General features: G+C 48.3%; 2 protein-coding genes and 7 non-coding genes across 18 annotated transcripts; 4 read left to right on the top strand and 5 right to left on the bottom strand.

The window, feature by feature from the left end:
• Positions 1-234: 234 nt before the first annotated feature.
• Positions 235-308, bottom strand: TRNAT-AGU (transfer RNA threonine (anticodon AGU)). The gene has a single exon. It is a non-coding gene; the product is annotated as a tRNA-Thr (tRNA).
• An 8115-nt stretch (positions 309-8423) lies between these two features.
• On the bottom strand, positions 8424-31865 carry LOC140904246 (uncharacterized). 2 transcript variants are annotated; one of them, XM_073326724.2, is made up of 5 exons: positions 31686-31865; positions 29325-29413; positions 24430-24556; positions 11113-11226; positions 8424-10743 (listed from the first exon to the last, which is right to left on the bottom strand). In XM_073326724.2, the coding sequence occupies exons 2-5, from the start codon at positions 29403-29405 to the stop codon at positions 9956-9958; spliced, it is 1110 nt and encodes a 369-aa protein (XP_073182825.1). In that variant the 5' UTR covers positions 29406-29413; positions 31686-31865; the 3' UTR covers positions 8424-9955. The 2 variants fall into 2 exon arrangements, with proteins under 2 accessions (XP_073182825.1, XP_078707082.1); XM_078850956.1 differs by lacking the exon at positions 29325-29413.
• A 628-nt stretch (positions 31866-32493) lies between these two features.
• Positions 32494-32565, top strand: TRNAE-UUC (transfer RNA glutamic acid (anticodon UUC)). Its single transcript has one exon. It is a non-coding gene; the product is annotated as a tRNA-Glu (tRNA).
• A 4941-nt stretch (positions 32566-37506) lies between these two features.
• On the bottom strand, positions 37507-37588 carry TRNAS-AGA (transfer RNA serine (anticodon AGA)). The gene has a single exon. It is a non-coding gene; the product is annotated as a tRNA-Ser (tRNA).
• An 8382-nt stretch (positions 37589-45970) lies between these two features.
• On the top strand, positions 45971-46044 carry TRNAT-UGU (transfer RNA threonine (anticodon UGU)). Its single transcript has one exon. It is a non-coding gene; the product is annotated as a tRNA-Thr (tRNA).
• Positions 46045-56174: 10130 nt separating this feature from the next.
• On the top strand, positions 56175-56246 carry TRNAA-UGC (transfer RNA alanine (anticodon UGC)). Its single transcript has one exon. It is a non-coding gene; the product is annotated as a tRNA-Ala (tRNA).
• Positions 56247-59615: 3369 nt separating this feature from the next.
• TRNAM-CAU (transfer RNA methionine (anticodon CAU)) lies at positions 59616-59688 on the top strand. The gene has a single exon. It is a non-coding gene; the product is annotated as a tRNA-Met (tRNA).
• Positions 59689-85931: 26243 nt separating this feature from the next.
• On the bottom strand, positions 85932-86003 carry TRNAA-GGC (transfer RNA alanine (anticodon GGC)). Its single transcript has one exon. It is a non-coding gene; the product is annotated as a tRNA-Ala (tRNA).
• A 3689-nt stretch (positions 86004-89692) lies between these two features.
• LOC140904234 (uncharacterized) lies at positions 89693-128025 on the bottom strand. 9 transcript variants are annotated; one of them, XM_073326680.2, is made up of 6 exons: positions 127893-128025; positions 112502-112584; positions 109297-109423; positions 97101-97217; positions 91093-96733; positions 89693-90390 (listed from the first exon to the last, which is right to left on the bottom strand). In XM_073326680.2, exons 2-5 carry the CDS (start codon positions 112523-112525, stop codon positions 95442-95444), a joined length of 1560 nt encoding a protein of 519 aa, XP_073182781.1. In that variant the 5' UTR covers positions 112526-112584; positions 127893-128025; the 3' UTR covers positions 89693-90390; positions 91093-95441. The 9 variants fall into 9 exon arrangements, with proteins under 9 accessions (XP_073182781.1, XP_073182783.1, XP_073182782.1 ...); XM_073326682.2 differs by having other exon boundaries at positions 91093-96694; XM_073326681.2 differs by having other exon boundaries at positions 97101-97214.
• Between the last annotated feature and the right edge of the window lie 14107 nt (positions 128026-142132).

Genomic DNA, 142132 nt, shown 5'->3' with positions numbered 1-142132 from the left:
TGCGGCACAGACTCTTGTGTTGCAGCAATTGCAGTTGAAGCAACCCCCTTGCCAATGCCCATCACGGCAGCCTTTTTATCAACTCCGGGGTTGTGATTTGATTCTTTCCAACGCTTTTCTCTAAAGAAGCCTTTTCCTTGGCAAGCTATTACTTGGATTGCCAAGGGAGGTCTCTTCTGTTTCCCAGGAAGGCATAGGAAAACATGAGCAGAGGAGACCAAAAGCCACACAACAAGGCACCACTGGGAGTTGAACCCAGGATCTCCCGTTTACTAAACAGGTGCTTTAGCCAGCTAAGCCATGGTGCCTACCTCAAGAAGGTGCTTTCAACTGTTCCACTTCATAGAATCATAGAATATCAGGGTTGGAAGGGATCTCAGGAGGTCATCTCGTCCAACCCCCTGCTCAAAACAGGAACAATCCCCAACTAAATCATCCCAGCCAGGGCTTTGTCAAGCCTGACCTTAAAAATTTCTAAGGAAGGAGATTCCACTACCTCCCTTGGAAACCCATTCCAGTGCTTCACCACCTTCCTAGTGAAAAAGCTTTTCCTAATATCCAACCTAGACCTCTCCCACTGCAACTTGAGACCATTACTCCTTGTTCTGTCATCTACTACCACTGAGAACAGTCTAGATCCATCCTCTTTGGAACCCCCTTTCAGGTAGTTGAAAGCAGCTATCAAATCCCCCCTCATTCTTCTCTTCTGCAGGCTAAACAATCCCAGCTCCCTCAGCCTCTCCTCATAACTCATGTGTTCCAGTCCCCTAATCATTTTTGTTGCCCTCTGCTGGACTCTTCCCAATTTTTCCACATCCTTCTTCTAGTGTGGGACCCAAAACTGGACACAGTACTCCAGATGTGGCCTCACCAGTGTCAAATAGAGGGGAACGATCACATCCCTTGATCTGCTGGCAATGCTCCTACTTATACATACCAAAATGCCATTAGCGTTCTTGGCAACAAGGGCACACTGTTGACTCATATCCAGCTTCATGTCCACTGTAATCCCTAGGTCTTTTTCTGCAGAAATGCTGCTGAGCCATTCGGTCTCTAGTCTGTAGCGGTGCCTGGGATTCTTCCATCCTAAGTGCAGGACTCTGCACTTGTCCTTGTTGAACCTCCTCAGATTTCTTTTGGCCCAATCCTCTAATTTGTCTAGGGCCCTCTGTATCCTATCCCTACCCTCCAGCGTATCTACCTCTCCTCCCAGTTTAGTGTCATCTGCAAACTTACTGAGGGTGCAATCCACACCATCCTCCAGATCATTAATGAAGATATTGAACAAAACCGGCCCCAGGACCGACCCTTGGGGCACTCCGCTAGATACCGGCTGCCAACTAGACATGGGGCCATTGATCACTACCCGTTGAGCCCGACAATCTAGCCAGTTTTCTACCCACCTTGTAGTGCATTCATCCAGCCCATACTTCTTTAACTTGCTTGCAAGAATACGGTGGGAGACCGTCACAGGAACCTTGGCTCAATTCTGAGTCCTGGTAACCTTTCCATCAGCTCCAGACTTCTCATTTGCCACTTTTCAAGTGTGGTGGGGCGGCTGCCCCACACAGGCAGGAGAAAGGTTAAGGCAGCCTTGGAAAGCCTGTGCAGAATCCAGCCAATCAGGAAGGGACTTATTGGGAGAGCCAATCAGGAGAAAACTTGCTGGAGTAGTCCATATAATTCCCAGGATCGCCAGCAGGAGGTGTCTCAGTGGAGAGACATGCCCCATTACACCAAGACTTAGCTGCAAGGAAGGATTGCGCTGACAGGTCTTTTCTTTTTATGAAAAGAGATACAAAATAGGAGCCAACAGACACACTAGGTTCAGCAAAGAAGAACTGGGGAGGATATGGGGGGAGGGAGAGCTCAGTGGTTTGAGCATTGGCCTGCTAAACCCAGGGTTGTGAGTTCAATCCTTGAGGGGGCCATTTAGGGATCTGGGGCAAAAATTGGGGATCGGTCCTGCTTTGAGCAGGGGGTTGGACTAGATGACCTCCTGAGGTCCCTTCCAACCCTGATATTCTATGATTCTATGAACTGGCAGGTCTAGCCAGGATCTCCTGGTTTCGTAGGAAGGCTCTTCAGCCAGCTGTTCCCAAAGATCACTATCTAGGGGCCTTTTAACAGCCACTGCAGATGTTCACCACAAAAGAGACAAAGAGATGCCAAAATAGAGTTCTCCATTGCCTGCAGGCATCAAGCTACCGGGAGTTCTGTGCAAAGAGAGGCCTGTGCTGGTGGAAAATGCTTTGGTAGAGACTCTTCTGACACCAGCCATGGTCATACAGTGTTTAGAACTCTGTGTTGTGGCTTCAACATCCACAAATGCAAGTTCAGTTATGGGGACATTTTTCTTGTCTCCACATTTGTCTGATGCCTCCTTTCAACACTTGTCACCAAAAAGACCTGTTTCTTTTGCAAGCAACGTACAGCTAGACAAAGGCAGTCTTCTCCATTTCCTCAAATGATCTCCAAGCTGTGGGGAGAGGAGACCACATTCAGCCAGGCACCACTGGGTGCTGGATCCTGAATCTTCTCTTTACTCAGCTGGTGTCTGTTAGAGGTTTCCCTTCACCCCCTGCCCTGGTTCTTGTCACACAGGCAGAAATCAGGAGACCAACAGTCAGAAGTGAAGGCAATGCAATGTTTATTGGGGTTAGTTTCAAGCAAGAATATGCATAGTCCACATGCCAGGAGAGTCTGTTTCCCAGTGTTCTGTTCCCAGGTCTGACATCAGAGAGCCTTTATCCATGTCCCTGTTTCCCCTTCCTCTTTCTTAGGAGGCCCAAATATACCTGCAGTGCATGCCCCTGGTCCTACCCCTTACAATTTATGGTCATGTTCTGTTTTGGGAGCTTGGTACCATCTCTTTTCTATCCCATGGGAGGGTAAGAAGTGAGGTTGTATACTGATCAAGGCCAGGCTGTTCTTTGGCTTTTAGTGTGTCTTATGTCTCCCCCCATCTCCCTCCTTGGCCCTCCCAACTGGTTGCTTTACCTTGGCTTGAGAGAGGAGCCAGGCAGCCTTCCAGCGTGTGCTCACATGTTACACTCTCACCATACCTTTAACTCTATCCCTTCACTTTTCCATTATACTAACAAACCCATCTGGCTGGGCAGAAGCAACATACAGTTTCTTTGTTCTTTGTTCACACATATTAGCAAGGATATAAGAGTATCAAAAATCAAACCCAAAATTCTATCGCAGGCTAACAAACAGGCCTATATACTAACAGGGCCTTGGCCAGATTAGCCACATTGCCGCTCTCTGGGACTTTTCTTCTAACTGCTCCATTTTTCATCTATGACAATTAAAGGGAAGGTGAAAGGAGAGGAACTCTCCATTTCCTGCAAGACCTACAGAGATTGCACTATCAGGGTCTCTGTGCACAGACACACCCAGCGAATCCCAAGGACGTGCGGCGCAGGCTTTTGTGTTGCAGCAATTGCAGCCCAAGCAACCGCCTTGCCAATGCCCGTCACAGCAGCCTTTTCATCAACTCCAGGCTCCTGGTTTGACTTTTTTCCAATGCTCCTCTGCAGAGAAGCCTTTCCCTTAACAATGTGTTAATTAGATTACCGATGGAGGTCTTGTGCGTTCTCTAGAAAGACAGAGTAAAATGTGAGCAGAGGTGGTCATAGAAAGATAGAATCATAGGGTTAGAAGGGACCACAAAAGTCATCTAGTCGAACCTCCTCTTCTTGGTCTGATGTTGTTTAACATCTTCATTAATTACCTGGATGTAGGAACAGAGCATACTGATCACATTTGCAGATGACTTTGCCTACTATTTCTCTGAGTTGGTTGAAATCCAACTGTCTGAAGACCAGTGCTCTTGCTTTGCTGTTCTCATGTCGTCCTTTCCACAGGATCCTGAATTCTATCAGATCATGATCACTTCTCTCCCAAGTTCCCCATCACCCTCACATTCCCTACTAATTTATCCCTGTTAGTCAAAACCAGATCCAAAATGGATAATCCCCTGGTTGTTTCCTCAGCTTTATGAATCAGAACGTTGTCCTCTATGCATACTAAAAATTTTCAGGCCATATTACATTTTGTTGTAATAATCTTCCAACAGATATGTATCCTAGTATATTCTGATATTCTTGTCCCACATACTCAAAAACTTTGCAGTCTTTTCAAACAGTGAATATATGAAAATATCCAAAATTGTTAATTAGAATGCTCTCAGTGTCTACCAGGATAGTATCCCCTGTAATTCAGTATACTAGTGCATGATGTGAACAGGACATCCAAGGCCTATCACTTCCCTTTTTAAGCTCATCTTTACTTTGGTGTGCAAATGTTCTCTTCCATGTCTGTATCGACCACCAAAGTTTGTGTTTGTATTATCTGCTTCCATACTTATTCAGAACCTTTATTATCTCAGCTGCAATAAATTCTGATGTTTCCTCTTTAAGTTTGACAAAATACACAGGTTTAATTTGAAGACACAAACTGCCTTCATAAGCCTTGAAATGCGAACAAAGAGAGGAAGGAATTTCACATATCTGTGATTCAGTGCTCCGACAGTGACATGTATTTAACATTTTTCAGGTTGTCAATTAGTTCATTATTGCCCATGGATCAAAAACATTTGCAACTATTCTTTCACACTTTGTCTGGGCACATCAGTATGAGCACTAAGGACACTTACTATTCATTTCTGCTTTGTGGTCCCTCTGTCTATAGCTTGGTACCAAAAGCTTGATCTGAAGTCTTGATATGAGCGCTCTTCTCATGAGAGACTAAGGGTATGTCTTCACTACCCTCCGGATTGGCGGGCAGCGATCGATCCAGCGGGGATTGATTTATCGCATCTCATCTAGACGCAATAAATCGACCCCCGAGCGCTCTCCCGTCAACTCCCGTACTCCAGCGCCACGAGAGGTGCAGACAGAATCGGCGGGGGAGTGGCAGCAGGCAATTCACCGTGGTGATGACACCACGGTAAGTCAATCTAAGTACATCGACTTCAGCTATGTTATTCACGTAGCTGAAGTTGCGTAACTTAGATCGCTCCCCCCTCCCCCCCCAGTGTAGACAAGGGCTAAGAGACTTAAGCAGTTTGCATCCTAGGTTCCAAGACCAGAAGAGACAGTTATAATAATGTAGTCTGACCTCCTGTATAACACTGGCCATTGAACATCCCCAGAATAACTCTTTGAGCAGATCTTTTAGCAAAACATGCAATCTCAATTTAAGAATGGTCAGTGATAGAGAATTGACCATGACCCTTGGTAAGTTGTCCCAACGATGAGTTACTCTCATGGTTTAAAATATACACCTTATTTCCAGTTTGAATTGGTCTCGCTTCAACTTCCAGCCATTGGATTAAATTAAACCTTTCTCTGCTACATTGAGTAGCCCAGTATTGAATAATTGTTCCCCACTTAGATATTTATAAATTGGGATCAAGTCACCCCTTAACCTTCTCTGGCTTAAGCTAAATAGATTGAGCTCCTTTAGTCTATCCCTACAAGTTGTGTTTTCTAATCCTTTTATCATTCAGCTAGATCATATCACGACAACTGCCCCTGCTCTAGGTGGGTTTCAGAGTAGCAGCCGTGTTAGTCTGTATCCACAAAAAGAAAAGGAGGACTTGTGGCACCTTAGAGACTAACCAATTTATTTGAGCATAAGCTTTCGTGAGCTACAGCTCACTTCATCGGATGCAATCATCCAAGTTCAAAAAAGAAACAAGGACAAAAAATAGAAAAAGGAACAAAACGTTTCTAAGGTTATAAGGGGTTGGATCTCTGCACCTCTCGGCCTTTGGATTCCCCTGGAGCAGGAACTGTACCTGCAGTTGAGGAACCAGGTGCTGGCGTAGATGGTCCAGCACGTTGGGCTAGCAGGGTTTACAGGTACAGGGAGACGAGTGAAGGCTGCATAGCCTGTCGACGTTGTGCTTCATTCCCCAGAGGGGATCAGTCCTGGGATCCTGGCAGCCTGTCTCTCTGAGGCTCTGTCTACACTGGCAGAGTTACAGCACCAGGAGTTACAGTGCTGCTCAGAGAGCGCTGAAGGGAAACCGCTGTTGTGTGTTCACACTGTCAGCTGCCTGCACAATAGTGTGTTCACACTTGCGGCACTTGCTGCGGTATTCGGAGCGGTGCACTCTGGGCAGCTGTCCCACTGAGCATCTCTTCCTCTTCTGCCGCTAAGAGTTGTGGGAAGGTGGAGGGGGTCACGGGGCATCCCGGGACTTGTCCCAATGCCCTGTGATGCCTTGCTTCACATCCCAGGAATCCCTGTGCTTCCGTCCACATCTGGCGCCATCTTTCAATGGTTGGTGTACTGCGCGCTCTGCCTCTTCGGGCAGCAGGAATGGATCCCACGCCGTTGACCAATATGCTGCTCCCTCCTACTGACACATCACGAGTGACAGTGGAGTTACTCCTTCAACTACAAAGGCAAGAGGAGTTCGACATTGATCTCACCCCACGTACTAGCTGTGACACGAGACTGCTTGTGGCATTCACAGAGGTGCTGACCACAGTGGAACGCCGCTTTTGGGCTCAGGAAACAAGCACTGTCTGGTGGGATCACATCATCATGCAAATCTGGGATGACGAGCAGTGGCTGCTTTTGGATGGGGAAAGCCACATTCATGGGACTCTGTGAGGAGCTCGCCCCAACCCTGCAGCACAAGGACACGCGAATGAGAGCTGCCCTGTTATTGGAGAAGTGCGTGGCAATTGCTCTCCGACTGCTACCAATCGGTTGCTGATCAGTTTGAGGTGGGAAAGTCGACCGCTGGACATGTGTTGACAAAAGTGTGCAGGGCTATTAATTGCATCCTGCTCCAAAAGACTGTGACTCTGGGCAACGTGCGCGACATTGTGGATGGCTTCGCACAAATGGGCTTCCCTAACTGCGGAGGGGGATAGATGACACACCTATTCCAATTCTGGCACCGGACCACCTAGTCACGGAGTACATTTACCAGAAGGGGTACTTCTCTATGGTTCTCCAGGCATTTGTGGATCACCGTGGGCATTTCACAGCCATTAATGCAGGCTGACCCGGTAAGGTGCATGACGCATTCATCTTTCGGAACACTGGCCTGTTCAGGAAGCTGGAAGCAGAGACTTTCTTCCTGGAGCAGAAGATCACCGTAGGGAAATCAAAATGTCCACTGTGATTCTAAGAGACCCTGTCTACCCCTTAATGCCGTGGCTTATGAAGCCATACATGGGGCACCTTGACAGCAGCAAGGAGCGGTTCTACAACAGGCTGAGCAAGTGCAGAATGACTGTTGAGTGTGCTTTTGGCCATTTATTTGTGAAGGGAAGGGTGAAAGCTTCACTCAGGGCTGGACCACTGAGGCTCAGCACCTGGAGGGTGAATTTGAAGAGCCAGAGACCAGGGCTATTAGAGGGGCGGAGCGCGGGGCCATAAGGATCAGGGATGCCTTGAAGCAGCAATTTGAAGCTGAAAGCCACGAATATTTTTTGCTATGCACAGGAGTGCAGTGCTTGTAATGGTAGGGGGGATTGTGATTGGTGGAGACGATGCACTGTGACGGTTTAAGAAAATCGCCCATTGCTTTGCAGGGTTCTGTTTGCTTTCAGTTAATGGAACGAAGATGGCTTTCAAACCAAAACCATTCTTTTATTAAAAAATCAACCACCGGAGGAGAGACAAACAAACAAACAAACAAACAAAAACACATCAGCACTGTAGGGGATGGGTAAAAGGTTACACATCTCGTTTCAAGTAATTTTCCTCTTAACAGCAGATTTATTTTAAAATTTATCAAAATGAATTCCATTTGAAATAGAAATAATCACAGTCCAGACTGGGTCTCTATTCTCGTACATGCTATTTCTCTCACATATTCCCCCACTCTGATTCCTTTGGAGTGAGGTTTTAATTTCAGGATTAGCCACCATTTCCGATACAGTAGGAGGGGGCAGGGAGAGAACGAGAAGAAAACGTGAATCATATTGTAACACTGAAAAGTTATCACAGAATCAGCCTCTTACACTAATTAATGTCATGTTTAATTTCACTGTCGCTGGTAACAATTTATTCAAAGATTACAAAATATAAACCTTTTGGGCAGTTTTCTCTTAATTCCCATTTCCACCCAGTGAGCTTTGTGTGAAGTCACATTCTACAATAACCTAGGAGCCTTCCATTTCTGTGAGTTCATGTCTCCCAGGGTTGTCTCCCAGAAGTGTGGGTGGAAGGGGTCTCTCACTACGTGGGAAGGCTGCATCATGAGAAAAACCACCTGTGCTCTATTTTCACATTTTCTCATCTTTCAAAGTAGCAGGAGGTGGAGAAGTGATACAAATGTGTTAGATTCAAGAGCAAAACTAAGAGACCAAACCACAGACTGGACTCAGCATTCATGTATCCTGCAGTCTGAACTTGGAATCTGATACATTCCCTCATTGGCTACCATCATTTTCTCAGCACGGAAGTGCTTCTTGTCCAACAAGGAAGCCAAATTGGGACCCATAGGCATGGAACGGCCCTGAAGGAATCAGGTGAAAAAGACAGTTGTTCCCAGTTTAATCACGGCATCCTTTAGGAGTGTGATCAATGCCACTTAACTAGGGAGCAGCGTTCTAAAAATAGTTTACCTGGGCCACAGGTCACCATAGCGTCCATCACTGGGGTGAAAATCAACCACTCATACCTGCAATTTCTACCTGAGTTCTTGTCAAATCTTTGACCTTCCTTGGAGTAATTTTACACTTCTCTGCCATAGAATTCTTCACCAACCGCACAACATACCAGTTGCGATAGTGAGATATAATTCCCCCAAAATGCCCCTTTATTTCTTTAATCTGGTGGCATAGATTTAAATTAGGGACTAAATTCAGGTGCGGTTTACAATCCCTGTAAGACACCAAATGTCAGGTATCTATTAACAATAGGTGTCTTTCTGCACTCGATCACATTCAACACGGATTTCATTTTCTACACATTTGTATCTCCTCCCAGGGGTGAGCGGAACAGAAACGTCACTTCCATTTTTCCCATCCCCACCTAGCTAGGGATTGCATTTCCCAAATAATAGGCAACATGTATCTGATTAGGAAGGAGCTATCTTCAGGAGCTATCTCCTGCAGGGCCTGGGTCACAACTGCTTTGGGAGCCAGATGCATGGGTATTTTGCTTAGTTCCAAGTCATTTACCAGGGAATCCTCTTCCCAGCCCTTTTGAAAAAATATTGACCTAACCAATTGAACAACATGGGGGTTGGGATAGTGATGGGGAATAAGGGAATCCCTCTGACTTACCCTATCTTCTTCTGTTGTTACAGAGGGTGAAATGACATTTTTCCTATCCCTGCCCTGTTCCTGATCTTTGTTATAGTTCAATATATTTTAAGTAAGGAAAATGGTAGTAAAAATATCTGCTCTCCAGCCCAACCTGCAGCAACGTCAGAGCAACTGAGAATGAAACAATTTGTTCCTGAAGGGGGAACCTGATGACTAACAATTGCTTTGAAATGGGGGAACAGTATAACTGAGATGCTCAGGGTTTGTTTAGACGAGGAAAAGTGATGGAGTTTAGGTCAGGTCAAGGGGAAAGCTAATGCCAACCACTGCACCTGTATCTGCTCTACAACTATAATTGTCTTTTTACACCAAGATCACTAACTTGAGCAGCCAACGCCATGTACAGTCCTAGTGGATGTAAGGCACAGGTAGTTTTTGCCCCAGTGTAGCTTGTTGGGCTCAAACCTCTCTCCCCCACCTGGAGCTGATGAACATTCCTGGCTGGAGGGGGACACACTCCTACGACTCAAAAGGAAAGGGGTTGATAGAAAAGATCCCAGGACTGACCCCAAAGAAGGGTGAGCAGCAAAAGACAGAAGCAGGCAACTCCTCTGGGGGAGCTGAGAGACCACGGTGAAGATGGTGCAAAGATCACTATGTGGGAATTAGCAAATGTGATTTTAAAAAAAAAAAATCTTTGGTCAGCCCTAGTCAAGGCATTTATTACAGTTCTCTCTCATGTGGATTTTCTGATGTCTAGTAAGGATTGAGCTCTGATTGAAGCTTTTCCTGCACTCAGAGCATGTGTAGGGCCTCTCTCCTGTGTGGATTCTACGATGTGTGATCAGGTCAGAGCTCTGATTGAAGCTTTTCCCACACTCAGAGCATATGTAGGGCCTCTCTCTTGTGTGGATTTTCTGATGTGAGATGAGGGCTGAAGTATGAATAAAGCATTTACCACACTCAGAACATCCATAAGGTTTCTCACCTGTGTGGATTCTCCGATGTCTGAGAAGGCTTGAGTTCTGACTGAAACTTTTCCCACACTCAGGGCACGTGTAGGGTTTCTCTCCAGTGTGGGTTATCCAATGTCTGATAAGGGTAAAGCTCTGATTGAAGCTTTTCCCACACTCAAAACACATGTAGGATTTCTCTCCTGTGTGGATTCTCTGATGTTTGATAAGGGCAGAGCTCCCATCAAAGCTTTTCCCACACTCATGGCATGTGTAGCGTGTCTCTTCCAAGTTGATTCTCTCATGTGTAACAAGATCTGAGTGGCTACTGAAGTTTTCCTCTGGCCTCTGCTGACTCTCGCAGGCTTTTGCTTCTTCTGCGAGTGCACAACTCCCGGAAACATTCCCTTTGGATCTTCCTGATAACGTCCCATATGGTTCTAGTGGCTCAGCATCTTCCTGCTGGGGTTTTTCCTCCTCATTCTCACTCACCATCCCATCACCTGATGGGAGACAGAGAGAATCCAGACATAGGTCACTCCCTGCACCACAGAGAAAGGAAATCTCAGAGACAGGAATGGAAAAAGGGACGAACAAACTAAAATACGTGCAGGAGAGATCAAACCTATCAGGAGCTGATTTTCCCCAAACCCTTCCCCAGAGGAGAGAGGAAGGGATCAGTTCTGGGTCCACATCTCACCAGAACACTGAGGGGAAAGCGAGATCGGGGAGGGACCTGCTGCCGGATGTCAGTCAGGATAGGTGGGAAGCCATGAGTGACATCTGCCTAACGATTCCACATCTGCAGGGAACAATCCTGAACTTGGAGAGCTCACAAGGTCTTTGAAGGGCATCCCAAATGTTTCCTGTATTCATGGACAGTTTCTGAGTTGCCTTAACCAATTCCCTACCTGTGCAGGCAGCTCTCGGGAGCACTTCTTTCTCAGAGCCCTGGAGGTCTGGGACCCACGGTTCTTCCCCTCGTTCCAGCTGCGAGATCCCATCAGGTTTGGAAACTGGGAACTCTATTCCAGGCAAAGAAAACAAGGGAGGTCAGTGGAATTTGTGGGATACTTGTCACAAGGAATATTCCATGGTTTTAACCTCAGCTCATTTTTAAGCAGTAACATCCCAAGACCAGCTTCCTTGGCTCAAAGTGGCAGGAGAGTTATTATTATAAATCATATTCATTATCTTAGTGCCCAAGGACCAACAAACACTGGGTCCCCATTGTGCTAGGCAAAGTACATACACAGAATAGTAGATGGCTCATGCCTTGAAGAATTTACAATCTAAATAGACAAGACAGACACAGAATGGGGGAAGGGGTAGAACCCACCGTTAGAATGTAGATATACTGAGGCCTGCCTGTAAAGCCTATAGTTTAAGAACTTAGGTGTATATTTATCACTTAGCTAGTTACAGGGGTATAAAAACAAAGAATCAAAATCACAGTCCACCTATGTATGGGCCTTCTCTCACTCGGATAGTCCGAGGGCTTGTTGTTAGGGTAAGGCCTTTGGCTAAGCAGCAGGGGCAGCCATAAGCTGGGAAGTGTCTGGTCACATCCCAAACCAGTCACACTGAATAAGGCGGTATTGGGCTGTTAGGAAGCTGATCCTGCCCAGATAGTGCCCATCACCACCACATAAAGAAACAGATCTTAAGATGGTTAAAGAAAACTTAGTTTGATAGCACCCTGTCTGGCAAGAAATCGCTTATCAATGGTTGTGGTTGTGAAACCCTCATTTCTCTATTGTTTTATCTTTATGGCCACCACTTTTCTATTGTTAATCTGTCTGGTTCTCTAATTGTTTCTGTCTGCTGTATAATAAATTTTGCTAGGTGTAAGTTAATTAGGGTAGTGGAATATAATTGGATAGAGAATTATGTTAAAATATGTTAGGATTGGTTAGTTAAATTTCAATAAAATGATTGGTTAAGGTATGGCCGAGAATATTCCTGTATAAACGGAGTCAAACAGGAAGGGGAAGGGGAAGGGAAATTGCAATCATGTTTGTTAAGGGGGGTAACAGGAACAGGGAATGGGGAACAGGGACACAGGCAAGGCATCAGAGCTGGGAAGAGAACACTGGGGAATGGACTCTGTCAGCACATAGAGATAAGCCCGACTGGTGTGAAGGGCTTCAGAATATGCTTGCTTGGAAACTAACCCCAATAAACATTGCATTATCTGCACTTTGGACTTCTGGTCTTTTGCTGCCTGTGTGACAAGAACCAGGGAAGTGGGAGGCCCTCTTAAAAAACTGACCTGACCCAATAACTAAGAGTATGTCTACGCTACAAAATTAGGTCGATTTTATAGAAGTCAATTTTTAGATATCAATTTTATACAGTCGATTGTGTATGTCCCCACTAAGCGCATTATGTTGGAGGAGCATGTCCTCAATACCTTGGATAGCATTGACTTACAGAGCAGTGCACTGTGGGTAGCTGTCCCACACTTCTCGCAGTCTCCGCTGCCCATTGGAATTCTGGGTTAACCTCCCAATGCCTGATGGGGCAAAAACATTGTCGTGGGTGGCTTTGGGTACATGTCGTCAGTCGCCCTTCCTCCCTCCGTGAAAGCAATGGCAGACAATCATTTTGTGCCTATTTTCCTGGGTTACTCGTGCAGACACCACACCACAGCAAGCATGGAGCCTGCTCACCTCACCGCTGCTGTTTGAGCATTGTAAACACCTCACGCATGATCCTGGAGTTTGGGCAGAACCTGGCTGAAAGACTCCAGCACGAGGACGATTGTGAGGAGGACATGGACACAGATGTGAACCTGCTGCTCACAAACTGGGAAGAATTAGTAGGGGAAGCAAAAATGGACGGGAACCTGGGAGGCAGTGACCATGAGATGGTCGAGTTCAGGATCCTAACACAAGGAAGAAAGGAGATCAGAAGAATACAGACACTGGACTTCAGAAAAGCAGACTTTGACAACCTCAGGGAACTGATGGGCAGGATCCCCTGGGAGAATAACATGAGGGGGAAAGGAGTCCAGGAGAGCTGGCCGTATTTTAAAGAATCCTTATTCAGGTTGCAGGAACAAACCATCTTGATGTGTAGAAAGAATAGTAAATATGGCAGGCGACCAGCTTAGCTTAACAGTGAAATCCTTGCTGATCTTAAACACAAAAAAGAAGCTTACAAGAAGTGGAAGATTGGACAAATGACCAGGGAAGAGTATAAAAATATTGCTCGGGCATGCACGAGTGTTGTTAGCAACAAGAAGAAAGTCAAGGAAAGTGTGGGCCCCTTACTGAATGAGGGAGGCAACCTAGTGAAAGAGGATGTGGAAAAAGCTAATGTACTCAATGCTTTTTTTGCCTCTGTCTTCACGAACAAGGTCAGCTCCCAGACTACTGCACTGGGCAGCACAGCATGGGGAGGACGTGACCAGCCCTCTGTGGAGAAAGAAGTGGTTCGGGACTATTTAGAAAAGCTGCACGAGCACAAGTCCATGGGGCCGGACTCGTTGCATCCAAGAGTGCTAAAGGAATTGGCGGATGTGATTGCAGAGTCATTGGCCATTATCTTTGAAAACTCATGGCAATCAGGGGAAGTCCCGGACGACTGGAAAAAGGCTAATGTAGTGCCCATCTTTAAAAAAGAGAAGAAGGAGGATCCTGGGAACTACAGGCCAGTCAGCCTCACCTCAGTCCCTGGAAAAATCGTGGAGCAGGTCCTCAAGGAATCCATTCTGAAGCACTTAGACGAGAGAAAAGTGATCAGGAACAGTCAGCATGGATTCACCAAGGGCAAGTCATGCCTGACTAATCTAATTGCCTTCTATGACGAGATAACTGGCTCTGTGGATGAGGGGAAAGCGGTGGACGTGTTGTTCCTTGACTTTAGCAAAGCTTTTGACACAGTCTCCCACAGTATTCTTGCCAGCAAGTTAACGAAGTATGGGCTGGATGAATGGACTATAAGGAGGATAGAAAGCTGGCTTGATTGTCGGGCTCAACGGGTAGTGATCAATGGCTCCATGTCTAGTTGGCAGCCAGTATCAAGTGGAGTGCCCCAAGGGTGGTTCCTGAGGCCGGTTTTGTTCAGTATCTTCATTAATGATCTGGAGGATGGTGTGGATTGCACTCTCAGCAAGTTTGCAGATGACACTAAACTGGGAGGAGAGGTAGATACGCTGGAGGGTAGGGATAGAATACAGAGGGCCCTAGACAAATTAGAGGATTGGGCCAAAAGAAATCTGAGGAGGTTCAACAAGGACAAGTGCAGAGTCCTGCACTTAGGACGGAAGAATCCAATGCACCGCTACAGACTAGGGACCGAATGGTTCGGCAGCAGTTCTGCAGAAAAGGACCTAGGGGTTACAGTGGACCAGAAGCTGCATATGAGTCAACAGTGTGCCCTTGTTGGCAAGAAGGCCAATGGCATTTTCGGCTGTATAAGTAGGGGCATTGCCAGCAGATCGAGGGACGTGATTGTTCCCCTCTGTCATAAATATAAAGGGAAGGGTAAACCCCTTTAAAATCCCTCCTGGTCAGAGGAAAAATCCTCTTACCTGTAAAGGGTTAAGAAGCTAAAGGTAACCTCGCTGGCACCTGACCAAAATGACCAATGAGGACACAAGATACTTTCAAAATCTGGGAGGAGCGAGAAAAAAAAACAAAGGGTCTGTGTCTGACTGTATGATGCTTTGGCCGGGGACAGAACAGGAATGGAGTCTTAGAACTTAGTAAGTAATGTAGCTAGGTATGTGTTAGATTATGATTTCTTTAAATGGCTGAGAAAATAGCTCTGCTGAATAGAATGAATATTCCTGTCTGGGTGTCTTTTTTGTAACTTAAGGTTTTGCCTAGAGGGATTCTCTATGTTTTGAATCTAATTACCCTGTAAGGTATTCACCATCCTGATTTTACAGAGGTGATTCCTTTACTTCTATTAAAAGTCTTCTTGTAAGAAAACTGAAAGCTTTTTCATTGTTCTAAGATCCAAGGGTTTGGGTCTGTGGTCACCTCTGCAAATTGGTGAGGATTTTTACCAAACCTTCCCCAGAAAGTGGGATGGATGGGTTGGGAGGATTTTTGGGGGAAAGACGTGTCCAAACCACATTTCCCAGTAAACCCAGATAAAGTTTGGTGGTGGCAGTGGAAATCCAAGGGTAAAATAATTTTGTACCTTGGGGAAGTTTTAACCTAAGCTGGTAAAAGTAAGCTTAGGAGGTTTTCATGCAGGTCCCCACATCTGTACCCTAGAGTTCAGAGTGGGGAAGGAACCTTGACACCCTCTATTCGACATTGGTGAGGCCTCATCTGGAGTACTGTGTCCAGTTTTGGGCCCCACACTACAAGAAGGATGTGGAAAAATTGGGGAGAGTCCAGCAGAGGGCAACAAAAATGATTAGGGGGCTGGAACACATGAGTTATGAGGACAGGCTGAGGGAACTGGGATTGTTTAGTCTGCAGAAGAGAAGAATGAGAGGGGATTTGATAGCTGCTTTCAACTACCTCAAAGGGGGTTCCAAAGAGGATGGATCTAGACTGTTCTCAGTGGTAGCAGATGACAGAACAAGGAGTAATGGTCTCAAGTTGCAGTGGGGGAGGTTTAGGTTGTATATTAGGAAAAACTTTTTCCCTAGGAGGGTGGTGAAACACTGGAATGTGTTACCTATGGAGGTGGTGGAATCTCCTTCCTTGGAAGTTTTTAAGGTCAGGCTTGACAAAGTCCTGGCTGGGATGATTTAGTTGGGGATTGGTCCTGCTTTGAGCAGGGGGTTGGACTAGATGACCTCCTGAGGTCCCTTCCAACCCTGATATTCTATGATTCTATGTTCCTGAAAGCACGGGCTGTGGCAATTGGGACATCATGGCGGCAGTAGGGCTGGTTGATACAGTGGAATGCTGATTCTGGGCCAGGCAAACAAGCACAGACTGATGGGACCGCATAGTGTTGTGGGTTTGGGATAATTCACAGTGGCTGCAAAACTTTCGCATGCGTAAGGCCACTTTCCTTGAACTTTGTGAGTTGCTTTCCCCCACCCTGAAGTGCAGGAATACCAAGATGACAGCTTCTCTGACAGTTGAGAAGAGAGTGGCAATAGCCCTGTGAAAGCTTGCAACACCTGACTGCTACCAGTCAGTCGGGAATCAATTTGGAGTGGGCAAGTCTACTGTGGGGACTGCTGTGATCCAAGTAGCCAATGCAATCACTGATGTTCTGCTATCAAGGGTAGTGACTCTGGGAAATGTGCAGCTCATACTGGATGGCTTTGCTGCAATGGGGTTCCCTAACTGTGGTGGGGCGATAGATGGAACCCATATCCTTATCTTTGCACCAGACCACCTTGCCAACCAGTACGTAAACAGCAAGGGATACTTCTCAATGGGGCTGCAAGCACTGGTGGATCACAAAGGACGTTTCACTGAGATCAACGTGGGGTGGCCGGGAAAGGTGCATGATGCTCGCATCTTTAGGAACTCCAGGCTGTTTGAGCAGTTGCAAGAAGGGACTTAGTTCCCAGACCAGAAAATTACCATGGGGGGGTGTTGAAATGCCAATAGTTATCCTTGGGGACCCAGCCTACCCCTTGCTCCTATGGCTCATGAAGCCGTACACAGGCAGCCTGGACAGTAGAAAGGAGTAGTTCAGCTTTAGGCTGAGCAAGTGCAGAATGGTGATAGAATGTGCCTTTGGACTTTTAAAAGCCCACTGGCACTGTTTGCTGACTAGGTTAGACCTCAGCGCAACCAACATTCCCATCGTTATTGCTGCTTGCTGTGTGCTCAATAATATCTGTGAGAATAAGGGGGAGATGTTTACGGCAGGGTGGGAGGTTGAGGCAAATTGCCTGGTGGCTGATTTTGAGCAGCCAGACACCAGGGTGATTAGAAGAGCATAGCTAGGCGTGCTATGTGTCAGAGAGCTTTTGGAAACCAATTTCATGACTGGCCAGGGTACAGTGTGACAGTTGTGTGTGTTTCTTCTTGCTGCAAACCTGCCCCCTTTGTTGACTTTAATTCCCTGTAAGCCAACCACCCTCCCCCATTCGATCGCAGCTGGCAAAGGGTATAAAGTAACTATTGTTTTGAAACCATGCATTCTTTCTTTATTAATTTTTTAAAAAGTGAGATAATTGACAAGGTAGCCTGGGTGGGGTGCGATACGGGAGGAGGGAAGGACAAGGCCACATTGCTTATTGTGGCCACACTACAAATCAAAACTGTTTGAATGCCAGTCTTCTGTTGCTTGAGCCATCCTGTGGAGTAGAATGGCTGGGTACCCGGAGCCTCCCCGCCACGTTCTTGGGCGTCTGGATGAGGAGGATATGGAACTTGGGGAAGAGGGTAGGTGGTTATGCAATGGATGCAGCAGGGGTGTGTGCTCGTGTTGGTGTTCCTGCAGCTCCAACAGTCGCTTCATCATGGCCGTTTGCTCCCCCATTAGCCTCAGCATCGCCTCCTGCCTCTGCTCTTCGCACTCACTTAATGCTTTCCTGTCCTCTGCCATGGAATGCTTCCGTGCATTAGGCTGTGCCCTATCAGTGGGAGAGGACTGCATGAGCTCGGAAAACATGGCATTGCGAGTGCGTTTTTTTCACCTTCCAATCTGTGATAACCACAGGGATAGAGACAATGGGGGGACCATAGAAACATTTGCACCCGGGGGCAGATAAAAAGGAGAGTAAAATTTAAGATAAAAAGGGAGAGTAAAATTTAAGATGATACATTTCTGAGAACAAAAGGGAGACTCTTTCACAATGAATCAAGCAATTCACAGCAGACAGCACATGTGCTTTAGGTACAAGGTCACATTTTGCCTTTTATATTGAGTGCCTGCCGGCATGGTGACACATCACACACAGCTGGGCAGCAGAATTCAGATGCCAGGCAGCCATGGTAAGGCTCAGGGTACGCGGGGTTGGCTTCTCATGCAGAACATGTGGGAATGGTTTCACATTGCAGTGGCCTCCTTTCCCATAGCATGCAGTGCCGGCTGGGTTTCACATTTAAAAGGAGGGGCTGCAGTTTTCGGGTGGATATGCAGCACACACCTACCCCCACCCCACCATGTGGCTATTCTTTGGGATGGTCCCTTCACCCCTCCCCCCACCACGTGGCTATTCTCTGGGATGATCCCTTTTAGCCAAGCGCAAACAACCCAGCATGAATGGGGTCCTTTTACTGTTCCCTTAGACAAATTCCTCTATTTCAACCAGGTGACCATGAATGATATCATTCTCCTGAGGCTAACACAGAAAGATAAAGACTGAATGTTGCTTGAATGTGACCAAAACCCAGAACCATTCGCTGCCATGCTTTGTGCTGCAATGATTCCAGACCACTTACTACTGGCTTGGCATGGTAGCATCCTACCGTGGAGGATGAAATAAGGCAGCCCTCCCCAGAAACCTTCCACAAAGGCTTTCAGAGTACCTCCAGGAGAGCTTCATGGAGACGTCCCTGGAGGATTCCGCTCCATCCCCAAACATGTTAACAGACTTTTCCAGTAGCTGTACTGGCCGCGAATGTATCCCAAGTCTTCAGGGCAAATCAAACATTAAACACGACTGCCTTTAAACCCCTGTACTGTAGTTACAAATGTGCACTCACCAGAGCTGCCTTTTCCAGCTTCAGCGTCGGGGATCCTGCCTTGGGAGGGTATTGGCTCCAGGGTGATGAAAAGGTCCTGGCTGCTGGGGAGAACGGATTCACCACGTGCCTGCTGCTCATTCTCTTCCTCCCCCTCATCCACAAAATCCTCCTCCCTGTTGTGTGAGACTCCCCCCTTGCAGCTGTCCACGGACAGTGGTGGGGTAGTGGTAGGGTCCCCTCCTAGAATGCCATGCAGCTGATCATAGAAGCAGCATGTATGGGGCTCTGACCTGGAGCGACCATTTGCCTCCTTTGTTTTTTGGTAGGCTTGCCTGAGCTCCTTGACTTTCACAGGGCACTGCTGTGTGTCCCTGGTGTAGCCTCTCTCCACCAGGCCCTGTGCGATTTTGGCATGTATATCTGCATTTCTTCTTTTTGATCGGAGTTCTGCCTCCACAGATTCTTCTCCCCATACAGCAATCAGATCCAGTGTCTCCCTTTTGGTCCATGCTAGAGCTCGTTTGCGATTCTGGGGGGACTGCATGGTCACCTGTCCTGCTGAGCTCGCCATGCAGACCAAACAGGAAATGAAATTAAAAATTTCCTGGGGCTTTTCCTGTCTACCTGGCTAGTGCATCGGAGTTGAGAGTGCTGGCCAGAGCGGTCACATTGGAGCACACTGGGATAGCTCCCGGAGGCCAATACCGTCGCATTGCATCTTCACTGCCCCAAATTCCACCCAGCAAGGTCGATTTTAGCGCTACTCCACACGCCAGGGAGGAGTACAGAAGTTGATTTTAAGAGCCCTTTAGGTCAACAGAATGGGGTTGGTTGTGTAGATGCATTCATTTTAAAATCAACCCAACGCTGCTAAATTCAACCTAACCCTGTAGCGTAGACCAGGGCTAAGAGGTAAGCCTTTAAGGAAGGTTTTAATACACTTTGGAACTGATCAGGGAGTCCCATGAGGACTGATGAGGGGGCCATGGTAAATATGCATTTAGATCCTTTTCTTGTTTTATATCTTTTCCCCATAAGGCACACTGTCATGGATCCATAGGATCTGTGCAATGCCCTGGATTTTAAACAGCCCTTGGGAAGCCTCTGGCTTCAACGCACCTATTTCAACCCGTGAACTCTGCCAGCAGGCCCAGCTGAACTACACTCCTCTTCAGAGACCGTTCCTCATTCATGCTTCAATGCACCTCAGCAAGTTTTTGCTGTGACACTGGGCAGACTTTTAAAACATAGCAGGGTTTATTAGTCAACCGAAACACAGCATTGGAAAGTCCTTAGATTAGGACAGAGAAGCAAAGAAGACAATATAGTCCAGACTGGACAATGCCTTTGAGCCATGCTGCTGTTGAAAACAGTTTCCTTTCACTGTGCCTGTCCATTCGTCTTCGATCCAGTAGAGCTCCCTGCATCTGTGAGCCCATTTCTTCCTGCTCCCCAAAACACGAGTCCATGTATGCTTCACTCAGCCAAGCGGAGATCCTCCCGTGGACAGGTGACAATTATTCCCTTGTCTCTGTCGGGTATTCCACTGATGTAAGTTGGTTCCAGCCAGTCCTTAATGAGCCATTCAGATCACCCCATGACAGCTACATGACAAAACACCTCATGTCTCCTGCTCTGTCTAATCATAGCAATACTAATCACAGAGGGAAACTGAGGTGTGTATTCGCATCATAGAAGTACCACCAAAATTCCCACCTCTATTTTACACACACACACAGCCCTTGGAGAGAAACCAAAGCACAGGAACAGGATGTTTGTCCTCCACTGTGTTCACTGGACTAGCTGCAACCCTCCAACCCTGGTCAAAAAGGAGAGGCATGTGGGTCCCTAGCCATAGAGAGGGGCTGGCTAGAGTCCTGATACCGGAGAGGGCATTCCTTGAGCAGAGCATGGAGGCAGGTCAAAGGCTTAGCTACCCCAGAACTGTGACATCGCAAAAGCGCATTTCGGGGAATTAGGAAATCTAGTGACTCAGGTGTAATGGGAGGGAGATGTGTAATGTGGAAAACGCTGGGGAACTAAACACTAAAATTCAGCAAAAAGAAAAGGAGTACTTGTGGCACCTTAGAGACTAACCAATTTATTAGAGCGTAAGCTTTCGTGAGCTACAGCTCACTTCATTGGATGCATATTGTGGAAACTGCAGAAGGTCTATCCCCGGCAAAGACAGAATATAGACAGACACACAGACCCTTTGTTTCTCTCCCTCCTCCCAGCTTTTGAAAGTATCTTGTCTCCTCATTGGTCATTTTGGTCAGGTGCCAGCGAGGTTACCTTTAGCTTCTTAACCCTTTACAGGTGAGAGGAGCTTTCCCCTGGCCAGGAGGGATTTCAAAGGGGTTTACCCTTCCCTTTATATTTATGACACGCCCCCCAAATCTCAGCTAGGGTGAAACACTGGCTGGGATTTCTTCCTGGAGCTCTAGGAAAAACAGAGTTAATAAGACACATGCATCTCTAAATATACTACCAAGTACATAAAGACTAACAATATTTTCTACATCTCAAGGATGATTTTAACCAGTTGATTCTGGGAAACTTTCACAGGAGAGTGCATCCGCCACTTTGCTAGAAGCTCCTGAGATGTGTTGGATGTCAAAATCAAAATCTTGGAGAGCTAAACTCCACCGAAGTTTTTTGTTAGTTTCTTTGACTTCTGCAGTTTCCACAGTATGCATCCGATGAAGTGAGCTGTAGCTCACAAAAGCTCATGCTCAAAATAAATTGGTTAGTCTCTAAGGTGCCACAAGTACTCCTTTTCTTTTTGCGAATACAGACTAACATGGCTGTTACTCTGAAACTAAAATTCAGGAGCAACAGCCTCTAATTCTTCCAGAAAAGGAGAACGTAAGAAACAAGAACTAGGCCACACAACTTCAGGAGGGACAGGCTCAGAGACACAAGGAGCCTGGAAGGACGACAGCTTTAGGTTGCTGCAGATGGAGAGAGGGGGGACAAGGCTCTCCCCAAACTCTCACTCCTGTTGACCCTGACCTGTGACCTATGACCCAGTCTCAGGTCTTGTGGGTAATTTTATACTTGCTAGAGGTAAAATGTCATTATCAGAGTATTGCTTATCAGCTTGGAACATGCATGGAGGGGCAAGGAGGTGAACAGAAATAAATGGGTTATTAAGCTTGTTAATGGCAGTGGTGAGCTGGAGCCGGTTGTTAAATTTAGAAGCCCTTTGAGAACTGGTTGTCCCACGACTTCTAAAAGGGCTTTGACATTTAACAACCAGCCCAAAGTGGTGCCTTAGGCACCGACTCCATGGGTGCTCTGGGGCTGGAGCGCCCACAGGGAAAATTTGGTGGGTGCAGAGCACCCACCAGCAGGTCCCCGCCCCGTCCCACGCCCGGCCCCAGCTCACCTCCGCTTCCCCCCTACCCCCTGAGTTATGCTCCACCCCGCTCTGCTTCTCCATGCCCAAACAGCTCATTCGTGGGACGGAGAAAGAGAGCGGGGCGGTGTGTTCAGGGGCGGAGGCGGAGCAGAGGTGAGCTGGGGCCGGGCGGGGAGCTGCCGGTGGGTGCTCTGAGCCCACCAAATTTTCCCTGGGGGTGCTTCAGCCCTGCAGCACCCGGGGAGTCGGCACCTAAGGCGCCACTTTTGATGTGATCAGTGGGGGGAGCAGCTGCTCCCCCTGCTCCCCCCAGCTACGCTCCTCCGCCCCTAGGAGCCAAAGGGACCTGCCGGATGCTTCCCGGGAGCAGCCCCAGGTAAGCACCACCGGGACTCACCATCTCGCCCCCCGGCAGGTCCCTCTGGCTCTTAGGGGCGGGGTGGGCATCCACTACGGTGACCCACGAGACCTTCCTGCCCGGTTCCGGGAGAAGTCAGGGGACAGGGGTGGATGGGGCAGGAGTCCTGGGGCACGGGGAGGGAACCGGTGGTTAATATTTGGCAGCTCATCACTGGTTAAGGCCCTTATATTAGGTCCAGGCTTTATGGGAGTGGTTATGCTAAAGTCTGGGATTTACCTGAATAGGCCTAAGGAGAGAATCCCAGGTCAGATATTTTGCACCCTCATTTTGAGAGGCTAATGAGGAACCACAAACAGGTGCAATAAGCCACAGGATTCTGAAAGAAGGAAGTTGGGGGGGGGCAGCTTCAGCAATTAGGTTGCTATGCAGTATCTCAGCAGTTGGACTGCATTCATATATTGGAATTATTTATTAATAAGTGATGTAAATCATGAGTCTTGATGCTTAATTATGGACTTCCCAAAGGCCACATATGGGTTGTGGCAGATATTGACAGTCTTGTAATCAGAGTAAAGGAGCAGATATCGTATATATCTGTACTATTACCATAAGGAAGCAGATAAAATACCTCTCCTAGTCACCATTTTTTGTGTTTGTCAGGTCCTGGAGACAGTGTAAATTGAAGCAGGGCCTCCCTTCTGATGGTCTCCCTTGTCCTTTGATCTTTGTCTCCAATGATGTCCATAACTGGCAAGTATGCACAGTGCAAGACCCTCTTTACTACATTTATCTTAGTCTAATCGTTAGGTGCATTGATCCTTGCCTATGATTTCAGTTATAACTGTCTGTATTAAATCAAGTTCTGTGTCTTTCACCAAATTTCATCTTCTCAATTAACTTTGAGTAGCCAGGTACAGGGGCAAGCTGTACCCCAATATGTAACCTTAGAGGTGTAAAAATTGTCACTCTGTGACACCATCAACAGTGTCCGTTTGTGCTGGGTAGCGGCCCGGCTATGGGAGGGAGGAATGCAGCAAGGACTCAGGATCGGTGGCCGGGGTCGCTGTGCATAGAGATGGGGAGGGGGGTAATGAGTGGGAGAGGGAGGTCAAGAGTTAAAATAATATTTGGGGGGGGAAATGTATAATGAAGTGAAACTGAACAGAAATAAAACTGGAGCGTAGGCTCTAAAGCAACAAGACTTGGGTAGGGATTCGGGGTTAAAGGTCTGGGATCCCCCACAGATCTAGATCCCCAAACCTCTCTTCCCTCAAACTGACCCACCCAGCCCACTTCCTGGGTGCCTTCCTCCACACTCCCCTCCGTTTCTTCCCATTACTCTCAGCCATCACCACCTCCCGGCACCTTGGGAGCTTTTTGTGTTCCCTCCTCATCTCACTACCTCATCCCCCGCCCCGCTCCATACCGCTAATCCTGCACACACCTTCCCCATGTCCTGGCACCCCAGAATGATCTACTCCCCCTTCTCCTCCCTTCCCATGGCTCTGTTCTCCCTTGACCCTTGGACTCCTAAATGGCAACATTATACGCTCTGCTATCAAAAGATGAGCTCATTTAATTGTCACACAAGCCATGCATCAGTCATACATGTATTTACTCAATTCTACAGGTGGCATATTTTCCTCTTAAAAAGAGGTAAAGGCATGAAAGCTCTAGTTATTAATGTAGTTATGAATGTATCCAATAAGGATACACTAAATGCCATTTTACAATGACTGATGGCACCAAAAAAGCAAATGTCCAAAAAATTATTCTAGTGGGTGGGAGATAAGGCCAAAAAAAGAAAAAAAAGGGGGGGAGGGGGGCAAGGAAACTTGTCAAAACTTGTATGATGAATGAAGGTATAAAGTTATTACTACTCAGGTTCTTTAGAGACCCCACAGCTTCTAATAACCCAGGGGACAGGACTCCTTACCCAGCAAGACCAAAGTCTCATAGTTCTCCTGCATGACGTCTCTGCAGAGGGCTCTCTGAGCGGGGTCCAGCAGAGCCCACTCTTCCCTGGTGAAATACACAGCCACCTCCTCGAAGGTCACCGGCCCCTGAAAGAGCAAGAGTCCCACACTCAGTACCCGCTGCCCCACTCACAGCCCCACTAGTCGTGGGGGAGAGGAGCCAATCAAATGGGAGCTCTGGGTGGCTTTGTCAGGAATCCCACCCCCAACCCACTCAGAGCACCCAAAAAACGGCAAGTGTCAGGGGGAAAAGAGAGAGCCCCTCCTCTCTCCCAGCAGATCCATCACACACCTACTAGCCACCGACTGATACAGGAGATGGAGCCCCTAGCAGGGTCCAGGGAGAGCTCCCTGGTAGGAAGCCCAGCGCTGTTCTCATTGTGAGGAGCTGGACAGGCCCAGCCTTAGTGGGGCGCGGACTAGGCGACATTCCGGGGGGGCCCTTGCTGAGGGGGTTCCTCTGGCAGGGGTGTCCTGACTCATCTCCCTACCTCTCTTCCGTGCTCGGTCTCTCTGGAGCTGAGGCAGGGGACACGAGTCTGTCCTGCTGCCTCGGGGTCAGGCGCGGGAGCTGCTGGCCGCAGCCTTCAGACTAGTGAGCGCCAATGTGTGTGAAGTGACAGTGTGCTGTGTCTCTCACACTCCCCCAACACCCCCCCCCCCACAATAGACACTTCAATTACTGTTATTACTTCCTGTCAAAATACGCAATGCACATACGTTCTCTGTAATTTTATTCTTTCACATTCGTTAAGGATTACAGTGCGGTTATTTTAGCTTTGTTTCAGAGTAACAGCCGTGTTAGTCTGTATTCGCAAAAAGGAAAGGAGGACTTGTGGCACCTTAGAGACTAACCAATTTATTTTGAGCATGAGCTTTTGTGAGCTACAGCTCACTTCATCGGATGCATGCCGTGGAAACTGCAGCAGACTTTATATACACACAGAGAATATGAACCAATACCTCCTCCCACCCCACTGTCCTGCTGGTAATAGCTTATCTAAAGTGATCATCAAGTTGGGCCATGTCCAGCTCAAATCCAGGTTCTCTCACCCTCCGCCCCCCCCCACACAAACTCACTCTCCTGGTCTGCGCGTTTCATAATTTTATTTCTGTCTTATGCTTAAATTCAGTTCTTTGAGTAATGAGTTCTCAAATGCCGAACCGGTCCTGGCTGGAGTAATTATTACTGTAATTAACATATTGTGCGTTTTCGTTCATTATTGAAAATGGCACAATCAAAGCATAGACTGTAAATTTTGCTTGTGCTTACCTTAGCAGTGCTTGTTTAAAAAAAAATTAGCTAAACACAAAATAGACACTGTGCAGATGAAGATCACGTATCTTCAAATTGCATTTTTAGTTATATCTGTAAAGTAACTTACAATTTCCTATGAAAATAAACGTAGTTCCAAGTACGATACGAATATCAATGCTGAAGTCAAATGTTAGTGTGTCACATACATGATAGGTTTCAGAGGAGCAGCCGTGTCAGTCTGTATCCGCAAAAAGAACAGGAGGACTTGTGGCACCTTCGAGACTAACCAATTTATTCGAGCATAAGCTTTCGTGAGCGACAGCTCATTTCATCGGATGCATTCAGTGGAAAATAGTGGGGAGATTTATATACACAGAGAACATGAAACAAAACCCATTGTTTCCATACAGACTGTAACAAGAGTGATCAGATAAGGTGAGCTATTACCAGCAGGAGAGCGGGGGGGCGTGCGGGTGGAAAAACCTTTTGTAGTGATAATCAACTGCTGGAAATGGCCCACCTTGACAAGAACATCTGAGGAACAGTGTGTGTGTGTGTGGGTGGGTGGGGGGGTGAACATGGGGAAGTAGTTTTACTTTGTGTAATGACCCATCCACACCCAGTCTTTATTCAAGCCTAAATTAATTGTATCCAGTTTGCAAATTAATTCCAATTCAGCAGTCTCTCGTTGGAGTCTGCTTTTGAAGTTTTTTTTGCTGAAGAATTGCCACTTTTAGGTCTGTAATCGAGTGACCAAAGAGATTGAAGTGTTCTCTGACTGGTTTTTGAATGTTCTAATTCTTGACATCTGATTTGTGTCTATTTATTCTTTTACGTAGAGACTGTCCAGTTTCGCCAATGTACATGGCAGAGGGGCATTGCTGGCACATATCACATTGTTAGATGTGCAGGTGAACGAAAAGAAGCCCTTGAGGAATTCCACCATGATTTCAACAATTTCTATCCCAACATCAACCTCAGCCTGGACCAGTCCACACAAGAGATCCACTTCCTGGACACTACGGTGCTAATAAGCGATGGTCACATAAACACCACCCTATACCGGAAACCTACTGACCGCTATTCCTACCTACATGCCTCCAGCTTTCATCCAGACCACACCACACGATCCATCGTCTACAGCCAAGCTCTATGATACAACCGCATTTACTCCAATCCCTCAGACAAACACCTACAAGATCTCTATCAAGTGTTCTTACAACTACAATACCCACCTGCGGAAGTGAAGAAACAGATTGACAGAGCCAGAAGAGTACCCACAAGTTACCTACTCCAGGACAGGCCCAACAAAGAAAATAACAGAAATCCACTAGCCATCACATTCAGCCCCCAACTAAAACCTCTCCAGTGCATCATCAAGGATCTACAACCTATCCTGAAGGACGACCCATCACTCTCACAAATCTTGGGAGACAGGCCAGTCCTTGCTTACAGACAGCCCCCCAACCTGAAGCAAACACTCACCAGCAACCACACACCACACAACAGAACCACTAACCCAGGAACCTATCCTTGCAACAAAGCCCGTTGCCAACTGTGTCCACATATCTATTCAGGGGACACCATCACAGGGCCTAATCACATCAGCCACACTATCAGAGGCTCGTTCACCTGCACATCTACCAATGTGATATACGCCATCCTGTGCCAGCAATGCCCCTCTGCCATGTACATTGGTCAAACTGGACAGTCTCTACGTAAAAGAATAAATGGACACAAATCAGACGTCAAGAATTAGACCATTCAAAAGCCAGTCGGAGACACTTCAATCTCTCTGGTCACTCGATTACAGACCTAAAAGTGGCAATTCTTCAGCCAAAAAACTTCAAAAACAGACTCCAATGAAAAAAGAAAAGGAGGATTTGTAGCACCTTAGAGACTAACAAATTTATTTGAGCATAAGCTTTCGTGAGCATCCGATGAAGTGAGCTGTAGCTCACGAAAGCTCATGCTCAAATAAATTGGTTAGTCTCTAAGGTGCCACAAGTCCTCCTTTTCTTTTTGCAAATACAGACTGACACGGCTGCTACTCTGAAAGACTCCAACGAGAGACTGCTGAACTAGAATTAATTTGTAAACTGGATCTAATTAATTTAGGTTTGAATAGAGACTGGGAGTGGATGGGTCATTACACGAAGTAAAACTATTTCCCCATGTTTATTCCCCCCCACACACACAGTTCCTCAGATGTTCTTGTCAACTGCTGGAAATGGCCCACCTTGATTACCACGACAAAAGGTGTCCCTCCCCCCACTCTCCTGCTGGTAATAGCTCACCTTACCTGATCACTCTTGTTACAGTCTGTATGGAAACAAAACCCATTGTTTCACATTCTCTGTGTATATAAATCTCCCCACTGTATTTTCCACTGAATGCATCCGATGAAGTGAGCTGCAGCTCACAAAAGCTTGTGCTCTAATAAATCTGTTAGTCTCTAAGGTGCCACAAGACCTCCTTTTCTTTCTGTTAAGCTTGAAACTGTAGCCACCAGAGCTGAACACACGGTGGTGTGATGCCACATTACAAAATGCACTTTAAATAAAATAAAAGGCTACACAATACACCACATACCATCCCACCCTTACTTCTGCTGGCGGTGGCATTGCCTTCAGAGCTGGGCGCTCGGCCAGTATCAGCCGCTGTCAGGCCTCCCTGCCAGCGCTTTATTTGTGCCACGGCTGAGCTCTGGCACGTCTTTCTATACAAATTAAGCACTAGAGGGAGGCATCGGGGCCTGGACGAGACGGTGGGGAGCCTGGGAGGACCAGGGGTGATGGGGGACACTAAAATACAAGTTCACCCAGGGTGCCATTTTCCCTAAGGCCAGTCCTGGAGCTGGATATGGAGGGAGGGGCATATCCTCCAAGGCAGTGGTTCTCAACCAGGGGTCCCTGGACCTCTGAGGGACTGCAAGCAGGTTTGAAGCGGTCCTCCAAGTGGGGCCAGTGTTCGACTTGCTTGGGCCTAGGGCAGAAAGCCCAAACCTCACTGCATGGGACTGAAGCCTGAGGCCATGAGCCTCAGGGGCTGAAGCCAAAGCTTGAGTAATTAGCTTTGCAGGGGCCCGTGTCACATGGGCCCCAGGCAATTGCCCTGGTTGCCACCCCCTAATGCCCAGCCCTGGCTTTTATATGCAGAAAACCATGCATATGTGGGGCCATCAAGTTTTTATATTATGTTGTGGGGCCTCAGAAAGAGGCCCCACAACCCCTCCCTAAGCTTCACTGGTGGGTGCCCCCTCTATATCTCATAGCAGCCACTGGTTAATCAGCTCTGGCTCCAGCACTGGGAGTCTGCTCCATTTTTCTAGCCCCACCTAGGTGGGTTGTTTCCTGTTCCACAAATTAGGGCATTTCAATCTTCTAACCTCACGGATCTGTTCCTAGAATCTAAGCCACATATTAAACAAGTCCCAACAGATTTGCTATGCCCTGGCTCCTCCCTTTCTCCACCCTGGGAATTTCCTGCCCCGCTCCAACCTCCAAACCAGATGGTGCAAACCTTCCCATCTCCGGGGTATTTGCTGTCCATCTCCCTCCTGCAGGAGCCCACCAGCAACCCCCCAGTAATTCCTACCTGAACTGGCTCCTTTGCAGCCATTTCTCTCCCCCGTCCCATGAGAGGATGGGATGAGCTGGAGGGAAACATGGACGTCATTCTGCAGACTGGCAGGGCGAGAAGGGCAGTTGTGGAGGTTTAAGAACAGGCTTTGATTTCACATCACGATTCCTCCAGGCCCTTTCCCTGCAGACAGACACCCTAGAGTCTGCCATGCTGGGAAAATGCTTGATCTCTTTAATACAGTGTGGACCTGGTCCCTCCTGCTTGGGCTAAACCCACAGAGACATTTTTCAGCCTCCCCAGTAATAAAAACAACAAGGAATCTGGCGGCACCTTAAAGACTAACAAATTTATTTGAGCATAAGCTTTTGTGGGTAAAAACCCCACTTCTTCAGATTTATGGAGTGAAAATTACAAGATGCAGACAGAAATTTACTGGCAAATGAAGAGAAGGGAGTTATCTCACAAGTGGAGAACCAGTGTTGACAGGGCCAATTTGATCAGGGCGGATGTAGTCCACTCCCAACAATAGATGAGGAGGGGTCAATTCCCGGAGAGGCCAAGCTGCTTTTGTAATGAGCCAGCCACTCCCAGTCCCTATTCAAACCCAAATTCATGGTGTTAAATTTGCAAATGAAGTTCAGTTCTGCTGGTTCTCTTTGAAGACTGTTTCTGAAGGGCTTTTTTTGTGTGTATGTGGGTTCAAGTATAACCACTTTCAAATCTGTTATAGAATGTCCAGGAAGATTGAAGTGTTCTCCACTGGTTAGGTAACTCCCTTCTCTTCATGTGCCGGTATATTTATGTCTAGTTTCAGAGTAGCAGCCGTGTTAGTCTGTATTCACAAAAAGAAAAAGAGGACTTGTGGCACCTTAGAGACGAACCAATTTATTTGAGCACAAGCTTTCGTGAGCTACAGCTCACTTCATTGGATGCATTCAGTGGAAAATACAGGGGGAGATTTATATACACAGAGAACATGAAACAATGGGTGTTACCATACACACTGTAACCAGAGCGATCAGGTAAGTTGAGCTATTACCAGCAGGAGAGCGGGGGGAAGGGGGGGAACCTTTTGTAGTGATAATCAAGGTGGGCCATTTCCAGCAGTTGACAAGAACACTGAGGAACAGTGAGTGTGTGTGTGTGTGGGGGGGCATAAACATGGGGAAATAGTTTTACTTGTGTAATGACCCATCCACTCCCAGTCTTTATTCAAGCCTAAATTAATTGTATCCAGTTTGCAAATTAATTCTAATTCAGCAGTCTCTCCTTGGAGTCTGTTTTTGAAGTTTTTTTTGCTGAAGAATTGCCACTCTTAGGTCTGCAATCCAGTGACCAGAGAGACTGAAGTGTTCTCCAACTGGTTTTTGAATATTTATGTCTGCATCTGTAATTTTCACTCCATGCAATCTGAAGAAGTGGCGTTTATACCCACAAAAGCTTATGCTCAAATAAATCTGTTATTTAAGGGGCCATCGGACTCCTTGTTGTTTTTGTGGATACAGACTAACACGGCTACCCCCTGATACCTGACACCCAGTAATAAAGTCTTTCAACAAGATGCTAAAAAGGAGCAGAATCAAAGGGGCTGGGCAGGCTCCATAGAGGCCACTGGCTCCTCCCTTCCCCTACCATGCCCTCTTGGTGGCAGAGGACAGCAACCCCATCCCCACCCCAGAGGAAGCCGTGTCTCAGGGCTCCCCCAAAGAGCACCCACTAACCCCGATTTCTTTTGGGGAATGACTCAGGGCCACAACTTCCCACTCAAACAAGGACAAATACCTGCAGACAAAATGGGTGAGGAAATATCCCAGAGCTGAGGAGAATAATTAAATTACAATTTGAGAATTAGGGAGAAAAATAGGGAAAAATAAGAGAACAGAGAGTCAATTTTAGGAAAAGCGAGGGAAATGCCTTGGATTTCATAGCCATATGTGGTAAGGGGAGAGAAAAGGGGGAAAACTAGAGAGAATTGTTTCAGTATATGGCACAAACAGGAAAAGGATGCAAGGAGCTCACCCCCTCTCTCTCACACACACACACACTTCTCCCCCTGGACTGTCCTGGCTGCACAGAGACCGTTCAATCCCCCACCTGCCCCACCGTCCTTCCCACCACCTCCAGCCACACAAAGGGGAACCCCCGGGCCCCATTCTCTGCCCCCACCTGCATCTCAGCGGGGCCAGGGGCAGATCCTGGCTGCAGCTGAGACCGGCCGCTCCGCTATAGGGCTCAGGCGGCTCCAGCGCGGCTGGCCGGCACGTGGGCAAACCAGGGAGCCGATTCCCGGGGGCTGCAGCGTCTGGGGCTCCCCGGGGCAGAGAGTCACGTTCCCGCCCGGCCCCAGCGCTCCCCCCGGGGGCTCTCACTCACCTGGAGTCCCCTGGCTCCGGAGCGGATGGTGAGAGTCCGGGGCTCTAGGAGGCTGGTTCCCCACGTGGCAGGGAAGGAGCTTTAATGACGGCCCCCCCCCCCAGCAGGGACCCCAGGGGGGAGCAGCCGCTGCCCAGCCCGGGCTCCCGGGAGGCAACAGCTGAGTCTGGTCCGGGCCCGAGCCCCGCCCCCAGGCGCTGCCCCGCCCCCGGGCTGTGACAGGCCCCGCCCCCAGGCGCTGCCCCGCCCCCGGGCTGTGACAGGCCCCGCCCCCAGGCGCTGCCCCGTCCCCAGCCTCTGGGCTTTGTTCCCACCGCTCCCCTTTCTTGCGTCTTGCAAAGAGCACCCCCGGGGCGGGCTGCAGCGCTGGCTGGGGCTGTCTGCAGTGGCTGAAGTTGCCTCCATGGCTTCTTCACCTGGGGGGCGGGAGCAGATGGGCCCGGGGTGTGCAAGCCAAGAGAGGGGGCAGGGGAAGAAGGGCTGTTTGGAAAGGTGGGTTTATTGCGGGGGGGTTGATCCACAGGGGATCAGAAGGAGTTGGGCAGCAGAGACTCAGGGAAATTGAGGGAACCCCGCAGGTGTTGGCCAGGGTTTGTACAGCACCTTGCACAAGAGGGGGTCCTAACCTCAGTCCCGGTCTGTGCGGCACCTGAGAGCCCCGATCTGTGGTTCCTGATCACGGGCACCGGGAATGGATAGAGGGGAGACCTCAGCACCCGGAGGGTTCGTGCAGCCCTGGGCACAGGCCCCAGTGGACGGCACCGCTGCTCTCACGAGGGGTTGGCTTAGAGAAGCCCAGGAGTGCCAGTCCCATGTGGTCTAGTGGTCAGGATTCCTGGTTTTCACCCAGGCGGCCTGGGTTCAATTCCCGGTGTGGGAAAAGGGCAGTGCTTTTGCTCAGAGGGGAGGCAGGAATTGAAAAAAGAAAAGGAGGACTTGTGGCACCTTAGAGACTAACCAATTTATTTGAGCATAAGCTTTCGTGAGCTACAGCTCACTTCATCGGATGCATACTGTGGAAACTGCAGAAGACATTATATACACAGAGACCATGAAACAATACCGCCTCCCACCCCACTCTCCTGCTGGTAATAGCTTATCTAAAGTGATCACTCTCCTTACAATGTGTATGATAATCAAGGTGGGCCACTTCCAGCATAAATCCAAGTGCTGGAAGTGGCCCACTTGATTATCATTCACATTGTAAAGAGAGTGGTCAGTTTGGATGAGCTATTACCAGCAGGAGAGTGAGTTTGGGAGGGGGGGGGGCGAGAAAACCTGGATTTGTGCTGGAAATGGCCCACCTTGATTTTCATACACATTGTAAGGAGAGTGGTCACTTTGGATAAGCTGTTACCCAGCAGAAGAGTAAGTTTGTGTGTGTGGTTTTTGGAAAAAAAAAAAAAAGGGGGGGGGTGAGAAAACCTGGATTTGTGCTGGAAATGGCCCAACTTGATTATCATACACATTGTAAAGAGAGTGATCACTTTGGATGGGCTATTACCAGCAGGAGAGTGAGTTTGGGGGCGGTGGGGGTGGGCGGAGGGTGAGAAAACCTGGATTTGTGCTGGAAATGGCCCAACTTGATGATCACTTTAGATAAGCTATTACCAGCAGGAGAGTGGGGTGGGAGGAGGTATTGTTTCATGGTCTCTGTGTATATAATGTCTTCTGCAGTTTCCACAGTATGCATCCGATGAAGTGAGCTGTAGCTCACGAAAGCTCATGCTCAAATAAATTGGTTAGTCTCTAAGGTGCCACAAGTACTCCTTTTCTTTTTGCAAATACAGACTAACACGGCTGTTACTCTGATACCAGGAATTGAAAGGAACTGGGAAGGATCCTGTCAGTAAGGGAGTTGGACAGTGTTGGGAGGGGATCCCAGAAGTGGGGGTGGGGGGCAGAGATCTTGGGGGAGATCAGGGAAGGATCCCAGCAGCGTGGGAAGTGGGGAGCACAGGCCTAGCACAGGGGCTGGGGAGAGTGAATGTCTCCCTCTAAACTCACCAAGGACAGGCTCGGAAGAACGACGTATTTGTTGGTAAATGTCAATATCTGTGTAAACACGCAACCCAATGGCAAAATATTGCCATCGATAATAATCAAAATTGACAGATGGGCAAAGTAAGACACATGCTGCTTGAGAACTTATCCTATCCTAATCCTATAGGGTTCCCTTATGCCTTAAGCACTACCATGTGGGTGTTTCATTTCCCTCCTCATTTGCACACAGAGAAACAATTTCCTTTGCACGGATCCCTGAACAGCAAAATCGTCCTGTGTCTCTTGTCTGAGCCAGGGCATTCAATTCCACTGAAACTTTCTATCCTCCAATGGCAATGGTCAGACAGAGGGGACGTGGCCACCTCCCCCCCAGGCAGTGAGATATTCACTCTCCTCTTTCTTTATGCTGCTGTTGTTCTTCCATGAATCAACAAGGATGGAATAAAAAGCTGAGTTTACTCCAGAGTGAGGAAGGAAAGGAGCCACCAACTCCCCCAAAAATCTCAGTGCCCCAGAGAAAACCTGCCACTGGAATCACTGATGTGCTGCCGACATGTTGGGGAAAGGGACTGTCTGAATTGTCAAGGCAGGGAATGAACAATGAACAATTAACCACAAACACACTCTAACCATGCTCCAGCCAGAAGGGAAATGGGCAGGAATTGTCACTGTTCAGCCATGGACACACTTACAGAACTACCCAGCTGTCAGTGTGGTGTCTTACCACCCAAGGTGCCAAATGGAGCCAGTCTGGACTTCTGGTCTTACTCTGAGGCAAGTCGACATTCAAAATGCTGCAGTGGCGTGATAAGGAAGATGCTCGAAGTGGATGGGAAATTTGCAGTGTAGACATCTTGGCTCAGGCTCAGCACCGGGCTCTGGGACCCCGCAAGGTTGGAAGGGAGTTTTGCAAGCGAAAAAGGTAAAACGGCCATGGAGTATTACCTTGGACTCAGTGGCAGTTCTCCATTGGTCGCTCTGCTTTGGGGCAGGGACAAAACCACGTCCCGCTGCATTCGTTAGTGCAAAGGGTGGTTTAGGATTTTTATTCTCAGACACGGTGCACTAAGCAGGACTCCACCCTTGGCATAAATTAAATGAGCCGCCCACAGAGTCTGCCAGCCACAATGCGCCATTTGGTGGGAGAGCTCAGACCTGCCCTGTCCCAGAGGAAGGGGGATCATCCGCGAGGGGCCTGGAACACTGACCTATCAGCTCTTACCTCCCAAACGCTCAGTACCTCTATTATCAGTGCCCGTGAGTGTAATTTAAACCATAAAAACAGGCATAGTGGGCTAGACCAAAGGCCCATTTAGCTCTGTATCTTGTCCTCTGACTGTAGCCAATACCAGGTGCCCCAAAAGCCTCTCAACAAGGCACCCCTGGGAGTTGAAGCCAGGATCTCCTGTTTATGAAACCGGTGCTGTATCCAGCTAAGCCATGGTGTCTGCCCACACCTGACTCCCTGCCAGACCCCACCGGGGCCTGACAAGCTTTTCTTGTGCTTGGATTCTGCAAAAGCAGAGCATGTGTGTGTGTGTGTGAAAGAGAGAGAGAGAGAGACAGAGAGAGAGCGAATCTTTGGCCAGGTCTGCACTACCAAGTTATTTCAGCATCATTATATTGTTCGGGCGTGTGAAAAACACACGAGGCTCCCTCCGTCGCCAGCTTTTGGCTGGTGTACACACCGCACTGCCCCGTCGGGGTGACAAAACTGCCCTGTTTTGGCAACAAAATAAAACGGCCTCGAGGAGCGGCCTAGAGCTTTTTGCAGCAAACTTAAAGCAACAAAGCGTCAGTGTAACTGGCCTCGCCAGTATCCCACAATGCCCGCCGTGAACTCGCCTGCCCTGCCGTCCTGCTCCGGGGGCTCCGGGACGTTCTGACAGCTGAGCCGGCGGCTCTGCTCCGGCCGCCAGGAGCAAATCGCTGCCGTGGGATGCTGCTCCCCTGCACTGCGAACACAGAGCAGGGGTGGCAGAAGCTTCCTTACAGTGTGTGTGGGGGGGGCCCTACCGGTGTCCAAACTGTGGAACCCCCCTGATGCTCCTTCCCCAAGGCCCTTCACTCACTGCACCCCTTCTCCCTGAGGCCCCGCCCCAGCCCTTCCCCAAGGCCACACCCACAGAATGCCTCTTCCCCCCAAGAGTCTGCCTTGTCCCCCCCTCCCTTGTCGGTCCTTACAGCTGGTAAAAAGTGGTAAGGCCATGGCCCTCTACACCCCCCTGTTCTGGCACCCCTGACACAGAGCTAGGCAGGCAGCAACGTGTGTGTGTGTGAGAGAGAGAGACTGCTGTGCTGATCCAGTGAGGGAAGCGGGGGCTGATGTCGGGGCTGTCCCCCTCCCCCTGCCTCAGTAAAGGGGTGTCCCCCTCCCCCTGCCTCAGGACTGGTTGCTTCCAGCAGCTCTCTGAACTTACAGCCTGCCACACTCGCTCTTCCCCAACACACACAGTCCCCCCGCACACACGGTCTCTCCCCCGCCCCGCTCATTGCAGGTGAAGAGCAGCTGGCGATCAAGTCGGATGCCCAGGGAACGAAGGGACAGAGAAACCCGCCTCGTGGTGCCGCGCAGGCCCACGGGACCCTGCAAACCCTTCCCAAAAGACCCTGCGGCCGGTGGCACAGGGGGATAGCCACCCACCGTGCACTGCTCTGTGTGCCGATGCACGAGCTGCTGGCGTGGATGCGCTCTGGTGACGCAGGGAGCATAGTATTTAATTAAAACGCTTCAACTAAAGCGGCATAACGCTGTAAGGTAGCGTAGCCATAGCCTCAGGCGAGAAAAGACCCGCTTCCCATTGACACCAGGATACTCAGGCACTGAAACTAAAGAGCCACCATAGAATCATAGAATATCAGGGTTGGAAGGGACCCCAGAAGGTCATCTAGTCCAACCCCCTGCTCAAAGCAGGACCAATCCCCAACTAAATCATCCTAGCCAGGGCTTTGTCAAGCCTGACCTTAAAAACCTCTAAGGAAGGAGATTCTACCACCTCCCTAGGTAACGCATTCCAGTGTTTCACCACCCTCTTAGTGAAAAAGTTTTTCCTAATATCCAATCTAAACCTCCCCCACTGCAACTTGCAACCTCCCCCACTGCAACCTCCCCACTGCAACCAGCTCCTCTTTAAAGGAAAAGGACCTAGGGGTGACAGTGGACGAGAAGCTGGATATGAGTCAGCAGTGTGCCCTTGTTGCCAAGAAGGCCAATGGCATTTTGGGGTGTATAAGTAGGGGCATTGCCAGCAGATGGAGGGACGTGATCGTTCCCCTCTATTCGACATTGGTGAGGCCTCATCTGGAGTACTGTGTCCAGTTTTGGGCCCCACACTACAAGAAGGATGTGGATAAATTGGAAAGAGTCCAGCGAAGGGCAACAAAAATGATTAGGGGTCTAGAACACATGACTTATGAGGAGAGGCTGAGGGAGCTGGGATTGTTTAGCCTGCAGAAGAGAAGAATGAGGGGGGATTTGATAGCTGCTTTCAACTACCTGAAAGGGGGTTCCAAAGAGGATGGCTCTAGACTGTTCTCAATGGTAGCAGATGACAGAACAAGGAGTAATGGTCTCAAGTTGCAGTGGGGGAGGTTTAGATTGGATATTAGGAAAAACTTTTTCACTAAGAGGGTGGTGAAACACTGGAATGCGATACCTAGGGAGGTGGTAGAATCTCCTTCCTTAGAGGTTTTTAAGGTCAGGCTTGACAAAGCCCTGGCTGGGATGATTTAACTGGGAATTGGTCCTGCTTCAAGCAAGGGGTTGGACTAGATGACCTTCTGGGGTCCCTTCCAACCCTGATATTCTATGATTCTCTGTAGTTGGCAGGATTTGAACCTGTGCAAGGAGCCCCCAATGGATTTCTAGTCCATCGCCTTAACCACTCAGCCACAACTACTGACTTTTGGCAGCGCTCCCACTGCACACTAGTTCTGTTCTCACTGCATGATCGTTTCCAATTGTTTCCTCAGACCAGCTTCCCCAGCACACTGTCGGCTGTGCCATTGTGTCAGTGGGCCCGTGGCTGAACAGCGAGAATTCCTACACTTTCCCTGCTGGCTGGAGCACGAGGAGAGAGTGTTTGTGGTTAAGGATGTCAGCGATGTCTGAGAATGGAGCCCAACACTGTGGCATTTAATTTCAGAAAGGGGAACTGTGCAAAAATGAAGAGGTTAGTTAAACAGAAATTAAAAGGTACAGTGACTAGAGTTTCAGAGTAGCAGCCATGTTAGTCTGTGTCCGTAAAAAGAAAAGGAGTACTTGTGCCACCTTAGAGACTAACCGATTTATTAGAGGAGATTTATTAGAGCATAAGCTTTCGTGAGCTACAGCTCACTTCATCGGATGCATGCAGTGGAAAATACAGTGGGGAGATTTATATACACAGAGAACATGAAACAATGGGTGTCACCATACACACTGTAACCAGAGTGATCAGGAAAGGTGAGCGATTACCAGCAGGAGAGCGGTGGAGGACCTTTTGTAGTGATAATTAAGATGAGCCATTTCCATCAGTTGACAAGAACCGTAGGAGGAGAAATAAACAAGGGGAAATAGTTTTACTTTGTGTAATGACCTATCCACTCCCAGTCTCTATTCAAGCCTAAGTTAATTGTATCCAGTTTGCAAATTAATTCCAATTCAGCAGTCTCTCTTTTTGGAGTCTGTTTTTGAAGTTTTTTTGTTGAAGAATTGCCACTTTTAGGTCTGTAATCGAGTGACCAGAGAGATGGAAGTGTTCTCCAACTGGTTTTTGAATGTTCTAATTCTTGACGTCTGATTTGTGTCCATTGATTCTTTTACGTAGAGACTGTCCAGTTTGACCAATGTACATGGCAGAGGGGCATTGCTGGCACATGATGGCATATATCACGTTGGTAGATGTGCAGGTGAACGAGCCTCTGATAGTGTGGTTGATGTTCTTAGGCCCTGTGATGGTGTCCCCTGAATAGATATGTGGGCATAGTTGGCAACGGGCTTTGTTGCAAAGATAGGTTCCTGGGTTAGTGGTTCTGTTGTGTGGTGTGTGGTTGCTGGTGAGTATTTGAGTGAAATCCCTGCAAGCTGCATGGACACTTTTCAAAGACACCATAATAGATGCTCAACTTAAATGTATACCCCAAATTAAAAAACACAGTAAAAGAATTTAAAAAGAGCCACCGTGGCTTAACAACCATGTAAAAGAAGCAGTGAGAGATAAAAAGGCATCTTTTAAAAAGTGGAAGTCAGATCCTAGTGAGGTAAATAGAAAGGAGCACAAATACTGCCAAATGAAGTGTAAAAGTATAATAAGAAAAGCCAAAAAGGAGTTTGAAGAACAGCTAGTCAAAACCTCAGAAGGTAATAACAAAATGTTTTTAAAGTACATCAGAAGCAGGAAGCCTGCTAAACAACCAGTGGGGCCCCTGGACGATCGAGATACAAAAGGAGCACTTAAAGACGATACAGTCATGGCGGAGAAACTAAATGAATTCTTTGCTTCAGTCTTCACGTCTGAGGATGTTAGGAAGATTCCCAAACCTGAGCCATCCTTTGTAGGTGACAAATCTGAGGAATTGTCACAGATTGAAGTGTCATTAGCGGAGGTTTTGGAATTAATTGAGAAACTTAACAGTAAGAAGTCACTGGGACCAGATGGCATTCACCCAAGAGTTCTGAAAGAACTCAAATGTGAAATTGTGGAACGATTAACTAGGGTTTGTAATCTGTCCTTTAAATCAGCTTCTGTACCCAGTGACTGGAAGATAGCTAATGTTACACCAATATTTTAAAAGAGCTCTAGAGGGGATCCTGGTAATTACAGACCAGTAAGTCTAACATCAGTACTGGGCAAATTGTTGGGCAAAAGTCAACATGGTTTCTGTAAAGGGAAATCATGTCTTACTGATCTCTTAGAGATCTTTGAATGGGCAACAAACATGCAGACAAGGGGGATCCAGTCGACATAGTGTACTTAGATTTCCAAAAAGCCTTTGAGAAGGTCCCTCACCAAAGGCTCTTGCCTAAATTAAGTTGCCATGGGATAAGAGGGAAGATCCTTTCATGGATTGAGAACTGTTTAAAAGACAGGGAACAAAGGATAGGAATAAATGGTAAATTTTCAGAACGGAGGGGGTAACTTGTGGTGTTCCCCAAGGGTCAGTCCTAGGACCAAACCTATTCAACTTATTCATAAATAATCTGGAGAAAGGGATAAATGGTGAGGTGGCAAAGTTTGCAGATGATACTAAACTGCTCAAGATAGTTAAGACCAAAGCAGATTCTGAAGAACTTCAAAAAGATCTCACAAAACTAAGTGACTGGGCAGCAAAATGGCAAATGAAATTTAATGTGGATAAATGTAAAGTAATGCACATTGGAAAAAATAACCCCAATATGATTGGGGGTTAATTTAGCTCCAGCCAATCAGGAGAAAGATCTTGGAGTCACCGTGGATAGTTCACTGAAGACGTCCACGCAGTGCGCAGCGGCTGTCAAAAAAGCAAACGGGGTGTTAGGAATCATTAAAAAAGGGATAGAGAATAAGACGGAGAAGATCTTATTGCCCTTTGTGACCGGTTTCAATCGGTACACCGAGCCCCTAGGGGGTGATGGAGAGTGTTAGGATATAGATATTCAGGCCTGTCTGTAAAGGCCTATACGCTAAGAATTTAGGTGTATTCTTATCACTTGGCTAGTTATAGAGGTATAAAAGAAAGAATCAAAATCACTGTCTGCCAGTGTAAGGTCTTTCTCTTACTGTGACAGTCTGAGGCCCTGTGCTTAGGCTAAGGCCTTTGGCTAAGCAGCAGACTCAGCCGTAAGCTGGGAAGTGACAGGTCACCTCCTCACATTCCCAACTAGTCACATTGAAAGAAGGTGCTATTGGGCTGTTAGGAACACAATCCTGTCCTGATAATGCCGATCGCCTCCAGAGAAAGGGAAGGGCCTAGAAAATGTAAAAGGAAACTTAGTTTGATAGCATCCTGTCTGGCAAGAACTCACTTATCAATAGCTGGGATGTGAAATCCTCACTTCTGTATTGTTTTGTCATTGTAGTTCCCACTTTGCTGTTGTTTGTCTGTATAATCTCTGTCTGGTTCTGTGATTGTTCCTGTCTGCTGTATAATTAATTTTGCTGGGTGTAAACTAATTAAGGTGGTGGGATATAATTGGTTACATAATCATGTTACAATATGTTAGGATTGGTTAGTTAAATTTAAGGAAAATGATTGGTTAAGGTATAGCTAAGCAGAACTTAAGTTTTACTATATAATCTGTAGTAATGAGGAAGTGACGGGGTGTGGGTGGGTGTGGGTGGGCATGTGGGTGTGTGAGATGGGAACAGGGAATGGGGGTAAGAAAATTGGAATCATGTTTTGCTAAAGGGGGAAATGGGAACAGGGAATGGGAGTAAGGAAGTTGGAATCATGTTTGGCTAAGGGTAGGAATGGGAACAGGGACACAGATGTAAGGCTCTGTGGTGTCAGATCTGGGAATGGGGACAGTAAGGAAGGAAACTGGAATCATGCTTGCTGGAAGTTCACCCCAATAAACATCGAATTGTTTGCACCTTTGGACTTGGGGTATTGTTGCTCTCTGTTCATGCGAGAAGGACCAGGGAAGTAAGTGGGTGAAGGAATAAGCCCCCTAACAGAGAGCTATGGTCCCACAGGCAGGCCTCAGTCACACCTTTCGGGCGCTGGGGAATTAGCGGAAAAGGTGTGCCAGCCGGAGTCCGTAGTGCACCCCTCAAGCCCCGGGGCACGCTGGCCCGAGTCCGTAGCATGCCCCTCAAGCCCCGGGGCACGCCGGCGCGGGTCTACGGTGCGCGGTCCTGCTACCCGAGGCGGGCTGGCCGGGGCAGGGGAACGCAGGCCCACCCGACTCCACTGCGTTCCAGCCCAGGGCCCTGACAGTGGCGGGAGGCGAAGGTCCCGCCGCTGGGTGAGTGGAGAACCATCCGCGCCCCGCTGACCAAATACGCCCCCCACATGGTGCAGTTCTGCCCCTGGGCTACTTCCTCTCCGGTCCCTCCAGCTTGTCCGGGTGTCTCTGTGTCGGGCTCACGCTGGCCCGGGCTACAGCCGGGCCCCTCCGGGGACTCAGCGGCTGGCAGCCCTGGTCGCCCCAGTCCTTCCTCCCGGTCAGGTTCCTCCTGGCCCAGGGCCCCCCCTGGGTCGGCAGCAGGGTCTGGAGGGAGCAGCCAGCAGCCTGGGTCTCCCTCCCTCCCAGTTGCCGCCCTCCATGGGCCCACCCTTTTTACTTCTGTCCCACCCCACCCCTTCCGGGGATTGGCGTACGCTTGGCCTGGCCCCGGCCACTCAGGCTGAGAGGGTGGCTCTTTACGCTCTGGTTCGGAGGAACCCACCCTGGCTCCCTACACCCTTATACAAATCCATGGTTCGCCCACATCTTGAATCCTGCATACAGATGTGGTCTCCTCACCTCAAAAAAGATCTACGGGCATTAGAAAAGGTTCAGAGAAGGGAAACTAAAACAATTAGGGGTTTGGAACGGGTCCCATAGGAGGAGAGCTTAAAGAGGCTAGGACTTTTCAGCTTGGAAAAGAGGAGACAAAGGGGAGATATGATAGAGGTCTGTAAAATCATGAGTGGTGTGGAGAAGGTGAATAGGGAAAAGTTATTTACTTGTTCCCATAATATAAGAACTAGGGGCCACCAAATGAAATTCATGGGAAAACAAATAAAAGGAAGTTCCTCTTCACACAGCGCACAGTCAACCTGGGGAACTCCTTGCCTGAGGAGGTGGTGAAGGCTAGGACTATAACAGGGTTGAAAAGAGAACTGGATAAATTCATGGAGGTTACGTCCATGAATGGCTATTAGCCAGGATGGGTAAGGAATGGTGTCCCTAGCCTCTGTTTGTCAGAGAGTGGAGCTGGATGGCAGGAGAGAGATCACTGACCGTTACCTGTTCGGTTCACTCCCTCTGGGGCACCTGGCATGGGTCACTGTCGGGAGGCAGGATACTGGGCTGGATGGACCTTTGGTCTCACCCCGTCTGGCCGTTCTTATGTAGCTGCAGGTTGCTATTGATTTCCTTCCCTGACAATTCAGACCGTCCCTTTCCCGTCATATCGCCGGCAAATCGGTGACTCCACTAGCAGGGGGCAGGTTTTCTCTGGGGCACTGAGCTTTGCCAGGGGGTTCATGGCTCCTTTTTTCCTCTCACCCTGGAGTAAACTCAGCTTCTTATTCCAACCTTGATGTTTCATGGAATAACAACAGCAGCATGAAGAAAGAGGTGGACAGGACGGGTCTCAGGGGAGGGGCAGAGAGGTGCAGGCAGTGGGCAGGGGTGGGTCTCAGGGAGGGGGCAGAGAGGTGTGGGCGGTGGGCAGGGCGGGTCTCAGGGGAGGGGCAGAGAGGTGCAGGCAGTGGGCAGAGGTGGGTCTCAGGGAGGGGGCAGAGAGGTGTGGGAGGTGGGCAGGGCAGGTCTCAGGGGAGGTGGCAGAGAGGTGTGGGAGGTGGGCAGGGCGGGTCTCAGGGGAGGTGGCAGAGAGGTGTGGGAGGTGGGCAGGGCGGGTCTCAGGGGAGGTGGCAGAGAGGTGTGGGCGGTGGGCAGGGCGGGTCTCAGGGGAGGGGACAGAGAGGTGTGGGTGGTGGGCAGGGCGGGTCTCAGGGGAGGGGGCAGAGAGGTGTGGGAGGTGGGCAGGGCGGGTCTCAGGGAGGGGGCAGAGAGGTGTGGGAGGTGGGCAGGGCGGGTCTCAGGGGAGGTGGCAGAGAGGTGTGGGCGGTGGGCAGGGCGGGTCTCAGGGGAGGGGACAGAGAGGTGTGGGTGGAGGGCAGGGCGGGTCTCAGGGGAGGTGGCAGAGAGGTGTGGGAGGTGGGCAAGGCGGGTCTCAGGGAGGGGGCAGAGAGGTGTGGGAGGTGGGCAGGGCGGGTCTCGGGGGGGGCAGAGAGGTGTGGGAGGTGGACAGGGCGGGTCTCAGGGGAGGGGCAGAGAGGTGTGGGAGGTGAGCAGGGCGGGTCTCAGGAGAGGGGGCAGAGAGGTGTGGGCGGTGGGCAGGGCGGGTCTCAGGGAGGGGGCAGAGAGGTGTGGGAGGTGGACAGGGCGGGTCTCAGGGGAGGGGACAGAGAGGTGTGGGTGGTGGGCAGGGTGGGTCTCAGGGGAGGGGCAGAGAGGTGTGGGAGGTGGGCAGGGTGGGTTTCAGGGAGGGGGCAGAGAGGTGTGGGAGGTGGACAGGGCGGGTCTCAGGGGAGGGGCAGAGAGGTGTGGGAGGTGAGCAGGGTGGGTCTCAGGGAGTGGGCAGAGAGGTGTGGGAGGTGGACAGGGCGGGTCTCAGGAGAGGGGGCAGAGAGGTGTGGGCGGTGGGCAGGGTGGGTCTCAGGGGAGGGGCAGAGAGGTGTGGGAGGTGGACAGGGCGGGTCTCAGGAGAGGAGGCAGAGAGGTGTGGGCGGTGGGCAGGGTGGGTCTCAGGGGAGGGGCAGAGAGGTGTGGGAGGTGAGCAGGGTGGGTCTCAGGGAGCGGGCAGAGAGGTGTGGGAGGTGGACAGGGCGGGTCTCAGGAGAGGGGGCAGAGAGGTGTGGGCGGTGGGCAGGGCGGGTCTCAGGGGAGGGGACAGAGAGGTGTGGGTGGTGGGCAGGGCGGGTCTCAGAGGAGGGGCAGAGAGGTGTGGGAGGTGGACAGGGCGGGTCTCAGGGGAGGGGCAGAGAGGTGTGGGCGGTGGGCAGGGTGGGTCTCAGGGGAGGGGCAGAGAGGTGTGGGAGGTGAGCAGGGTGGGTCTCAGGGAGGGGGCAGAGAGGTGTGGGAGGTGGGCAGGGCGGGTCTCGGGGGGGGCAGAGAGGTGTGGGAGGTGGACAGGGCGGGTCTCAGGGGAGGGGCAGAGAGGTGTGGGAGGTGAGCAGGGCGGGTCTCAGGGGAGGCGCAGAGAGGTGTGGGCAGTGGGCAGGGCAGGTCTCAGGGAGGGGGCAGAGAGGTGAGGGTGGTGGGCAGGGTGGGTCTCAGGGGAGGCGCAGAGAGGTGTGGGCGGTGGGCAGGGCAGGTCTCAGGGGAGGGGGCAGAGAGGTGAGGGTGGTGGGCAGGGCGGGTCTCAGGGGAGGGGCAGAGAGGTGTGGGCGGTGGGCAGGGCAGGTCTCAGGGGAGGGGGCAGAGAGGTGAGGGTGGTGGGCAGGGTGGGTCTCAGGGGAGGCGCAGAGAGGTGTGGGCGGTGGGCAGGGCAGGTCTCAGGGGAGGGGGCAGAGAGGTGAGGGTGGTGGGCAGGGCGGGTCTCAGGGGAGGGGCAGAGAGGTGTGGGCGGTGGGCAGGGCAGGTCTCAGGGGAGGGGCAGAGAGGTGTGGGAGGTGGGCAGGGTGGGTCTCAGGGGAGGGGCAGAGAAGTGTGTGCGGTGGGTAGGGCAGGTCTCAGGGAGGGGGCAGAGAGGTGTGGGCGGTGGGCAGGGCGGGTCTCAGGGGAGGGGCAGAGAGGTGTGGGCGGTGGGCAGGGGTGTCTCAGGGGAGGGGACAGAGAGATGTGGGCAGTGGGCAGGGCGGGTCTCAGGGGAGGGACAGAGAGGTGTGGGCAGTGGGCAGGGTGGGTCTCAGGGGAGGGGACAGAGAGGTGTGGGCAGTGGGCAGGGTGGGTCTCAGGGGAGGGGCAGAGAGGTGTGGGCTGTGGGCAGGGTGGGTCTCAGGGAGGGGCAGAGAGGTGTGTGCGGTGGGTAGGGCAGGTCTCAGGGAGGGGGCAGAGAGGTGTGGGTGGTGGGCAGACCTTGGGGCAGTGGGTGGAGAGGGAGAAGCAGGAGGCAAGGAGGCCTCAGGGGAGGAGCGGAGTGAGGAAAAGGTGGACCAGGAGGCCTGAGCAGAAGAGGCAGAGCTGGGGTGGGAAGTGATGAAATGGGAGAGAGGGTGGGGCACAGGTGGGGCCTCAGAGGGAGGAGAACAAACAAGGGGTGTGGAGGGGGGCCCGATGGCCCCCCCACTTCTTTGGAGCTTCCACGGCTCACGCCCAGCCTCCCCAAATGCAAGAGCCACAGGCCACCTATTCTCTGGGTCTTCACTAAGCAAGCATCTCCCCAGGCTATGCCTCCTGCAGACCCGGGGCTAGCTACACCAGGGTTAGGTTGCTATAACTGCATTGCTTGGGGGGGGGTAAATTTTTTACACCCCGAGGTATTGTAATGACACCGACCTAATTTTGTATTGTAGACCCGTCCAAAGAATCACACACACACCTTGGGAGCAAAACTTCTCCTGCTCCTCTGCTTGACAGAACCGAATCACAAGCAACGCTTGTCCGGCCGTGGTGGGGGTGGGCAGGGAGTCAGGTGAGGGCAGACACCATACATTAGCCAGAGACGGGCACCATGGCTTAGCTGGCTAAAGCACCTGTCTTGTAAACAGGAGATCCTGGGTTCGACTCCCAGTGGTGCCTTGTTGCATGGCTTTTTAGGGCACCTGATATTGGCTACAGTCAGAAGACAAGAGATAGATGGACCTTTGGGATAGCCCAGTGTGTTTTTTCTTATGGTTTAAATTATAATCGCAGTCACTGATAATAGTGTTACTGAAAGTTTGGGAGTTAGGAGCTCGTAGGTCAGTGGCCCAGCCCTGTCACAGACGACCCCCTCGCTCTGGGACAGGGGCGGGTCTGAGCTCTCCCACCAAATGGCTCATTGGGGCTGCCAGAATCTGTGGGCGGCTCATTTAGTTTACGCCGAGGGTGGAGTCCTGCTTAGTGCACCGTGTCTGAGAACAAAAATCCTAAACCTCCCTTTGAAATAACGAATGCAGCAGGACGTGTTTTTGTCCCTGCCCCAAAGCAGAAAGACCACTGGAGAAATGCCACTGAGCCCGGGGTAATACTTCACTGCGGTTTTACCATTTCCGCTTGCGAAACTCCCTCTCAACCTTCTGGGCCCCTAGAGCAGGGTACTGAGCCTAGGCAAGACACGTACAGTGCAACTTTACAGCCCAAGTCGCATGATCTTGATTAATATGACACAGGCCAGCTGTGCGTGTTTCACTGCACTGTAGTCGTATCCTAATGTTATGTCTACACTGCAATTAAAACACCCAGGGCACCTGTCTCAAAGCCCGGGTGAGCTGACTCAGGCTTATGGGGCTTGGGCTGCAGGACTATAAAATGACAGTGCAGACCTATGAGCTTGAGCCCAACCTCTGAGGCCCCAGGAGGGGTGAGGGTTTCCGAACCCAGGCTTCAGCCTGAACACAGATATCTGCTCCCCAGTTTTTAGCCCCACAGCTTGAGCTCCATAAGCCCAAGTCAGATGACCCAGGCCAGCCCTGCTGCCATCTTTATCCCAGGAGAGATGGACTCTAAGGGTACGTCTCCATTGCAATGTCAGCCCAGGGGTGGCACCCTGTGCTCAAAGCAGCACCCTGGAAGCCCCATAGTCACCACTGTCACATAATGATGACATGGTTCGTACAACATGTGTCTTGTGAGGTATCATTGTAAAAGTTGTGATCTGTTGAACGTTAATACCTGGTTGGATGGTGTGTGCTATCCTTTTTTGTCTGGGAAGTGATGAAGTTTTCCTCTGGGTGCGTTACTGAAATATGTTCTGAGGTTGGGAAGTGCCCACCACCAGTCTTTTAGGTGCGACAATGGAAAAGCTAGGCTCGCTGCTGGTCCATTAAAGGTATCCACACTCACAAGGTCTATCCCAGGAACCGTGTATAATGCAGACTTCTCCAAGATAGCACAGAGACAATGGACACTGCTTGACTCACATCCTAGCAAAGGAGCTTTCTAGAAAGTTGGAAGAAACTATGAAAGAGGGGAAGAGACATCATGACTTGGCCTCGCTCCCTCACAAATCAACATCTGGAAACACATCAGGAGGACAAAGACTGCACTGAAATAATTCAGAGATCAGAAGAGAATAATAATAATTCATTCAAATTAAAGTCCCCAAACAGACTAGTATTGGTTTTTCAGAAGAAAATTTTCAATTTGGGGGATTTTGTTTTCCCAGTCAGACCTTGCCAAGGGAAGCAGAGAGAAAATGTTTGAGTTGCCTCCTTCAGAACAGCTTGGCCTAGACACGCTAGCTGTGGGTCACTGTCGTGGTCTTGCTGAGGTGGGGGGCATTTAAATTATTTGGGCAGGTCCCAGGGTATTTGGGGGAGATTATTAGGATGTTACCTTTTGAGATACAAACGAAGAAATATAGAACTCTTTGAGAAATCTGGGAATTAGACACATTTTATTGAAAGCAGGGAAGTCTGAGTTCCTGAGAAGGTTTTTGTTTACAGGAAGCATTGTGGCTTGGTCTGTCATTGTACCAAAGGGGAGATGGTTGTTCGTTAAGGAGGGGCGAAGACTAAATGTGCACAATGAGGATGGGATTCAAACCCATGCATGCAAAGTACAATAGATTAGCAGTCCATCACCTTAACCACTCAGTCACCTCATCTGAGCTGTTGAAGAACAGACAGGAGGAGAAATCTAAGGCCAGCAGAAGTAGGGAAAAGAAAGAGTTTTTAAATACTAAGTGTAAGGAGGATCTGAATGATCTCCCCCCTCACATCTAGAGATGAGCTGGGGGAAAGACTTCAGGACCAGGCCATGTTTACACAGACAGGCCTCCTCTGCCTAGATATGCAGCAAGTATCCTTTGTATAAAACAAACAAAAAAACATAAAGGTAATTCTTCTGTTTTCCTGCAGTCAGCGAAAAATTTGTAAAAAGAAAGGGGTATTTATAAGCAATCATCTGTCCCCACCCAGGGGCTGGGGAATGTTTATTTAGTTTTTCAGACACTTTATGGGCAAGCTGTCACCAGTGGAAGAACACCCCAGAACGCTGTGGGTCCCCTGTCGCAACAAAAAATTGGGTTCTGTGTTTGTCTCGTTATTCCTGTTATTTTGGTGGATATTCTAAATTCTTCAGGCGTGACACCCCCTTTTAATTGGACATGTCGTGCTGCCCCTTTTGGGACCAAGGGAAAATGTACCCTAATTCAACCTCTTGCACCCCCTACTCCGCCACCTCCCTCCAAATTGTCTGTGACACCCCCATCCCCACGGTGGCCTACCCCCATCCAGAGGCCTGTGGTTCTTAATGCAACTGGTTTACAAATGACTATCGCTCTGTTCCCCACTGACTCGTCGCTCAGTACAACATTTCCTAACTGTTCTCAGTTTACCAAAGTAGGTGAAAGAATGTTGCTATGAGTAATTTCGAACTCATTCGAATTGGGTGGATGGGAATTAAACAAGAACATCTGAAAATGGCGAGCCCTCACAAATTACCTCTGGGAAGGCTGAAACTCATTGCAGGAAGCTGACTCAGCAGCTCGAATCCAATGCTTGGAACCTGCCCTAGAGCTACTGGACAGGGGGGATTATAATAGCGATTTGCACTCAGCTCAACCGACCGTTTGTTTGGAAATGTTATTCTAACCCTCGATCAGGGTTGGAAGAGACCTCAGAATGTCATTGAGTCCAACCCCCTGCTCAAAGCAGGACCAACACCAACTAAATCATCCCAGCCAGGGCTTTGGCAAGCCGGGCCTTACAAACCTCTGAGGATGGAGATTCCACCACCTCCCTAGGGAGCCCATTCCAGTTCTTCATCATCCTCCTAGGGAAATAGTGTTTCCTAATATCCAACCTACACCTCCCACACTGCAACTTGAGACCATTACTCCTTGTTCTGTCATCTGCTACCACTGAGAACAGTCTAGATCCATCCTCTTTGGATCCACCTTTCAGGTAGTTGAAAGCAGCTATCAAATCCCCCCTCATTCTTCTCTTCTGCAGGCTAAACAATCCCAGTTCCCTCAGCCTTTCCTCATAACTCATGTGTTGCAGTCTCCTGATCATTTTTGTTGCCCTCTGCTGGACTCTCTCCAATTTGTCTACATCCTTTCTGTAGTGGGGGGGCTAAAAACTGGAGATAATACTCCAGATGTGGCCCCACCAGTGCCAAATAGCAGGGAATAATCACTTCCCTCGATCTGCTCGCAATGCTCCTGCTAATGCAGCCCAATATGACCAGTTACCCATATTAAATGCAGACAGAGCAATATTTTATAAATTATTTACTGTCCATTCGGTAGGTTATTTCCTATTTAGTCAAAAATGATGAAGATGCTCTAAGGGGATGGGAGAGAGCTGTCCCATCCGTGTAGTTAATCCACCTCCCCAAGAGGTGGTAGCTATGTCAGTGGGAGAAGCTCGGTCAGTGAGTGGGCAAGCTGTGGTGTCTACAGGTATATATAAAGTTTAATCGAACCCCATTTTTAAAACCACTGTGGTCTGGGAGTGGAAAAAGAGCTGTCTGAGGCAGGGCCTGTCCTTCAAGATCCTTGAGATCACTGACTTACCAATGCAAATGTCATGGGGGGTGTAGCTCAGTGGTAGAGTGTTTGACTGCAGATCAAGTGGTCCGTCGTTCAAATCCAAATGCCCTCTTCCTTTAACAAAAAGAATTGCATATCCATTTCCATTATGTTCAGGAGTTCCACTGAATAGGGATACCTGAAGTGAATGGAAACACTCAATGTTTTCCTCTACAAACGCATAAAAACCTAGCAAACAGGTCCCTCCACTGAAATCAGTTCCAATCCTCTAAGTGTCTAGTTTATGTTTTCATCCATTAAACAAAGGTATAATATGAAGGCACATTTGCAGGTCCTTGGTCTCTGTGGGCTACAATGTGCAGAAGAACAAGAACCCCATCCCCTTGGGAGGAATGGACTAGTTTGTGCTACATTTGGTAAGTAAGTTGCCATTGGGACTGAAAACTCTACTGGAGGTGGACAGGAACCTCTGACAAAAATAAAATAACCAAGATTTACCAAACTACCTGTTACACATTCAAACCTCTCTTTGTGCACACAATAGAAATTGGGGCTCTAATAAATGGCAACCTTCCTTTAACACAAATCGCTGTTCCTTGTGACTTTCTGATGCATTCAAATGCCAGGTGTTTAAAGGGAATGTGCTTCTCGTTCATGATCAGCAGCAGAGTCTCTGTAAGGTTACCAACCATAGAGCTGGTTGTGTCTGCATCTAAGTAACTGCAGAGTTAGTGTAGTACCAGATAGTTAATTGCACAGTCTTACTTCTCTAGTCTCACTTTCTGGTCTCATTGATCGCTTGGGTAGAAACAGCAATGGTTTAGTGGTTTTTGGTTTTTTCTCCCTTCATTTTCTCCTAAGGAATGTGGATAAATTGGAGAGAGTCCAGCAAAGGGCAACAAAAATGATTAGGGGTCTGGAACACATGACTTATGAGGAGAGGCTGAGGGAGCTGGGATTGTTTAGCCTGCAGAAGAGAAGAATGAGGGGGGATTTGATAGCTGCTTTCAACTACCTGAAATGGGGTTCCAAAGAGGATGGATCTAGACTGTTCTCAGTGGTAGAAGAGGACAGGACAAGGAGTAATGGTCTCAAGTTGCAGTGGGGGAGGTTTAGGTTGGATGTTAGGAAAAACTTTTTCACTAGGAGGGTGGTGAAACACTGAAATGCGTTACCTAGGGAGGTGGTGGAATCTCCTTCCTTAGAAGTTTTTAAGGTCAGGCTTGACAAAGCCCTGGCTGGGATGATTTAATTGGGGATTGGTCCTGCTTTGAGCAGGGGGTTGGACTAGATGACCTCCTGAGGTCCCTTCCAACCCTGATATTCTATGATTCTATGATCTTTAGCATGTTATTTAAAGTTTCAGAATAGCAGCCGTGTTACTCTGTATCCGGAAAAGAAAAGGAGGACTTGTGGCACCTTAGAGACTAACCAATTTATTTGAGCATAAGCTTTCGTGAGCTACAGCTCACTTCATCGGATGCATTCAGTGGAAAATACAGTGGGGAGATTTATATACACAGAGAACATGAAACAATGGGTGTTACCATACACACTGTAACCAGAGTGATCAGGTAAGGTGAGCTATTACCAGCAGGAGAGCCGGGGGGAGGGGGAGAACCTTTTGTAGTGATAATCAAGGTGGGCCATTTCCACCAGTTGACAAGAACATCTGAGGAACAGCGGGAGGGGAGGAGGGTCAGGGGAAATAAACATGGGGAAATAGTTTTACTTTGTATAATGACCCATCCACTCCCAGTCTTTATTCAAGCCTAATTAATTGTATTCAGTTTGCAACTTAATTCCAATTCAGCAGTCTCTCATTGGAGTCTGTTTCTGAAGTTTTTTGGTTGAAGAATTGCCACTTTTAGGTCTGTAATCGAGTGACCAGAGAGATTGAAGTGTCTCCGACTGGCTTTTGAATGTTCTAATTCTTGACGTCTGATTTGTGTCCATTGATTCTTTTACATAGAGACTGTCCAGTTTGACCAATGTACATGGCAGAGGGGCATTGCTGGCACATGATGGCGTATATCACATCGGTAGATGTTCAGGTGAACGAGCCTCTGATAGTGTGGCTGATGTGATTAGGCTCTATGATGGTGTCCCCTGAACAGATATGTGGGCACAGTTGGCAACGGGCTTTGTTGCAAGGATAGGTTCCTGGGTTAGTGGTTCTGTTGTGTGGTGTGTGGTTGCTGGTGAGTATTTGCTTCAGGTTGGGGGGCTGTCTGTAAGCAAGGGCTGGCCTGTCTCGCAAGATCTGTGAGAGTGATGGGCCGTCGTTCAGGATAGGTTGTAGATCCTTGATGATGCGTTGGAGAGGTTTTAGTTGGGGGCTGAAGGTGACCGCTAGTGGCGTTCTGTTGTTTTCTTTGTTGGGCCTGTCCTGTAGTAGGTAACTTGTGGGTACTCTTCTGGCTCTGTCAATCTGTTTCTTCACTTCAGCAGGTGGGTATTGTAGTTGTATGATGTATTCTCTGTGTATATAAATCTCCCCATTGTATTTGCCACTGAATGTATCCGATGAAGTGAGCTGTAGCTCACGAAAGCTTATGCTCAAATAAATGTATTAGTGTCTAAGGTGCCACAAGTCCTCCTTTCCTTTTTTCATGTTATTTAAAGTTCCCTGTGGGTCAGGATAATACCATCTCCTTGAAATAGGTGGGGAAGTGGCCTGTTTGTATAACCTAAAATAAAGGAGCTTTTGTAAAACAGTTCTGCCTTTAAATGTGCTGGGATAAAAATTGGAAATAGTAAATTCCATGGCCAGACACCAGGCCAGGATCAATTGATTTTTTATTCTGGCCAGGATCTATTAATTGCAGAAGAAACAAACTCTCAGGAAGTAGCTGTAATTTGTCCCCAAACCTTTCTTTGTTCTCATATGCTATCAGGGATTCTCTTCTAGAGGGCAGAGTTAAGGTTATCTGGGTTGACAGTTAAGGTTACTGTCGCTCTGTATTCCCTGTTTTTCCAGAGTTTGAGTTTTACTGAACTCGATGTTCTGGAAGGGTAAGAGATTTTCATAAAGTTAACTCTGTTGTAACACAGGCTGTTGTTAGTGACAAATAATGAGACTAATCCCTCACTGCGGTAATTCCACTGACTTCAATGTACTCTTTCCCCGTTTCTAGTTCCAAAAAAATAAGCAAATTAAAACAACTTTGAGAACTAAAATGCTGTGAGAAATCGGAAATTTTAGTAGCTCACATAATTCAGTTTCTTCTGTGTCTTGTGCGTGTGTAAATGGCACAACACGTTAACTTATAAACACATCTTTCTTAACTTCTTTAAGTTTTATCTAGTACATTAACTATATCAGGTGGGTTGTTCAATGCCGTGAGGTTTTCATGCATTGCCCCGAACATATTTTTCATATTATGTAAATGAACACAACTCACTGACCAGAAACTTGTGTATTTCATGATGTGAAGTGCGTCGGTAGCTGAGATTAATAGGTTTATTTTCTCTCTCTCTCTCTCTCTCTGTGAGGCAGAACAAAATAATTTAGTGATGCGGAAAATGTTCCCTTCTGCTCCAGAACTGCCTCGGAATCACCTTCCCTTCATAGATTAATCTGCCCCTGTGTCTCTTTGAGGAAAATATTGTTTCTATGAAAAAAACCCAATTTTTTAATTAAAGGAACTGAGACAGAATGGCCACATGATGGCTACACAATGTCAGGAATGCAAAGCAGCAGGTTCCCTCTGGCTGCCCCTTCTGGCTCATTAATTGCACTATTTGGAACCTGCATCTAAAATTACACCCTTCCTGGGAGCAAGATTCAAAACTGCCTAAGGAAACCTCATTGGGTTTCAATTGCAGCAAAGGCAGGGGGGTGAGGGGAGAACACAGGGGTCTCAGAGCTTCTCCTTTGTCCCAGGGAGAAGGGTCTAGAGGGCTCAAATAGGGGGGCTAGTTGGCACGACTCCTAGGTTCTATTCCTGGCTGTGAGAGGAAAGGGGTGTCTAGTGGATTAGAGTGGGGGCCTAGGAGTCAAAGAGAAAACCTCTCCCTTTTCAGCTTCAATGCACATTGAACAAGAACATGGCTTCTCATTTCTTAGGTTCTGATGCCATCATGTGGCCATTTCATTTCACTTCTTATTGTTAAAAGGTTTGGGTACTTTGCACAGAAACATTATTTCCTGGGGAGAGACGGAGAAGTGGAAGCTGCATTGATTTAATCCTCCAAAAAATAGATAAGGATTAAAATATTCCCCAGACAGCTCAGTCCCACCCGTCCCCCCTCGCTGCTGCCAGTGTAGCTCATTTCTGTCCCACAGCCCCGAGAACTGCTGGGTGCAAGTCCTGGGCCCGTGTGAAGTAAAGGTAGGGGTGACTCTGCCTGCCGAGACTTTTCAGTATAAAAATTCAGACATGACACCATGCCTGGTGAAGGAGATACAGATGTGTTGTTTGATTGTTTTTCTCATTTTAAATGTACTTGATCATTCTGATGGCAAAAATATTTCTACGAGACCATGAAAAAAGGAAGAAACTGTGAAAATACCCATGGGAGAGAGGGGGGTTTCCGAGAACCAGGGTAGAGATGGAGATTTTCATGAAACGGGGACAGGCCAAAGTAGGGCCTTTAGCTGGAGCAAAAGGGGAGGGTTTTTTGTGCAGTTCCATTTTAACCAGCCTCACATCCTGTAATCCCTAATGCCCCACCCTACCCCCAACATGTGACCTCCAGCCTCCCCACTGGCAAAGCCACTTGTGACTCCTAAGACAGCCCCATTGGTCTGGCCCTCCTCCCCCCTGCAAAAACTGCAGATCCCCCAGCGCTCCCTCTCGTAGCTGGATCCCCTGGCAATCAGATGTCTCTGCAGAATGGCCGCGGTTACTCTCCTGTGTGTCTGTTCAAGGACAGCTTCTGACTTCTCCTGAGAATGCAGCTGAGAAATGACTCGCCCGTCTCCAGTTCTCTCCTGTGGGCTCTGAGAAGCAGGATGGGGCCTGTATGGTAAAGTCCCTTCAACATTCCCCTTTCATCCCAGCCCTGGGATGTCGCCAGTAGCCGCTGTCCCCTGGGAGCAGCAAAGGAAGTTTCCACCCACCCAGGAGGCTCCAGCCTGGAACTAAAGTCAGCTTCAGGCTTCTCCTCTCTCCCTTCTTGGAATCAGGTTCATGTTTTTACCAAGAGTTAAAGGAGCCCGAACCCCCAGAGTCTGGGGCAATGTCACAAGTTCCCAGTGTCTCCATGGAAGACAATTTGTTAAATCCCAGATGAGTGAAGTGAAATCAGTTCTCAGCCTGAGTCCTTTGCTCTTAATCCTGAGGATATTGTCCCACCATGGGGCCATTTCCCGCCTCTCTTTCCTACAGAAGCACAATTTTCTTTGCACAGACACAGGAACAGCAAGATCTTTCTCTGTCCCTCGTGCAAAGCAGGGTGTCAAATTCCGTGGAACCTTCCTCTTCTGCGATGGAAACAATGGACAAGCAGGTGGCCCTGGGCACCTCCAGCCCTGGCCGTGAGATGTTCCCTCCCCTCTTTCTTTATGCTGCTACAGGTATTTCATGGAATGTCTGGGCTGGGGGAAAAGCTGAGTTCACTCCCTGCTGAGGGAAAAAAGGACCCTCAAAATCTCCGGCCCCCAGGGAAACCCCAACCCCTGCTCCCGGGATCACTGAGGTGCTGGGGATTTCAGTAGGAAAGGGACTGTCTGAATTGTCAAGGTGGGGAATGAATAACCATCTACAACTAGATCCACCTCATTAACCACTGACACAGGCTGATCGTGCTGCAGATAGATGGGAAACCGGGAGTGAGTCTTTGCTGTAGAGCCATGGAAACAGTGACCCAATTGCACTGCAGTGAATGTGCTGGGGAAAGCTGGACTTTACAGGCAAGTGGAAATAGCAGATCCTAGAAACACCTGGAGCTCCCCACACCACTTCTGCCACCATGGTCAGGTGCTGAGCTGCTCACCTAGCCCCCCACCTCCATGACCTTCCAGCAGGGGATTGCAGCACCCTCCCCCCGCCAATGCAGGGGAGAGGGCTGAGTGTATCTCTGCCCCTGAGTCCAGGGCAGGCACTCTCTCTGCCCCACACATAGAATCTGGCCCTGCTGCAAAGTGCCCCCTAAGAACCAGCAACCTCCAGGACAGCAGGTTTGGCCCTCAGAGCAGGGACTCTGTCCCTCATGCTGCTTTTAGGCTCCCAGATGCTCTGGAAACAGGAGAGCTCTGAGTGTAACCCATAGCAGTTATATTCTATCTGGGGATGTAGCTCAGTGGTAGAGCGCATGCTTTGCATGTATGAGGCCCTGGGTTCAATCCCCAGCATCTCCAAGTTCTCTTTTCACCTGGCTGTTTTGCTCATGCCCAGCGGGGATGTGGCCCACCAGTCTCCCTGCACCAGTTTCAGTCCTGCTCAGGGAGGGGCAAGTGCCAATTGCATGGAAGGTCTGGGGGGGTTTCTGCTCCTAAGTCTCCTCGGTACTTTTAAGATTCCCACCTGCTGTGCTGTTTGGGTCAGTGGTGGATGAGAAGGGAGAATCCTCCAGCACTGGAGGGGAAGGTCCCATCTGCCCAGACTGAGGGGCAAGGAAACGGAGGAGCAGTCAGTGCTCAGAGAGGAGAGACGTCAGTGATTTACACCCACCTGGGGATGCTGTCCTTTTGAGGCGAGTGCAGCTGGCTTGGGATGGTGCTGACGATGGATAGAAAACAGGCTGGAGTTGATGACAGATGAGACCATAGAAGGGGAAGGGGAAGGGCAGCTCCACAGAAGGTCCTGGGTGCTCAGATGCCCTGGCCTGTCCTAGAGAGAGAAAAGACACAGCGGGACCCAGCCCCCCTACAGTCATCCCATGGATAAGAATCTGGTTGGGAGTGGGGTGAAGGTGCCCTCTTGACAAAAGGGAGCTGAAATCCCTCAGTGTCCTGGAATTTAAGCAATGCAAGCTTCAAACCCTGCACGGGTGGGGGCTGAGGGGCACCCGCAGAAAGTTGGGCTGGACAGGGATGTATAATTGTTGGTGGTGCCCAGAATGGGGCCAAGTCCTGCCCCCGCCTCCCCCCCACACACACCTGCCTAAGGCTCTGGGAGGGAGTTTGGGTGTGGGAGGGAGAGGGGCTGGGCTCTGGGAGAGAGTTTGGGTGCAGGGTCTGGGCTCGGGCAGGGGGTTGGCGATGCAGGAGAGGGTGAGAGGTGTGGCACTTACCTCAGGCATATCCCGAAAGTGACCCGCACCCCCCTCTGGCAGCAGCCCCTAGGTGTGGGTGGGTGGGGGGGGTCTCTGCGCACCGCTGCCCGCAGATGCCACCCCTGCAGCTCCCATTGCCACAGTTGGCAGAATCGGCGCTCGGGGCTGGGGCAGCTCATGAAGACCCCCACCCCCAGCCCAGGGACCACAGGGACATGCCAGCTGCTTCCGAGAGTGGCACGTCACACGGAGCAAGAGCGGGCAGGAAGCCGCCTTAGCCCCCTTGTGCGGCTGGTGATGGGGGTCCCAGGCCCTTTAAATTGCCCGGGGAGGCAGGCAGGACTGCGGGGGACACTCCCAAGGGCCTGACGTTGCTTTGCACAACGATAAATCTTGGAACAGGCCAGAAATGAAATGACGGCAGAACCTAAGGAATGAAAAGCCTCTGGATTCTTGTGTGTGCATTGACTCCGAACGGGAGCTGTAATTTGACTCGCTTTGTGGCTGTGGCCAGTAAAATATCAGGACAAAGTCGTCCCAGTGATTGTGACGCTGGGTTTGAGGAGGCTTTGGTCTTATTAAAATGTAATTTTAGCAAGTTACACTTGTGTTTTTAGAAGTGGCTTCCCCAAGCAATCCCAAGTTGTTCTTCCCACAGCTGGCTGATGGTGGGCAGCAGGGGATCTCCCCAATCTGTGGGGGAATCTCTCTGGGCCCCACTGTTAGTTCTCCATCCTTTCTCCCCCTAACCACGCACCCCTCCTCTCCCCATTATCAATGTGTTAGAGTGACCCCTCCCTCCCTTTATGGGATACAGACTCTCTGTGACAGAGATTGACTGGGGCTCCTCTCTGCATGGCCCCAGTGGGGAAGGAAAGAGACAGGGGGCTGGGGGAGAAGACAGGCAGAAGGAGTCAAATGGGGCTAGACCAGAATAGAGATTTTCTTCCTGTTAAAATGTACTGGAGTCTCGTCACTGAAAAGCCACGTCTTTAGTTAGGTTTGAACCAGCAGCCTTTCAATTACCAGGCAAAGGTGTGAAGCACAGAGACTGGTAACGGCCTACTTCCCAACGCTGTCTAAGAAGCACGTGCAGTGGGTGCAACTGGCTAGTGCAAAGGGGACTGCTGCTGGGGTTATGAGTTCAAACCTTACCTAGAGCCCTGGTTTCTATTATCCAGGTAGCTTCCTCAACTGCTCTGCCTAATTCACATGGAAAGTGCCATACTAGGTGTCAGGGTTCCCTCTGAACTCTAGGGCACTGGTCTCCAAAGTGGGGTGTATGCACCTCAGGGGGTGCACAAGACCATCCCTGGGGGTGCGCCGCTGGCATGGCTGCAGCTGCACTCCTGGACCTTTGATTCTTTGCTGGCGGCAGCTCATCTCTCTCCGGCAGCAGCTCTTCTCTCTCTCTCTCTTTTTTTTTTTTTGTGCTTCCCGAGAGCTGGCCCTGGGGCGCATGATCCAAAAAGTTTGGAGACCACTGCTCTAGGGTACAGATGTGGAGACCCACATGAAAGACCCCCTCAGCTTATTTCTACCAGCTTAGGTTAAAACTTCCCCAAGGCACAAAGTCTTTGTCCTTGGAGGGTATGCTGCCATCACCAAGTGATTTAACAAAGAATCAGGGAAAGGATCACTTGGAGTTCCTATTCCCCCAAAATATCCCCCCAAGCCCTATATCCCCTTTCCTGGGGAGGCTTGAGAATAATATCCTAACCAATTGGTTACAAAGTGATCACAGACCCAACCCCCTGGGTCTTAGGACAATAGAGAAATCAGATAGGTTCTTAAAAGAAGAATTTTATTTTTTTTTAAATGTAAAAATCACCTCTGTAAAATCAGGATGGAAAATAACTTTACAGAGTAACAAAAGATTCACAAACACAGCAGAACTTCCTCTCGGCTTAGTTTCAAAGTTACAAAAAACAGGAATAAACCTCCCTCCAGCAAAGGAAAAATTCAGAAGCAGAACAAAAGATAATCTAACATGCCTTGCCTGGCTTTTACTTACAATTTTTGTAATATGAGAGACTTTTAGGATGGTTTATAGGAGAAGGAGTTTTCTGACCTGATGCTTCCCTGCTTCCCAAGAGAACATACCAAACAAAGCCTCCCCTCCAAGATGTGAAAGTCTCTTCTTTCCCCAGTGGTCCTTTTGGTCAGGTGCCAACCAGGTTATTTGAGCTTCTTAACCCCTTACAGGTAAGGAGGAACTCTAGGCTACCCTTAGCTGTATGGTTATGACATTAGGGTAATGAGAGTAAGTTTTAAACTCTAAAATGTGGAAGTGGGTCCCTGCCTTGGGAACACCTCCTGTCCCATACTGCCATCATTTCTGGTAGATTGTTCGCTGGTAGGGAGAATTGATTTATTTGCTGCTGAGAAAACTGCCAGGACAGGTCTCTGGGCACCAGATCTCCCCGCTTCTTCCAGCACACCCCTGGCTCCTTTGCTGCCCCAGTCACTGCTGAAAGAGGGTCCTATATGCACTGAGGTTAAACTTTCCTAAGCCTTCTTAGCACAGTTGGCAGTGCATCAGTCTCATAATCTGAAGGTCCTGAGTTCAAGCCTCAGAGAGGGCAGTTATTTTTGCTCCCTGCTTCAGATTTTCTGAAGGAAATCAGGGAAAAGAGACTAAAGCTGAGTGGTTTCTAGACACCCTCCCATCCATCTAACGCACACACAGAGACTTTTCTAAGGCTTTAACTTTTCCTTCTCCTTTATGACTCTTTAATGCAGCTGGAAATACTGGTTCCCAGAAGCCCCTTTCCACAGAGCACATGATCGTAGTGCAAAGAGAAAGCTGGGGGCTGCCAGGTTGTTGTGGGCAAGTAGTGAAAGGGATCCACAAAAAATCCACTAGGGCCATTGCCCCCCATGCTCACCCCAAGCAGCTTTGACTCTTGATGCCTGTGATGCTCAGATTCCACCTCCTCAGCATCCTTGACCCCCACTGGAGGCGGGTTCCTGAGACCCCTGTTCATACTCCAGACCCCAGCCGGTGCAGCATCCCTGCCCAGCCACTCACCTTCTGCCCCAGGAGAACCAGCTGGTGGGCTGCATCCACGGGCAAACAGCTTATACCGCTCCCCTCAGAGCAGCAGCCGCAGCTGTTCACAGCTAATCCCCTTCTAAGGCTCGGGGGAAGGAGCTGGGGATCACTGTGTTTGAACACATTTCTCTCTAAAACTGATTTAAATTTAGAGCCCCTTCCCCCATTTCTGCTTTATGCCTCATTCCTGTACAGATGTGAACACAAAGAAACCTTTGGCGACCACTTGCAGCTACTTCCCTGAAGATTTTTTAATTCAATAATTGCTGACTCCTACCCCCATTAAGAACAGTGGATTTTATGCCCAAGCACTTGGCTAAAGGCAAAATGACGGGCTAAGGTTTGTTACCCCCATGGCCAGTGCTGGAATTCACTATATTACCCCAGCCCATCTTTAAAAAAGGGAAGAAGGAGGATCTGGGGAACTACAGGCCAGTCAACTTCACCTCAGTCCCTGGAAAAATCATGGAGCAGGTCCTCAAGGAATCCATTCTGAAGCACTTACATGAGATGAAAGTGATCAGGAACAGTCAGCATGGATTCACCAAGGGCAAGTCATGCCTGACTAATCTAATTGCCTTCTATGACGAGATAACTGGCTCTGTGGATGAGGGGAAAGCAGTGGACGTGTTGTTCCTTGACTTTAGCAAAGCTTTTGACACAGTCTCCCACAGTATTCTTGCCAGCAAGTTAAAGAAGTATGGGCTGGATGAATGCACTATAAGGTGGATAGAAAGTTGGCTAGATTGTCGGGCTCAAGGGGTAGTGATCAATGGCTCCATGTCTAGTTGGCAGCTGGTATCAAGTGGAGTGCCACAAGGGTTGGTTCTGGGGCTGGTTTTGTTCAATATCTTCATTAATGATCGGGAGGATGGTGTGGATTGCACCCTCAGCAAGTTTGCAGATGCCACTAAACTGGGAGGAGAGATAGATACCACTGGAGGACAGGGATAGGATACAGAGGGCCCTAGACAAATTAGAGGATTGGGCCAAAAGAAATCTGATGAGGTGCAACAAGGACAAGTGCAGAGTCCTGCACTTAGGACGGAAGAATCCCATGCACTGCTACAGACTAGGGACCGAACGGCTCGGCAGCAGTTCTGCAGAAAAGGACCTAGGGGTGACAGTGGACGAGAAGCTGGATATGAGTCAGCAGTGTGCCCTTGTTGACAAGAAGGCCAACAGCATTTTGGGGTGTATAAGTAGGGGCATTGCCAGCAGATCGAGGGACGTGATCGTTCCCCTCTATTCGACATTGGTGAGGCCTCATCTGGAGTACTGTGTCCAGTTTTGGGCCCCACACTACAAGAAGGATGTGGAAAAATTGGAGAGAGTCCAGCGAAGGGCAACAAAAATGATTAGGGATCTGGAACACATGACTTATGAGGAGAGGCCGAGGGAACTGGGATTGTTTAGTCTGCGGAAGAGAAGAATGAGGGGGGATTTGATAGCTGCTTTCAACTACCTGAAAGGGGGTTCCAGAGAGGATGGATCTAGACTGTTCTCAGTGGTAGCAAGGAGTAATGGTCTCCAGTTGCAGTGGGGGAGATTTAGGTTGGATATTAGGAAACACTTTTTCACTAGGAGGGTGGGGAAGCACTGGAATGCATTACCTAGGGAGGTGGTGGAATCTCCTTCCCTAGTTTTTAAGGTCAGGTTTGACAAAGCCCTGGCTGAGATGATTTAGTTGGGGATTGGTTCTGCTTTGAGCAGGGGGTTGGACTAGATGACCTCCTGAGGTCCCTTCCAACCCTGATATTCTATGATTCTAGGAGCAGGGAGGAGACAGAGCCAGGAGCCACTGAGGGTGGAAGGGAGTTAGGAGCATGTGGAGGGGGGGTGACGGGAGTTATTGAAGATGCATAGGGATACTGCAGGGGTTGGATAGTGCATTTTCTACATTCCCCAGCTGATAGAAAATAGCTGTAAAATTCCCTGGAAGTGTGTGTGTGTGTGTCTCATTCCACGCTCCCCAAACCAATGGCTAGTCTACTACAGGATAACAACCTGCTACTGCTGCAACTCCAAATGCTTCTGACTCAGCCTCTCATCCAGAATAATCTTTCTGCCCTTCTCTTTCCTCATCCAGACAGCCCCAGACTAGATTGTCTCAGAGACCAAAAAGGGCTGTTTGTCCTGTGACAAACCTACAGCCCTTAGTGGTCTAAGAAACCCAAGAAGAAGAGGAAAACCAGCAGGGTTCAAGGGTGACAGCTCTCTCAAAGGTCTGTGTGACCTGTGCTTGAGGACTGGTTGTTTCCAAGCCCATGTTTAACCATCCCCACTGCATTGTGAACCTGGGTTTACACATGTTTGACGCAGGTCTCACAGTTGTGTGACATGTCCACCACTGGTGGCGATCCCTCGATTTGAGGATGATCTCCAGCATGGATTTACATGTGGGTCCTGAGATGACACAGGAGTCCGAGCCTGGAACCACAGATCTGCCCACAGTAGGTACAGACATTTCCTGGTGGATCAGCTGCCTGCTGGGAGAAAGTTCTTCTTTTTCCTTCCTTTTCTCTCTCTTTTTCGCTTGGAGGGGAAGATGCTTCTCCTCGAAGCAGGCCACTTGCCTGCGGGAGGACGTGGCACCGTTGAGGTCAGTTGGTGGCTTGCTCCTCCCAGCTTGCGCTTAGGTGATCAGATAGCAAGTGTGAAAAATTAGGACAGTGAGTGGGTGGTAATAGGCGCCTCTATGAGACAAAGCCCCAAATATTGGGTCTGTCCCCATAAAATCGGGACATCCAGTCACCCTACTTGGGATGTCCATATCAGTTTTCTTGAGACACCCCTTCAGGGCATGGTAGATGCCTGCGCGTGTTTTCTTTGAATATGGGGCAGCTGATGCACCAGCAGCAACCACACGATCATGACAAGCAGGAGGTCTGGGGCCCAGCGGCAGGGAAAGTCTGAGACGACTGGAGATCCCAACTCGCTGCAGCCTTCACCCGCTTTTACAGCCGTTGTCGATCCAATGATCCTCTTCTGCCTGATCCACCGTTGAGGACTTGGGGGTGGGGGTTGTGTTACATACCCACACTGCACTACGCAGCCATTCTGATTTGAATCTGCCGCTTGACCTGCATCCCCACTGTGCAATGACCGGGACTGGGCTCAGTATCTGACCATCCTCCCTCGCTGTGTCCTAGGACCTGGGTCCTGAGCACCTGCTGACCCAAGTCGGACAGATTTGTGTCTGCACAGACTGGGGACTTGGGCTCAAACCATGCTTAGTGTGCAGAGTAGACCCACTCAAAAAGGCAGGCCAGGCCAGCCCCTACAGTCAGGCCCCTGCAGAGAGGGTTTTATTCCCTAGTTACCTGGGAAACCCATGGTCCCTTTGTGATGTCTAACTGACTGGGGAGCTTTTGCAGCCCAGCTGAACCACCCAGGGAGAAAGGGAGCAGGGAGAGCTGGGGGCTGCCGGCATCTTCTTGGGTTTTTAAAATGTAAGTGACACCTTGACAACGCTTTAGCCATAGATCTGGGCACTCTTCCCTGTGCAGGGAATCTGTGAAGATGGAGATTGGAAAAATGGATGGGGTGTGAATGGACACACACCTGGGCAGGGCACATGGTAAGGGCACATGGCATCTGTATGTGAGACAGGTTGAATGGGAAATGAAATGGCCCTTACTCATCGAAGCCTACACATGTTGAGACGCTGAAAGCAAAACTAGAGTTTGTTACTAGAAGAAATTCAGACCAAGGGGAAGGAGTTAACTATAAAGTAAAGGGTTACATGGAAAACAATGTACATGAAAACAATGCCTGGGAAGGGGAAGAAATCTGCTAACTTCTTCCTGTGAATTCAATTGTCTTTTCTTCCTTTTCACCTTTACAACAAAGACACCCAAGATGGAGGTGTGAAACCTTTCCCTTAGAGAATGACATTCAGTCACTTTCTTTTGCTTCTTCCCAGGTAGGAGACATGTATTTGTTTCAAAATGGTCTTTGCTGATGGACACTTTCATTGTTTTCTTTCCATCTATCTAGCCCTGCAGTTGGCCTTGCTAGCTGGTTAATAGCTAGTTGGCAGCTAGGACCTTCCTTACTTCTATTAATTAAAGGGCAAAAAACTTGGCTAATGCCTACTGAAGATTGCCTGGCGAGATGTTATTTCTTTTAGAACCTCAATGTCAGCAAAATTCAAACTTCTGAAAACCAGGAAATGCAGTTAAGGTTGTCCACATAACCTTAACTCTGCCTTTTTCCAGCAATGTCCTGATATGCCTTGTTAACAAATATTCATTTATTTTACCAGCACCACATTTGCTGAACTGTACAGGCTCTTTGCCACCATTAACAACCCTTCAAATAAAACCCCCAACATCAGCTGGGCCTGACCAGGAACAGACAACTAGATCAGGCCACAGGCTGGGCCTAGCCATGACAGAGACTGCAGAGCAAGCCACCCCACCTGCCACTGCAGAGAGACTGACCCCTCCTTACTCATCAACACTACCCCACCCAATTCCCAAAAACCTGGGAGAGGGAGCTCATTTTCCCTTGTGCTTCCCTTCCAGAGCTCCTCCAGTTACAGGCTCCCTTTGGCTGCTCCTCTGTGAGAACCAAAGAGTTCATTTAGATGGCAATTCAAGGTCGACTCGCTGATCTCCACCCTGATTTTCAGCAGTTCTGGCCCACTTTGCTTATTGAAAAAAATGACTCCAGATTCCCCTTTATACATTTTATTAAAATGAAAAAAAAAAAAAAAGCAAGAACACACATCAATAAGACTAAACTACTGTACACATGACTAAACTAACTATGGGGGCGAATGCACTGTTAGCATGTGAAGGTCAAAATCAGTAAATCAATGCGTTAACAATTCTATTGCATTGGACTCATGTTATCAATGAAGTCAAATGATCAGATTAATACAACGGGTCATCAACCCTTATAAATCCTAAAACAGGAAGCCAAGGAGGCAGCTGTCCAGTTACTGGAAACCTCAGAGAACTTTGGGGGGGAGGGATAGCTCAGTGGCTTGAGCATTGGCCTGCTAAACCCAGGGTTGTGAGCTCAATCCTTGAGGGGGCCATTGAGGGATCTGGGGGCAAAAATTGGAGATTGGTCCTGCTTTGAGCAGGGGGTTGGACTAGATGACCTCCTGAGGTCCCTTCCAACCCTGGTATTCTATGCTTCATCCACACTGAGCTTGTTAAATATTTCAGGACAGAAACCAAAGGATTGTTCATGTTTAAACTACAACCTCAAAGCCAATTAAAGCTTCCTCCTTTGACTGAACTGGTGCGTGGTTAATCCTTCTCTTTCCACCCCCAACACAGACACAGCCCTTCTTGAGGCTTTCATGAGCAGTCTAACAGTTCTCGCTACCGCTGACAGAAGGGCTGATGAGAAGGGGTTGGAAATCTCCAGCTCCTTCAGTCTCTGGACTTGTGTGGTAAGAGCTGCAGCTGTAGTCAAGGAACCAAGCAATGGGGTAGCTGGCCCAGCACTCCCCACTAATGGGTTTTATTAGGTAGAGAATACAGGCACACCCTGTCATTGATGTTGCGAGCTCCTTCCTGGGGGGGACCAGTCTCTCTTAGACACCCTGGTGACCTGAAAGGCAAAGGACTTCAGCCTTTCCCTTGGAGTCTGTGGATGATGATCCCAGTTTATCCCAATTCATGGTGTCTCCCCTGAGATCTTCCAGGTAAATCAGGTATGAACTATGCCTTGACTACAGACAACATGCCCAGCAGTTGCATGTCTGAGTGAGCGACTCGAGATTGTCGAAATAACAGGCTCGGTTGAAATGATTTAATCGAAGATTGTTAATCAGAGATTAGTACAGCACTATACAGAGTACAGACAATACCACCCTTTGTTCTCAGACTAAGAGCTGGATCGGTGTCTCTCCTGCATCTGCCCACTTTCCATCCCCACAGCGAAGTTCCCACATCGGTATCATTGTATAGGGTTTCAGACAAAGGAAACCTAGGTACCAAGAATATTCTCCCAGAAACATATGTTCTGGTGTCATTGCTCTACATTCTCAGTTTACCCGACTCATGGGAGAAGGCATGATGATTTACTGCTGAAAGGACTAACAATTCTTCAAGTTAATATCTCTCAGTGGGTCTGTCTTACCCCACAATCATTCTTCCATGTTGATTTCCCCAACAGAAAACACCTGCTGTAACAATAATCTCTCATTAGTGTCCCTAATCTATATATGACTATGTTAGCACTTTAAATATATGTTAAGGAGATGGTGTCCAAAAATATCAAGAGATTTACAGACATGAAGGCACCCTAGAGTTATTAAACGCAGCATAATTTAATGCTGAAAGGGGGTTCCAAAGAGGATGGATCTAGACTGTTCTCAGTGGTAGCTGATGACAGAACGAGGAGTAATGGTCTCAAGTTGCAGTGGGGGAGGTTTAGGTTGGATATTAGGAAACGCTTTTTCACTAGGAGGGTGGTGAAACACTGGAATGCGTTATCTGGGAGGGGTGGAATCTCCTTCCTTAGATATTTTTAAGGTCAGGCTTGACAAAGCCCTGGCTGGGATGATTTAGTTGGGGATTGGTCCTGCTTTGAGCAGGGGGGTGGACTAGATGACCTCCTGAGGTCCCTTCCAACCCTGATAGTCCATGATTCTATGATAATGAATAAATTCCTGAATAGGGTTGCACATTGGTCAAGAGCTGTGTTCTGGGCCTTAGAATTCAGACACACTCTTCATTGAAGATAAAGATTCTAAAGCATTGTTATTATCTATATCTATGAACCAAATCTATAGAAAGAAAGAACTTAAGGCATTATTTTCACTAACATGTACTAACACCAGGGAATGAGGCAGACTTTGGGCTACCAACAGTTTAACTCAGCAGTTTTCCTAAAATAGCTGTTCTTGCAAACCATATTCATTGTGGATGTGTGAAACCCAAAGATATATTCAGCAACAACAAAAAGGAAAGAAAGTAAAAGAAAAACAATGTGTGTTTTGAGTTGATTCCACAGCCTGGCCTGAGGATTAAATACCCTTCCTCTAAGAGCTACCCTCCTCCAAAGGAAAAGGAATCATAGAATATCAGGGTTGGAAGGGACCTCAGAAGGTCATCTAGTTCAACCCCCTGTTCAAAGCAGGACCAATCCCCAATTTTTGCCCCAGATCCCTAAATGGCCCCCTCAAGGACTGAACTCACAACCCTGAGTTTAGCAGGCGAATGCTCAAACCACTGAGCTATCCTTCCCCCCTCTGAATCTCAGCACCAAAAATAAAATGGGCTCCAGGAATTTTTAAAAGAGAAAATACCCACTGTGTGTTATTAATAAGTGGGTGTATCTCATGACACATCTCACGTCTTTCCTTTGCAAACAAGAAGGTGGCAATTCCATGATCCTTAAAATCTAACGAGGGAAAAGGTCACACACATTGTTTTCCTCTTTACAGACATTTACTTTAGCACTTATCCAAATGAATTCCATCTGAAAAACAAATAATTAAATTCTCTATGGAGTTTGTACTCTCAGATCCATTACTTCTCCCATTCCAAGCTTTGGAGTAAGGTTTGATGTCAGAACTCCTCTGTCCAAAGGGGATAAATTATCCAAAATAAACTTTTTAGCATTAACCACCATTGCCTATATTAGTAACAAAAAGGAAAAAAACAACAACATATAATTCAGTTTTCCAGTATAATTCAGGCTATCACATCATTAGTTGGGGATTGGTCCTGCTTTGAGCAGGGGGTTGGACTTGATGATCTCCTGAGGTCCCTTCCAACCCTAATCTTCTATGATTCTATGATATGTGTTAGTTTCCTTTGAAATCCCAGTTGAGACCAAGTGAGCCTTACAGTTTACCCCAATATAGATTCATTCCACTTCTGATAGTTCATTTATCTCTGGGTCTTCTGCCATAAATGTTGGTAGAAAGGGTTTCCTAGGAGGGCAGGTTTGCAATTACAGCCTGTACTTTTTTTCACACTTTGTAATCTTCCAAAATAGCAGGAGGTGGAGGAGAAGAGGTCAAAATGGATAAGACATAGGAGCAAAATTAAGAGACAAAAGCATAGAATCAGGACACAAGATTTGTAAATGTTGCAGTCTGAATTCTGTGCCTGACCCATTCATTCCTTCATTGGTTATCATCCCTTCCACAGCACAAAAGTCCTTGTTGTCCGACCAGGCAGCCAGACTGGGATCCATGGGGAAGGAACGTCCTCTGAAGGCATCAACCATTTCTCACTTTGCCTCATGGAACTTTGGATCTCAATGGTAGAGGACAATTGTTCCCAATCTAACCCTGGCATCCTTTGGGGCTGTAATCAGTGCCACTGTACTAGGCAGTTTTCAGAGTAGCAGCCGTGGTGTTCCAAAAACAGTTTGACCTGGGTCATAGTGCACCCCAGCTTCTTCTCTGTGGTGAAAATGAACAAGTGCGTGCCTGTTATTTCTACCTGAGTTCTTGCAAATCCTTTGCCTTGGTCAGGGTAAATTTACACTTCTCCGTGGTAGAATCCTTTACCAGACCACCCAAAATCTGGGTAATTGTAGTGAAGAATGGCCTCTCAAACATGCCCAGTTTATTTCTTCAAGATGGTGTCATTGATCTAAATTAGGAACCAGATTACAGCCCTGTATCCGAGTCTCACTGAGTTACCAGAGATGGGGTTTCTATGAGAAAAAAGTTATTTTTCTGCGGCTGTCTCACATTCAAAACTGATTTCATTTTATACACAATTGCAGCAACTAGAAAGGGTGAGTTCAGCAAAGCACCACTTCTCTTTCCTCCACATCTGCGTAGTTCGGGACAACATTTCCTAATTCACAAGGTTAGCCAGGCGAGATCTTCAGGAGTAACCTCCTGTAGGGCCTGGGACACAACCAGTTTGAGAACCAAATACAAGGGGATTTTGCACCCTTCCATACCTCTTACTTTGGAATTCTCTCCTTGGATCGTCTGAGACATATTGACCTAAACAATTGAACCCCAGTGTGATCATCTGAACTTGCTTCAGTTAGTTGCACAGTTTGGGGTCTGCTGTAGACCACGATTTCAGAGCAGAGATTTAAACAAACTACTATGGCTTTGTTAGCATGTCCAATAACTTGGCATATTTTCTCCTGTTGACTGAACTACACTTGGACTTTCTCCGGATCATCATGGCAGGGTGGGAAAATAGCAAAAGAAAAAGAAAAAAAATGGAATCTATTTTACCATTTGGTTCAAATTCCCCAGGAAATATGTTACATTCTGTCAAACAAAAGTAATGTCCATTTATGTAACGAAATGACCTTCAGGAGAGAGAGAAAAACCCACCTCTCACCGAGGGGTAAGAACCTTTTTTGTTTCACAGAATGTTAAATTCCAGAGCAGGATACACCTGATGACTCAGAATCAGGACAACAGATTCTTCCATCATCTTCTCTTCTCATCCTTTGAAACCTGCTTCACTCCATGCTGTCTCACAGTTACTGAGTCATGTGATTTAGGAAAGTTTTAGCATCATCATAATGTGAAAAAACAGCCAGCCTTCCCATCCAAAAACAATCCCAACTCAGAAGGGAAAAGACAAGAAGTGGCTTTGCCTATAGATGAAAAATGGGGTTTAAACAAAGAATGATCACTGAAGGTGGATTTCTTTCCGGCTCTGGGTAGAGCGCAATTTGGACTGCTGCAGGAGAGAGCACTCGAGGAGCAAAAGTGCCAAACGCTCCACACATCATGCCTCAGAAAGGAAAAACCCAAGTCAGCAAATTCGCTTAAAGATGGAGGCAGAGACACGGCTCCCGCTTCCATGCACAGTGTCTGCCGTTATCGAAGAGACAAAACAACCCCCCAGTGCTTTTCATAAGAGCACAAGGTCTTTTTGCCTCCATGTTGCAAGGCCAGTGGGCAAGTTGCCCCTCGTGGAGCCAGGAGTCCCCAGACCTGCTGGGTAAAAAACAAGCCACCAGAAAGTGGTCCATAGTCTCAAGTGGCACCATAGCCTGACACAGCGCCCCTGGGCAGCCTTTGCTTTGCACATGCCAGCCATGCACATTTGCAAATACTTTAAAGCTCCTGTCAGTAAGTTCTGGGGACAGTTGCTCACCTTCAGAGGAAGCTCCCTAAAATCAGCCTGTTTCACCCAGTGGTACATTGACCTTCATTCGGACCAAGCCAAAGGGGGACCTCACTGTGGCTGATGCTGCTGTGAGGGCAGCCACTGTTGTGGCTGAAGCCATCCCGCAAGCAGCTTCCACCTAGCCACCCACTGAAAATGCTGTAGGACGTAAGGTGGGAGTGGATGAACACAAAAAGGGGGGGCCTTCCTAATCTCCTCCCCCTTTCGCCACCATCAGCCATCCCATACCCGGTGCTGCACCCAGTGGGCTCAAAAAAAAAATGCTGTCACTCTTGCAGCCCTCCTCTTCGGCCCTGACTGACAGGGAGGAGTATTAAGCCTCCCTCCCTTAGGCCAGCCCTTCAGCATTCCTGGGGAACACCAATGCCGCCCAAGTGACTTTTGGGCCAGTAGGTCAACCAATAGGGATGTTTGCAGCCCAGCTTCAGGACTCAGAGGAAATGGAGCTCGTATCCCTAGCTTCAGGGCTCCAGGTATAGCCAGCCTTCTGGATCAAACGTCCCCTCTTGCACTCAAGTCACAACAGCTGGCGGGCAAAAGACAGGCTCCCATGTCATTTGAGAGAGCAAGATGAAGCTTTGGAAATCCTCGTAGGGCTAGCTGGCAAACAAAGGACCCCAAGGTCCCACTTAGACATAAACTTGGATCGCAGGGTTTAAAGCCCTGAGTGCTGGCCCTTACACTATGGGACCAGCAGGAGACCCCTCAAACTTTGTCGACTTCTGGCAGTGAGGACTCTGTGGGGACAATTTTTTCTGGCAGGCAGGACCCTGTGGGAACATGACTCTCTGGCCAGCCCTGCATTTGCTTAACAAGTCAGCACACAGTGCTTTGCTGCAGGCCCAGAGGCCTTTCTTCCTCCTGACTGCAAGGGCAGTGGGCATGTGAGGAAGTTGCCCCTTCAGTCCCAGACTGTAAAGGGCCCTTCCTAGGAAAGGCCAAGTCCTGAAAAGGAAAAAAGTAAAGTCAAGGAGGGCCCTCAAAAGTTCTTGGGGGATATCACAGGGGAAAATTGTCCCTCTACCTAACCAGGGACTTGATCCCTGGACCCCCAGATTACAAGTCCCCTAGCTACCACCTGAGCTGGAACAAGGACTGTACCAGGGAAAAGATTAGGCCCAGACTAGAAATACATCTAGTCTGTGAAAGACGCTTATTGGAAGATCTCGGAGGGTGAGTTTTTACCTGTATTGAGTTTCCTACTATATTAGGCTTAGAGTTGTGTGTTTTTGTTTTGTTTTTCTTGGTAGCTTACTTTGTTCTGTCTCTTATTACTTGCAACCACTTAAATCCTACTTTTTGTATTTAATAAAATCACGTTTTACTTATTAATTAACCCAGAGCAAGTGATTAATTCCTGGGGGAGCAAACAATGTGCAACGGGGGGAGGGATAGCTCAGTGGTTTGAGCTTTGGCCTGCTAAACCCAGGGTTGTGAGTTCAATCCTTGAGGGGGCCATTTACAGGTATGGGGCAAAAATTGGGGATTGGTCCTGCTTTGAGCAGGGGGTTGGACTAGATGACCTCCTGAGGTCCCTTCCAACCCTGATAGCCTATGATATCTCTATATCAGTGTTATAGAGGGCGAACAATTTAGGAGTTTAACCTGTCTAAGTTTTATACAATGTAAAACAGATTTATTTGGGGTTTGGACCCCATTGGGAACTGAGTAGCTGGGTGTTGGAGACAGGAACACTTCTTAAGCTGGTTTCAGTTAAGCCTGCAGCTTTTGGGGGATTTGGTTCAGACCTGGGCCTGTGTTTGTAGCAGGCTAGCGTGTCTGGCTCAACAAGGCAGGGCACTGAAGTCCCAAGCTGGCAGGGAAAAAGGGGCTCAGAGTTAATCCTGTCACATCAGGTGGCAGTCCCAAGGGGGGCTCTGTGACCCAACCTGTCACAGGACCGTTGATTTGAACGAGTATGGCCATTTTTACGTCCTTATGCTCCTTTCACATAGGTACCTGGGATTCTGCCTCACAATGTGTCCCTGAGCTCTCAGCCAGTCTTGTGCTCAGCCAAACAGGCAAGCACTCTGGGCTCCTGAAGCCTCTGCCACCCACCTAGTGCCCTGGATGCTGCTCCTTTCTATAGAATGTGAAGGGAGAGGAGGCGGTGCAGGAGCCTTCTGGGGACACCGATCTGAAGCTTTGTGGGAGAGAGATTGTCTGAGACATCAGAGCGCTGTAAACCATGCAGCCACCCTCTAAATCAGGGGCCTGTTCGAGCCCTGAGTGTGGGCTACCGGGATCCCTCCCCCAGAGCAGGGTGCCCAGAGATTACAGCCTGAAAACAGGCATGTGAAACTAACTCCTGCTCTCCCTGACAGGGCCTCCCCTAGACCAAATGGCACCCCAGGCAAAAAGTCTGTTCGCTGCCCCCCTCCCCCCATATGGTAAACCATTGAATACCGTATTTTTTATTGCATGTGTAGCTCATTTTATGATTTTCATGCACAATTTGGTTGCATGATTTTGTCTATCACAGAAGATGATAAATATGCAGGCTCGGATCTGTACATCTGGTTTTATTCATCCCATATATGAGCAAATAAAAAAAAATCATTTCTTTTAAGCATATAGATTTTTTTTAATTTTAACAGTAACTGAAATGTGCAAACATCTAGAAATTGAACGGCCACCAGCACAGGGTGGACCAGTCTTAACTAGAGTTACAGTGAGAAACAATGTTAGACTGTTAACCCGAGTCCTTTAGTTCAAAGGTCGCTTTCTCGCCTTTGTCCTCATGAACTGAAGCTCAGCATTAGAGAGATCGAAACACTGGCCAATGGCATTTTCAAGTGATAAAATAGCAAGCGATGTCGGTCTCTCGTTGGCCATCATCGATTAAAGATATGGTTTAATGAGCCTGAGCGTCAAGGCGAGGGTGGATCTGTCCACTTCCTTCCGCTACGCTAGTGGGCCCCAAGTCCTTGGCAGCCAGTAGGTGAAGCTGGGACAACATGGTGGGGTTGAAAGACTCTTGCTGCCGGGGTCTAGCTGCCCAACTTCCTCCCTGTGCCGTTGGGCCCCAGTCGCCTTCAGCCACCAGGTAACCCAGGAACTAAGGCAGGAATGGGGTGAAGAAGCAAGTCAACCTGAGTAAGGCAGACAAAAATTCATCTTGCCTTTGTGGGCCACTCGCAATGATGTCGTTTTTTGTGTGGCATGGCTGACAAAAACATCCCGGACAGAGAAGCAGCAGGCCAAAAAGATGCCCTCCAGGTGACAAAGTACCTCAGTCAGGCGAGCGTTAGACTGAAGATCTAGAGGTAATTGGTTCAATCCCAGGTTTTGGCCTTCTCTTTGGTCCCTTTGTGTGCAGGAGTGGGCTGTTTTCTGGAAGTGCAGCAGTGCTTTGCCCACCATGGGTCCCTCATTTTGGGTTCCCCAGCAGGAAAAGACAGCGTGGGCTTGTGCACCAAATTGGCCCACCTGAGCTTTCTTTCTTCTCTTGCTCTTTCTCAGCAAGGGGAAGAAAAAGAAGCTCTCCTTCAAGCTGAAGTCACAAGAGCAACGTAAGGATGACTTCCTGAGTGCTGGCTCCAGTCCTTTGCTCTACCAGCTGACCTATCGAAGGGCTGCCACCACTTTCTCCAAATTCACCCATTTTTCTGTCCGAGGGCAGGCACCAGTGAAGTGGGTGGAATTTGAAGGGAGGGGCAGAGCACTCTGATAGAGTTTCTGTAGTGTAGCGGTTATCATATTTGCCTAACACACAAAAGGCACCCTGTTCGAAACTGGGCAGAAACATGGGGGCTTATTTTTCCTAGCTGTCCAACAAGACACTTGTCTTCTGCCACTGGCCTGTCCCTGGGATAACCCCAAACCTTGCAGGACAGAGGGTGGTGAAATGAGTTGAAAAACCATCCCACATCAGCTGGGGAAAGCTAGAGGATCTAGGCCAGTCACCTTTTGGAGCCTTGTGGCTTGGCCTCCTCTGCCCTTGGAGGCTGGCCTCCTTTGCATGACTTGCCAAAGGAGAAAGGGAGGCAGGAATGGGGCAAAAGAAGAAAGTCTTGCTGAGGAAGGCAGGGCAGAAGCTAAGCTCCTCAGTGAGGGTAAGTGGGGTTAGTAGAGTGCCACCGTTCATTCTGCCAAAGCCTGGGGAGGTGGAGTTGGCTGCTGGGAGGTAGAATCCTGTTCCTGCCTCTTGGCTTCCCAGAGATGGCTACTTGCAGCCCAGGAGAAGAAGGATGGTTCTGGGTGAAAGGAAGATAAGCCAAGCTGCGTCCGAGTGGGCTCCTTTCTGGCTATGATGGTGTGCTGTGGTGGGCTTGGGAGTTGCCTGCGAGCCGTGGGTGGACTTGTTCCAGTGAGAACAGCTGCTTCTTTCTGGCTGACCTGGGGGCGCCAGTCACAGCTTTCGAGGGGACAGGTGCTGGCTTGAGTGAATGGGATATAGGAAACCCCAGCCTGCCCCTCCGGGTCAAGTCCGCTGTTTGTCTCCTGCATTGTGACATCCAGATTTACATCTTCCTAGCGTGAGCTGCAGCACGTGTATTAAGGCTTCCTGGTTGGCCCAGTCATTGCCAAAGTAGCTCAGCTGAGAGTGCATGAGATGGATGATCTGAAGGTTTCTGGCTCGATGCCAGGCTTTAGCACACCCCTTCACCCTGGGCGTGTAGTGCTGGGCTTTTTTCTGGCTGTGCAGCTGTGCCTTGAACTCACGAGTTCCCCTAATTTCAGCGGCAACACTTGCAGAGGGCGCTATGTGGGGTCATGAGCCCCCCCTGGGTTAGCATCCCTGCTACATCATGCGGTGCGGCCAGGCTCCCTCCCTGCACAGCAGCTGCTGGAGGGGGAAGTAGAGGGGGGCTGCCTTTGCTGCTTCCCCTCCCTGCATTGTTCACACCTGGGAGCGGCTGTTGATCGTAAGGGGGTGGGGCTGAACCTGGAAATTGTGCCCCCCCCACCTGTTTCGGCAGACACCAGTCGTCTGTGCCTGGTTTCCAGCTCCTCAGCCAGAGGAACAAGTGGTATCACTTTCTTTCTCATGAAGGTGAGAAAGATTTCTCATGATTTCACTAAGAGGGTGGTGAAACACTGGAATGCGTTCCCTAGGGAGGTGGTAGAATCTCCTTCCTTAGAGGTTTTTAAGGTCAGGCTTGACAAAGCCCTGGCTGGGATGATTTAACTGGGAATTGGTCCTGCTTCGAGCAGGGGGTTGGACTAGATGACCTTCTGGGGTCCCTTCCAACCCTGATATTCTATGATTCTATGATTCTAAGGGGAGGGGAAAAAATCTCTTTTTCAAACCCGAGTCCTGCCGTTGACCGTGTGACTTTCTGAGTTCCTGCTACAGTGGAGGATTTAGAGTTTGTGGGGCCCTGTGCGCAGCTTCATTTTTGGGGGGCCCCCCTCAGGACCCACTCAAGAAAAAGAACATTCTTTCTTCTCTCCCCCTGTTTTTCATTATTTTTGTTCCTCCTCCTCCTATATTATAAGAAATGAGAAGTAAATGAACATAAAGTGAGGTACCTTGATTGGGGCAAGGGGTTGGGGTGCAGGAGGGGTGCCGGGACATGCCGGCTACTTCTGGGAGCAGCGCGGCAAGATGGGAGGGAGGCAGAGTGGGCAGGGAGCTACCTTAGCGCTGCTGGCATGTTTCTGCACACCCATTTGAGGGATGGGAGCAGTGGGTCTCTGTGACAGCTTGGTGTTAGGGGGCTTATTCCTTCACCCACTTACTTCCCTGGTCCTTCTCGCATGAACAGAGAGCAACAATACCCAGTTTCCCCACCCCCATTCCCTGTTCCCCCACCCACCCACTTACTTCCTGATTGACTGCAGACTATATACTAAAACTTGAGTTCTGCTTAGCTATACCTTAACCAATCATTTTCCTGAAATTTAACTAACCAATCCTAACATATTGTAACATGATTATTTAACCAATTATATCCCACCACCTTAATTAGTTTACACCCAGCAAAATTAATTATACAGCCGACAGAAACAATCACAGAACTAGACAGAGATGATACAGACAAACAATAGGGAAATGGGGGACTACAATGATAGAACAACACAGAAATGAGGATTTCACATCCCAGCTATTTTGGGTCCCACACTACAAGAAGGATGTGGAAAAATTGGAGAGAGTCCAGCAGAGGGCAATAAAAATGATTAAGGGACTGGAACACATGACGTATGAGGAGAGGCTGAGGGAACTGGGGATGTTTAGTCTGCGGAAGAGAAGAATGAGGGGGGATTTGCTAGCTGCTTTTAACTACCTGAAAGGTGGATCCAAAGAGGATGGATCTAGACTGTTCTCAGTGGTAGCAGATAACAGAACAAGGAGTCATGGTCTCAAGTTGCAGTGGGGGAGATTTAGGTTGGATATTAGGAAAAACTTTTTCACTAGGAGGGTGGTGAAACACTGGAATGTGTTACCTAGGGAGGTGGTGGAATCTCCTTCCTTAGAAGTTTTTAAGGTCAGGCTTGACAAAGACCTGGCTGGGATGATTTAATTGGGGATCAGTCCTGCTTTGAGCAGGGGGTTGAACTAGATGACCTCCTGAGGTCCCTTCCAACCCTGATATTCTGTGATTCTATGATAAGTGAGTTCTTGCCAGACAGGATGCTATCAAACCAAGTTTCCTTTTAAATCTTCTAGGCACTTCCCTTTCTCTGGAGGCGATAGGCATTATCAGAACAGGATTGTATTCCTAACAGCTCAATAGCACCTTATTTCAATGTGACTAGTTTGGAATGTGAGGAGGTGACCGGTCGCTTCCCAGCTTATGGCTGCCTCTGTTGCTTAGCCCTAAGAACAGGGCCTCAGACTGTCACAGTAAGAGAAGGCCCTTACATCGGCAGACAGTGATTTTGATTCTTTCTTTTATACCTCTATAACTAGCCAAGTGATAAGAATACACCTAAATTCTTAGAGTCTAGGCCTTTACAGACAGGCCTGAATATCTATATCCTAACAGCTACTATGCATGGTGAGATCAATGTCGAACTCCTCTTGCTTTTGTAGTTTAAGGAATAACTCCACTGCCACTCCTGACGTTACTGACATAAACTGTGACCGTATAGATCATTGCAACCATTATATGTTTCCACCAAATCTTGTACAAAGGAGGTCCAGTAAGGTGGCTGTGGAAAGGTTATGATTATGATTATGCTATCTGTATATCTGTATCATTTTTGTAGTTGAAGGTATGAATATTGGCTATGTACTTGTATCTCAATGTGGTTTAATTCTCAGTAGCCTCAGTGAAGCATTTAGTCAGCTTCTTGAGAAAGGACTGTTCTCAGTAAGTGCCCAACCAAGAAATATTTAACTGACAATGAACTTTGGGAGATGCCAATCCACATCTGAGCTTTCCAGGGAATTGTCAAACTAACATGTAAACAATGGCGTCAGCCTCTAAAGAACTGAGTCATGCAAGGATATGTGACTTGCCCATGTGACTCCAAACTCCATCTTGCTACTGTAATTTACCCAGTAAGAACAAAGGGGTGTCCTTCCACATGGCAGGGGATATAAAAGGCCCTGAAAACCCCTCCATTTTGTCTTCAGTCCTGCTTCTTACTTCTGGAGGAAGCTTGCTGCAAACTGAAGCTTTGAACCAAGGACTGAAAGACCCATCCCAGCTGGGGATGTTCCCCAGAGACTTGATTTGAACCTGCCGTTTATTCCATCACAGCTACAAGGCTGAACCAAGAACTTTGCCATGACTGTATGTCATTGATTCCATGTAACCAATTCTAGCTCTCATCTGTATCTTTTTCCTTTTATGAATAAACCTTTAGATTTTAGATTTTAAAGGATTGGCAACAGTGTGATTTGTGGGTAATATCTGATTTGTATATTGACCTGGGTCTGGGGCTTGGTCCTTTCGGATCGAGAGAACCTTTTTTCTTTTACTGGGGTATTGGTTTTCATAACCATTCATCCCCATAACAAGTGGCATTGGTGGAGATACTGGGAAACTGGAGTGTCTAATACTAATTGGTGGAGATACTGGGAAACTGGAGTGCTTGTGTGACTTGTGGTTAGCCCGTGGGGTGAGACCAAAGTCCTCTCTGTCTGCCTGGTTTCGTGTGCCTTCGAAGTGGAGAAACCCTAGCCTGGGGCTGTAACTGCCCTGCTTTGAGCAATCTGTCCTGAGCTGATACTCTCAGAAGTGTCTCACCAAAGGCAGCATCGTTACAACGTATTAGTAAGAAAAAGGAGCATATTGGTCAACGGCGCGGGATCCATTCCTGCTGCCCGAAGAGGCAGAGCACGCAGTACACCAACCATTGAAAGATGGCGCCAAATGCGGACGGAAGCACAGGGATTGCAGGGATGCGAAGCAAGGCATCACGGGGCATTGGGACAGGTCCCGGGATGCCCCGTGACCCCCTCCACCTTCCCACAACTCTTAGCGGCAGAAGAGGAAGAGATGCTCAGTGGGACAGCTGCCCAGAGTGCACCGCTCCGAATACCGCAGCAAGTGCCGCAAGTGTGAACACACTATTGTGCAGGCAGCTGACAGTGTGAACACACAACAGCAGTTTCCCTTCAGCGCTCTCTGAGCAGCACTGTGACTCCTGGTGCTGTAACTCTGCCAGTGTAGACAGAGCCTCAGAGAGACAGGCTGCCAGGATCCCAGGACTGATCCCTTCTGGGGAATGAAGCACAACGTCGACAGGCTATGCAGCCTTCACTCGTCTCCTGTACCTGTAAACCCTGCTAGCCCAACGTGCTGGACCATCTACGCCAGCACCTGGTTCCTCAACTGCAGGTACAGTTCCTGCTCCAGGGGAATCCAAAGGCCGAGAGGTGCAGAGATCCAACCCCTTATAACCTTAGAAACATTTTGTTTCGTTTTCTATTTTTTGTCTGTCTCTTTTTATGAACTTGGAGACCTCTCAGCCTTCTATTAGATTGGGGTGTAACCGTGCGGCTCAGTGGGGGTGAGTGTGTGAACACCTCTGAAATCTACACAGGGAAGATGTTAGGAAGAATCGTTCCCCAAATCTTAATAGCCTGAAAACTCTGCCCTATGAAATGACTGAATGCATGCTCCTCACCTATGGAAGCATTGCAAGGAGTTGGGCTGTCAGATATATATTGTTCAGTGAGAGCTGTTTGAATGAACTTCTTTTACTAATGTCTCTATAAGGTCTGTATGTGTTTTGGGGTGAGAGGGCGATGAGAAGTATTAGCTGCACAAGAGTGAAATCTAAGAAGAAAACTGTAATTAGCTTTGAGGTTGTAGGCTAAATGTAACCAATAATTTGGTTTCGGTGTTGAAATATTAGCTGGCTAGATCTGGGTTGCACTGCCTGGGTAAAAGTCTCTCGTTGGGGTTTTGACATCATTAAATATGCACCTGCCTTTTTGGGTTGCTCTTTTAGGATCTGTAAGGGTTGATTTTCTGCTGTATTAATCTGATGGTTTGGCTACATTGATGACTTGATTCCAATGCAATATCCTTGTTAACTCATTGATTTACTGATTTGACCTGAACTTTATAGCTGAGTGGTGTTTATAGTCATTTAGCCTTAGTGATGTGTGCCCTTGGATTTATTTTTTCATGTTAATAAAACATGTATCTGAGTCATTTCTTTCAATAAGCAACAGGGGCTGGAACTTTTATTTGTATATTTTGCTTTAATTCAATCTCCATTTTCTGCATTTCGTTACTGTTCTAAGTTAAGGAACGTGCAGCAATGCAAACGGACACAAACCTGTTGCTGCCCCATTCTGTGCCCATCCAGCAGAAGTAAAGAACAAACACCTCCTGGAGCAGGGATTGTAACACTGGACTGTAAATACAGACGCCTGTTCCCAAGGTTTGCTGTCTTTCTCAAATCATGGCATGAGGGTGACACCTACAGCTGCTTGTAATCATGCCTGGCAGGAAGGAGACCCCTATGTGTATTCCCTTGGGAGGCAGGGGGATCTGAGAGACCCTGGACATGGGGGATATTTACCCAGAGCTCAGGAGCAGTCTACTCAGGGGTGATGCAGTAGAAAAGAGCTGGGTGCTGCTTTCCCCTCTTATTTCTCCATATCGCCTTTCAGTCTCTCCGCTTTCCCTTTCTTCCCCCTCCCCCCCACCCTCTGGCAGGGAGACTTGGTTACTTCCCTGCTCCCAGGGGCGCTCACTCTCCCATAGCTGGGTTGGCCCCTGCGAGTGCTAATAGGAGTGAGCACCTGGGTGCGGGTCACTCCCTGCAGCGGCTCTGGGACACACAGAGGGAGGAGGAGGAGCAGAGATGGGGCCAGTTCCCACCTCAGAAAGTCCCTGGCCCGGTGAGTGCGGCAGCTGCAGCCCGGGTTGGGCTTGAAGTGGGTTGGACTGAAAAACTTGTGGATCTAAAGGCAGAGGAGGCCTGGGATTACTTCAAGTCAAAGCTGCAGAAGCTATTGGAAGCCTGCATCCGAAGAAAGGGGAAAAAATTCATAGGCAGGAGTTGTAGACCAAGCTGGATGAGCAAGCAAGCACCTCAGAGAGGTGATTAAGAAAAAGCAGAAAGCATACAGGGAGTGGAAGAAGGGAGGGATCAGCAAGGAAAGCTACCTTATTGAGGTCAGAACATGTAGGGATAAAGTGAGAAAGGCTGAAAGTCAAATAGAATTGGACCTTGCAAAGGGAATTAAAACCAATAGTAAAAGATTCTATAGCCATATAAATAAGAAGAAAACAAAGAAAGAAGAAGTGGGACTGCTAAACACTGAGGATGGAGTGGAAGTTAAGGATAATCTAGACATGGCCCAATATCTAAACAAATACTTTGCCTCAGTCTTTAATGAGGTTAATGAGGAGCTTAGGGATAATGGTAGGATGACAAATGGGAATGAGGATATGGAGGTAGATATTACCACATCTGAGGTAAAAGCCAAACTCAAACAGCTTAGTTGGACTAAATCAGGGGGCCCAGATATTCTTCATCCAAGAATATTAAAGGAATTGGCACATGAAATTGCAAGCCCATTAGCAAGAATTTTTAATGAATGAATCTGAAAACTCAGGGGTTGTACCGTATGACTGGTGAATTGCTAACATAGTTCCTATTTTTAAGAAAGGTAAAAAAAGTGATCCGGGTAACTACAGGCCTGTTAGTTTGACATCTGTAGTATGCAAGGTCTTGGAAAAAAAATTGAAGGAGAAAGTAGTTAAGGACATTGAGGTCAATGGTAATTGGGACAAAATACAACATGGTTTAACAAAAGGTAGATCGTGCCAAACCAACCTGATCTCCTTTGAGAAGGTAACAGATTTTTTAGACAAAGGGAATGCTGTGGATATAATTTACCTTGATTTCAGTAAGGCGTTTGATACAGTTCCACATGGAGAATTATTAAATTGGAAAAGATGGGGGATCAATATGAAAATTGAAGGGTGGATAAGGAACTGGTTAAAGGGGAGACTACAGCGGGGCACACTGAAAGGTGAACTGTCAGGCTGGAGAGAGGTTACTAGTGGAGTTCTTCAAGGATCGGTTTTGGGACCAATCTTATTTAATCTTTTTATTACTGACCTTGGCACAAAAAGGGGTAATGTGCTAATAAAGTTTGCGGATGATACAAAGCTGGGAGGTATTGCCAATACAGAGAGGGACCGGGATATCCTACAGGAGGATCTGGATGACCTTGTAAACTGGAGTAATAGTAATAGGATGAAATTTAATAGTGAAAAGTGCAAGGTCATGCATTTAGGGATTAATAACTAGAATTTCTATTATAAACTGGGGATGCATCACTTGGAAGTAACGGAGGAGGAGAAGGACCTTGGAGTATTGGTTGATCATAGGATGACTATGAGCCGTCAATGTGATATGGCTGTGAAAAAAGCTAATGCGGTCTTGGGATGCATCAGGCTAGGTATTTCCAGTAGTGATAAGGAGGTTTTAGTACCGTTATACAAGGCACTGGTGAGACCTCACCTGGAATACTGTGTGCCGTTCTGGTCTCCCATGGTTAAGAAGGATAAATTCAAACTGGAACAAATACAAAGAAGGGCTACTAGGATGATCTGAGGAATGGAAAACTTGTCTTATGAAAGGAGACTCAAAGAGCTTGGCTTGTTCAGCCTAAACAAAAGAAGGCTGAGGGGAGATATGATTGCTATCTATAAATATATTAGAGGGATAAATACCATGGAGGGAGAAGAATTATTTAAGCTCAGTACCAATGTGGACACAAGAACAAATGGATATAAACTGGCCATCAGGAAGTTTAGACTTGAAATTAGGCAGAGGTTTCTAACCATCAGAGGAGTGAAGTTCTGGAACAGCCTTCCAAGGGAAGCAGGGGGGGCAAAAGACATATCTGGCTTCAAGACTAAGCTTGATAAGTTTATGGAGGAGATGATATGATGGGATAGCCTAATTTTGGCAATTAATTGATCTTCGACTATTAGCGGTAGATATAACCAATGGCCTGTGATGGGATGTTAGATGGGGTGGGATCTGAGTTACTACAGAGAATTCTTTCCTGGGTATCTGGCTGGTGAGTCTTGCCCACATGCTCAGGGTTTAGCTGATCGCCATATTTGAGGTCGGGAAGGAATTTTCCTCCAGGGCAGACTGGCAGAGGCCTTGGGGGGTTTTCGCCTTCTTCTGCAGCGTGGGGCACAGGTCACTTTCTGAAGGATTCTCTGCACCTTGAAGTCTTTAAACCATGATTTGAGGACTTCAATAGCTCAGACATAAGTTAGGGGTTTGTTACAGGAGTGGGTGGGTGAGATTCTGTGACCTGTGTTGTGCAGGAGGTCAGACTAGATGATCATAATGGTCCCTTCTGACCTTAAAGTCTATGATTCTATGAAGGAACCAAGAAGGGGCCAGAGCAGCAGGGAGCTAGTAGGAAGGAAGGAAGTATCATAAGGTACTGGTGTGGCTGCCTCCAGTGTGAGCTGGGAGCCCGGGCTGAGCTCCGGGCTGCTGCTGCAGCCCCAGAGGGGCTGGCCCACGGACAGACTTTCACTGAAGCACTTTCTGTGCCCATCCGAGGTGGGGACTTTCCCCAGCTGGGCCAGTCCCAGGCTCTGCTGCCCTCAGCTAAGGGCTGCCGACACCAGGGGCCAGAGAGACCCCAGGGGCAGCGTTGGGTTGGCAGGAGAGAGACTCCACACAAAGGCCCCAGAGGCCGAGGGTCTCGCAGCCCCTGGGGATCTGCTCCTGGGTGGAGCCACTGCCCTCATGCTGCCTCAGGTGTGGTGTGAGAAACTGCTATCTGTAGGACTTTGCTATTTAGGGCGCACTGAGCATGCTCACATGAACTGAGCATGCTCAGTAACATCTGCTGAAGCCACTTCCCTTCACCCTGCCCTTACTTGGAATCAGATTCTGCAGACTGCTATTTACAGGAGTTCAAAGGGGACAAATCGGAGGAGGGGGTGGCCTGAGGAGGAGGCAGAAATTGACTGGTCCGGAGGGTTAAGCAGCTGGAGGCAGGGTTAGGAGAGGGGCTGAGGAGCAAAATCGGGGATGGGGGGAAAGGAGCTGGCATTCTACACCCAAGCAATGGCACATGGAAAAGCACTAAGGGTGGATTGAGAGGCAAAATAGCAGTTGCAAAAGGCAATCACCACTGGTGGATTGAATGAAAACAAAGTTCGGAGGCCAGGCCAGAAATTCAGTCCGGCTGGAAGTCGGGTGATCCTGCAGAATAAACTTCTGCTCTGAAAATAAGAAGAAAAATTTAGAATTAAAAATTCCAAATGAGAAATCTCATTAAAAAACATAGCCAGAGCACTACTAGAAACAGCTGTCGTTGCTAAAACTAGACTGCTGCAGATTTTCAATGAGTACTTGTTGGTAAAATATAAATTAAATAGCGCAATGACATGCATCTGCAGAATAACAAAGTGAAATGATGACGTCTTAAGAGTAATTCAGGGAATCCAGTAATTCAGGGAATCCCAGCAGCAGACAAGACAAATTTGTGAACTGCTCTGAGACGTTATGCAGCCAGATACACTGATAAGGGATTCTTTTTGTTTCCGTAAAATATTTCACTGAATTAAGTCTCCAGAGCACCTCAGTAGGTTACATCAGACAGAGAGGAGCTGCAGTGACTAGGCCTTGGGTTGCCTCTGCCTTTAAGAACCCAGCCCTGGGAAGCCTATGCTGAGAGGTGCTGTCTGTGGGAGGGGAAATAAAAAAGCCCTTCTGCCCCCCCCCCATTTTTGGGAACACTGGTGTCTCAGTCCACTGAGGTACCTGTTACTCCTCTGTCCTTGCCTGTGCAAGGGTTTTGCCCCCTGTCACCATCTGGCAGCGCTTTCCCCCTGGGCTTAACTGTTGAGAATAGGCCACTTCCACCTTAATTGAATTAGTCTCATTAGCACTGATGCACCCCACACTTGGCAAGGCAACTCCCATATTTTCATGTGGTGTAATATTTATACTGCTTTCTGTGTTTTCCGCTCCATGCATCTGATGAAGTGGGTTTTAGCCCACAAAAGCTTATGCCAAAAACAAATGTGTTAGTCTCTACAGTGCCACAAGGACTCCTCGTTGCTGTTGCCGGCACCCAGTGCCGAGAGGCAAAACAACAGCAGGGTTTGGTTCGCTACCCGGTGTGCTTCACCCAATAATCACAACGGGGTGGAGAAGCAGAAAAGTTTATTTGAAGCTTCAAAAAGGTGCAGGGAGAATAGAATCTCAAAGCCTGCACACAGAGCAGGAAGTTACACAGGCTTTTATACATCCTTTCTTCAGCATACTTATACATTAGCAAGCTGCCCTAAGTATCCATATAGCCAGCCAATCCAGTTCCCAGCTAGTTCCCTTGTTTTTTGTATCATTTGTTAAACTATACATAAAGCTGCTTTATTCAGCATTTTTCTTCCATATCTGCCCTGTTTGGCCTTGTTTAGTTTCAGGCAGTCTGACTCTGCAACATATTGTTGCAGATCCTCAGCATAACTGCTGGGAGTGCCTCCAGACTGGGGGGGGCAAGGACACTTGGGCCTAGTATGCAGAGCTGCTGTGAGTGCCTCCAGGCGGCCGTGGGGGGGGGCAAGGACACTTGGGCCTGGTGCGAGGGGGCTCCATCGACACTCATGGTCTTCCATCCCCTCGAGTTACCTAGTGGCCATCCTCAGTGTCCCCAACATTATCTTTGCTGATACAGACGAACCTGGCTGCCCCTCTGAAACCAGAGTCCCTGCTGCTGATCAGGAACGAGAAGCACATTCCCTTTAAACACCTGGTATTTGAATGCATCTGAAAGTTACAAGGAACAGCGATCTGTGTTAAAGGAAGGTTGCCATTTATTAGAGCCCCAATTGGTATTGTGCGCACAAAGAGAGGTTTGAATGTGTAACAGGTAGTTTGGTAAATCTTGGTTATTTTATTTTTGTAAGAGGTTCCTGTCCACCTCCAGTAGAGTTTTCAGTCCCAATGGCAACTTACTTAGCAAATGTAGCACAAACTAGTCCATTCCTCCCAAGGGGATGGGATTCTTGTTCTTCTGCACATTGTAGCCCATGGAGACCAAGGACCTGCAAATGTGCCTTCATATTATACCTTTGTTGAATGGATGAAAACATAAACTAGACACTTAGAGGATTGGAACTGATTTCAGCTGAGGAACCTGTTTGCTAGGTTTTTATGCGTTTGCACAGGAAAACATTGAGTGTTTCCATTCATTTCAAGCATCCCCATTAGGTGAAAATCCTCAACAAAATGGCAATGGATATTCAAATATTTTTGTTAAAGGAAGAAGGTTTTAAAGGGGCACTTGGATTTGAACCAAGGACTATTTGATCGCCAATCAAACAGTCTACCACTGAGCTACACCCCCATACCATTTGCATAGGGGAGTCAGTGGTCTTAAGGATCTTGAAGGACAGGCCCTACCTCAGCAAGCTCCTTTTCCATTCCCAGACCACAGTGGTTTTAAAAATGGGGTTTGATTAAACTTTATCTATGCCGGTAAACACCACAGCTTGCCCACCCACCAACAGAGCTTCTCCCACTGACATAGCTACCGCCTCTCGGGGAGGTGGATTAACTACACGGACAGGACAGCTCTCTCCCATCCCCTTAGAGCATCTTCATTATTTATGAATAAGTAGGAAATCACCTACTGAATGGACAGCCACCAATTTATCAAATATTGCTGTGTCTGCATTCAATATGGGTAACTGGGCAGTGAACAAGACTGTTTTGAATAAGATGTACCTCAGTTAGGATGCAGTGTTACTGACCCCAGATTGTGACTGGTCCTAATGGGGAATTTGTTTTAAAAAATTGGCACATTGCCGATTCACTACTGTTTGGTTATACTCTAAGGGGAATCCCAATTAGCTGTTTATTACTAATAAGGTTTGTTAACTTTCCTCACCGTTGTTTTTTAAAGTTCTCTCATGAGCTGTTATGGTTGTTGCTGTATAACTCTGCTAAGCAGTACAAATAATTTCTTTAAGAAATTGTTTTATTCCTTGCCTTCATATTGTTTCCTGAAATTAGTTTATTAATTTTCACTTGTGTTCGTTAAACAGTTTAGCAATGCCATGCACATTTTAAAAGGTTTCTTCAGTAGCCAAGCCCTTAATACCATGAATTATAGTTGCAAAGACAGTTTCTGCTGCACAGTGGTCAAAATAGTAAATGTTTTGTTTTACGTATATATGTATATATATATATTACTGTGCTCCAAATAGATGCTCCAGATTCAGATAATCTTGAAACGAAACACATAATTCCATTTCAATTTGGAGTCTCCTAGTTTAAGAGACACCAGAGTGTGGAATAGTCGTTTGCCCAGTCATTAGTCTTGTGCATGTTCCTGATAAGAAAGGTACAGTTGCCTTTACATAGTAATAATTTGCTTGGTAACTTACTTTGTTCTGTCTTTTATTACTTGCAACCACTTAAATCCAACTTTTTGTATTTAATAAAATCACGTTTTACTTATTAATTAACCCAGAGCAAGCAATTAATACCTGGGTGAGCAAACAGCTGTGCATATCTCTCTATCAGTGTTATAGGGGGGGAACAATTTATGAGTTTACTCTGTCTAAGCTTTATACAGAGTAAAAGGGATTTATTTGCGGTTTGAACCCCATTGGGAACTGGGTATCTGGGTGTTGAGACAGGAACACTTCTTAAGCTGGTTTCAGCTAAGCCTGCAGCTTTTGGGAGAGGTGGTTCAGACCTGGGCCTGTGTTTGTAGCAGGCTAGCATGTCTGGCTCAACAAGGCAGGGCACTGAAGTCCCAAGATGGCAGGGAAAACGGGCTCACAGGTATCATAGAATCATAGAATATCAGGATTGGAAGGGACCTCAGGAGGTCATCTAGTCCAACCCCCTGCTCAAAGCAGGACAAATCCCCAATTTTTGCCCCAAATCCCTAAATGGCCCCCTCAAGGATTGAACTCACAACCCTGGGTTTAGCAGGCCAATGCTCAAACCACTGAGCTATCCCTCCCCCGTCCCGTCACATCAGGTTGCAGTCCCAAGGGGGGCTCTGTGACCCAAGTGTTAGGATATAGATATTCAGGCCTGTCTGCAAAGGCCTGTACTTTAAGAATTTAGGTGTATTCTTATCACTTGGCTAGTTCTAGAGGTATATATTATAGTTCCCACTTTGCTATTGTTTGTCTGTGTAATCTCTGTCTGGTTCTGTGATTGTTCCTGTCTGCTGTATAATTAATTTTGCTGGGTGTAAACTAATTAAGGTGGGACATAATTGGTTACATAATCATGTTACAATATGTTAGGATTGGTTAGTTAAATTTCAGGAAAATGATTGGTTAAGGTATAGCTAAGCAGAACTCAAGTTTTACTATATAATCTGTAGTCAATGAGGAAGTGAGTGGGTGTGGGTGGGAGGGGATGGGTGTGTGGGTGGGGGGATGGGAACAGGGAATGGGGGTGCAGAAATTGGAATCATGTTTTGCTAAAGAGGGGAAATGGGAACAGGGAATGGGGGTGCGGAAATTGGAATCATGTTTTGCTAAAGAGGGGAAATGGGAACAGGGAGTGGGGGTAAGGAAATTGGAATAATGTTTGGCTAAGGGCAGGAATGGGAACAGGGACACAGGTGTAAGGCTCTGTGGTGTCAGAGCTGGGAAGGGGGACACTAAGGAAGGAAACTGGAATCATGCTTGCTGGAAGTTCACCCCAATAAACATTGAATTGTTTGCACCTTTGGACTTCGGGTATTGTTGCTCTCTGTTCATGCGAGAAGGACCAGGGAAGTAAGCAGGTGAAGGAATAAGCCCCCTAAAAGTAGCTACAACACGAGATTGCTTGTGGCATTCTCAGAAGTGCTGACCACAGTGGAAGGCCACTTTTGGGCTTGGGAAACAAGCACTGAGTGGTGGGATCACATCATCATGTATATCTGGGATGACGAGCAATAGCTGCAGAGCTTTAGGATGAGGAAAGCCACATTCCTGGGACTGTACGATAAGCTCGCCCCAGCCCTGCAGCACAAGGACACGAGAATGAGAGCTGCCGTAGTTGGAGAAGCACTTGGCAATTGCACTGTGGAAGCTGGCTACTCCAGACTGCTACCAATCGGTCACCAACCAGTTCAGAGTGGGAAAGTCGACCACTGGACACGTGTTGACAAAAGTGTGCAGGGCCTTTAATTGCATCCTGCTCCGAAAGCCTGTGACTCTAGGCAACATGAGTGACATTGTGGATGGCTTTGTACAAATGGGCTTCCCTAACTGCAAAGGGGCGATAGATGGCACACCTATTTCAATTCTGGGACCAGATCACCTAGCCACCAAATACATTAATCACAATGGGTATTTCTCTGGTTCTCCAGGCACTTGTGGATCACCGTGGGCATTTCACGGACATTAACACAGGCTGACCCGCTAAGGGGCATGACGCATTCATCTTTCGGAACACTGGCCTGTTCAGGAAGCTGCAAGCAGGGACTTTCTTCCCGGACCAAAAGATCATGGTAGGGGAAGTTAAACTGCCCATTTTGATCCTGGGAGACACTGCCTACCCCTTAATGCCGTGGCTCATGAAGCCACACACGGGGCACCTTGACAGCAGCAAGGAACAGTTCAAAAAGAGGCTGAGCAAATGCAGAATGACTGTTGAGTGTGCTTTTGGCCATTTAAAGGCCTGCTGGCACTGCCTATATGGAAGGCTGGACTTGGCTGATGACAATATTCCGATGCTTATAGCCACATCCTGTATGCTCCATAATATTTGTGAAGGGAAGGGTGAAAGCTTCTCTCAGGACTGGACCACTGAGCCTTAGCGCCTGGAGGCTGAATTTGAATAGCCAGAGACCAGGGCTATTAGACGGGCACAGAGCACGGCCATAAGGATCAGGGATGCCTTGAGGCAGCAATTTGAAGCTGAAAGCCACGGATATTTGTTGCTATCCACAGGAGTACAATGCTTCTAATGCTAGGAGGTGTCTGTGATTGGTGGAGACAATGCACTATGGAGGTTTAAGAAAGTTGCCCGTCGCTTTGCAGGGCTCTGTTTGCTTTCAGTTAATGGAATGAAGATTGCTTTCAAACCAAAACCATTCTTTTATTTAAAAACAACCACTGGAGAGAGACCAAAAAAAGAAAACAAAACCAAAAAAAAACCCACATCAGCACTCTGGGGGATGGGGAAAGGAGGGTCCCATGAGGAGGTGGGGTCCCGGGACCATTAAAGATTTGTGTATGTCCATTTATCATATCCAACCTTATCCTTCGGAGTACAGTGCAGCGGGTATCTGTACTTCGGCAGGAATAAACTGCCGAGGGACGGGTGTGGAGTGCAGTGGGTACTGGGAGTCCACAGGGCTGGACTGTGACGGGGCGGGAGTGGAATGCAGTGGGTACCGACTGGAGCCAGGAGGTTGAGAAGAGTGTGTTGGCAGTATCTGGGGGCACATGGGAAGGAGTTTTGTGACAGCAGGCGCAGGGGAGGGCGGGCATGGAGCTGCTTGGTTTGCAAAGCGAGTAGCACCTGGAGCGTGTCCGCTTGGCAGTCCGTAACGTTTAAGAGTGGCTCCGCGGCTTTGTTCTGGGGCACCGCGCTCTCCTTTCGGTCCCTCTTCTCGCTGTCCGGCCACTCCTGCAATTCTTGTTTGTCGGCTGCAGAGTGCATCATGACATCATGCAGAAAGTTCTCTTTAGTTCTTCATGGCTGCTTTCAAATTCTGCACCGCCATTCAGCCAGTGATAACAGAGAGGGCGGCTGGGCTCCCAAGGTCATCTCTGTGAAGCCAAAATGAAACATTTGACAGAAGCAGTCTTGTCTGCAACACACAGACCACTGATTCAGTGATTTAAAACACAGCCACTATGCACATACCTATCACTACCTGGCTGACCCCAGGCAATCACATGAGCCACAAGACCCCCAAAATGGTGAGTAACCACACGGGCAGGGGAAATCACTGTTCCAGGATGGTACAGTACACTGGGCACACAGCTCTTGGGGAGAGCCAGTACTATGGGGGGGGCCTTAAATCATTCCTGTACCCACATTTTCCACAGACTGTGTTCATTATAGAAGATATCTCGCTGCTGAAGGTGAGCAGGGAATCAAGGGAGGGTCTTCTCCAAGACTGTGGCTTCCACCCTGGCCCTTATGTGGCTCACCTGTGTGCAGGAATGGTCTCCACCACCCACCCTGTGACAGCAGAGTGGCATGGGAAAGTTACCCTTAGTGGGGCAAGGAACAAAGGAGCTCTGCCAAAGAACCCGCGGCAGTGGATTTCCCAGTATCTCCATGAGAGTTTCATGGAGATCTCTGGGGCACATTCCCGTGAAGTGAGGGAGTCAATCAACACCCTGTTCCGCTGCTCAGACTAGGCATGTGGTGGTATGCACATCATACAGACACAAGCCTCCTTTCTGAAACCCCCCTGCCCCCAACAACTCGCTTCAGCGATTCCCAACATCAAAGGCACTTACCAGGGGCCTCCTCTCCTGTTTGCGCTTCACCAACCTCCGACAGCTGTGACTTGCTAGCCTCCTCCGGGAAAGAAAAGAACTCCTGGCTGCATGCATCTCTGACCTCCGAGTCGTCCTCTGCCTCTGGGTCCCTCTCTGCCTCCACATCCTCATCTAAGATTTCCTCCTCCTGTCTTGGTCCACTCTCGACTGGCACGCGAGCCACCGAAGTATCCACAGTGGCCTTTGCAGTTGAGGTGGGGTCACCACCTAGTAACGCGTCCAGCTCTTGGTAGGACCGAGAGCTTATGGGTGCAGCACTGGAGTGGTGGTTTGTCTCCTGTGCTTTGTGGTAGGCGTTCCGTAACTCCTTCACTTAGACCCTGCACTGCAGTGTGTCCCGGTTATGGCCCTTTTCTCTCATGCATTAAGAAATCTGTCCATTGTTATCATAATTCCTATGGCTGGAGCACAGCTGGGACTGGAAAGCCTCCACTCCCCAAATGCTGATGCGGTCCAGCAGCTCAGCATTGCTCCAAGTGGAGGATCGCCTGGTGCACGGAGCATGCATGGTCACCTGGAAAGATGCGCTGAAACCACTGCATGTCTCACCGAGCAAACAGGAAGGGGACTTTCAAAATTCCCAAGGAATTTAAGGGTGGGGTTCATGGTTGGTCACCTGAGGGCAGGGAGTAGAGTTCAAACTGATGACCAGAGAAGTGAGAACAGGGACTGTGGGACACCTCCCGGAGGCCAATCACAGCGCTGTCATCGACCAGGGTGTCTACACTAGCCCCGCAGCGGTGTACCCCCGGAGCAGAAAGCTCTACGCCGCTCGTCAGGGTGGCTTTTTTTTTACAGCACTGCAATGTGCAGTTTCTGCGCACAAAGTGGCTTGGCCGTGCGTACACCTCAGACGTTACACTGCAGAAATTAAAAAAGCAAAAGAAACCAAAAAAAGAACCCAGAAAAGCTGCCATCACACATCCGTCACCATTTTATATTTTGACATCTCCTGCCTGACATCTTTGCTTTGCAAACAAGAGACCTGGGGAACTCTGTGGCTGTTACCGTCTAACTGGGTAAAAGGTTACACACCTTGTCTCAAGTAATTTTCCTCCTAACAGAAGATTTATTTTAAAATTTATCAAAATAAATTCCATTTTAAATAGAAATAATTACAGTCTACACTGGGTCTCTATTCTCATACATGCTTTTTCTCTCACATATTCCCCCACTCTAATTCCTTTGGAGTGAGGTTTTAATTTCAGGATTAGCCACCATTTCCGATATAGTAGGAGGGGGCAGGGAGAGAACTACAAGAAAAATCTGAATTATGCTGTAACACTGAAAGTTATCACAGAATCAGCCTCTTACGTTACACTAATTAACTTCACGTTTAATTTCCATGTCGCTGGTAACAACTTATTCAAAGATTACAAAATATAAACCTTTTGGGCAGTTTTCTCTTAATTCCCATTTCCACCCAGTGAGCTCTGTGTGAAGTCACATTCTACAATAACCTAGGAGCCTTCCATTTCTGTGAGTTCATGTCTCCCCGGGTCTTCTCCCGTAAGCGTGGGTGGAAAGGGTCTAAAACTACATAGGAAGGTTGCAGCATGAGAAAAACCACCTGTGCTCTATTTTCACACTTTCTAATCTTTCAAAGTAGCGGGAGGTGGAGAAGTGATACAAATGTGTTAGATTCAAGAGCAAAACTAAGAGACAAAACCACAGCGTCAGGACTCAGCATTCATGGATCCTGCAGTCTGAACTTGGAATCTGATACATTCCCCCATTGGCTACCATCATTTGCCCAGCATGGAAGTGCTTCTTGTCCAACAAGTCAGCCAGACTGGGACCCATAGGCATAGAATTGTTCTGAAGCAATCAGCTGTTTCTCTCTGTGCTTCATGAAGCTTTGGATCCAAATGGTAAAAGACAGTTGAGCCCAATTTAATCACGGCATTCTTTAGGACCGTGATCAATGCCGCTTAACTAGGGAGCAGCATTCTGAAAATAGTTTACCTGGGCCACAGGTCACCATAGTGTCTATCTCTGGGGTGAAAATCAACTACTCGTACCTGCAATTTCTACCTGAGTTCTTGTCAAAACATTGACCTTATTTGGAGTAATTTTACACTTCTCTGGCATAGAATTCTTCACCAACCATACAAGATATCAGTAGCAACAGTGAGGTATAACTCCCCCAAACATGCCCTTTTATTTCTTTAATCTGGTGGCGCAGATTTAAAATAGGGACTAAATTAAGGTGCAGTTTAGAATCCCTGTAAGACATCAAATGTCAGTTAACTATTAAAAATAGGTATATTTCTGCAGCTCTATCACATTCAACATGGATTTCATTTTCTACACATTTGCAGCATCTCCCAGGGGTGAGAGGAACAGAAACATCACTTCCATTTTTCCCATCCCACCTAGCTAGGGATTGTATTTCCCAAATAATAGGCATCATGCATCTGATTTGGAAGGAAATATCTGCAGGAACAACTGCTTTGGGAGCCAAATGCATGGGTATTTTGCTTAGTTAAAAGTCATTTACTAGGGAATCCTCTTCCCAGCCCTTTTGAAAATATATTGACCTAACCGATTGAGCAACAGGGGGATTGGGATGGTGATGGGGAATAAGGGAATCCCTCTGACTTACCCTATCTTCTTCTGTTGTTACAGAGGGTGAAATGACATTTTTTCCTATCCCAGCCCTGTTCCTGCTCTTTGTTATAGTTCAATATATTTTAAGTGAGGAAAATGGTGGTAAAAATATCTGCTCTCCAGCACAACCAGAAGCAACATGAGAGCCACCTGAAATGAAACAGGAACTTGATGACTAACAATTGCTTTGAAATGGGGGAACAGTAGAACCGTGATGCTCAGGGTTTCTTTAGACTAGGAAAAGTGATGGAGTTTAGGTCAGGTCAAGGGGAAAGCTAATGCAACCACTGCACCTGGGCTGCATCAGCTCTACAACTGTAATTGTCTTTTTACACCAAGATCTAACTAACTTGAGCAGCCAACGCTATGTACAGTTCTAGTGGATGTAGGGGACAGGTAGTTTTTGCCTCAGTGTAGCTTGTTGGGAATCAAACCTTTGTCCCCCACCTGGAGCAGATGAACATTCCGGGCTGGAGGGCCTTCTATGATGAGATAACTGGCTCTGTGGATATGGGGAAAGTGGTGGAGGTGATATATCTTGACTTTAGCAAAGCTTTTGATATGGTCTCCCACACTATTCTTGCCAGCAAGTTAAAAGAGTATGGATTGAATGAATGGACTGTAAGGTGGAGAGAAAGCTGGCTAGACTGTCGGGCTCAATGGGTAGTGATCAATGTCTAGTCTAGTTGGCTCCATGTCTAGTTGGCAGCTGGTATCAAGCGGAGTGCTCCAGGGGTCAGTCCTGGGGCCGGTTTTGTTCAACATTTGCACCGCTACAGACTAGAGACCTAATGGCTAAGCAGCAGTTCTGCAGAAAAGGACCTGGGGATTACAGTGGATGAGAAGCTGGATATGAGTCAGCAGTGTGCCCTCATTGCCAAGAAAGGCAACGGCATATTGGGCTGTATAATTAGGGGCATTGCCAGCAGATTGAGGGAAGTGATTATTCCCCTCTATTTGGCACTGATGAGGCCAAACCTGGAGTATTGCGTCCAGTTTTGGTCCCCCCCACTACAGAAGGGATGTGCACAAATAGGAGTAAATACAGCGGAGGGCAACAAAAATGATTAGGGGGCTGGGGCACATGACTTACCAAGAGAGGCTGAGGGAACTGGGGTTATTTAGTCTGCAGAAGAGAAGAGTGAGGGGGGATTTGATAGTAGCCTTCAACTACCTGAAGGGGGGTTCCAAAGAGGATGGAGCTAGGCTGTTCTCAATGGTGGCAGATGACAGAAGAAGAGGCAATGGTCTCAAGTTGCAGTGCGGGAGGTCTAGGTTGGATATTCGGAAACACTATTTCCCCAGGAGGGTGGTGAAGCACTGGAATGTGTTACCTAGGGAGGTGGTGGAATCTCCATCCTTAGAGGTTTTTAAGGTCAGGCTTGACAAAGCCCTGGCTGGGATGATTTAGTTGGGGATTGGTCCTGCTTTGAGCAGGGGACTGGACTAGATGACCTCCTGAGGTCTCTTCCAACCCTGATATTCTATGATTCTATGACACACACTCATACAACTCAAAAGGAAAGGAGGTAATAGAAAAGATCAGAGCACTGACCCCAAAGAAGGGTGAGCTGCAAACGGCAGAAGCAGGCAACTCCTCTGGGGGAGCTGAGAGACCATGGTGAAGATGCTTCAAAGATCACTATGTGGGAATTAGCAAATGTGATTTTTAAAAAAAAATTTTTTTTTGGCCAGCCCTAGTCAAGGCATTTATTACAGTTCCCTCTTATGTGGATTTTCTGGTGTCTAGTAAGGTTTGAGCTCTGATTGAAGCTTTTCCCACACTCAGAGCATGTGTACGGCATCTCTCCTGTGTGGATTCTACGATGTGATATAAGATTTGAGCTCAGATTGAAGCTTTTCCCACATTCAGAGCATGTGTAGGGTTTCTCTCCTGTGTGGATTCGCTGATGTGTGACAAGCTGTGAGCTCCGACTGAAGCATTTCCCGCACTCAGTGCACGTGTAGGGTTTCTCTCCTGTGTGGATTCTACGATGTCTGAGAAGGTGTGAGTGTCGACTAAAGCTTTTCCCGCACTCAGCGCACATGTAGGGTGTCTCTCCTGTGTGGATTCGCTGATGTGAGATGAGGGTTGAACTATGAGTGAAGCGTTTCCCACACTCAGAGCATCCATAAGGTTTCTCACCTGTGTGGATTCTACGATGTCTGAGAAGGTGTGAGTGTCGACTAAAGCTTTTCCCGCACTCAGCGCACGTGTAGGGTGTCTCTCCTGTGTGGATTCGCTGATGTGGGATAAGGGTTGAACTATGAGTGAAGTGTTTCCCACACTCAGAGCATCCATAAGGTTTTTCACCTGTGTGGATTCTCCTATGTGAGATAAGGTGTGAGCTCTGACTGAAGCGTTTCCCACACTCAGAGCATCCATAAGGTTTCTCATGCGTGTGGATTCTCCTATGTGTGATAAGGGTATAGCTCTGATTAAAGCTTTTCCCACATTCAGAGCAGGCGTAGGGCCTCTCTCCTGTGTGGATTCGCTGATGTGAGATGAGGGCTGAACCATCAATGAAGTGTTTCCCACACTCAGAGCATCCATAAGGTTTCTCACCCGTGTGGATTCTCCAATGTGTGATAAGGGTAGAGCTTCTATTGAAGGTTTTCCCGCACTCAGAGCACATGGAGGGTTTCTCTCCTCTGTGGATTCTCTGATGTATGAAAAGGTCTGAGCCCCCATTGAAGCTTTTCCCACACTCATGGCATGTGTAGCGTGTCTCTTCCAAGTTGATTCCCTCACGTGTAATAAGGTCTGAGTGGCTACTGAAGTTTTCCTTTGGCCTCTGCTGACTCTCACAGGCTTTTGCTTTTTCTGCGAGTGCACAACTCCCGGAATCATTCCCTTTGGATCTTCCTGATAACATTCCATGGGATTCTACTTGCTCAGCATCTTCCTTCTGGGGTTTCTCCTCCTCATTCTCAATCACTATCCCATCACCTGATGGGAGACAGAGAGAATCCAGACATAGGTCACTCCCTGTGCCAGAGAGAAAGGAAATCTCAGAGACAGGAATGGAAAAAGGGATGAACAAACCAAAACGTGTGCAGGAGAGATCAAACCTATCAGGAGCTGCTTTTCCCCAAACCTTTCCCCAGAGGAGAGAGGAAGGGATCAGTTTTGGTCTGCATCTCACCAGAACACTCTGGGGAAAGCGAGATTGGGGAGGAACCTGCTGCCAGTTGTCAGTCAGGATAGGTGGGAAGCCATGAGTGACATCTGCCTAATGATTCCACATCGCAGGGAACAATTCTGAACTTGGAGAGCTCACAAGATCTCTGTAGGGCATCGCAAATGTTTCCTGTATTCATGGACAGTTTTTGAGTTGGTTTAACCAATTCCTCACCTGTGCAGGCAACTCTCGGGAGCACTTCTTTCTCAGAGCCCTGGAGGTCTGGGACCCAAGGCTCTTCCCCTCGTTCCAGCTGCAAGATCACATCAGGTTGGGAAACTGGAAACCCTACTAAAGGCAAAGAAAACAAGGGAGGTCAGTGGAATTTGTGGGATATTTGTCACAAAGTATATTCCATGGTTTTAAGCCCAGCTCATTTTTAAGCAGTAACATCCCAAGGCCAGCTTTCTTGGTTCAAATTATCAAGAGAGTTATTATTATAAATCATATTCATTATCTTAGTGCCTAAGGACCAACTAACAGTGGGTCCCCATTGTGCTAGGCAAAGTACATACACAGAATAGTAGATGGCCCATGCCCTGAAGAATTTACAATCTAAATAGACAAGACAGACACAGAATGGGGGAAGGGGTAGAACCCACTGTTAGAATGTAGATATATTGAGGCCTGCCTGTAAAGCCTATTCTTTAAGAACTTAGGTGTATTTTTATCACTTAGCTAGCTACAGGGGTATAAAAACAAAGAATCAAAATCACAGTCTGCCTGTGTATGGACCTTCTCTCACTAGGATAGTGTTGGGGACACTGGGGATGGCCGCTAGGTAACTCGAGGGAATGGAAGACCATGAGTGTCAATGAAGTCCCCTCGCACTAGGCCCAAGTGTCCTTGGCCCCCCCGCCTGGAGGCACTCGCAACAGTCATGCTGGGGATTTCGCAACAATATGTTGCAAAGTCAGACTGTCTGAAACTAAACAAGGCCAGACAGGGCAGATATGGCAGAACAATGCTGAACAAAGCAGCTTTATATATGGTTTAACAGATGGTACAAAGAAAAAGGGAACTAGCTGGTATCTGGCTGGCTATATGGATACTTAGGGCAGCTTGCTATTGGATAAGTATGCTGAAGAAAGGATGTATAAAAGTCTGTGTAACTTCCTGCTCTGGGTACAGGATTTGAGGTGAATAGCTCCCTGTACTATATTGAAGCTTCAAATAAACTTTTCTGCTTCTCCACCCCGTTGTGATTATTGGGTGATGCACACCAGGCAACGAACCTTGCTGTTGCTTGCCTCGGGCACTCTGTGCCAGCAACAGCTTTTGGCGTCCCTGGGTGGGCTCGAGGCTGCTATTTAGCCTTGCCCGGACCCCTCCCGGCGGCCAACGGATTGCAACAACAACCGACGACCAGCGCGTACCAGTGAGTTCATCGGGGGCCTCGGAGGAGACGCAATTTGATCGACCCCGGAGGGCACAACGGTGCAACGAACTCATATAGTGGAAAAGCAGCTGCGGGCGACGGTGGGGAACCGGTCCCTTGGATAAGATAGGAACCTTTTGAAATCCGGATTGTATGCTCTGTTGGAATCTGGGGACGCCCAGAATTACCCTGTAGGTATGGGGCAGGGACAGAGCTCAGGAGGCAGGGCACAGTGTACGCCCTTAAAGTGTATCCTAGCAAACTGGAAGGTATTTGGTTCGGATCCGATGACTAAGAGTCAATTAAAACGATTCTGTACAGTTGACTGGCCTCAATATCAACTAGAGGACCAGGAGTGGTGGCCACCAGGAGGGTCAATTAATCATAACATGATCCTCCAGTTACTCCTGTTCTGTCAGCGAACAAGGAAATGGAATGAACATATGTATGCACATTTGTTTCTGTCTTTATGTACTCGACCAGATATTTTACAGCAATGTAATTTGACTCTGACTGGTTCGGTAGCAGCTAATGTTAGTCCCCAGACTCCCACCCCCACTGTAATGGCAGAGCCGGTGTCCCCTTCGGCCCCTACACCCACACCTTGTAAGTCCCCAACGGTTGGATTATACCCCTTAATCACCGAAACTAAAGTCGCCCGGTCTGGATCGGACAGGTGTTCGGCCACGATTATGTAGGTCTATACTCATGTGCCCTTTAAACCTGTGGATTTGGCTGCTTTCAAAGCACAGGCAGGGGAGTTTTCCACCAACCCAAGCAGGTTTATTTCAGTTTTTGAGGGGTGTCTTAGCAGCCATAAGCTGGACTGGGATAATTGTAACATCCTCCTGCGAACCTTATTATCTGAGGTTGAAAGACAACAGGTTGTGTCCAAGGCAAGGGACGAGGCACAGAAACGGTACGACCGGGATCGTATTAATGTTCCTGACCTGGATGCACAAGTCCCCCGAGCAGACCCCAGGTGGGATCCAAATGATCTTGGGAATATGACCCGACTTACCTCCTATAAGGAGTTGCTTTTGCATGGACTCCGTCACTCGGCTGTCTGACATAATAATTGGGGAAAACCATATGAAGTAATGCAGGATCTAAAAGAAAACCCAGGGGCCTTTCTACAGCATATTCGGAACACGATTCGACAGAACACAAATGCAAATCCCAATGATCAGGCAACTGAGTCAATCATTAAGGGAACTTTTACGAGCAGAGCAGCCCCTGATATTAAGAGAAAGTTACAAAAAAAGGAGAATTTAATGGGAATGACCATGGCACATATCTTAGAAACTGCAAAGCAAGCTTATAGTCTGAAAGAAGCAAAGAAGAAGAGAAAGCAAGTGAGACTGATGGTAACAGTTGTACAGGCCGGCACTAAGGGAAGTAGCCGGGGAGGAAGGGGCCATGGACGTGGACGTCCGGGCTCGCAGGAGAGATGACTGGGTCGCAACCAGTGTGCCTTGTGTCGACAAGAGGGACACTGGAAAAATGAGTGCCCAGAGAGGAAAGAAAAGGGGGGTGCCTCTATAATGGCAATGGGGAAGCAGGAATAGGGGTGTCAGGGGAGACGGACCACCCTACCCCCGGAACCCCGAGTAAAAATGCGGGTAGGGAGCTCGGAAATAGATTTTTTAGGAGACTCTGGAGCGGCACGAACTGCCGTAAATAGACCCCTGCAGTTGCCAGTAGCAAATTCCCTTACCGTGGTGGAAGCCACAGGCAGGGACACCAAGTGCCCAGCGTATGCCCCAGCGGAATGCGCTTTGGGAAACAGGACTATATCCCAGAAGCTGGTATACCTCCCTGAGTGTCCAACACCTCTGCTGGGATGGGACCTGCTTTGTCGCCTAGGTGCCACCCTGCATTTTACTGAGGATGAAATAACCCTTACCTTACCCCCTGAGAATGCATGGATTATAAGCCTTGCAGTTAAGCCCTCAGCTATGCAAGCCCCAGCATGGAGCCGGTGGGAAGACCAGGTGTACCCCCTCGTGTGGGCATCAGGGATCCCAGGAAAGGCCACCCACCAAACCCCCATTACTATTCAGCTCATACCAGGAAAAGGCCCAGTGCAAGTAAAACAGTATCCAATCAAGAGGGAAGCCAGAGAAGGTTTACAGAAAACTAATAGCCCTGACCCGTGCACTTAAACTGTCAAAAAAAAGCGGGTCAACATTTTTACTGATTCAAAGTAAGCTTTTGGTGTGCTGCATGCTCATGCTGGCCTATGGAAGCAAAGGGGAATGCTGACAGCCCAAGGCTCCCCAGTCAAGTACGGGCCCCAAATCCTCCGGCTCCTAGAAGCCGTACAACTTCCCTCGGAAGTGGCGGTGGTACACTGTAAAGCCCATCAAAGGGAAGATCAAAATTTGGCCGGGGTAATGCCGTCGCAGATAGAGAGGCTAAGCACGCTGCCACCCTGCCATCCCCTCAGGCTGAGAACGCCCATATGCATGCCCTTATCCCATCAGTAGGAAAGCTTCCAACCCCTCAGTACTCTGGGAAGGAAAAACAGCTAACTAACAAACTCGGTCTCCGGAAAAAGGAGGGATGGCTCCATTTCCCGGAAGGGAAGGTCCTCCTACCAAAGGGCCTGAACCGGCCGGTACTGCAAAAACTACATCAAACCACTCATGCTGGCAGGGAAGCACTTATCCAACTAATGGAAAAACGAGCCTCTCCAGGAAAAGTGGAAAGGACCCTATACCGTCCTGCTGATCTCCCATACGGCGGCAAAGGTCAAGGAACACAAGAACTGGATCCATCACTCTCGTCTGAAGGCAGTACCTGCCCCCTCGTCAGCAAACAGTGGACCGTCCAACCTGCTAACTCCTCATCTAGTAACAATCTCGGGCTAAAGCTACTGTTTAAGAGACACAAATAGCGGGCACCTTAACGCCAAAATGGGCCCACCCAGGTACTGGAGACCCTGGGTTGGGAAAACTCTGGTAATAATTAATTGGGTAACATTGTTATTCTCTGTATTGTTATTTCCAAACTGCGCATATCGGGAGCATAACTCCTTTGTTTTACTTGAGCACCATGTTGCTAATTTAACAAACCAGACTGATTGCTGGGTATGTGCTCCGACTCCACTGTCCCCCAAAACGGAAATGCCCCTTGACATGCTGCCCTTAACCCTAGCAAAATTAGCCGCCACCAAAGAGCAGGAAAGAATGGACTCACCGTTCTGGAACAAGATCTCTTTACAGCAAGCCACCTATCAGGACCAGGAGTATTCAGTTGCAGTACTCACTGCGGGAGTATTTTGTTTCACCCGAAACCAATCTGATCACTATGGGCGTCCTGTGGGAAAGAGCTCCTGTGTTCTTACACAGTGGGCTGATGGGTATTAAATAAAGACCAAAAGGGGAGGTCAGCAGTGTGGGTGTAATGGTTCCTCCCCTTTTGGGAAAACTCTTACGAATAATCTTACCTCAGAAGAAGGGTTTGGAAATATAACTTGCCATCCAGTTAATATCTCCAATGTAGCAAGCCAATGGTGGGTTTGTAGTGGTCCCTATGGCAAGTGTAATTTAAACGGCACAATTAAAAACACCCCCACATGTACCCAATCAGGAGAATGGGATGCCCCTAAGTTGAACTGTTTAAAAAAGCAGCTTAAATACCCCAGGAATCCCCTTTAAAAACAGTCCTTATTGGGCCCTACAAGGTCACTATTTTGTATGTGGCCGAAAGGCTTACAAGGTGCTGCCAGCCAACTGGACAGGTAACTGTTATATAGCTCATGGAGTTCCTCATCTGTCAATAACTACCACACTGCCCAAAGGAAAAATCAGAAATGCCCGAAATACCTCTGTTAAGTCATGGAAAAAGACCCTGTGGCAAATAACTGCAGCATTGGAGGGCAATATAAAGAATCCCTTCACAACCGAGAAACTTGTAGGGTGCTCTGTACTGGGAATAGCGCCACTGTTTACCGGGCCAGCCATGGCAGGCATAGGCCGCTATACTGTAAGGCTGCAAATGGTACTTGAGAAAGTTGCCTTAGAGCTAGAGGACTCGGTTAGTAATTTAGGGTCGGCAGTAAAAACATTAAATAAAGAGGTACAGAAGCTCAGGACGTTTTCCCTCCAAAACAGTCTGGGTTTGGACTATCTCTTGGCATCCCAAGGAGGGGTTTGTGCCCTTATCGGGCCCCGATGTTGTGTATATGTAAATGATAGCAGTTATGAGATCTATGAGAAGGTGGTACAGGCTGAGGCCCATGCCTGAGCCAGAGCACAGGTTACCTATACTGCCCCTGAGAGCGATTGGTTACAAACCTTGTTTTCAGGCTGGGGTTTGTCGTCTTGGCTTGGTGGTTTATTTAGCCTGTTATTAAAACTTCTCTTTCCTGTATTGCTTGTATTAATGGTATTATGCTGTGCAGTATCATGTGTCAAGACCCTTTTGCAAAAGTTAATAAGTCATTCTCTTCAGGGCTATCACAAAGTACTTATGCAAAGTCCTATTGTAAAAAAATAAGTAGCCCAAGTAAAAAAACTCAGAGCTAAGGCTGTTGAGTGTTCTCAAAGAAGGAAGTTGTTGGGGACACTGGTCATGGCCACTAGGTAACTCGAGGGAATGGAAGACCACGAGTGTCAATAAAGCCCCCTCGCACTAGGCCCAAGTGTCCTTGGCCCCCCCCCGCCCGGAGGCACTCGCAACAGTCATGCTGGGGATTTCGCAACAATATGTTGCAAAGTCAGACTGTCTGAAATTAAACAAGGCCAGACAAGGCAAATATGGCAGAACAATGCTAAACAAAGCAGCTTTATATATGGTTTAACAAATGGTACACAAAAAAAGGAAACTAGCTGGTATCTGGATTGGCTGGCTATATGGATACTTAGGGCAGCTTGCTATTGGATAAGTATGCTGAAGAAAGTATGTATAAAAGTCTGTGTAACTTCCTGCTCTGGGTACAGGATTTGAGGTGAATAGCTCCTTGTACCATATTGAAGCTTCAAATAAACTTTTCTGCTTCTCCACCCCGTTGTGATTATTGGGTAACGCACAGCGGGCAATGAACCTTGCTGTTGCTTGCCTCAGGCACTCTGTGCCGGCAACAATAGTTTGAGGCTTTGTTCTTAGGCTAAGGCCTTTGGCTAAGCTGCAGGGGCAGCCATAAGCTGGGAAGTGTACGGTCACATTGTCAAATCCCAAACCAGTCACATTGAAATAAGGTGGTATTGGGTTATTAGGAAGATGATCCTGTCCTGATAGTGCCCATCACCATCAGATAAAGAAACAGATCTTAAGATGGTTAAAGAAAACTTAGTTTGATAGCATCCTGTCTGGCAAGAAATCACTTCTCAATCGTTATCATTGTGAAACCCTCATTTCTGTATTGCTTTATCTTTATGTCCCCCACTTTTCTGTTGTTAATCAATCTGGTTCTCTAATTGTTTCTCTGTGTTGTATAATTAATTTTGCTAGGTGTCAGTTAATTAGGGTAGTGGGATATAATTGGATAGAGAATTATGTTACAATATGTTAGGATTGGTTAGTTAAATTTCAGTAAAATGATTGGTTAAGGTAAAGCTGAAAATATTACTATATAAACTGGTGTTAAACAGGACGGGGAAGGGAAATTGGAATCATGTTTGTTAAGGGGGGGAATGGAAACAGGGACACAGACAAGGCTCTGTCAGAGTTGGGAAGAGGGACACGGGGTAAACACTGGGAAACAGACTGTATTGGCATATAGAGATAAATCTGACTGGTGTGAAGGGCTTCGGACTATGCTTGCTTAGAAATGAACCCCAATAAACATTGCATTATCTGCACTTAGGACTTCTGGTCTTTTGCTGCTTGCTGTCTGCATGACAAGAAACAAGGAAGTGGAAGGGTGAAGGGAAAGCCCTCTAACAAAACTGACATGACCTGATAACCAAGAGGTAAGCCTTGAAGGAAGGTTTTAAAACACTTTGGAACAAATCAGGGATTCCCATGAGGACTGATGAGGGGGTGATGGTAAGTACGCATTTAGATCCTTTCCTTGTTTTATATCTTTTCCCCATAAGGCACACTGTCATGGATCCATAGGATCTGTGCAATGCCCTGGCTTTTAAACAGTCCTTGGGAGGTGCCCCTTGAGTGCGCTAGACCCCCAAGGGGTCCCACTCTTCCACAAGGATAGGCCATGTAGCTTCAACACCTGAGACTGAGCCTCTGGCTTCAAGACTCCTATTTCAACCCGTGAACTCTGCCAGCAGGCCCAGCTGAACTACACTCCTCTTCAGAGACAGTTCCTCATTCATGCTTCAATGCACCTCACCAAGTTTCTGCTGTGACACTGGGCAGACTTTTAAAACATAGCAGGGTTTATTAATCAAGCGAAACACAGCATTGGAAAGTCCTTAGATGAGGATAGAGAAGCAAAGAAGACAATATAGCCCATACTGGACAATGCCCTTGAGCCATGCTGCTGTTGAAAACAATTTGGTTTCCTTTCACTGTGCCTGTCCATTTGTCTTCACTCCAGTAGACCTCCCTGCGTCTGCGAGCCCATTTCTTCCTGCTCCCAAAAACACAACGAGTCCATGTATGCTTCACTCAGCCAAGCGGAGATCCTCCCATGGCCAGGTGACAATTATTCCCTTGTCTCTGTCGGGTATTCCATTGATGTAGTTTGGGCCCAGGCAGTCCTTAATGACCCATTCATATCACCCCATGACAGCTATGTGACAAAACACCTCACGCCTCCTGCTCTTTGTAATCATAGCAATCCCAAACACAGGGGGAAACTGAGGTGTGTATTCGCATCATAGAAATATTACCAAAATTCCCACCTCTATCACACACACACACACTGCTCACAGCCCTTGGAGAGAAAGCAAAGCACAGGAACTGGACATTAGTCCAGTGAACACAGTGGAGGACAAGCTGCAATCCTCAAACCCTGGTCAAAAAGGAGAGGCATGTGGGTCCCTAGCCATAGAGAGGGGCTGGCTAGAGGCCTGATACTGGAGAGGGCATTCCTTGAGCAGAGCATGGAGGCAGGACAAAGGATGAGCAACCCCAGAACTGTGACATTGCAAAAGCACATTTTGGGGAATGAGGAAATCTAGTGACTCAGTTTAATGGGAGGGAGATGTGTAATGTGGAAAAGGCTGGGGAATTAAACACTAAAATTCAGGAGCAACAGTCTCTAATTCTTCTGGAAAAGGAGAATATAAGAAACAAGAACTGGGCCACACAACTTCAGGAGGGTCAGGCTCAGAGATCCACAGAGCCTGGAGGGAAGACAGCTGGTGGCTGCTGCAGATGGGGAGAGGAGGACAAGGCTACCCCAAACTCTCACTCCTGTTGATCCCAACCTGATTTTATGATCTATGACCCAGTCTCAGGTCTTGTGGGTAATTTTTTACTCGCTAGAGGTAAAATGTCATTATCAGAGTATTGCTTATTAGCTTGGAACATACATGGAGGGGCAAGGAGGCGAACATAAATAAATGGGTTATTAAGCTTACTACAGTTAAGGGCCTGTTATATTAGGTTGAGGCTTTGTGGGAGTAGTTATATTAAAGTATGGGATTTACCTGAATAGGCCTAAGGTCAGATATTTTGCACCCTCATTTTGAGAGACTAATGAGTAACTACAAACAGGTGCAATAAGCCACAGGTGCAATAAGCCAATAAGAAGGAAGTTTGGGGCGGGCTTTAGCAATTAGGTTGCTATGCAGTATCTCAGCAGTTGGACTGCATTCATATATTGGAATTATTAATAAATAAGTGATGTAAATCATGAGTATTAATGCTTGATGCTTAATTACGGACTTCCCAGAGGCCACATATGGGATGGGGCAGCTATTGACATTACTATAATCAGAGTAAAGGAGCAGATACGGTATATAGTTGTACTATTACCATAAGGAAGCAGATAAAATACCTCTCCTAGTTACCATTTTTTCATTAAAAGAAAAGGAGTACTTGTGGCACCTTAGAGACTAACAAATTTATTTGAGCATAAGCTTTCGTGAGCTACAGCTCACTTCATCGGATGCATTCAGTGGAAAATACATTGCGGAGATTTATATACACAGAGAACATGAAACATTGGGTGTTACCATCCACACTGTAACGAGAGTGATCACTTAAGGTGAGCTATTACCAGCAGAAGAGCGGCGGGGCTGAGGGTAAAAAACCTTTTGTAGTGATAATCAAGGTGGGTCATTTCCAGCAATTGACAAGAACATCTGAGGAACAGTGTCGGGGGTGTTGGGAATACTGGAGCATGGCCACTAGGTAACTCGAGGGGATGTAAGACCACGAGTGTCGATGAAGCCCCCTCGCACTAGGCCCCGGTGTCCTTGGCCCCCCCCTCCTACCTGGAGGCACTCGCAGCAGCTCTGCGTGCTAGGCCCAAGTGTCCTTGGCCCCCCCGCCTGGAGGCACTCACAGCAGTTATGCTGAGAATCTGCAACAGTATGTTGCAGAGTCAGACTGCCTGAAACTAAGCAAGGCCAAACAGGGGAGATATGGAAGAACAATGCTGAATAAAGCAGCTTTATGTATAGTTTAACAAATGATACAGAGAATCAGGGAACTAGCTGGGAACTGGATTGGCTGGCTATATGGATACTTGGGGCAGCTTGCTATTGGATAAGTATGCTGGGAAAAAGGATGTATAAAAGCCTGTGTAACTTCCTGCTCTGTTGTACAGGATTTGAGATTCAAATCTCCCTGTACCTTTTTGAAGCTTCAAATAAACTTTTCTGCTTCTCCACCCTGTTGTGATTATTGGGTGCAGCACACCGGGTAACGAACCAACTCAAGCTGTTGTTCAGCCTCTCGGCACTGGGTGCCGGCAACGGGGGTGAGGGGAATAAACATGGGGAAATAGTTTTACTTTGTGTAATGACCCATCCACTCCCAGTCTCTATTCAAGCCTAATTAATTGTATCCAGTTTGCAAATTAATTCCAATTCAGCAGTCTCTCCCTGGAGTCTGTTTTTGAAGTTTTTTTGTTAAAGAATTGCCACTTTTAGGTCTGTAATCAAGTGACCAAAGAGATTGAAGTGTTCTCCGACTGGTTTTTGAATGTTCTAATTCTTGATGTCTGATTTGTGTCCATTTATTCTTTTACATAGAGACTGTCCAGTTTGACCAATGTACATGGCAGAGGGGCATTGCTGGCACATGATGGCATACATCAGATTGGTAGATGTGCAGGTGAACGAGGCTCTGATAGTGTGGCTGATGTGATTAGGCACTATGATGGTGTCCCCTGAATAGATATGTGGACACAGTTGGCAACGGGCTTTGTTTGAAGGATAGGTTCCTGGGTTAGTGGTTCTGTTGTGTGGTGTGTGGTTGCTGGTGAGTGTTTGCTTCAGGTTGGGGGGCTGTCTGTAAGCAAGGACTGGCCTGTCTCCCAAGATTTGTGAGAGTGATGGGTCGTCCTTCAGGATAGGTTGTAGATCCTTGATGATGCACTGGAGAGGTTTTAGTTGGGGGCTGAAGGTGATGGCTAGTGGCATTCAGTTATTTTCTTTGTTAGGCCTGTCCTGTAGTAGGTAACTTGTGGGTACTCTTCTGGCTCTGTCAATCTGTTTCTTCACTTCCGCAGGTGGGTATTGTAGTTGTAAGAATGCTTGATAGAGATCTTGTAGGTATTTGTCTCTGTCTAAGGGGTTGGAGCAAATGCAGTTGTATCGAAGAGCTTGGCTGTAGACAATGGATCGTGTGGTGTGTTCTGGATGAAAGCTGGAGGCATGTCCGGTCCCCAAGACAGTGTAAACTGAATCAGGACCTCCCTTCTCATGGGCTCCTTTGCCCATCAATCTTTGTTTCCAATGGTGCCCATAACCCTCTTTACTGTACTTATCTTAGTCTAATCGTTAGGTGCATTGATCCTTGCCTATGATTTCAATTATAACTGTCTGTATTAAATCGAGTTCTGGGTCTTTCACCAAATTTCATCTTCTCAATTAACTTTGAGTAGCCAGGTACAGGGGCGATTTGTACCCCAAATACGTAATCTTATAGGTGTAAAAATTGTTCAGGCTACACTAGCATCCTGAGACATCATCAACAAGGTGCCCATTTGTGCCTGGGTAGTCGCCCTGCTATGGGAGGGAGGAATGCAGCAAGGACTCAGAATCGGAGGCCAGGGTCGCCGTGCATAGAGATGGGGAGGTTATATGTGGGAATGGGTTAATGAGTGGGAGAGGGAGGTCAAGAGTTAAAATAATAATATTTGAGAAAAAAATTATAATGAAGTGAAACTGAACAGAAATAAAAATGGAGTGCAGCCTCTAAAGTAACAAGGCCTGGGTAGGGATTCGGGGTTAAAGGTCTGGGATCCCCCACAGCTCTAGATCCCCAAACCTCTCCTCCTTCCCACTGACCCACCCAGCCCATTTCCTGAGTGCCCTTCTTCCACGCTCCACTCCCCTTCTTCCCATTACTCTCAGCCATCACCATCTCCCTGCACCTTGGGACCTTCTTGTGTTCCCGCCTCAACTCTCACTAAATCATCCCTCCCTGCTGCTTCTTAAGTCTTATCCTGCACACACCCTCCCCATGTCCTGGCACTCCAGAATTCTCTACTCCCTGTTTCTCCTCCCCTCCTACAGCTCTGTTTTCCCTTCACCCATGGGGTCCTGAATGGCTGTCACACAAGCCATGCATGAGTCATACACCTATTTACTGAATTTAGAATTCTACAGGTGGCATATCTTCCTCTTAAAATGAGGAAAAGGCATGAAAGCTCTAGTTATTAATATAGTTATTAATGTATCCAATATGGATACATTAAATGCAATTTCAAAATGACTGATGGCACCAAAAGGGCACATGTCCAAATATTATTCTACTGGGTGGGAGATAAGGCACAAAAAAAAGGGGGGGAGGGGGACAAGGAAACTTGTCAAAATTTGTATGAAGAATAAAAGTATAAAGTAATTACTACTCCGGTTCTTTACACACCCCACAGCTTCTAATAATCAAGTGGACCAGACTCCTTACTCAGCAAGACCACCGTCTCGTAGTTCTCCCGCATGACATCTCTGTAGAGGGCTCTCTGAGTGGGGTCCAGCAGAGCCCATTCCCCCTTGGTGAAATACACAGCCACTTCCTCGAAAGTCACTGGCCCCTGAAAGAGCAAGAGTCCAACACTCAGTACCTGCTGCCCCACTCACAGCCCCACTATTCACGGAACAGCAGCGCCAGGTAAATGGAAGCTCTGGGAGGTACATGTTAACAGAGTCCCACCCACACCTTGCTTAGAGCAGCCAGAAGGCATCAGAAGGTAGAAAGAGAGAAACTTTGTGTCTCCCAGATGACAGATGGAGGCAGGGTCTTCACACGTATCACATACCTACAAGCCAGAGTTTGATATAGGAGATGGGGCTGTCTCTGGACCCTGCTGGTGGCTCCCTGGTAGGTATCACAACACTCTCCAAATAAAATATATGGAAGGAAGGGGAAGTCAATAGGAAATAATATAAGTGAGAAGGTCAGAATTGTAGAAAATTGGCAAGGGATGCTATCAGAAATCAACGACCAATCAAGGAAAATAAGAAGGAAGTATATAAAGCAGAAAATGAATCCTAACAATGGTAGTGGTAAATTACTAGAAGGAAATGGCAGAATTATCAAAAATAATGCAGAAGAGGTAAAAGTGTTCAATAAATATTTATCTCCTGGATTTGGGGACAAATAGATGATGTACTCATATCATAAGATGTTGACGATGACACTCTTTCCATTCCAACAACAACTCACAAGGACGTTAAACAGCAGCTATTAAAATTAGACATGTTTAAATCAGCAAGTCCAGATAACTTCTATCCAGGAGTTTTAAAGGACCTGGTGGAGGAGCGTGGTGTTGATTTTAATTAGGACTTGGTACACTGGGGAAATTCCAGAAGACTGGAATAAAGCTAATGCTGTACCAATATTTTAAAAGTGTAAAAGAGATGACCCAGCTAATTACAAGAGTGTCAGTCTAACATCAATACTGACCAAGATAATGGAGCAACCGATACTGGATTTCATTAATAAAGAATTAAAGGAGGGTAGTATAATTAGTACCCGTTAACAATGGTTTAGAGAAAACAGATCCTATCAAACTAACTGGATATCCTTACTGGATGAGATCAAAAGTTTGGTTGGAACTAAATTATTGATGTAATATACCTAGACTTCTGTAAGATGTATGACTTGGTTCAGCACAATATTTTGACTAAAAAACTAGAATAATACAAAATAAACACGGCATACATTAAATAGATTAAAAATGCTGATTGTAAATGAGGAACCATGGTCGAGTGGATTTATTTCTAGCAGGTTCCCGCAAGGATTCGGTCTTGTGCTATTTAACATTCTTATCAATGACCTAGAAGAGAATATAAAATCATCACTGATAAAGTTTGCAGTTGCCACAAAGATTAAGGGTGGTGGTAACTAATGAAGTGTCAGTAGATTCAGGCTCCATCACTGGCAGTCTGGGAAGTTTTCCCAGCCCTGGCTGGAGGGTTATTTCCTGTTCCACAAAGAGGGGAAGTTCCATTCCCAACTCCAGTGCCTTGAAATTAGGCCCTATCTGACATTACATCCCATATTCAGCGAAGTGGTATGATTATAATATGATTAGGACATAATTATGATGCATTTTGTGCAAGATGAGTCATGTATGATGTCATTGAAAAGTTATGATTTGCTGAATATGATTATCCTATTTGTGTGCATGGATCATGTCTGTATCTGAAGTTATGGATATTGACTATGTATCTGTATTTCAAATGTGCTTACTCTGGGTAACACCCACAACTGCAGGTTTCAGAGTAGCAGCCGTGTTAGTCTGTATTCGCAAAAAGAAAAAGAGTACTTGTGGCACCTTAGAGACTAACCAATTTATTTGAGCATAAGCTCCACTGAATGCATCCGATGAAGTGAGCTGTAGCTCACAAAAGCTTATGCTCAAATAAATCTGTTAGTTTCTAAGGTGCCACAAGTACTCCTTTTCTTTTTACCCACAACTAGCCTTTCAGGTACAACAATGAAGAAGCCAGACAGTGCTGATGGCTCATCAACAAAGACAATGGGCCATGGAAGAGCTTAGCCTTCCTGTGAATGTTTCAGCCAGCCTATGTGTCATGGCTACTATGACTCATCAGGGAATGCTAGGGCATGTGACCAGACCACATGACACTGAACTCCATTTTGATACCTGTATTTTTCCACAAACTGGACTGGGAACTGAGTTTGGAACAAAGGGGTCCCACCATATGGAAAAGCTACAAAAGGTGGGGTGTGACATCATCTCTTGGCCCCATTCCCCACACAAGAGAAATCCTGGAAACACCTGAGGAACAAAGACTGAACTGGGGGAAGTGCTGGTGCCAGGGCAAAGGGATTTCTAGCTTGTGTATGGAAACTTGGTGGACTGCTTGTATCATCAGTTAGCGTGAGAAATTGCTAATTGAAATTCTGTCCATTTAGTATGTTAGGCTTAGTTTGAGTTTTTGGTTATTTGCTAAGTAATCTGCTTTGATCTGTTTGCTACCACTTATAATCACTTAAAATCTATCTTTCTGTAGTTAATAAACTTGTTTTATGCTTTATCTTAAACAGTGTATTTTCAGTGAAGTGTCTGGGGAAATTCTCAGCTTGGTTAACACAAGTTTGTTGTGCGTATCTTTCCCATATTAAGGGGAAGGCGAACTATATTTATGAACTTACATTATACAGATCCCTGTGCACTATGAGATGATATAATTCTGGATTTATACTACAGCAGATGTGCAAGGATGGGGAGCTGGGAAATTGATTGCTGTCCTCTATCTGTCCTTGAGTGGCTTAGGTAAAGCACTCAGGTAACTTAGTTGGGTGTATGGCACCACCTGCTGTCATGTTGGGTGATAACAGGGCCTGGAGAGGCTGGCTGAATCTCCAGCAAAGCAGTGTGACAAGGGCCAGCCCAGCTTGAGGGTTAGAGGGCACACTGGTTCCCAGGACCGCCCCCCCCAGACTGCACCCCAGGGGTGACAACCCATCACACCCTAGATTACACAAGCCTCAGCAGGTTTGTCACATCCTGTCCCCTCCCTTTCTCCACCCTAGATATTTCCTGCCTACCACCACCTCTAGCAGCTCCCACCCTCCTATGCATTTACTGCTCCTCTCCTTCCAAGCAGAGCCCATCACCACCTCCCTGATAATCCCTTACCTGAGTCAGCTCCATTGCAGCCATTTCCTTCCCCCTGGGAGGACAGGATGATCTGGAGCAAAATGTGGATGTTATTCTGTAGCCTGCCGGGGAGAGAAGGGCAATGTGAGAGAATTCAGACGGGGCTTTTGTCTGTTCCACAAGCCAATTCCCCCCCAGGATTTTTCCCTGCTAATGGACATCCTAGGTTCCACCACACTGTGAAGCACAGAGTGACCTTATTCCAGTACAGGCCTAGCCCCCTCCCACCAGGGTGGAACCTTCTAAGACATGGTGAAACCCTTCCAGTAACAGAGTCTCTGTTTCACTTATCAAGTTTGCGGATGATACCAAGATGGGAGGATTGCAAGAGATTTGGAGGGTACGATTAAAATTCAAAATGATTTGGACAAGCTGGAGAAATGGTCTGAAGTAAACAGGATGAAATTCAATAAGGACAAATATAAAGTAATCCACCTGGGAAGGAACAATGAGTTGCACACATACAAAATGGGAAATGAGTGCCTAGGAAGGAGTACTGCGGAAAGGGATCAGGGGGGTCATAGTGGATTACAAGGTAAATATGAGTCAACAGTGTAACACTGTTGCAAAAAAAGCAAACATAATTCTGGGATGTATTAGCAGGAGTATTATAAGCAAGACACGAGAAGTAATTCTTCTGCTCTACTCTGTGCTGATTAGGTCTCAACTGGAGTATTGTGTCCAGATCTGGGCGCCACAATTCAGGAAAGATGTGGAGAAAGTCCAAAGAAGAGCAACAGAAATGATTAAAGGCCTTGAAAACATGACCTATGAGGGAAGATTGAAAAAGTTGGGTTTGTTTAGTCTGGAGAAGAGAAGACTGAGAGGGGACATGATCACAGTTTTCCAGTACATAAAAGTTTGTTACAAAGAGGAGGGAGAAAAATTGTTCTTCTTACATTCTGAGGATAGGATAAGCAGCAATGGGCTTAAATTGCAGCAAGGGTGCTTTAGGTTGGAGATTAGGAAAACCTTCCTACCTAGCACTGGAATAAAGTGCCTAGGGAGGTTGTGGAATCTCCATCATTGGGGATTTTTAAGAACAGGCTGAACAAACACCTGTCAGGGATGGTCTGGATAATACTTAGTCCTGCCTTGAGTGCAGGGGACTGGACAAGATGACCTCTCAAGGTCCCTTCCAGTTCTATGATTCTATAAACAAAAGGTCAGAGAAGAGCAGAATCAAAGAGGTCACTATGTGGGATTCTCCCTGTCATTGTCCCCAAGGACAATGTCCCCAAGGCAGCTGTCTCAGGTTTAAAAAGTTGTTTGATGCTCCAGCCTTTATACAATCTCTCCTGGGAGTGCCCCCTTTCATGGGCTGGTTTTAGCTTATGACAAGCGTGACCCTGGGGGCTCTGAGACTGGGCCTTCTTGCCTCAGCACACCTTGTTTCTTTCTGTGGCTCCCCAGTGAGACCAAATGAGTAGATACTCCTGATAGAGACTGTGAACATAAGAACAGCCCACTGCGTCAGAACAATGGTCCATCTAGTTCAGTGGCCAATGCCAGGGGCTTCTAGCAAACAGGGGGCTAGGGACACCATCCTTCCTATCTTGCCTGTGACACTGGCAGATGGGATGTTAGCTCTTGCAAAAGCCCCCATGTCTTAATTGAACATGGACAAATGCAGAGCTGGAATCAGTCTGGCTCACCTGTGTTAGTATTGTTAAAACAGGTATTAGAATGGTAAGAATGTGTTTAGACGTTATTGAATGCTTGTGAGTTGCTGCCTGGGTTAATATCTGACTAGTTGCATCGTGAGCCTCTGTGGCTCTGTAAATCACCAGACAGGAGAGAGACTTTACCTGTGTGAAGTGCTGATTGTCAATGGAATGCATGACACCCTGCCAGGCAGGAAAGGTCCATCAACACCAGATAGACTATTATGGGATGTTAAAGAAGGCAAAAGACTGTTGTTGTGCTCTTGACTTCCCATTAGCTGAGTTTGCAGCTCAGAGCACATGGCAGGAAGGGGATTAAAAAACCCCATACAGAAGGAACAGATTATCTGAATGCTGCTTGGACTCTGGGGGGCAAAGTTTCTAGGCATAAGCAAGAAATCCCCAGCTGCTTAGCCTGGGTTAGTCCTAAAGGGTTTGTAGAGCTTGCTTATTATAGAAGCTTCTATTATCTTTTGAAATTTAAGACTGTAACTTGTCTGCATCTATATGATGACCTGCTTTAACTTTGTAAACAACTTTTGTTTTCTTTTTGATAATCTTAATACAGGTTATTACAGGACTGGCTACAAGTGTTGTCTTTCTTGTGAGATCGAAGATTCAATTGACCTAAGTAAGTGACTGGTCCTTTGGGACTGGCAATAACCTGAACATTGCTGTGATTCGTGGTGAAAGGCAGTGGTTCTCAACCAGCAGTCTGCGGTTCCCTGGGGGGCCGCTAGCAGCTTTCAGGGGGCGGCCAAGCAAGGCCAGCATTGTGAAGTGAGCTGTAGCTCACGAAAGCTTATGCTCAAATAAATTGGTTAGTCTCTAAGGTGCCACAAGTACTCCTTTTCTTTTTGCGAATACAGACTAACACGGCTGTTACTCTGAAACCTGCCATTAGATTCACTGAGGCCCAGGGCAGAAAGCTGAAGTCCCAGCGCGTGGGGCTGAAGTCCAGGGCCCTGAGCCCCACCCCCCGGGGCTGAAGCCAAAGCCTAAGCAATGTAGCTTTGTGGGGGCCCCAGGCAGTTGCCTTGCTTGCTATCCCCTAACGCCAGCCCTGGCTTTTATATGCAGAAAACCAGTTATTGTGGAGTTTTTATAGCATGTTGGGGGGGGGCTCAGAAAGAAAAAGGTTGAGAACTCCTGGTGGAAGGGACCATCTGTCACAAAAGTGAGCTCACCTGCATGGTGAGATCTATGGGATGATCCAAGGGGACTGTCCGTGATTCCATGTTACATGCTGCTACAGTGCATGAAGCGTTTACACTTGATACTTGGTTGGTGAAATCTACATATCGACCTCACAACCAATTTGGGGTTTGTGTCGTCCTTCTTACCAGTCTGCCTGAGGCTGGTGCTCCTGCTCTCGGGTTACTGAAGACAGCGTTACAGAGACTTATGGGTGCAACGCCACCAGCAGCAATTTGCAGGAATGTAGAGCAGGCTTTACGGTGACACAGTGTGGGCCAAATGGTCTATGGCAGGGGGGACCAACCTGAGCCTGAGAAGGAGCCAGAATTTACCAATGTACATTGCCAAAGAGCCACAGGAATACATCATTAGCTCCCCACCCGCTCCCAACGCCTCCCACCCACCAGCCACTCTTCCCTCCCCAACAGCTGTGTCGTGGCACATAGGAGGCTCTGGGGGGAGCGGGCAGGAAGGGCTAGAGTGCGGGCAGGGCCCGTGGCAGAGCCAGGGGTTGAGCAGCGAGCACCCCCCGGCACACTGGAAAGTTGGCATCTGTAGCTCCAGCCCCAGAGTGGATGCCTAGACAGGGAGCCGCAGATTAACTTCTGAAGAGCCGCATGGGGCTCTGGAGCCCCAGGTTGGCCACCCCTGGTCTGTGGGCTCATCCAAGCTCCAGTTCTCCTCCAGTGCACATCAGCATCCCAGCAACCTTCAGGGAGGGTCAAGGCTGACACTCCCTCAGTGATGATGGATCTCCAGCATAGCATCACCCGTGCCCCATGACCCACCTTGTCTCCTGAGACACAGGTGAGTGACAGAGGGTGCACAATGGATCCTGGGGGGGGAGGGGTAGGGAAAGGGATAACAACACACACTTTCTGGGGGTCACCCCTCAGGAAATGAAGGGGACAGGCATTGTGGTGGCAGTAAAGGGGGAGGGGAGGGAGTGGGAGAAGCACCCTCAAAGGCAATGCTGCCAGTGGGTCACCCCACCACATCAGGCATGAGGCTGATAGGGGGCCATTCCCTGGGCCAGGGTGCCTCTGAAGGGCTATATAAAACCCACGCTGGCACAGAAGGGGTTAAACTGCCACTGTAGTCTAGACTGGCCCAGCTCCTCCACACCTGCAAACCATGTCAGGACTGGAGCAGGAGTTAACAGGAGACACCTACTCTACTCAGAGGGGAGCAACCCTGGGAAGGGAACCATCTGTGAAGCATCTCCAGCCCCAAAGAGAGGGCTGGCAGTATTCGGGGCTCTGGCCTTCACAGAGGGAGGGTGGAGATACCCGGAGCTCAAAGGGGGAGCAGGCTGAAACTTGTGCTGGAGACCCAGTCAACTCTGAAGGGGACTGAGAGGCTCCAAGCGCCCCCAGAAGTAAAAGGGGCCCATAGTCTGAGGGGATCTGTCCAAAGTTCCCACCTCCATTTCTTTTCTTTTGTTCCTTTATTTACCCTTGTTTGCTGACAGTTGGCTCTTTTGCTATTTCATCTGGTACCCTGAGAGAGGAAGAAAGTGCCCCAAGGCCTCAGCCAGAGGGTTGAGCCCTGACGCACTCCTGGCTTAGATGTTCTCTGCCAGTCAGGAAGGGGTAGCAACGAGGGAAGACTGGTAGCTGAGAGTTGGGAGGGTGAAGAGGTTTGGGTGTATGGTGCAGGTAGAAGCAGCTGGGACTGGGCAATCTCCATGGGGGACACTTGCTCCTCCTGTGCCCCTTCCGCACCCTCTTGCGCGTAGAGAATGACCACCCTCTCCCCACCCCCAGAGGGAGCCATGTCTCAGGACTCTCCCAAGTTGCACCCACTAACTCTCTTCCCATTTGGGGTATTGCTTGGGGCAACAATTTCCCACCAAGATGAACCCGGCTGGCTGCCAGCTGTTCTGGTGCCACAGGGGCCTCTAGTGGGTTAAAGGCAGAACTACAGCACTTCTCGGGGCAGAACGTATCTTCTTCATGCAAAAGAAAAAAAAAGAAATTCTGCGCTGGACACGAATTCTGCGTGTACACAGTGCTGCAGAATTCCCACATGAGTAACTCACACCCTGCACAAACATAGCCTGCTCACTCCCATCTCTTCTCCCTGTGTCTCCGAGTCCCAGAGCTGCTGCTGTCGTTAATGCACACAGGCTTTCACTCCCATTAGTGCTGGCAAGACCCAATCCAGTGACAGGACTGAACCCTTATTTTCCAAAAACATGGGACAGTCTCAGCCGAGGGGGAGGAGACAGTGGGAGGGGGTACAACGGGAAAAGAGTTGTTGTAGCCATGTAGGTCCCCGGATATCAAAGAGAGGTATTTTTAATTGGTCCTAAAAATTACCTCATCCACCTTGTCTCTCTAAGAGATCTGAAGGTGGCAGAAGGAGAAAAACAGGAAGACAGAGCTCAGGACTCTAAACCAAACATTTTCAAGCCCCTGGAAGAAACAACATTTCCCTTCTGCCCCTGGGTATGCTTCTGTCCTGTATGAGGGACCACCCCACTCCTCTCACAGCAGCAAGGGGAGACTGCAGCCAGCCCAGATGGTCCTTCCCCATCCTGGAATGTGTGTTGTGAGGAAGTGTGTGTGTGGTGGGTACACAGGCTGGGTCCTCAAACTGCTAGATCCTTCTACAGTCTGGAAAGCCAGGTCAACTCCAGCACAGCAGGGCTGTCAGCAGGGGTAGCAGTTGTGGGGCTAGGCTTCTGCTCCGTCTAGGTCCCATGGCAGATGGCTCTGGTAGCATCAAGTGGGTCCAGGGGAAGGTTGGGGTAGTGTCCGAGATCAGGGTGAGGATTGTAGAGGGGGTCTATACCTAGGAATGGGGGGTGGAATTCACCTCCCCACCCTGCTGCAGAGCCCAGCAACCAGGGATTTATCCAGTGAAGTGGATGACACTGAGCCAGCCACTGAAAGATCCTTGTGCCTTAGGTTCCACACCGGCCAAAGCAGTTTACTAGCACTCCCTCCTCAGACTGCCAGGGACAGCCAGGGATAATTAGTGGGTTATGGGAATTGTAAAATGACAATTCATTAAGAACTAGGATACGAGTGCGTGTTATTAAATCCCCAGACACCCACCAATCCCCGCACTTCTTCCAATGAGCTGTAAATAGCGAAGAGATTCTGCTACTGATCCTGCAGTGAGTTTCTGCCCCTCCCCACTTTCTATAGCAGCACTTTTAAGAACAGGCCAGGGAAACATGTAAATACCTTGAACCAAGTTCCAGAAGCCGCTGAGCATGGACAAGTCGGTATAACCTAATCTGGAACTTTATATAGTAAAATGCCTTATTCGTAGCCCTATGGCGATTGCTGAGTGTCACTACAGGGCAGAATTAAGCTTGGGTGCCTTAGGTGTGAATTTCCATCCCCTAGCATATTCTGATGGCTGTTAAGTGGGTTTGGGAAAATTCAGTTTGTCTATTTCTTTTTTCAGTTTCAAGAGATGATATCAATATTTATTTTAAGTCCTTTTTTTAATGTTTACAATTTCATTGTTCAGAGCGGTGGGAAGTTATGGGGATGGTCAGACAATTATTTAATTACAGTAAATGTTGAGATTCCAAAAGCCAAATCATAACATTGTACAAAACAAATTGTCAGTGTCACATGCAAAATATACAGTGTAAATCAAACTTGACACTCTCCAGAGGCATTTCTGTATTTTACGTATATAAATATACTTTCATCTCTGTGTGTACAGTGAAATCAACATTTACTGCAATTTATTCATAAAAATCCAATCCTTTCAAACATAATTTTAAGTAATGAAGTACTTGAATTCTTTCACTTCCTGGACTGTAATGCTTGCTTTGAGGATAATTACACCCTCCCTGTGATGTATTTGACTCTCAGTACCATAACCCCATCGTGAAGTAGCTCCTGTCTGGGAGCTCTGCTGAGGCCAGCGGCATTATGATCAGAAGGTGACACTCTGATGCATGAGCAGAGACACATGGGGGAGGGTGGAGGATGAGGTAACATGGAGGCCAGCAGGGTTGAACATGGCCCTACAGAGCGTGGGGAGCAAACTCCCTCTCAGCCTCTTCTCTCCCCCACCTCCCAGAGTCAGTAACTCTGATAAATCGTTCCCTGAAATCTAAATAGCCCCAGGATGTGAGACAGTGATTAGCGCACGCACATGCCTTAGGGGCTGTAAGTCAGTAACTGTCAGTAACTCAGCACCACCCCCTGCCTGGGTGAGGGGGATGAAGAACTGTAGTAGAAATGGATTAGGCTGGGAGTGAGCACAGCTGATGTGGGACTGGGAACAAAGTTGACCAAGAGGCCAGAACTTATGGGCGGGTTGGGACTAGAAGTCAACAGGACTGGGTAGAGGCACTTCTGTGTAATTTCCCCGTTTACCATCCTGCCATGTATTTAATTTAGAAACTTTTCATTCACATTTAAATACATTGGAACTAAGCTTTGTTGATGCATTTTCATTTACAGTGGTACAGTTTTAATTAGGTGCTTAATCAGATGCTTATGAACACCAGAGATTCTCAAACTGGGGGTCGGGAAGTTATTACATGGGGGGAGGGGGGTTGCAAGCTGTCAGCTTCCACCCCAAACCTCACTTTGCCTCCAGCATTTATAATGGTGTCAAATATATAAAGAAGTGTTTTTAATTTACGCAGGGGGGTCGCCCTCTGAGGCTTGCTGTGTGAAAGGGGTCACCAGAATGAGTTTGAGAACCACTAAGACACAAAGCAGTCAATAATTGGTGTGCTTTCATTAATGAACTTCAGAGTAACAGCCGTGTTAGTCTGTATTCACAAAAAAAGAAAAGGAGTACTTGTGGCACCTTAGAGACTAACCAATTTATTTGAGCATAAGCTTTCGTGAGCTACAGCCCACTTCATCAGGTGCATACTGTGGAAAATACAGAAGATGTTTTTATACACACAGACCATGAAAAAAATGGGTGTTTATCACTACAAAAGGTTTTCTCTCCCCCCACCCTACTCTCCTGCTGGTAATAGCTTATCTAAAGTGATCACTCTCCTTACAATGTGTATGATAATCAAGGTGGGCCATTTCCAGCACAAATCCAGGGTTTAACAAGAACATCTGAGGAACAGTGTGTGTATGTGTGGGGGGGGAGAATAAACAAAGGGAAATAGGTTACTTTTTATAATGATTCAACCATTCCCGGTCTCTATTCAAGCCTAAGTTAATTGTATCCAATTTGCAAATTAATTCCAATTCAGCAGTCTCTCGTTGGAGTCTGTTTTCGAAGTTTTTTTGTTGAAGGATAGTCACTTTGAGATCAGAAATCGAGTGACCAGAGAGACTGAAGTGTTCTCCGACTGGTTTATGAATAATTCTTGACATCTGATTTGTGTCCATTTATTCTTTTACGTCGAGACTGTCCAGTCTGACCAATGTACATGGCAGAGGGGCATTGCTGGCACATATCACATTGGTGGATGTGCAGGTGAACGAGCCTCTGATAGTGTGGCTGATGTTCTTAGGCCCTGTGATGGTGTCCCCTGAATAGATATGTGGGCACAGTTGGCAACGGGCTTTGTTGCAAGGATAGGTTCCTGGGTTAGTGGTTCTGTTGTGTGGTATGTGGTTGCTGGTGAGCTGTCTGTAGGCAAGGACATGTCTGATATGTGGGCACAGTTGGCAATGTCCCAAATACAAAATCCCAGATACACCTCCAACACCGCATCCCTTCCCCCACCTCCACACTGTCTATCACCCCCTTCCCCCGTCTCCACATGGCTTTTCTCAGCCTATTGCAAACAGCTCCTTCCAGCCTTCAGCACTATAAATAAAGAAAACATGGTGTTACAAAACGTAGCTCCTGCCAGAGAAACCCAATCTCCTTCTGTGAGAAGGTAACTAATTTTTTGGACACAGGAAATGCAGTAGCTCTCATCTACTTGGATGTCAGGAATTTCCACAGGGGAAACTATTCGTTAAACTAGAGAAGATGGGGATTAATACGAGAACTGAAAGGTCGACAAGGAATTGGTTACATGTTTTGAGATCAGGAAGGTGCCGCTTTTTAATTAAGTAATTCACAATTTGTTCTGGGAATCCCAGTGATGTGAGAGACCAAAAGCATCAGATTAAAAGGGGGTCATACTGAACAGTGTGTTGTCAGGGTGGAGGGAGGTTACTAGTGGAATTCCTCAGAGATCAGTCCTGGGACCAATCTTATTCAACATTTTTATTAGTGACCTTGGCACAAAAAGTGGGAGTGTGACACAAAGCCGGGAGGGACTGCCAATATGGAGGAGGACAGGAATATCTGCATGACCTTGAAAGCTGGAGTAATAGAAATGGGATGAAAATTAATAGTGCAATAATTTTTGCAATAAGTACTGTAATACAAGGCACCAATGAGACCTCATCTGGAATACTGTGAGCAATGCTGCTCACCCATGTTTTAGAAGAATGAATTCAAAGTGGAACAGGTGCAGAGAAGGGCTACTAGGATGATCCGAGGAATGGAAAAATCTGCCTTATGAGAGGCATCTCAAAGAGCTTGGCTTCTTTAGCCTAACCAAAAGAAGGCTGAGGGGAGATAGGATTGCTCTCTATAAATACATCAGAAGGATAAATACCAGGGAAGGAGAGGAGTTATTTAGGTTAAGCACCAATTTTGGCACTAGAAAAAATGGATATTGGTCATCAATAAGTTTTGGCTTGAAATTAGGCAAAGGTTTCTAACCATCAGAGTGAAGTTGTGGAACAACCTCCCAAGGGATGCAGTGGGAGCAAAAAGCCTAACTGGCTTCAAGACTGAGCTTGATACCTTTCTGGAGGGATTGGTACGATGGGACTGCCTCCAATGGCAGGTAGCCTATCTCCAAAGGACAGTGATGGGACACTAGATGGGCAGGGCTCTGAGTTACTACAGAGAATTCTCTCCCAGGTGTCTGGCTGCTGGGTCTTGCCCACATGTTCAGGGTCTAACTGATTGCCATGTTTGGGATGGGAAGGAATTTTGCCCAGACTCAGATTGGCAGAGACCCTGGGGTTGGGCTGTTTTTTTTTTTTGCCTTCCTCTGCAGCTTGGGGCACGGCATGGGTCATTTGCAGGTTTAAACTAGTGTAAATGGTGGATTTTTTTGTAACTTGAAGCCAAGTTACAAAATAATGATTTGAGGACTTCATTAACTCAGCCCGAGGTTAGGAGTCTATTACAGGAGTGGGTGAGTGAGGTTCTGTGGCTTGCGATGTGCAAGACATCAGACTAGATGATCATGATTGGTCCCTTCTGGCCTTAAAGTCTGTGAGCCTATAAACTATGCTTTGCGTTGCAGAGACAGTAATGGAGACCAGGGCCGCATCGAGCTGCGCATGGCAGAGAACCTGATTGAGATCAGCACCCCCATTGTCCTGGGCGCTACACATACAGAGAGGGACAGTCCTTGCACCAAAGAGATCATAATCCAAGCAGACAATAGGTAGGAGGAAGACAGAGAGGGGATGTGACTTCCCCAAGGTCAACAAGCAGGTCAGTGACAGAGCCAGGAACAGACCCCAGTAACTCTAGAGCCCAGTCACCTGCAGCTTGGAAAGGTCCCCAGACCCCATTGTTTTAGGCTGCAGGAAGAGGTGGTTTGTCCATGGATGCACGGGCTGTCTTGGCAGGGCAGCTCAGCTGCAGTCACTGCACGCAGCTGGTGGGGGACGTGTCATGGGTCAGGAAAAGTCAGTGTCCAGTCCTGGGGGGCTGTGCTCCTGGCTTATACCTCCAACACTCACGGCTGCCCCTCTGTTACCAGCTGCACTGTTCAGCCAGCCCCTGGCCTCAGTGAGGTCACTATTCCCCCCACCGCCGCAAGCCTTCAAACTGGGACATGGTGCACCAGTGCCAATCAGAGTGCACTCGTGTAAATTCTGTCTACACTACGGGTTTTCACCAGTGCCTAAAACACCAGTGTGGCAGAGACCTTCAGTACCCACAACAGCAGTACGGCGGCACTAGAACTGGGATCTATTTCTAGCTCTCTCACGGACAGCCTGGGTGACCTTGGACACGTCAATGTTTCTCCTCCCAACTTTAGTCTATTCACCCAGCTGCCCACTCCCTGGGGTCTCCTCTCTCTCCAGAGCTGCTCACCACTAAAATCTGTGTGGGTGTCACCAGAGCTAAGGTAGTTGAGTTCTGAAACAGGCTCACAAGGGTGGCTGTGGAGGTTGTTAAGAACAGGGAGGAGAAACCTGTGTCAAGGATGATCTACATATACTTGGCCCTGTCTTGGCAGAGAGAGCTGGACTTGATGACATCTTGAGGTCCTGTCCAGCCCTACATTTCTATGATGCTATGCAATATATATGTACAAAACCACAACATACAGAAAAATCCCCACCGCAACATAATGTCAGGCAATTCAGCTCCCCCCGCTCCTCCCCCCAAAAACCCATACACTCCACAACATCAAATGACCAAATACAAAGGAGATCAAAGCAACACAATGCAAACTAATACAACCTAGGACAAAAGTACACTCCACAAAAGAACTCAGCTCAAAACAAACCACAACACAGGCACAAACCAACCTGAGAGAAAACAATGTACCATAAAACTATGCAACACAGCATGGTGTGATAACAGTTCCAAATGGCACAAAGCAAAACAGCTCAGGGTAGAACACGGCACAGCACAAAACAGAATTAGTTCAACGTAGGCATTGAGAGGTCGTCTACTCAAGCCTCGTGTAATGAGACAGCACCAAGTATCCCTAGACATTCCCAGACTGGTGTACCTCTAACCTGCCTTCAATATACTTCTATGATGGTGCGATCTCTGATCGTTACAGTTCATCAACTCAGCAGGCAGGCATGGGCAGCAATTCACTTGTCCTGTTGCCTTGACTGAGAAAGGTTTCTGATCAAAGGGAGCATAGATTCCAGCAAGTTCGTGCGGTAATATCTCATTGGAGATGAAAGGGCTTGTTCAGAAAGAGGTTTTGACATCTGCAGGGTAAGGATGAGCCAAATGGGTTTGTCTCCATGCAGGTATATTTTAGTCTCTGGGGGCTAGGTAGAAAGGAGAGAGAAGTATTTGGGATTTCCTATTTACCTTCCTCAGGGTGATCTATGCTCACCTGAAATTTTTTATGGCAGAAGCAGTTCCTATCAAAGGTAAATGATGCAGTGCTAAGAGTAATTCAGGGAATCCCAGCAGCAGATAAGACAAATTTGTGAACTGCTACGACACTTCATGCAGCCAGACACACTGATAAGGGATTCTTTGTTAAAAAAAAAAAAAGCCTCTCTGCCCCCCCCCACCCTATTTTTACAAACACTCGTGTCTCAGTCCACCAGGGTAACTGTGACCCGCTCTGTCCCTGCCTGTGCCGGGGTTTTGCCCTCTGGCACCATCTGGCAGCGCCTTTCCCCTGGGCTTAACCCCGGCTCCTTTCCCCCGATCCCTGATTTTGCCCCTCAGCCCCTATCCTAACCCTGCCTCCAGCTGCTTGACACCCCCACTCCCCCCAGGCAATTTCCACGCCCTGCTCAGACCCTGGCCAACCCCCTTTGCCCCATTTTAACCCCTGTAAAAAGCAGTCCGTGCAATCTGATGCCAAGTATGGGCAGGGTGAAGGGCAGTGGCTTCAGAAGATGTTACTGAGCATGCTCAGTCAGTTCATGTGGGCATGCTCAGTACATCCTAAGTAGCAAATTAAGACGGAGAGCAGTTTTACACACTACACCTCCTCGGGCACCAGTCCAAGGTCTGGCATCCTCCCACGGTCCTACAGCCTGGCTCCAGCCCAGGCCCAGACATCTACACTGCAATTAAACAGCCCCTTTGCCCGAGCCCTGTGAGCCTGAGTCAGCTGGCATGGGCCAGCTGTGGGTTTTTAATGGCAGGGTGGACATACCCTTGGTGTGTGCAGCACCTGTCACAATGGGGACCCTGATCTTGGTCAGGGTTTGTGCAGGGCCCTGTACAACAGAGGACCTGATCTGAGATGGGGGTTTATGTAGCGCCTGGCAAAAGAGAGCTAAGTTCCCTCTAAGCTGTGCGGCCGCGGAGCAGCTTATCAAGGGCTGTGCAGTGCTCAGGGCTGCAGCAAGGAGAGATGTCTCTCCCCCAGCCCCAGACCTGCCATGGCAGGGAAAGACACTCTTCCCCAGCCCCATAGCTGCTGCAGCCAGGGATAGGTGCCTCTCCCCAGCCCTGGATCTGCCGGAGCAGGGAGAAATGCTCTCCCCCAGTCCCGTAGCTGCCAGGGAGAGGCACCTCTTGCCCAGCTGCAGCCCAAGAGCTGCCGCGGAAAGGGAGAAGCACCTTTCCCCCCCAACCCAGATGCTGCTGCAGGGAGAGAGTGCGGGGGTAGGGGGGGTGTCTGCACTCCCAGCCGGAGTCCTCACACCCCCTCCCGCCACATCCCGACCCTTGACCCCAGCCCTTCGTCCCCTCCCACACTCTGAAACCCTCAGCCCTACTCCCGTCACACATCTCCGCCATATTGAGACGCATAACAAAACTCATTCTACACATGCATGGGAAAAATGAGAGGGAACATCGAAAGAGGGTCTGTGATGTCAGTCGGGGTCTCTGCAGTGTGTGGCACAACGGGGACCCTGTTCTTGGACCCTGCAGCACCAGGCAGAAGGAGTGCCCCAAACTTGGTCAAGGTCTGTGCAGAACCCGGCACACTGGGGGCCCTGAGCTCAGTCCAGGTCAGAGCCATGTTTAGTACGATAGGAGCCATGACCTCAGTCACAGTTTGTGCCATATTTGTCACAATGCGGATCCAGCTCTTGGTCAGGGTCTGTGCAGAGCCTTCCACAATGGGGGGGCCTGATCTCTCGAGGTCTGTACCATCTCCAGCACCCCAGGGGCCCAGATCTCTGTCTGAGTTTGTACAGGGAGGGATTGGGGTGGGGAGGAGAGATACAGAGCCTGATCTGAGGGAGAGGGTGGGATTCCAAGCATCCGACTGGGGAGGTCTGGGAGCGAAGGTAACCCTGCAACCTCCAACATGGAGAAAGAGTCAGGCAACAGGTTCCCTCCAAAAAAGTAGAAGAGTCTGCAATTAAAACCCATGAGGAGCACCTCCAAAACAGTGAGGATTTCTTTTTAAATCAGAGCTGGATAATAATACGGGAAGTAGTAACATCTGATGTTTGAAATCTGTGTTTTGTAACAAAAAGAAAAGGCTTCAAATATAGAGAACTTTAGCATCCTTATCACAAGTTAGAGGAAAGTGGGAAAAGTTTGAGGAATTTTCTAGCAGGAGTTGACACAAGGGAAAGAGGTAAAATTTGAATGGATTTCAGGTCAAGCTAGAGAGTAAAGGGCAAAATTCACAAGGGTTTTACAGCAATCAATATTGAAAGTTGAGGAAAGGGCAACACCTGAGAAGGTTTGATGTTCTCAGATAATTAGATGGGAAAATCTCCAGGGATAATAAACCAGTGAGACACCTGGAGAGAAAAGCGGGAAGATTTTCAAGAATTTGATATCAGTATTTCAGAACTGAGGAGAAAATGGGGCACAAACGAAATATTTGCCAATAAAAGAGATGTTTCAGAGTAGCAGCCGTGTTAGTCTGTAATCGCAAAAGAAAAGGAGGACTTGTGGCACCTGAGAGACTTATGCTTATGCTCAAATAAATTTATTAGTCTCTCAGGTGCCACAAGTCCTCCTTTTCTTTTGCAATATAAGAGAGAAGCAACAACATCTGGGGAGATTTTATGTCACCAGTTCAAGAGAAAAGAGGGGAGATTTGAGGGGATTATACAGCGATATTCAACCAACAACAGAGTGGGATGGATTCTTCTTGCCCCACACTCACATGGCCGGCAGGGAGCCCTGGGTGATGTGGCTTTCACAGGGGAAAGGAGTGGGGCTAGAGTCAGACGGTCACTGGCTGTGGGGTCTGGCAATGTGACTAGCCGGCGGTGTCTTGGGGGGGTCGGGGGGCTGCTGGGTTGGGCAGGGTGGGGGCGGGGAAGTAGCGGGGGCTGGGAAACCGAGGACTGGGCCGTCTCCATGGGGGGGGCCCTTGCTCCTCCCTCCCCTTCCTGGGCCCCCCCAGCCCAGCCCAGCCCAGCCCCTGTCCCGGGGCTCTGCCCCCCTCTGCCCGTTTCAGAAATCACTCCGGGGAACGATTCCCCCCTAAACCGGGACAAGTCACTGCAGGTAAAGTGGGGGGGACACCCCCCCCCGGCGGAGATTTGAACTGGCCACGGGCGAAGTGGGGAGGAAACGGGGTCCGGGGGGGGGGGCAGAGCCCGTCTCAGGGAGGTGGGGGAAGGGGGGGGTCACCCGGGCTGCTGCCGGGAGAGAAAGGGGGCAGGGCGGGAGCGGGGGGGGCTGGTAAATCCGAGGGGATCTCAGCCCCCCCCTTTCCCTCCCCGCCCCTCGGGGGGCCCCGGCTCTTCCCCCCCCCCGGCCATGTCCGGGCTGCGCCGACATTTTCCCCCCGCCCCTTTCCCCAGGTCTCCCCCCGCCCGGCCCCACGCAGGGACCCCGGGGGGGCTGGTCCCCCCCCCGGACACTGGGGCAGCGTCACCGCCCGGCCCCGGGGCTCGCTCCGGTACCTGGAAGCTGCAGCTCCGCAGCGGGGCGGGCGGAGCCCGGGGCGGCTCCGTCGGGAGCGGGGCCCGGGCCGGGCCCGGGGGGTGGATGAAGGTCTCCCCGGCACAGACCCTTCGGCTCAGCCCCGCCCCACAGCAGCCGGTGAGCGGGTCACTTCCGCTCCCGGGAGAGTCAGGAACTACAACTCCCAGCCTGCCCCGGGGCGCGCTTCCGCCCTCTCCAGGCCAGGTAAGGGAGGGTTTCAGCAGGTGTTTCTGCGCATGCTCAGTGTGCGCCCCAGCAGGGTTTGCAGCCGGGCCCAGAGCGGGGGGGGGAGCACCTTGGGGGGGCCGGGAGAACAAAGCCCAGAGCCCGGGGGCGGGGCAGCTCCTCGGGGCGGGGCTCGGGCCAGACGCTGCCGGGACCCGGGAGCCCGGGCTGGGCAGCGGCTGCTCTCCCCCGCGGGGTCTGTGCTGGGGGGGCCCGTCATTAACCCCTCCGTGCCCGGCCGGGGGGGGGTTTCTCCAGCCGGGACCAGCCCCCCGGGCTCTGCCCGCCCGCAGCCGGAGTCCCCCGGTGAGCGAGAGACCCCGGGGGGGGGGAAGCGACTCTCTGCCCCCGGGAACCGGGGAGAAGCCTCGGGGCTGCCTCAGCCCCGGCGGAGCCGCCGCCAGGATCTGCCCCCGGCCCCGCTGGGATGGGGGGGGCAGAGACTGGGGCCCGGCGGGGGGTCCCCTGGGGGGTGTCGGGCGAGGGGGGAGAAGCCGGAGTAGCCGGGGGGGGGGGTTGAATTCCCCGGGGGGGGAAGTGGGGGGCGGGGGAAGGGGGGGAGTTAATTGGATCCTGTCCCTGTTTGTGCCACTCGCCTCTCAGCCCCGATACAAATTCCCTCCGGCTCGTCCCCTTTTCTCTCTCAGCATCTCACACGTGGCTGCAAACTCCGGGGCGATTCCCCCCCTTTCCCCTCAAATGATCCGCTCTCTCGTCTCTCCTCATCCCCCCCGGTCTCTCCCTAATTCTCAAATGTCCGTTTAAAATCTCCTCCCATTTGGGGGGGGGGGGGTTCCCACCCATTTTATCTGCAGTGATTTGTCCTTGTTTAGGTGGGAAATTGTTGCCCGGAGTCATTCCCCAAAACATGGTTGCCCCTGGAGTGGGGATGGGCAGGGAAGGGAGGAGCACGTGTCCCCCATGGGGACTGCCCCAGACCTCGGTTTCCCAATCCTAGTTGCTGCCCCCTAACTGCAAACACAGTTGCCCCCAGCCATCAGTTGCTAGTCACCTGCCCATCCCCCACTACTGGCCCCTCACCTCACCCAGGGAGCCCTCCAGCTCCCACTTCCTTGCCCTCTTAAATGAGCTCTTCAAAGGGCTCCCTGCTGCCCATGTGAACGGTGGCAGTGGGGGGACCATCACTTTCTGTTTATGTATTGGACACTCATATAAAATCTACTCAAACAGTCCCTCTTTCCCACTAGTTCTTTAATAGCAAAATAAAATCCCCTCCGATCTTGGTGTTTTTCTCATGTTATTAATTGCATAGTTTGTGACACATATTCTCTGCAAATATACCCTAAACATTTGGCCCACTTTTTCTCTAGTTGTCTATTCAATACGTTTTGAACTGTAGTGTGGCATTGTCCTTCCCTTCTCCCCTCATCCACTACTCCACCTGGTGTCTCCCCCCTCCCCCACCCCTCCCGGCCTGCCTTGCGAGTTATCCCCCTATTTATGTAATGAACTAATAAAGAATGCATGATTTTGAAACTTTATTGCCTCTGCAACCTGTGATCGAAGGGGGGAGGGTGATTGGCTTACAGGGAAGTAGAGTCAACCAAGGGGGTGGGTTTTCATCAAGGAGAAACAAACAGAACTGTCATACCGTAGCCTGGCCAGTCATGAAACTGGTTTTCAAAGCTTCTCTGATGCGCAGCACACCCAGCTGTGCTCTTCTAATCGCTCTGGTGTCTGGCCATGCAAAATCTGCCACCAGGCAATTTGCCTCAACCTCCCACCCTGCCATAAACACTCCCCCCTTACTCTCACAGATATTATGAGCCCACAGCAAGCAGCAATTACAATTGGAATATTCGTTTCGCTGAGGTCTAACCCAGTCAGTAAACTCCGCCAGCAACCCTTTAAACATCCAAATGCACATTCTACCACCATTCTGCACTTGCTCACCCTGTAGTTGAACTGCTCCTTACTACTGTCCAGGGTGCCTGTGTATGGCTTCATGAGTCATGGCATTAAGGGGTAGGCTGGGTCCCCAAGGATAACTATAGGCATTTCAACATCCCCAACAGTTATTTTCTGGTCTGGGAATTAAGTCCCCTCCTGCAGCTGTTCAAACAGACCAGCGTTCGTGAAGATGCGAGCACCATGCACCTTTCCCGGCCATCCCACACTGATGTTGGTGAAACATCCCTTGTGATCCACTAGTGCTTGCAGGACCATGGAAAAGTACCCCTTGCAGTTTATATACTAGCTGCCAAGGTGGTCCGGTCCCAAGATGCATTTCGTCTATCGCCCCACCACAGTTAGGGAATCCCATTACAGCCAAGCCATCCACTATGACCTGCACATCTCCCAGAGTCACTACCCTTGATAGCAGCAGCTCAGTGATCGCGTTGGCAACTTGGATCACAGCAGCCCCCACAGCAGATTTGCCCGCTCCAAATTGATTCCCGACTGACCGGTAGCTGTTTGGCGTTGCAAGCTTCCACAGGGCTATCGCCACTCGCTTGTGAACTGTGAGGGCTGCTCTCATCTTGGTATTCTTGCACTTCAGGGCAGGGGAAAGCAAGTCACAAAGTTCCATGAAAGTGGCCTTAAGCATGCGAAAGTTTCACAGCCATTGGGAAACATCCCATACCTGCAACGCTATGTGGTCCCACCAGTCTGTGCTTGTTTCCCGGGCCCAGAATCGGTGTTCCCCGGCATGAACCTGCCCCAATGTCACCATGATGTCCAAATTGCCAGGGCCCATGCTTTGAGAGAAGTCCATGTCCATGTCCTCATTACTCTCGTCATCCCGCTGCTGTCTCCTCCTCACCTGGTTTTGCAGGTTCTGCATAAACTGCAGGATAATGTGCGAGGTGTTTACAATGCTCACAACTGCAGCGGTGATCTGAACGGGCTCCATGCTTGCAGTGCTATGGTGTCTGCATGGGCAATCCAGGAAAAAGGGTGCAAAATGATTGTCTGCCGTTGCTTTCATGGACGGAGGGTGGGAAGGAAGGGTGACTGACGACATGTACCCAAAACCACCTGGTACAACGTTTTTTCCCCATCAGGCATTGGAAAAACCCAGAATTCCAATGGTCAGTGGAGACTGCGGGAACTGTGGGATAGCTACCCACAGTGCACCGTTCCAAAAGTCGACGCTAGCCATGGTACTGTGAACGCACTCCACCGACTTAATGCGCTTAAGGGGGACACACACAATCGACTGTATAAAACTGCTTCCGAAAAATCGACTTCTATAAAATCGCCCTAATTTTGTAGTGTAGACATACCCTAAGGGTTCCTCTCCTTTGCAGTGTAAGCCCAGGTGTGGCATGCTGTGCGCAAAGGAGCACCTTGGAAGCCCCATATTCACCACTCTCATATAATGATGTTATGTTTTGTACAAAGTCTGCTTTGTGAGGTATCATTGTAAAAGTCTTGATCTGTTGAACGTTAATACCGGGTTGGATGGCGTATGCTAGCCTTGTCTGGGAAGTGATGAAGTTTTACTCTGGGTGCGTTATTGAAATAGGTTATGAGGTTGGGAAATGCCCACCACCAGCCTTTCAGGTGCGTCAATGGAAAAGCCAGACTTGCTGCTGGCCCGTTAAAGGTATCCACACTCCCAAGGTCTATCCCAGGAACCGTGTACAATGCAGACTTCTCCAAGATAGCACAGAGACAATGGACACTGCTTGACTCACATCCTAGCAAAGGAGCTTTCTAGAAAGTTGGAAGAAACTATGAAAGAGGGGAAGAGACATCATGACTTGGCCTTTCTCCCCCACAACTCAACACCTGGAAACACATCTGGAGGACAAAGACTGAACTGAAATAATTCAGAGATCAGAAGAGAATAATAATAATCCATTCAAATCAAAGTCCCCAAACAGACTAGTATTGGTTTCTCAGCAGAAAATCTTCAATTTGGGGGATTTTGTTTTCCCAGTCAGACCTTGCCAAGGGAAGCAGAGAGAAAATGTTTGAGTTGCCTCCTTCAGAACAGCTTGGCCTAGACACGCTAGGTGTGGCTCACTGTCGTGGCCTTTCTGCTACTCTGAAACCTGGTTTCTGAGGTGGGGGCATTTTAATAATTTGGGGAGATCCCAGGGTGTTTAGGAGAGATTATGAGTATGTTACCTTTTGAGTTAAAATCTAAGATATGCAGAACTAGACATATGTCATTAAAAGTAGGGGAAGTCTGAGTTCTTGGGAAGGTTTTTGTTTGCAGGAAGCAACATTGTTTAGTCAAAAAGAAAAGGCGGACTTGTGGCACCTTAGAGACTAACAAATTTATTTGAGCATAAGCTTTCGTGAGCTGCAGGTCACTTCATCGGATGCATTCAGTGGAAAATACAGTGGGGAGATTTATATACACAGAGAACATGAAACAATGGGTGTTACCATACACACTGTAAGCAGAGTGATCACTTAAGATGAGCTATTACCAGCAGGAGAGCTGGGGGGCAGCGGGAGAAAACCTTTTGAAGTGATAATCAAGGTGGGCCATTTCCAGCAGTTGACAAGAACATTTGAGGAACAGCGGGGGAGGAGGGTCAGGGGGAATAAACATGGGGAAATAGTTTTACTTTGTGTAATGACCCATCCACTCACAGTCTCTATTCAAGCCTAAGTTAATTGTATCCAGTTTGCAAATTAATTCCAATTCAGCAGTCTCTCGTTGGAGTCTGTTTTTGAAGTTTTTTTGTTAAAGAATTGCCACTTTTAGGTCTGTAATCGAGTGACCAAAGAGATTGAAGTGTTCTCCGACTGGTTTTTGAATGTTCTAATTCTTGACATCTGATTTGTGTCTATTTATTCTTTTACATAGAGACTGTCCAGTTTGCCCAATGCACATGGCAGAGGGGCATTGCTGGCACATGATGGCATATATCACATTGGTAGATGTGCAGGTGAACGAGCCTCTGATAGTGTGGCTGATGTGATTAGGCCCTATGATGGTGTCCCCTGAATAGATATGTGGGCACAGTTGGCAATGGGCTTTGTTGCAAGGATAGGTTCCTGGGTTAGTGGTTCTGTTGTGTGGTATGTGGTTGCTGGTGAGTATTTGCTTGAGGTTGGGGGGCTGTCTGTAGGCAAGGACTGGCCTGTCTCCCAAGATTTGTGAGAGTGTTGGGTCATCCTTCAGGATAGGTTGTAGATCCTTAATAATGCATTGGAGGGGTTTTAGTTGGGGGCTGAATGTGACGGCTAGTGGCGTTCTGTTATTTTCTTTGTTAGGCCTGTCCTGTAGAATGTGACTTCTGGGAACTCTTCTGGCTCTGTCAATCTCTTTCTTCACTTCAGCAGGTGGGTATTGTAGTTGTAAGAACACTTGATAGAGATCTTGTAGGTGTTTGTCTCTGTCTGAGGGGTTGGAGCAAATGTGGTTGTATCATAGAGCTTGGCTGTAGACAATGGATTGTGTGGTGTGGTCTGGATGAAAGCTGGAGGCATGTAGGTAGGAATAGCGATCAGTAGGTTTCCGGTATAGGGTGGTGTTTATGTGACCATCGCTTATTAGCACCGTAGTGTCCAGGATGTGGATCTCTTGTGTGGACTGGTCCAGGCTGAGTTTGATGGTGGGAAGGAAATTGTTGAAATCATGGTGGAATTCCTCAAGGGCTTCTTTTCCATGGGTCCAGATGATGAAGATGTCATCAATGTAGCGCAAGTAGAGTAGGGGCTGAGGAAGCGTTGTTCTAGTCAGCCATAAAAATGTTGGCATACTGTGGGGCCATGCGGATACCCATAGCAGTGCCGTTGATTTGAAGGTATACATTGTCCCCAAATGTGAAATAGTTGTGGGTGAGGAAAAATTCACAAAGTTCAGCCACCAGGTTTGCTGTGACATTATCGGGGATAGTGTTCCTGACGGCTTGTAGTCCATCTTTGTGTGGAATGTTGGTGTAGAGGGCTTCTACATCCATAGTGGCCAGGATGGTGTTTTCAGGAAGATCACCAATGGATTGTAGTTTCCTCAGGAAGTCAGTGGTGTCTCGAAGATAGCTGGGAGTGCTGGTAGCGAAGGGCCTGAGGAGGGAGTCTACATAGCCAGACAATCCTGCTGTCAGGGTGCCAATGCCTGAGATGAGGGGCGCCCAGGATTTCCAGATTTATGGATCTTGGGTAGTAGATAGAATACCGCAGGTCGAGGTTCCAGGGGTGTGTCTGTGCGGATTTGTTCTTGTGCTTTTTCAGGGAGTTTCTTGAGCAAATGCTGTAGTTTCTTTTGGTAACTCTCAGTGGGATCAGAGGGTAATGGCTTGTAGAAAGAGGTGTTGGAGAGTTGCTGAGCAGCCTCTTGTTCATATTCCGACCTATTCATGATGACGACAGCACCTCCTTTGTCAGCCTTTTTGATTATGATGTCAGAATTGTGTTCTGCACGGCTGAGGTTATGGGGCAAGTGATGCTGCTTTTCCACAATTTCAGCCCATGCACATCGGCGGAAGCACTCTATGTAGAAGTCCAGTCTGTTGTTTTGACCTTCCGGAGGAGTTCACCCAGAATCCTTCTTTTTGTAGTCTTGGTAGGAAGGTCTCTGTGGGTTAGTATGTTGTTCAGAGGTGTGCTGGAAATATTCCTTGAGTCGGAGACGTTGAAAATAGGATTCTAGGTCACCACAGAACTGTATCATGTCCATGGGGGTGGAGGGGCAGAAGGAGAAGCCACGAGATAGGACAGTTTCTTCTGCTGGGCTAAGAGTATAGTTGGATAGATTAACAATATTGCTGGGTGGGTTAAATGAACGACTGTTGTGGCCCCTTGTGGCATGTAGTAGTTTAGATAGTTTAGTGTCCTTTTTCTTCTGTAGAGAAGCAAAGTGTGTTTGTCACGGAGTCCCTGGGCGATGCTCTGGAACTGCTCCCCATGAAGCCAGGCAGGACTCTGGGGCAGTCTCCTTTCTGTGAGCAGCCTGTCTTCAGGACACACAGCTCACACAGCTTCCACCTTCCTGGGTCTGACCTCGGAGCATTCAGCATCCTCTGCCCCTCCGTGCGCTTCCCCCCAGCGAGTCCGCTCAGGCGGGGCTCCTGGGGAAGCCAGAGGGTCCTGCACCCCAACTTCGCAGTCAGACATGACTGTTAGCCAGCCAGTAAAACAGAAGGTTTATTAGACGACAGGAACATGGTCTAACACAGAGCTTGCAGGTGCAGAGAACGGGACCCCTCAGCTGGGTCCATTTTGGGGGGCAGTGAGCCAGACAATCACATCTGTACTTCACTCCATGTCCCAGCCAGCCCCAAACTGAAAACCCCCTCCAGCCCCTCCTCCTCTGGGCTTTGTTCCTTTCCCGGGCCAGGTGGTCACCTGATTCCTTTGTTCTCCAACCCTTCAGCTCTCACCTCGCAGGGGGGAAGGGCCCAGGCCATCAGTTGCCAGGAAACAGGGTGTTGGCCATTCTCTGTGTCCAGACTCCTGCACACACCTGCCCTCTAGGGCTCTGCAATGATCATACACCCTTACTCCACCCCCTAGATACTTAAGAACTGCCTAGGGGAAACTGAGGCACCCCCACACTATTCAGAGGAAACATTAAGAACAGTCCCACTTCGTCACAGTGTTGTAAATGGCTTGTCTAGTTTTTGTAAAGTCCAGCCACGAGGAAGTTTGTGTGGAAGGTTGGTTTTTTATGAGAGTATCCAGGTTGTACCAAAGGGGAGATGGTTGTTTGTCAAGGAGGGGAAAAAACTAAATGCATCCAATGAGGATGGGATTCAAACCCATGCATGCAGAGCACAATGGATTAGTACGCCATCACCTTAACCACCTCAGCTGCCTCATCTGAGCTGTCAGAGAAGGGACAGGAGGAGAAATCTAATGCCAGCAGAGATAGGGACAATAAGGAGTTTTTAAATATTAAGTGTAAGCAGGGTCTGAATGAGCTCCTCCTTCACATCTAGTGAGGAGCTGGGGGAAAGACTTCAGGAACAGACTGTGTTTGCATAGAGACGCCTACTCTGCCTAGCTATGCAGCATGATGGGTCCGCTTTGCCAAAATGACCAGCCCTGGGGAGAAAAGTGACCTGGATGCAGGGAGCTCTGACGTTGCTCCTCGCCCCGCTCCACCCCTGCAGCCCCAGAGGGGTGCACAGAGGAGCTGCATTCCAGGGAGAAGAAGGCAGCAATGCCAGCTGCTCCATGCACACAGGTCAGTTTCTCCACATGGGTGTAGGAGGGGGTTCAGGGGTTGGGGTGAAGGGGGTGCAGGAGAGGGGCAGCAGCTGGGGCCACAGGAGGGGAGTGCAGGAGTTACGGGCAAAGGGGACACAGTGTAGGGTTTAGGGCACAGGAGGGGTCAGGGGTTAGGGGTGACGGAGGTGCAAGCATTGGGAGTGCAGGAACTAGGGGCAAAGAGGGAGTGGGGAGCCCCCAGGGGCAGTGGGGATGTGCCAAAATACAAGTTTTGCCCAGGGCACCACTTTCCCTAAGTCCGGTCCTGGTGGGGAGTTTCCCCATGGATAACATTTCTTGCTGGGTGGGGAAGGGGAGAGAAAAGAGGCATTTTCTCTCTGTTTCTTTCCCCTCTATTTGTTCCCTGTTCCTTCAATTCCAGAATCCTCCCTTGTATTTCAGACTGCGCAGTGACGCCCTCCCCACCCCAGGACTCTGGAGCTTTGGGAGCAGAAAGATCCCAGGAGTTGAGGATGAATCCAGGGGGTGAGTAGCTGGCAGGAAGGAGTCCTAGCAGCTCTTCTGGGAGCGCAGGTGAGGAATGACTCCTCCGTCTCTAGTTTCTCCCTGTGGGGCACTGGGAAGCAGGGAGGGTTCTGTGATAAATTCCATCCAACATCCCCCTTTGATCCAAGGGACGTCTCAGCTGTCCATGATTCCCTTGGCAGCAGCAAACAAGGGATATTTTCCATTGTTCAGGAGACCCCAGCCAGGGACTAAAGGCAGCTCCAGAGTCCAGACTTTCCCTCTTGCCCTTCCTGGGAATCAAGTTCAAGTTTCTACAAAGAGCTAAAGAAGCCTCAATCCCGCATCTGAATTAATGTCACATTTCTCGTGATGTGGGGGAAAGAAACAAATGTCATTTCAATCCCAGGTGAGTCCATTTCAATCATTGCTCAGCCTGATTCCTTCACGCCCATTCTTTAGGGCATTGTGCCACCGTGTGGGCGTTTCATGTCCCTCCTCAGTTTCACACAGCGACACAATTCCCTTTGCACAGATGCATGAACAGGAAAACCTCCCTGTGTCTCTTGTCTGAGCCAGGGCATTCAGTTCCATTGAAACCTTCTCTCCTGCAATGGCAATGGTCAGACAGAGAGGACGTGGCCACCTTCAGCCCTGACAGTGAGATATTCCCTCTCCTCTTTCTTCCTGCTGCTGCTGCTGTTCCTTGAAAGGTCAAGGATGGAATAAGAAGCAGAGTTTACTCCATGGTGAGGAAAGAAAGGTGCCACCAACCCCCTGGAAAGTCTTAGCATCCCAGCAAAACCCTGCCCCCTGCTATTGTCGTCGCTGAGGTGTTGGTGATACGACGGGAAAAGGGACTGTCCGAATTGTTGAGGTGGGGAATGGAAATAGTCGACAGCAACGTCATTAACCACAAACACACTCTCCTCATGCTCCAGCCAGCAGGGAAATGGGCAGGAATTCTCGCTGTTCAGCCACGGGCCCACTGGCACAATGGCACAGCCGTCAGTGTGCTGGGGAAGCTGGTCTGAGGAAACAATTGGAAACGATCACGCAGTGAGAACAGAACTAGTGTGCAGTGGGAGTGCTGCCAAAAGTCAGTAGTTGTGGCTGAGTGGTTAAGGGAATGGACTAGAGATCCATTGGGGTCTGGCTACACGGGTTTGAATCCTGCCAATTACAGAAGGATTAGAGCTCTGGTTGCTGACATGCCTGTAGTTTGCTGAGGTTTCCCAAGCTACATGATGCCATAGTTGAAGTAGTGACCTGTCTTCTGCGTAGGAGGTTACCAGTTACAGATGAAATGGTAACCTGGGGAACATTTCAATCCTTAACAACACAAAACAGAAAAACGCTCCTGAGTCTCTCCCACAGAATTAACATTTCTTTGCAAAATGCTAAAGGTTTTAACAGAAATGAGTGAAACCAAATGGCCACATGATGGAGCCAGAAACTAGGGAACGAAAAGCCCCAGGATTTCTTTGTGTGCCTTGGCTCTGAAAAGGGATTTGATTCCACTCATTGTATTGCTGTGGCCGATAACATACCAGGAATGAGCCATTTCAATGACTGTGACGCTGGGTGTGAGGACGCTTTAATCTGATTCCAACAAAATAATGATTTTACACCTAATTTATTAGCGGCCGCTTCCCAAAGGCAATTCCAATTGCTTCCTCCCAGAGATGGGTGGTCGGGCAACAGGGAATCCCTCTGGCTCCCACTGTCAGTTCTCCAGTCTTTCTCCCTCCCTCCCCCACACTATCACATGCCCCCACTATTAATGAACATATGGATATAAACTGGCCACCAGCAAGTTTAACCTTGAAATTATGTGAAGGTTTCTAACCACCAGAGGAGTGAAGTTCTGGAACAGCCTTCTAAGGGGAGCAGTGGGGGCAAAAAAACCCAACTGGCTTCAAGACTGATTGATAAATTTATGGATGGGGTAGCGTGATGGGACTGCCTACAATGGCGTGTGGCCAATCTGTGATTGCTAGCAGCAAATACCTCCAGCTGGCGGAGATGGGAGAATAGGTGGGGAGGGCTCAGAGTTACTGCAGAGAATTCTTTCCCAGGTGTCTGCCCAGTGTGACTTCTCTGCATGCTCAGGGTCTAACTGATCACCATATTTGGGGTTGGGAAGGAGTTTTCCCCAAGGTTAGACTGGCAGAGACCCTGGTTTTTTTTCATCTTCCTCTGCAGTATGGGGCATGGGTCACTTGCAGGTTTAAACTGGTGTAAATGGTGGATTCTCTGTAACTTGACATCTTTAAACCATGATTTGAGGATGTCAATAACTCAAGCAGAGGTTAGGGGTCTATTACAGGAGTGGGTGAGTGGGGTCTTTTGGTCTAGAAGGTGCAGGATGTCGGACTAGATGGTCACACTGGTCCCTTCTGACTTTAAAGGCCCTGAGTCTAAAAGGGAGAGGGAAGTAAAGGAATTTAAAAAAAATAAAATAAACCAAACATTGTAATACAAGGATGACTCCAACAGCTCATTGTATAGTCCCGCCCCTTTCTTCCTCCACTGTGTGTTTAACGACCTGCTGGGATTTGGGACATTATCTGAGACATAATTCTCTCATTCATAAACTGAAATTAAACCAATTCCCAGCCAAGAAAGCATCACATCACTGCATTGCCCGGGAATCAAACCCCAATCACCTGCTTGGAGGGCAGCTAGACTCACCACTATACCAACAATGCATCTGGCCAAAGGACATCTCCTATGTGCCACTTATGCTTGCCAAATGACTCACTCCCACAGAGCTAAGGAGCTGGCTGGAGAGACTGGAGCTGGCCTGTCAGCTCTGACCAGAAACAGGTTTCCAGAGTGACTGACAGATGGGGGCATGGACTCCACATCCTAGCCTGCCGTGGCACCAACCCCATCTCTGCCCTCAGAAAAGGGCAATGAAATTGATGACCATAATGGCAAATTTTACCCCAGAAGGAAGGAGACAGCTCCTTTTAAAGCACGTTGTGCGTTGGTTCCTGCTACGTACAGATGGTTTTGTTGCTCCTGCTGATGCCAGTCCTTGGGCTTTGCTCGGATAAGGAACGATTCAGGCTGTCACTCAAGTGAAGACGGGAGATGATTTTTTTGACAGGGACGGCTGCCTTGTCTTAAGGGTGTTTCTCGGTCACCTTCTAATCTAGTGGGTGCTTGGTATATGCAGGCAGCCCCCACTCCTGGGTCTCTCCTGAGGAAATAAAGTTTCCACAAAATACCAAAGCTTTTTACCAAAAGGAGGGAAAGGAAATGGCCACAAGATGGTGTCAGGACAAGGAATGTAACACAATGTCCAAAATTGTTGGTTAAGGTTTGGGTAGGGTGGGTGCAATAGGCTGGTACACAGTACTTACAGAGCAGTGATGTTGCGGTTGTGAGTTCAAGCCTCATCTAGAACACCAGTTTTGGGGGATTTGATAGCAGCCTTCAACTACCTGAAGGCAGGTTCCAAGGAGGATGGAGTTCAACTGTTCTACAGTGGTGGCAGATGACAGTACAAGAAGCAATGTTCTCAAGTTGCAGTGGGAGAGGTCTAGGTTGGATATTAGGAAACACTATTTTACTAGGAGGTTAGTAAAGCACTGGAATGGGTTCTCTAGGGAGGAGGTGTGTCATAAATATAAAGGGAAGGGTAAACCCCTTTGAAATCCCTCCTGGCCAGGGGAAAGCTCCTCTCACCTGTAAAGGGTTAAGAAGCTAAAGGTAACCTCACTGACACCTGACCAAAATGACCAATGAGGAGACAAGATACTTTCAAAAGCTGGGAGGAGGGAGAGAAACAAAGGGTCTGTGTGTCTGTCTATATTCTGTCTTTGCCGGGGACAGACCAGGAATGGAGTCTTAGAACTTTTAGTAAGTAATCTCGCTAGGTATGTGTTAGATTATGATTTCTTTAAATGGCTGAGAAAAGAACTCTGCTGAATAGAATAACTATTTCTGTCTGTGTATCTTTTTTGTAACTTAAGGTTTTGCCTAGAGGGGTTCTCTATGTTTTGAATCTAATTACCCTGTAAGGTATCTACCATCCTGATTTTACAGGGGGGGATTTCTTTATTTCTATTTACTTCTATTTTTATTAAAAGTCTTCTTGTAATAAAACTGAATGCTTTTTCATTGTTCTCAGATCCAAGGGTCTGGGTCTGTAGTCACCTAGGCAAATCGGTGAGGCTTTTTACCAAACCTTGTCCAGGAAGTGGGGTGTAAGGTTTTGGGAAGTATTTTGGGGGGAAAGACGCGTCCAAACAGCTCTTCCCCAGTAACCAGTATTAGTTTGGTGGTGGTAGCGGCCAATCCAAGGACAAAGGGTGGAATATTTTGTACCTTGGGGAAGTTTTGACCTAAGCTGGTAAAGATAAGCTTAGGAGGTTTTTCATGCAGGTCCCCACATCTGTACCCTAGAGTTCAGAGTGGGGGAGGAACCTTGACAAGGTGGAATCTCCATCCTTAGAGGTTTTTAAGGCCTGGCTTGACAAAGCCCTGGCTGGGCTGATTTAGTTGGGCTTGGTCCTGCTTTGAGCAGGGGGTTGGCCTAGATACCTCCTGAGGTCTCTTCCAACCCTGATATTCTATGATTCTAAGGTCTAGACTGGTAAACAAGCAATGTTATCGATGGTGACACTAGGATTGAAGGATTATAAAAAAATTGTAAATAAAAATGTAATCTGAACTTGAGCTTTCTGTTTCTTCTAGAAATGCCCCTGGGATCCCTGCACTCTCCAGCAGGAGGGAAAGGAGAAACCCACAGCACTGCACTTAGCTCCAGGCTGATTCATCAGGGGTGGGGGGAATTGACTTCTTAGCTGCTGAGCAGGGAGCTAGGGCAGTTCTCTGGGAATCAAGGTTCCCAGCCTGACCCAGCTGCTTCATTGCCCCCTGGGGCCCTGCAGGTTTAGACTGTCCCTGAGGGCAGGCAGCTGCTCAGTGAGCTTTCCAGGTGTAGCTGGCAGTGCCTGAATATCCCACTCTAAGGGCCTCAGTTCAGCCATCAGGATAGGCAGCAGCTTTGCTCCCTCCTTCTAAACAGAGCTCCAAGGCAGTGGTTCTCAACCAGGGGTCCAGAGCCCCCTGGAGGGCAGCAAGGAGGCTTCAGGGGGGTCCACCAAAATAAACCAGAAAGCAGGGCCGGTGTTAGACTAGCTGGGGCTCAGAGCAGAAAGCTGAAATCTGAGCCCTACCGCCTGGGGCTGAAGCCAAAGCTGGAGCAAATTCAGTTCATGGGGGGGGGCCATGTGGTGTTGGGCCCTGTGCAATTGCTCTGCTGGCTACCCCCTAATGACAGCCCTGGCTTTTAATCTATGGGCTATGCAGAAAAACAGTTGTTGGGGCACAGGTGGGCTGTGCAGTTCTTTAGATCATGTTGGGCGGGGGTCACAGA

Source organism: Lepidochelys kempii, chromosome 28 (genome assembly GCF_965140285.1).
Source record: "Lepidochelys kempii isolate rLepKem1 chromosome 28, rLepKem1.hap1, whole genome shotgun sequence".
Lineage (NCBI taxonomy): Eukaryota > Metazoa > Chordata > Testudines > Cheloniidae > Lepidochelys > Lepidochelys kempii.
This window is presented reverse-complemented; position numbering and strand designations above follow the sequence as displayed.

Excerpts from the sequence above, each read along its gene's own strand:
- LOC140904246 (XM_073326724.2), bottom strand. The coding sequence starts at position 29,405 with ATGACGTCCATGTTTCCCTCCAGCTCATCCCATCCTCTCATGGGACGG. Across the intron at positions 24,557-29,324 it reads CTGCAAAGGAGCCAGTTCAG|GGGCCGGTGACCTTCGAGGA; the intron begins GTAGGAATTACT and ends TTGCTCTTTCAG. Across the intron at positions 10,744-11,112 it reads CCCGAGAGCTGCCTGCACAG|GGAGTGACCTATGTCTGGAT; the intron begins GTAGGGAATTGG and ends TCTGTGGTGCAG.
- LOC140904234 (XM_073326680.2), bottom strand. The coding sequence starts at position 112,525 with ATGGCTGCAATGGAGCTGACTCAG. Across the intron at positions 109,424-112,501 it reads CTGCAATGGAGCTGACTCAG|GGGCCAGTGACTTTCGAGGA; the intron begins GTAAGGGATTAT and ends TTGCTCTTTCAG. Across the intron at positions 96,734-97,100 it reads CCCGAGAGTTGCCTGCACAG|GGAGTGACCTATGTCTGGAT; the intron begins GTGAGGAATTGG and ends TCTCTGGCACAG.